The sequence below is a fragment of the Ciconia boyciana genome, chromosome 23 (assembly GCF_034638445.1).
Source record: "Ciconia boyciana chromosome 23, ASM3463844v1, whole genome shotgun sequence".
NCBI classification, from domain to species: Eukaryota; Metazoa; Chordata; class Aves; order Ciconiiformes; family Ciconiidae; genus Ciconia; species Ciconia boyciana.
Window position 1 is genome coordinate 3,406,426 of NC_132956.1, and position 121,896 is coordinate 3,528,321.

The 121,896-nt window shown below is 54.5% G+C and overlaps 4 protein-coding genes and 2 non-coding genes across 12 annotated transcripts; 4 read left to right on the forward strand and 2 right to left on the reverse strand.

Moving 5' to 3' along the window:
* Window positions 1-45,827: 45,827 nt before the first annotated feature.
* Window positions 45,828-47,954, forward strand: LRRN2 (leucine rich repeat neuronal 2). Its single transcript, XM_072844985.1, has one exon. It carries the CDS (start codon window positions 45,828-45,830, stop codon window positions 47,952-47,954), a length of 2,127 nt encoding a protein of 708 aa, XP_072701086.1.
* Window positions 47,955-54,021: 6,067 nt separating this feature from the next.
* On the reverse strand, window positions 54,022-84,731 carry MDM4 (MDM4 regulator of p53). Of its 4 annotated transcripts, none has more exons than XM_072844989.1 (13): window positions 80,115-80,664; window positions 78,143-78,249; window positions 75,305-75,379; window positions 73,737-73,870; window positions 73,221-73,270; window positions 70,229-70,290; window positions 69,366-69,462; window positions 67,828-67,988; window positions 67,126-67,260; window positions 66,301-66,381; window positions 63,611-63,711; window positions 56,552-56,713; window positions 54,022-54,620 (listed from the first exon to the last, which is right to left on the reverse strand). In XM_072844989.1, the coding sequence occupies exons 2-13, from the start codon at window positions 78,215-78,217 to the stop codon at window positions 54,611-54,613; spliced, it is 1,143 nt and encodes a 380-aa protein (XP_072701090.1). In that variant the 5' UTR covers window positions 78,218-78,249; window positions 80,115-80,664; the 3' UTR covers window positions 54,022-54,610. The 4 variants fall into 4 exon arrangements, with proteins under 4 accessions (XP_072701090.1, XP_072701089.1, XP_072701088.1 ...); XM_072844988.1 differs by lacking the exon at window positions 54,022-54,620 and adding an exon at window positions 55,345-56,195 and having other exon boundaries at window positions 80,115-80,668; XM_072844987.1 differs by lacking the exons at window positions 54,022-54,620; window positions 56,552-56,713; window positions 80,115-80,664 and adding an exon at window positions 84,581-84,731 and having other exon boundaries at window positions 59,092-64,533.
* A 440-nt stretch (window positions 84,732-85,171) lies between these two features.
* On the forward strand, window positions 85,172-85,244 carry TRNAK-UUU (transfer RNA lysine (anticodon UUU)). Its single transcript has one exon. It is a non-coding gene; the product is annotated as a tRNA-Lys (tRNA).
* A 183-nt stretch (window positions 85,245-85,427) lies between these two features.
* On the reverse strand, window positions 85,428-85,500 carry TRNAK-UUU (transfer RNA lysine (anticodon UUU)). The gene has a single exon. It is a non-coding gene; the product is annotated as a tRNA-Lys (tRNA).
* Window positions 85,501-87,028: 1,528 nt separating this feature from the next.
* Window positions 87,029-111,582, forward strand: PIK3C2B (phosphatidylinositol-4-phosphate 3-kinase catalytic subunit type 2 beta). The gene is made up of 33 exons (XM_072844753.1): window positions 87,029-87,116; window positions 95,785-96,768; window positions 98,542-98,642; window positions 98,764-98,918; window positions 99,075-99,195; window positions 101,466-101,577; window positions 101,685-101,764; window positions 101,846-101,909; window positions 102,151-102,297; window positions 102,599-102,632; window positions 102,970-103,165; window positions 104,107-104,229; window positions 105,068-105,235; window positions 105,418-105,529; window positions 105,607-105,749; window positions 106,388-106,576; window positions 106,696-106,789; window positions 106,894-106,988; window positions 107,065-107,245; window positions 107,339-107,446; window positions 107,533-107,625; window positions 107,748-107,877; window positions 108,170-108,306; window positions 108,449-108,618; window positions 108,793-108,949; window positions 109,047-109,156; window positions 109,282-109,483; window positions 109,616-109,740; window positions 109,818-109,935; window positions 110,139-110,220; window positions 110,318-110,424; window positions 110,509-110,637; window positions 110,713-111,582. Exons 2-33 carry the CDS (start codon window positions 95,857-95,859, stop codon window positions 110,899-110,901), a joined length of 4,884 nt encoding a protein of 1,627 aa, XP_072700854.1. The 5' UTR covers window positions 87,029-87,116; window positions 95,785-95,856; the 3' UTR covers window positions 110,902-111,582.
* Window positions 111,583-112,707: 1,125 nt separating this feature from the next.
* PPP1R15B (protein phosphatase 1 regulatory subunit 15B) lies at window positions 112,708-120,548 on the forward strand. 4 transcript variants are annotated; one of them, XR_012046159.1, is made up of 4 exons: window positions 112,708-114,509; window positions 117,541-117,955; window positions 118,925-118,998; window positions 119,820-120,548. XR_012046159.1 is itself a non-coding variant. In XM_072886316.1 (2 exons), the coding sequence occupies exons 1-2, from the start codon at window positions 112,917-112,919 to the stop codon at window positions 117,751-117,753; spliced, it is 1,806 nt and encodes a 601-aa protein (XP_072742417.1). In that variant the 5' UTR covers window positions 112,708-112,916; the 3' UTR covers window positions 117,754-120,548. The 4 variants fall into 4 exon arrangements, 1 of the variants encoding a protein (XP_072742417.1); XR_012046157.1 differs by having other exon boundaries at window positions 117,541-118,998; XR_012046158.1 differs by having other exon boundaries at window positions 118,925-120,548.
* The last annotated feature ends 1,348 nt before the right edge of the window (window positions 120,549-121,896 follow it).

Below are 121,896 nucleotides of genomic sequence, written 5' to 3' on the forward strand. Positions count from 1 at the left end.
AATCCTGCCCAGTGCTTCAACCATGAGGCAGTTAGTTTCCTCCACATAAGGAACCATTTGCATCTATTTCTTGGGCCTTAGACTAGCAGAAGTCCTTGCTCTCCTCATTGCACTCTCCCCATTTTCAGACCCCTTTTTTCCTCCCGTGTGTACCTTTGTTCCTGTCCTCTCTGCATTTTCTCTCTCCCTCCCTCCTTCCTCCCATTCAATCCACTCCACTAAACATTTCCTTCTCAATTAGGGTAGTGGCACCCATGGAGAGCAGCTGGCCATGGAGCAGAGAGGCTTTGAAACGTGTGGAGTGGCTCTGTCCTCAATTACCTGTCCAGAGATTTCTCCAGTCCAGCATTCATAAAAACGCTTTGCAGTTAACTCCTCCTTTGCAGGAGGCTTTGCAGCAGTGCTGAGGATGGAGCAAGATGCTTTTGCTCCAGCCCAGGCGCAAGGCGGGGGAGAGCAGAGACCTGTGCCACCCTCCAGCCGCCCAGATTAGAGGAGGCTGCTGGAGCTAAATCCCTTGGCAGCGCCGGCAGTGGGGACCGTGGCTCCGAGAGATAAAGCCCCAGTTAATGCTTTTTCCCATGGCTGGCAGGGAGGCGGGTGCCAGGCTCCCCATGTCTCATCCCCTTACAGACGGCAGCATTACCCTTCCCCTGCCATCCTGCTCGGCTCTGAGCCTTGGATGCTTCAGCGTTTGGCCACATTTGGGGACAGAGTTGGGACAGAGGAGCAAGCGCTGCCTGCATTTCAGTGTAAGGGAGTGAGACAGGGCAGGAGTTAGGGGACACGACTGTCCTTGGGTGGGACCCTCTGCGGGGTCCTTGGGGCCCAGGGTGGGTGTGTGAGTCCCTGAGCACCCAGGCATGTCCCCGGCGGTGTTTGAAACCATGTGCTCATCCAGGTTATAAAGCAGCGTGACCGACGCACGTCCGCATGGCACTGTGTGCACGTCACAGCGGGTGACACAAGCCACAGTCACACTGCGCCCATCGCTGGAGCCAGGGGCTGTGCACGCTTTGTCCCCGTGCAAACGTGCTGCTAAGTGAGAGTGTCTGGACGAGCATGAGTGTGCAATTGTGTGGGGGTGTCTGAGCATGTCCAAGCATGCACGTCCTTGAGCAGAGGCTCAGGAAAGGAGGATTAAATGCCAAGTGCTCTGCGGAGCTCTGCTGAGGGCTAATGCCTGATGTATTGAACCTGCTGGCCTGTTGACAGATACCTGGGCTTAGTGGCTTTTCGGCTCATCGCTAAAAATTCTGCTGCACTGAGCTTAATTGTGTCCCGGGGCTGAGACCGCAGGGACTCTGTGTGTGCATGTATGCACACCTGGGCAGAGTGCATCGGTGTGCACATGTGCTCCTGTGTGCCCGCTGCCCGTGCGTAGAGTCTGCACACACGTGTTCATGCGTGTGCAGTCAGGTGCATCTCCCTGGTGCGGGTGGGTGCACACCTGGGTGCTGGAGACTGCCGGTGCTGTGTTCCCGGGGCACACAGTTACGTTAAATACATGTGTGGTTCACCCTCTGCAGGGCCACGTCTTTGTGTACGTGTGTGGCCCAAATTAAGGAGAATTAGGGGCTTAATTAAGTACCTATTCCCTGGTCCACAGGACTGGTACAATGAGGAAACATGGCCAAATGTGACTCCCTGGCAGACATTCAGACCGAGCTTCGGCAGCAGAGGCTGGGGCTGATCTCCAACACATCCTGGGGCCACCTTTGTGCTCCCTGCCCCTCCGTCCAAGGGCTGTGCATCGCTTCAAGCCACCCGTGAGAGCAGCTGTTCCACCCACATGGAGTAATTTCCCTGGGTCACTCTGCAGCAGGGGCTGTGTCAGTGCGTGCTCTTGCAGCCCATCTCCAAAGGGCAGCTACCCATTCCAGGGTATTCCAGATATTTTCTGCTTTTTATGGTACGGATGAACGGATTCACTTGGTTTCGGTTCCTCTGCTCTGCATCCTTCTTGATCCCAGGTGCTGGGGAAAGGTGCTTTTCTCCAGCGTTGTCCTTCACCCTGCCATCTCCACCAACAAAGCAGGAGAGGAAGAGGCAGAGGGCTCCCGCGGGGCTGGGGGAAGCAGAGACGAGGAGCAAGCACGGCATTGCCAGCAGCAGCACCGCACCAAGATGTGGGGCTGCGGTCGCTCCGTCCCCTCTCAGATAGCATTTCTCCACTGTAATCCATGTGTTCCCTTTTTTTAGGGAACAGGCAGGAGCCGTGCCATCCCTCCGCTCCTCTCAGCTGGATCTGGCCCTTCACAGAGAGGAGGGGAACCATCCTCACGCCTCCCTGCAAAGCCTCGGTCCCTTCGTTTGGATGCAGATGCTTCAGGAAAACGGCTGGCAGCGGGGGGGGGGGAGATTGGGCAGAGGATCTCAAAGGGGATAGAAAGGGAAAGTCAAAACTTAATAAGACATTAGGACAACAGATTCATTAAAAAGTCATTAGTCTCTGTCAGGAGTGGCTTCAATTAACAAATGCCAGGAACTGCAGTACTGTCTTGTTGCTGCCGCTGTGCCTCAACAGTATTGTGACCACCTGAATGCCACTAATTAAATGCCATTTAAAGCTCCCCCAAACCTGGCAGCAAATTTTCAACACTCTGCCAATTTTTCTCCGCAGCCTCCAAATTCACCTCATTTGTCATTGTCCTCCCCACACGGGGGGTGGCGTTTCTTGGAAAACCTTCCCTCTCCTCCTCTCCTCCCAAGAAGTGCTTTCTAAAGGTTGTTTCCATCTTCCAGTTGTTTAGCCAAATCCCACACTTCTCCTGTATTTTTTAAGCTGTGGGAGCATTGACACTGCTGTGTGAAAGCTTGGAGAGCTGAGCTTTCTATGAAACATGGACTCACCGGCTCTTGGACAAGGTCTAGTCGAAGATGTCCCTGCTCATTGCAGGGGGTTGGACTAGATGACCTTTAAAGGTCCCTTCCAACCCAAACCATTCTACGGTTCTATGAAGGTGTTCCTCATCTAAGGCTCCTTCAGCATCATCAGCTCATACCCGTCCTTAGCAAGGGAAGGTCCTCATTCCTCCTCCCACCCGTGGGTGACAGCTCCAGCTGGGACCCTTGCTCCTGTGCATGCCCCAGCACCGGGCAGCCCAGAGCCTGCAGATGCTCCTTGGCCATCTCAAGGCATCTGTTGATAAGGGATGGGGTTGCTGCCTGGGGGGAAGCTCTGTCAGCTTAATTTATTCCTCTGCATTGCACTTTTACAGAGGCTTCACTGTCAGAGCTGCACCAGCGGAAAATAAACCGAGGTGCCCGTCTGCCAGCTGCCCCCCACCCCAGCGCCTTTTGTAGACGGGCTCTGAGTGCAGCTGCTTTCATTTCGAGCAGAGACCCCGGGGGCTGTCAGCCGTGGGCAGGGGAAGTCCAGTCAAGCTGATGGCCTGAAATAGCTGAGCGGGTCACTATCTGGAGCAGCATGGCTCGCCCGGGAATACCCAGGAAAACAAAAGCTGCTCGAAGCAATAAAAGAAGGGCAGCGAAGCCCTTTGGAGACGAGGTCAAAGCAGGAGGACTTGTGTCCAAGAGCTGAGGAAGGGAGCTTGTATCCAGATGTCCTCTCCTCCCTTTCCCTGCAACCAGCTGCATCCAAACCCCAGCTCTTTTCTCCCTCTTGTCCCTGGGAAGCTGTGGGGCTGGGGAGAAGGAAGGCATTGCCATGGCCCTTTCTTGACTTCTCATCGTCCGGTGAGACGGGTGATGGTCTGAGCATGAGCCGCCTTGCAGAAGACACGGGGCCCCTTTGAGCAAAGCACTGCTCAGGCTCCCAGCTCTACCAGCTTGGAGCTTGTACCCAGAACATTTCCATTTATAGGTACAACATCTCCTCCTAAACCACCTTGAGCTCCTTGGCTCTGGCCACCTTTCCCTCACTCGCTCCCTCCCATCATTTCCTCTCTGAAAATAGCCCGTCTGTTCCTTGAGTAATGGGATTTCTTTGTACAATTTCAGGAGCCTTAATACTTCATACTGACCTCTATTGGCAAAATCAAATCAAATCAATTTAACCACAGGCTCCTGATTTCCTTGAGTTTTTCTTTGCTCGTATTGTCCTTAACATTTCTCATGATTCTTTGATCCGACAATCAAAGGTATCCCTTTAGCTGCACACACACTCGGGGACGTCGGCAAACACACGATCCATAAAAGATACAGCATCCTCACACTGGGATTTACATAACAGTGACACTGAAGGCATCAAAAAGAATCAGTTATTAGACTTAGGAGCAATTACGGCAATGGCTCTTATAAAGGGAGAGGAGGCTGGAAGCTGACAGTGCGTGACAGGGGCTGGTAAACGTTCGGGTCTCTCCCAGCTCTAGAAGCGACACTCGTTCTGCTTTACACCTCGCCGAGAAGTTCCCAGCTACCGGCAACTCCAATCCTCCCCACGATCCCCTTGTTTTCCATAGCCTGAGTGACAGCAGATTTGCAGAGAGACATCTGGAACGAGCTCGGGCTCCGCATCAAGCATCTTTAATTTCTGCAAGCGCCGTCAGCCCGGCTGCGGTGGGCTGAGCCCCAGAGACAGAGGACACCGACTGAGTCTTTGCGAAGGAACTTGCAGCTGGATACGGCTCAAAGCGTGTGCAATGCTCTGGTGCTCCAGCAAGGGAGCGAGGGAGGTGGGGTGAAATACCATAAATCAGAGTATCATTCAATCACCTCTCCTGAATTTGGGAAATTGCTTTGGAAAGCGTTTCTAGCAGACAGCCATCCAGCAGCAATTCAGGCCCTGCAGGCAAATCTAGGGCCCAATCCAAATCTATCAGGACATCAAAATTAACTAATTAAAGAAGCCCAAACCTGTATTGCATGTGCCAGATTTAACAACAGGGCCTCCTGGTGCCAGATAATTGTAGATCTGTGGGAGATTTGGGGCTACAGGGTATCTGAGAAGACAAACAGCAAATAAACCAGCCAAAACTCAACATTTTTTGTTAGAGTTCATACTTGTGAACTCTTCTTTTTGGTAAAGGTCTCCGTTTTGGAGCTGAGCAGGTCACTTGCAGGCATGCCTTTAATTTTACATCTTATCTTCTATGATGAGCATTCCTGTGCTACCGAGCGACGGGCTGAGCTCCCGCACTCGTTTCCCTTGTGCCCGCAGCCTGCTGATAGCCCTTAGCCCAGAAGCAAGACTTATTTTCACTCAGCCAAAACAAAACTGAAGATAAATAACCCGAGAATTTGTAGATGCTTGATTGTCATGGCAACCCCGCAGCCCTCCTCCTCCCGAGCTGCCTGCCAGCGCCGGGGAGCTGGCTGGAGCTCCAGCGGGGAGCATTTCCCCCAGCTCCATCTGCTTTACAGGGCTGCGATCCCACCCATTTCCCTGGATCGGCCCCAGCTCCCTGTCCAGCTCCCACCACCACTGGGTTTTGTCCCTGTTGTCTAGCGCTGGGCCCTGCCATGCCCAAGCCTGATAGCACTAGAGCAGCCCTGGGGTGGCTCTAAGGCAGCTGCGACTGTCACCAGCACCCCATGCTCTGCCTTGTGCTCGGCCCAGCTGCCTCCGTTGCCAGGAGCTGGGAGCAGAGCGGGGGCAAAGGCCTCATTCTGCCCAACCTGGGTAGATATCAGCCCCCCCGAGATACATCAAAGCAACATGAATATGTTTTCATGCACCAAAAAAACCAGGTCCCAGGTTTTCTCTCCCCGCTTTACACATGCAGAATGTGCATTATTCTCCCTGCTCGGTCCTCTTAATTCTGATGGGTTTTGCCTTCCAGTAATGCAGTGCTTAAGCCAGCTCACAACAAGCGGGGAGAGCGATTGCTCCCACCCCAGTTCACTGGCATTAATGGGAATTGAGATCAAAGAAACCAGGGGGGTGAACCCTGGTCCTGGGGGAGCTGGGGTGCAGCTTGGAGATGATATACGGGTCCAATCCTGTCTCCAGCAAGGGTATCCAGGGCTGTGCCCGGGCTCTGGAGGCAGCTGAAGCAGGGTCAGGAGCTGCTGAGCGCTCCTGCTCCTCCGTGAGGGTCTGAGCTAGCTGTGGCTTGGCTGTGGCATTGCCGCCTCTGGGAAGAGATGCTTCGAAGCCCTCCTCAAAGGCAGTGCTGGCACTTGGGGATTTAATTGCACGCTTGGTATTCTGTTCAGTTCGAGACCAGGTATTATTTATAAAAATAGAAGGCAGGAGAAACAGGGAGAGAGGAAAAATATCAAAGGGCTCTTGAATTTTCATGCTGCGTGTGAGCAAGCAGCCTTTTGGATCAGATCACAGCCTGATGCCCCTGGGAGGATGCGAAGTGCTGGTGCAGGGAGCTGAGCCCCGTTGGCACCACGCTAACGGGGGTCCGCGGGCCAAATCCTGCGCACGGAGCAGCCCAGGCTCTTGGGCAGGACTCATTGCACTTTGCAAAGCAGCTGAGGCTTAAACTTCGCCCAAGTCCCTGCAGGCAGGGCAGCAGCCGGCAAGCTGGGGGGAGAGGGGCTGAGCGCTGGCTGCCGCAGCGGGGAGAGGGGGCAACGTGGTGGCTTTCGGCTGTGCCGCGGGCTGCCTGCTCGCGTGGCCGTGCTGGGTGGCCCCATCCTGCGAGGACTCGGCCCCGGGGTGCTGCAGGAGCCGGCAGGGCAGGCAGGGCCCCTGCCTGCCCACACTGCTCCCTCGCACGCTGGAGCCATGGCGAGGCAGAGGACGAGGATGAGGGCTGCTCATAGATGAGTCATTCGCAGTGATTAAAAAGGGCTCTTCTTTTTTTCATAAAGGAGCTGTGGAAGGATGCCAGTGAACATAACCTCTGTGACTGCTGGAGGAATCATTCTGGGGAGGAATTAACAGCACAATATTAGTTGCAGGCAAAGAACTTAATTAGCAGATTCAGCAGAGATTCCAATTAAAAAAAATAAGAGGGGAAAAAAGCCCTGCGCTCGCCTCCCGGCTCTTCTGGGGATGAGGCGGTGCGGAGGGGGATGGCACCCCTGCACCCGGCTCCTGGAAAGCCTCTGATAAGAAGCCCCAGAGGAGCTGGGAGGGAGAGGCTGATGGGATTAGGGAGGCCGGGGAGCCGTGGCCGGAGCCCGGGGCGATGGCTAATGAGGGATCTGTTTCGGTGAAGGATGCAGTGCTGCGTGGTCACAGCCCGGCGAGGCCTCTTCGCTGGCAAGGCAGCCAGCGCAGGGTCTGCTGGGGGTCCTGCCTGCGAGGGCAGAGGCGATGGGATTCCCAGCCCCACCGCCCAGCATGTCCCAGCTTTGCCATCCCCACCCATGCTGGGCCGTTCGGAGGCACCCCCAGCTCCCCCCGTGCTCCCACGCTCCTCGGCTCAGCATCGCTGCCCCACTTCTCTCTCCTGCCTCAGACACACAGCAGCAAACCCCGGGGGCCAAATATTCATCTCCCGCCACACGCCGCTCGCCCCAGCGGGACACCGGTCCCAGCCGCAACGTTAGCCAGAGCTACCCCGAATAATTAGTTCCATTGCTGGAACCTGCGCTGGGACAAAAAAAGATTTATTTTTTTTTCTGAAATGCCAGTAATGAGCCATTCTCTGGTGACCTGGGGCGGTGACAGCCCTGGCAAGCATCCGAACAGCAGCGACGGAGAGTGCGTGTGCGAAGGGTCCGACAACAGAGAAATAAATAAATGCTACATCTGGTAACCACAGCCTTTGCCTCTGTAGTTTTATTTTATCAGTGTTCAGGCGCCAGCGCCGGCACTAGCAGCAGCCTGCGGAACCTGCCCTCGAACGGAAAGGGGAGGCAAAGGGAGAGGGAGGAAAGCCCTGTGTGCGCGCGCTCGTGTGCGCGCACCTGAGCGTGCGTGTGCACGCGTGCGCGCGTGCGTGCACGTGTACGTGCATGTATGCGTGCAGGCATGTGAGTGCACGAGCATACGTGCGGGCAGGTGAGCACGCGTGTGCACGCGTGCGTGCACGTGCTGACCGGGTGCGCGTGCGCCCGCACACGAGCCTGCGCGTGTGCCTGCGGCGGCAGCGTGCCTGCGCGTGCGCGTGTGCGCGCACAAGGGGAGAGAAGGTGGCTCGCATTGCCATGGGAACGCTGACAAATACAAATACGCCGGTACCCCCCACTCGCTCTGCCTCACACCGCAATCCTCCCCGAGCAGCACCTCCGAGGCAAAGAGCACCAAAATGCACCCAGGGGCAGCGGGGACCCCTGCGACAGTGACACCCCGCGGTCCCCTGCCTGGCCTGGGTGCCCACGTGCCTTTCTCGCCCCTCGTGCTTGCTGCCAGGCCGAGCTGGGATGAAGGGTGCCGGAGGACCCCAGCCCAGGGGAGGCAGCGGGACACGGGTCCAGCAGCACCAGCACCGCACGAGCCCTGTCCCTTGTGTTCTTCCCTCTTGCCCATCTCCTCGCATCTCTGCGGGGTTTCTCTCCTCCGTGTATGATTTCTCGCCGGGTCGGGCTGATGTCCCCGAGCAGGGTCCCCGAGGAGGTTGCAGCATGAGCCTGTGTGGGGTGGGAGCCTGGGGATGGGGAAGGGGCAGGCGGCCACCCCTCGGGACCCCCGCTTTTACATCCCTGCAGAATGTTGGAAAAAAGCAAAATGAAAGCACACGGTTAATTTTTCAGTCCAGAAGATGGGAAGGAAGGCAGCACCCGAAGCCTACACGGCGCCATTCGCCCGGTACATCCCTGCTACCTCGCAAGACTGGTTATATATCTGCGAGGAGGCAGTGGAAGAGATAACTGGTCCTCAGAGATTAAAAGACCCAGACACAAAAGGTGTAAATGGTCCTGTCTGCTAACAAATGCAACAAGTTCAGTTGCAACTGGCTGACGCTGCAGCCTTTTAATTACATTTTTGTCTGGCAATAAAAGAAACAAATTTGACTCTTAAAGCAGCACGTAACACATGAGGCATCGTTACCATTTTCTTCACTGGTTTTTTTCTTTCTTTATCAGCGAACGCTGTGCTCTTTAGGAAGTTTATTTCCCCCTGGACCAATCTCCTGCCTGTAAATTTGAGAGCGGGTGGGGGCGAAGACAGCAAGAGAGAGAGGAAGAGAGAGCAATATAAAATTTCTGCAATGCAAAGCGCGTTCCGTAAAAACAGGCCGCATTATTCAGCACGCCTTGCCGGCGTGTTCGTATAATGGGGGACTCCATCAGGTTCGCTTCACCCCTCTAACTTGTTTCCCAGGGTGGCTGTGAGATGACTAGGAGGGGGAAAGATAAACCGAGCTGCTCCTCCTGCATTTCTGGGGCTGGCAGAGGGAGTCAGTCTCTTTTGGGCTCTAACTATGGTTGTTCCTGCATTTTATAGTATCGCCCCTGATTTATTATCAGCTTTTATAGCAGCTGTAAACCATCCCCAAAGCAGAGAAATAAAGTAACCAGAAGAACATTTCCCCTTCCCACCCAGCGTGGTCTGTGTGGCAGCGCCGGAGCGGCGGACGAGCCCGGTGTGCAGCCCCTGGTCCCTCCATCGCTGCCGCAGCAGCCGAGCGAGCAACCGAGAGATGGCAAGTTGGGGATGGTGCTTTGATCTAAAATGGTGTGAGCGGGGTTAATCAGGGCTCCACGCTCCTGCCTGTATGAAAAGTCAGGGTTTGGTATTGATCTCTTGAAGGTGGTGTGAGGCTGGGGGTGAGCGTTCTTTAATCAGCTTGAAATTAGCTCCCGTGGGTAGGGAGAAGGACAGCCCCATAATTCAGGACACTCGCCTCTGACTTGGGAAGGAGTCCTGAGCCCAGTTCCCTTTGCTGCTACAGACTTCTCGCGTGACCTTGGCTTGGCCGTATAGACCCAGCGCTGCAAATGTATTTAGAGACTGAAATCAATGGGGGCTCGGAGGTGGATGCTTAAATGCCTTTATTGATCCGGCCCTTAGCCTCGCTGTGCCTCATATCCCTAGCTCGAGCGCAAGCTCGGATTCGTGTCCACGGCCGAGCAGTGCAGGGCTTTGCCGTACCCCCAGAGCCAGCACCCCGACACTGGGCTTGGGCTTGTCACCTCTCCCTGCTGCATCTGTGCTCCCTGTTTTCGGGAGGGGATGGGCAGTGTCTCTGGGCAGCGTTTAACATGCATGGGCTCATCTTGAGGGATTTGGAAATTATCCCAAAACAAGTACTAAAAGACACTATAAAAATATGATTATGAACATAATAATAGCGTGTTAATAGTGCCTGATATCTACAGTGGAAGTGAGGATTTACTAATAACCCTGAAAAAGCTTGGTGTGAGTACATGACGGCTCCAGACGATACAAAGCCTCCCCAAGACTCCTGCCTCCTAAACTCGAATATACGTTACTCCTCCAAAACGGCAATTATTCAAATGTTCATCCTAGGTGCAAAGCCTGTGTCACAGCCAGCTCGGGGGCCCCACGCCGTGAAACCCCCCCCCCTCGGTTTGCAGCCGCAGCCCCCGGGCTCTGCGCTGCTCTGCGGAGGAGTCACGGATCCGGAGCAAGGCTGGAGGAAGCACAGGGTAAGCGAGGTCGGTGTTTACCTTCGCAGCAGAGAGAGGGACAGAGGGAGTAGGAGGAAAACACATAGTAGATCTTTGAAAAATCTCTTTTTCTAAGGCAGATCAGAGAAGCTTTGGGGCTCGGGCTGTGCTAGCCGGTTTGTGTTTTACCCAGCTGGTTTTTCTTGGCATTGCTGCCAAAGGAAGAAGGCTTATTGACCCCTGCTTCCAGCGATGCACAACAGGAGAGCCCTGGGTGCTGAGGGTAACGTATAGCTGCCCTGCCACGGGCAGCAGAGATGCCATAACTCAGGAGCAGCCGGAGCCCGCCTGAGTTATGGCTCTGCCCTGCACCAGCGATAGGCCTGCAATAACTTACTGTCTGCTGCTAGGATGTGATGTGGTTTATTCTGCACAGGGGAGATGCGGGAGGGGAAGGGGTGTCTCCTCTTTAGCTCCGGAGAAAGAGCTGCAGGCAGCTTTTCTGAATGCCTCTGGGGTTTATGACTCCATCATGCTGCCTGAGGGAGCTGCTGTTATGTCCTTAAATCATTAAAGAATAATAATAACCATGAGACCAAAAACAATTCCCATACATGAATAATGCCGACGTGAGTCTCGGGGAGGTGTGGGTACTTCTTGCCCAGCAGCATCCGTCCCCGTTGGGAGGAAGCGAAGTCAGGCTTGGCTCGGCCGATGCCTGGGAGGAAGAGGAGGAGGAAACTGCTGCTGGGAATGGATCCTGTCTAAAGCAACCCTGCCATCGTGCACCAGGGACTGGGGGCATCACCTCCTGCCCTCCAAGCGTTCCCAAGCGGGTGTAGGACCTGCCTGATCCTGGCACAGTGGGCCGTGGAGAGGCTGGGATGTTTTCTGTGGCCCTGGGAGATGTTGCGGATGGGAAACCTCACCCCTCCTTAGCCCGGCTCGTTGCTCCAGGCGCAGGGCATGAGAGCTGGAGGGGTGGGATGGGAGCAGCCCAACCAGGTGGGCTTCAGCTGGGGGGAAAAACAGGCAACGCTCCCTGGCTTTAAAGGTGCCAGATGGGCAGTAGGAGAGATGATTTGGTGCCTGGGAGCAGGCTGGGCTCCAAGGGAGGAGGAAACCCCCCAGGGAGCTGCAGTGGTGCCTGGGTGGGGGTCTCTGGGGACCTGATGCAAGGATGTGGCTGCACAAGCTGGTGTGGGCAGAGCCACAGCACCAGCCAGGGGACTTGGGGCAGAGGGGTGTTGTTACGCAAGGAGCTATGGTCAGTGTGATGTTTCTTGCTTTATTTTAGCTGTTCTTTATGCTGCTGAGTTCCTGATCGGGTCTCACGTGCTCTCTGTCCCCTGTGGATGGAAAATTGAGGTCTGGTAGTGTGATGTTAGACCCCGAAGGCATAGATGGCAAGGAAAGGCACCTAGTGTGTGTTGTTCTCATGGGGGTTTCTGGTGGCATCTACCCCTTGCTGGAATGGGAGGTATAGTGAAGCAGTGCTATATGCTCTGTGTCCCCAAATGCTTTGCAAGGAGCGTGCTCCATGAATGAACCTTGGCAAGCTTGCGCTGATCCAGAGGGGAAGCAGAGGCACCAGGGCCCTTGCTCATCCAGGTCTGTTGGAGCTAAGGCTTGGCTGAGTATGGCTTGCCCAAGCTTAGTTCTCCAAATCTACTGCTTCTCTGTAAGACTGCCTTAGTGCTGCTCCCCAAGGAGCTAATGTTGTGTCTTAAGGGATAAGAAGGGGGATGTGAAGCTCCTTACAACCCTACATGTGTAACTGGCTGTAGGTAAAAAATCATCCTGAGGCTGCAAGCTGCTTCTCCAGCAGGAAAAGTTTTTAACCCCTTGCATGAGGGGAATATGTTCCAGGTGACTTCAAGTGCAGAAGAGGCATGAGAACTGCTGAAGCAGCAGAGAAAATAAATTAGTGCCATCTCGGCTAAAATCCTATGCAATTAAAACCTGGATCAGGCTGTACTCATCTGCCTGGAGATAGCATCTTGAGAGTGACATGCATTAGTCATCTTCTGCAGCAAGCTGGCTTAGCGCACAGGAGGAGCCTGTTTAGGAGCAAGGTGTTAGACAGAGAGGGCTCCAGGCCACCTGGGGCCAGCTTCTCCCTCCCCGGCAGCGTGCCACCTGTGTCTGGAGCAGGGGGAGATGCCTGTCTCCATCTCCTTCCCTCGCTTGCAGCGGAGACAGCTCAGGCTGACTGTACGTGTATTTACAGAAATGCTTCTCCTCCTGCACCTAAAGCATGTGGGGGAACACTGCCAATGTGGGCCAGCATCTCTCGCCTCTGCAAGGCAGTAAATGTCCCATGTCACCAGGAGTGAGGTGACACTGGTGTCCCCATCCAGCAACTGGGAAGGGGGTCACTGAGTAAGGGACCTGCCTGAGGCTGCGCAGGGAGTCTGCAGCAGAGGAGGAGAAACTCAATTAGTCTTAAGACCAAACAAGCACCTTTGAACCCCCCGTACTTGCAATGAGAAGTGATTAAATGACCTGGGCTTAACAGTGCTGTACAAGCTTCTACCAAGCCTTGGATGAAAGCCCTGTGCAGTTCATCTGGGTTCAGCTGTTTCTATGGAGTTCGCTTGTCGGTCCAGCCCTGAGCAAGGTCTCTGCAGCGTCGGCTGCTCCGATCGATGGTGCTCTGGCAGCTGGGGAGGGAGCTGCTGCTGCCCCACCTCCCCCAGCCCGTGTTTTGGGGCAGTGGGTGCCCTGAAAACAGTCCCCAGCAGCTGCAGGGTGTTGCAGAGGGACCCAGCCGAGCACAGGAGCATCCACCCGTGCCCAGGGCAGGCAAAGCTTTCCCTGTTCCTCCCTCAGCTGAAGCCACCCTGCCAGCCTCTCCAGCAGCACTGCATGGCTGAGCCATGAGATTGAGCCCTGGGGCAGACAGGTCGAGAGCCACCATCAAGAAGTACTGAGGGATTACCGTGGGAGCCGCGGACGGCTCTGTGCAGCAGCCCGGGGTGGGCTTGAGACGTCTCCTGCACCGCAGAAAGCATGAGGCAGCTCTTCCCTCTCGCTCGCAGCTATCTGTGCATGCTATGTTGCAGGCACGCAAGGATGCAGCGCTGGGGACGGGCGCTGAATGGTTTGCAGTGGCTTGGTGTGGCCAGCTGCCTGCTCAGCCCCCATGCGTTGAGTTCAGTGGGAGGGGAGGGTGTGAGGCGCTTGCGCTGCCAGCCCCACAGCATGGGGAGGTTGCAAACCAGAAGCAATCCCAGCCCCTGTTCCCTCTAAGTACCTATGGTCCTGGCAGCAGCAGCAGGGTGTGGGCACCGGCACAAACACCATCTGGAAGGGCTTTTCCAGCTGACTGGGAGCTCCATAGTCTCATGAGAGAAGTGGCTTTCATAGGATGCTTATGGGGTTTTTGCAAAATGAAGGGGCATGGCCCTGCATGCCCCGGTATTTGGATAAAGCCTCCCATTTCACCCCTTGCTATTTGAAAAGCCATGAGGGCATTTTCCAGCTGAGACCCCTCTTTGACTCTCAGTTTGTGCTGCAAAGCATTTAAGTGAGGCTAACATTAAGCATGTGTTCCCATTAAGTATCTGCATAAATGCTTTGCTGAATGGAGGCCAACATGCCAGAACATCACCCATTTGGTTTGGGCACATGGGCAGGGATTTTATGTTATTGAAGTCCTGCCAATTAAATCAGGTCACTCCAATCTTTCCTCTTCTGCCTCTCTGGCTCTCTCGTGTGTGTGCGCGTCTGTTCTCCATCCCTGCGGTCCAGCCCACCGCCCCAGGCAAATGCTCTGGGAATGAGCCAGACCCCCAGCTCAGCTCATGCTCCAGAGCATGAAATGGAGATTCAATGGCCACTGTCACTCCTGGGGCGTGGGGCATCCACAGGGCTCTGACAGCTGCTGGATGGGGATGGGAAAAGCATTTCTGGGGAGCGACTGCTGGAAAGCAAACAAAAGCTGGGGTTGCTCTGCTGCACCCACCCCAAATCCCGCTTTTGTCAGAGACCCACGGCTGTGCCTGGCTGAGACACTTCTCCCTGCGTCGCATTGGCGTGAAGGTGGACGGGGTCTCCATCCCTCGCCTCTTAAGATGGGCGACGGGCAACCAGGACCCCAGATCTCTCCATCTGAGACCTAGCAAAGCAGAAGGTAGCTATTCCTCGGTGTTTTTCAAGGTTAAGAGTCTCTGAGCATCCCTTTCCAGGGGAGGTGAGCCACCGGCAGCGTGTCCTGCTTGGGGTCTCAGCTACCACCTAGCCAGAGGGGCAGGGGAAGGTGCTGCAGAACCCCATGGGGCATCTGCAGTGTCACCCTGGGCACGCTGGGATGGGGTAGGTGCGTGGGGCTCCCAGGACCACACACAGCCAGATCTTTCCTAAGGCACCCTTTGGGTGCTGGTGGGCAGGAGGGGATTTGGGCCACAAGTCCACCCTGTCGAGTCTCCTGCTTCCCTCCTAACGTGGGGCCACGCAGCGCTGTGGGAGAAACTGCCCGCGGGCTCGGTGACCCCCAGCGTCCCAATCCATGGGGAGGGGACCCCGGTGCCGCAGCGGGCTCAGCTGTGGCGGGAGCCGGATGCACTGCGGATGCCAAGGGGTGCGAGCAGCCGGCTCAGCCTTTGCAGGAGCTTTTTCTATCTGGTCCTCGGGAGCATCGCCCCAGGGGGCTGGGGGTGCCCCTCGGGTGCTCGCCAGAGCCGCAGGAGTTAAGCGCGCAGCCGGCAGGAGCTGATTCAGGTGGGTGGCACGTCGTGGCGACAAGATTCGAGTGAGGAGGAGGATGGGGAAAGGGAGGGGAGAAGAGAGGAGGAGGAGAAGGGGGGAGCGTTTGCAGGGAGCGGCGGGTGTGCGGCTGCAAAGGAGCCGTGCGAGGGAAGGATGAAGGTCTCTCCCCGCTGCCTCCAGACCGGGCGCTGAGGGCGAGCGTGGGGGCAGCCTGGCAGGGACAGCCTGCTGTCCTTGTCCCCCCAGCCCCAAAGGGACAAGGACGGACGCCCCAGCTTTGGCAGGTCCAACGCAACCCCGGCCCTTTGTCTGCCGACAGGGACTCTGCCCGAGCCAGATGTGCGGGCAGCTGTGGTGGGGAGCAGGCAGGCGGATGACAGCGACGCTGGGAGACGGGAGGAGAGTCCAAAGGTAAGTTGGGCTCCAGCCCCATTAACCGTCTTATCGGTCGGTTGTGACTTTTGGGGGGGTCTCCTGTGCCTCGGGGCTCTGCAACACAGAGCTGGCTGCTTGGCAGTTTGTTTGGGTTTTGTTTTTTTTTTCCCCTTCCTTCCAGAGCTTTGCTTTCACCGATCTCTGGCATGGAGGATAAATGGTGTATTTAAAAATAAAAGAAAGAAAAGCAGATGAAAATAGGAAATGCACACAGCATCGGTGCCTTGCAGGTGCGTGGTCCAGGAGGGGGCAAGGGGTGCGTGAGGCAGCCCAGGGAAAGGAGGTTTCCCTCGGCACTGATGGCTGGAGATGGATTCCCGGTCCTGGAAACTCCTCTGGGATGGAGTCGATCCTCACCCAGGCACCGATGGGAACGTGGGGTAACGGTGGCAAGCCCCGTGGGTTGGGAATGCGCTGGGGTTGGTGCTGCTGAGACAGAAATCCAGCCTTGCACAGGGATGCTGGCAGGATGTGATCCAGCCAGGAGCAGCGCTTTCAATGCATTAACCCCTCTGTGCCTGAGCTCTGTGGAAAATGTTAAAGGAGTGAAGTTAAGTGTAGGAAAGAGGCCGTGTTAAATAAACCAGCCCGGTCCTGTGGTCTCCCTCCCTCCTTCGCAACCCACCTTCGCCTGCCGGCGCCAGGCGCAGCCCACCCAAGGGAGAGGACAAGCGTGATTGCAAAGCAAACCCCGGCAGCAGCTGCCCTGGGCCCATGATGATGTTGTAACGATTTCTTTGCTGGTTCTGTGTTTACCTCAACCCTTCCTAACCCTGCTCCTCTATGCATGTGCCTCCCCGACGCAGCCACACGGGAGACACCCACCCACCCGCAATCTCCGTGCTTGTACCTCTGTGCAAAGCAGCCGTCCCCTCCCGCGGCTGTGGCGTGGGTGGCTGTGCCCTGACAGCCTGGGGAGCGATGGGGACCAGGGCTCCTGGGGGTCTGTGTGCAGGGAGGGACCCACGGCAGGGACCCTTGCACCCACCTGTGCTGACCCACTCTGGGAAGGGTGCTCGGGACTGGGAGGGACCCCATGGCTCCGCGCGTGTCTGAGGCATCGGCTGTCCTTGCCTCTCCCCGATGCACAGGCAAGCGCTGGGCCCTCCTCATCTCCTCCTCCTCCTCCTCTTGCTTCCTGCCAGAGCCTGAAAAAAGGGATTTGAGAGATCTCGGCAATGCCTCTCTCTTCCATGGGTGAGGAGGGGGTGAAGCCCTTTGCTTCCCAGGGCTTGTCCCAGCAGGGCAGTGAGAGCCCGGAGGGGAGGAGGGGGTGCTGAGGGCTGGGCACTGCGGGGTGGGAAAAGGACCCTTGGAACGGTGTTTCCAGGGAGGCTTTTGCTGGAAGTTGCAGGTAGGTGCTGCCATCACCTCTGGGCATGAGGATCTGGTTCCTCAAGCCATGATCTAACAAGGCTGGAAGGTCAGAAGCTACGCACGGGTGCTGCCTGTCTCACCCCCCTCGGGTTGCTGTGCTGGTGCTGAGCCAGGACCCAGCCCCTGCCGTTGCTCTGAGGATGAGCAGCCCTGATCCTGCAGCCTGGATGCAGGCAGAGCTCGTAGCAAGGCTGGGAAGCAAAGGTTTCATTTCTGTCTCTCAAAGCCTGAGCGCGGTGCAGCCGTGGGGCGATGGGTTGCGGCTCAGCGCAAGTTTCCCAAAGCGGTGACTGCTCCCTGCCGCGGGGCTTCTCTTGTGGGTGTCCATCGGTCCCTGGTGTTCACGCCTGGGACGTGGGGCACGGTCATCCAGCTCCCATCCTGGCTCCCCGTGGCAGAGGACCCTGGTCCTGCTGGCCCAGCCTCTCTGCTGGGGACACGGCTCTTCCTGGCGCTCCTGGCCCTCCTTTCCCCGGTGCAGAGCCAGCACTGAGCGCTGCTACCCCAGCACCCTGGGTCCTCTCTGTGGGCAGAGGGGGGCTGGTCTGGCACCCAGTTAGCATTGGTGTAAGTGGCTGTGCAGGGCAGGGCTGAGGGCCAAAGCTGGGGACGAGTCTCTGCTCCTCAGCCATTTTAAACCTCTTCCTTTGGGTGGTACCCTTTTTTTATCTTCTGCAATGTAAAACAAGGAGCTCAGCATCAGCTGCTGAGGCTGAGCTGTGCCAACACCCATCGCAGAACCTGCAAAATCCCTCTGGTGCAGGGGAAGGGGGTGGTGAGTTAGGCAGGACCCCGACCTAAACCCATCCCACCTTGCTAGGGGTGTCGGAGCATCAGGAAATCACTTTTCCCACAGCACCATACATTAAGCTGCATAATTGCCTCCCCAGGGAGCTGGGGCAGCCCCTCTGCTCAGCGATTCAAAGGAGGTGCCACGGAGGCTCTGATTCCCAACGCGGAGCAGAGCTTCAGCTGCTCTAACCAGACGCGGCTCCTTCTGCTTCCAAGAGCCGTGCTGGCTCACGGCAGCAGAGGGTTCGTCTCCGCGCCTGGCAGTAGCTGATCACTGATGTTTAGGGATGCGATCTAAATTCCCTGGCTAGGACAGGGATGGAGGACGCTAGGAAGGTCCAGAGCTCGGTCCAGGTGGGCACCTGAAAGTCTAGGAACTTCACCACGCTACCGGCACCTCTCCAAATGCAGGGAAGTCCCAACACAGGGCTCCCTCCCTTTCTTTATTCCCAGCAGACAATATATCTCCTAAATTACCTTCAGGGCAGACCCTGGTCACTAATACCTCTTCCCTTCTGTCCTAAAAGCTACCCATGGGATAGTGTTCCTGTTGGCACGTGGCCGATTTCCTAAAGAGCAGAGATGCCAGCCCAGGGCCTGTGTGATCCCCTCCTTGCACACAGAAACTCGCCACCGCCCTCCCTTCTTGCTCTCACACCCTTTTTGCCAGGAAACACGCCAAGGGGCTGTTCTGCTGCCCTCTGCCAAAGACGAGGTGCGAGGCCCTGACGGATGGTCGCTCTTCCTCCGCTCGGCATGCACGGGAGGTACCCGTGACTTTGGAAATGAAATTGTTGTTCTTGGGGGAAATGCCCTCTCCTGTGCTCTGCATCGAAAGCTGCAGCTCTGCCCAGCCCTGCCCGGGGAAAGCCACGAGAAGGAGAATTACAGCTGCTGCCAAGCGCAGAGTGCCGTCTGCTGCTTGCTGGGAGTGCATCAGGAAAAACATTAAAATTAGATGAGTTTAAAACTTCTCCTTAAGAAGGGAGACGGTCTCTACCGATAAGGCTCTGCACTGGGACTTTGGGGTTGAGTTTAGGGTTTGGTTGTTGATGGTCTTAAGTTGTGAGCTCCTCGCAGAGCCCAGGGCATCCCCCCTCGCCCTCCTGCTGTGCCAGCCCATGGCCATGCCCTGGAGTTTGCACCCCGGTCCCCGTGCGTGTCGCTTCCAGCATCCCTCCTGTGCTGGACCAGGGCAGCTGCTGAAATGCCCAACACCATTCCAGGACATCAGCCAGCTCATAGGAGGTGAAATATATGTGCAGGTTTAGCAGTTGTTGACGGCAGAGAGCATTTTGTGATAAATACATTTATAGCGGGTTTTGTAAAAGGCTGTTCCAATGGGTGGGTTTTAGGAAGGCAATAAACGGCTGAGAAAATGCACCTCGGAGCAGGGGGATGGCAGCCCCAGCACCCCTGGCCTTCCCCCCGTCCATACCCGCCGACGGTGGTGAGCGCTTGGGACTCCTTGGTGTGGGAAATGGGCTCCCACAAATTGCACCATCCCAGTCAGGGAGGGATGGGGGCCTGAGTAACCCCCGTGCCCCCTCGAAACGGCTGGAGTCCTTGCAGTGGGTGCTCCCCGGGAAGTGTTTGCAAACACGCTGCAGAGCAGGAATTATGTGTCGGTGCTGTTTGGCGTGTAATTCTGAATAACAAATAAATATGGGAAAATTGGGATCCGTTCCCAGACAATTCACAAAGGGCTTAATTGGGACTTAAGTGGTGCCTAAGTCTTGTGCTGGCTCTCTGCACTGGGGTGCTTTTCACCCAGACAGGGAAAAGAGACAAACTTAGTCAATAAATTACTTGTGATAAATTATTCACCAACTCTACTCAGAATTAATGTCAGCTTCCCCCTCCAGCAGCTTATAAATGCTCTGATATCTCCTGACCCTACCCAGGCTCCAGAGCTACCCATTGGCTTTAAAAGCCTATCCCAGGCGCTATTATAAAACCATATTTTGTGGCATTTATAACCAGTCATAAAAAAATCACTCCAAGATTAAATTTGGCGTGTGAGGTCGGAGCGTGACCGGCTTTGTCCTTCCTGTTGACCAAAGCTGAGTCGAGTCTGTTTTCAGGTTCAAGCTGAGAAAATTGTTTTGCATGAAGACAGGCCACTGTGCTTCTGTGAGACTTAATAACGCTTGCTTTGAATTTAAAAGCCTTCATCAGTGAGGAATTTGTAATCAGCATAAAAGGGGTTTTTGCATTTTAACCAGCCTTTCCCAAAGGCAGAGATGAACTAACTCCAGCTCTCTCATTTGGGGGAAGACAGCGTCTCTGCCCCAAAGCCCAGGGAAGCTCCTCTCTCTGCTCTGTCCTGTGTCCCAGCAGGACCATGTGGGTAGAGATCAACAGCCTGGAAAAACAGAGTAAGAAAAGTAATACCAGCATCTGGTCACCTGCAAAGGAAAAAATGTGGGTCTTTTCCTATTTGTGAAACATTAAAAAATGAACCAATTTTTTGGTGCTGGAATAAGCATTTCAGTTGGGTGTCTGTCACTCGTTCATAGTATGATTATTAAATTTAATTCAATGGCTTGGTTGTTCAAACTGCTGCTTGGCAATGCATAATGGAAGCCGCTCGCTTGACTTGAAAAGCCCCTTTGGACTTTAGACACGTTGGCCCAAAAGGGGTCTGCAGCGTTTGATCTGAATTTGCATATTGCTGCGGTTGATCAGAAGCCGTGTTTTTCAGCGAAGGCTTTTATTCCCATGGAAAATTCTGCCGAGTCCTCTTTCTGAGTCACTTTTCCTTACTCCTACGTGCTGCTGCCACTGCTTAAAGCCAGCGATGGAGCCGGGCGGGCTGTCCCAAAGCCCGGGCTGGCGGAGGGCTGGCTGGCTGCAGCGCTGTGCAGCTCCAACCCTCCAGCAGCAAGATGCAGCTCATGCAGCCGATGAGTCCCCTGGTTCCCGATACGCAGCGGGATTCGTCCCTGCATGGAGCCTTTGAAAGGACCGAGGAGCAGGGCCAGGGTCGGCTCCGTCGTGATGCTGCTGGGTTTGAGGGCTGCCCTGAAGCCCGTCCACCACCTGTGCTGCGTCCTGCTCCGTGCTGAAATCGCCCGTTGTTCTTTCCTTTTCATCAAGCTATTGTTAAATAAGAAAAAAGGGATTTCATTGACACTCTCCAGCTAGCTTTATGGCTTTTTAATATTTTGTTGACTCCCTCTTTGCTGGTTAAACCCTCCTGGGAAGCCACAGACATACCCCCTTGTCCCCTCTTCCTTGGCCACAGTTGTCCTCCCTGGCTTGGCACGCACATGCCTTTTCCCTGTTTTGCTCAGGTTTTAAGGGAAGTTAAACGAACAGGGCTGTGTACATCTGAAAGCCATCGCTTATCATGCCGAAATCTCTGCTCGCAGGCTGGCAGCGGCAGGACTGCTGCAGCTCTGCAGCGCAGGGGCCGCAGGGAGCCGGGGGCTTCACCGAGAAGCAGAGCAGCCTGATGTTGCATTTTGCTTTGGTTTATATTTTTAAGGGTGCGGAGCGGGGATGGGGAGGAGAGCAGCGTGCTGCCAAAGTCGTCGTCTCCTGGGAAATCGCGGGTGTGCTGGGAAGGGGAAGGGACGGCGCGCTCCGGCCTCGCAGAGCAGCCGCTCCGAGCGCATGGCATCCCCCTCCCGCTCAGCCGAGGCGGCCGGACCCCGGCCCCGCTCCGGTGAGGGCTGCTGCAGGGCAGAGGTGGGTGCAGCTCCGTCCGCCCTGCTCAGGGCTTGGTGCCATCTTATTTTTCCCGGTGTCCTTGGTGCAGATGGTCTCCTTGGGCAGCGCCTGTAAATAATAAGGTTGCAGAGATGAGTGGGTTTAAAAACCACAGCGAGGGTGGGGGGGAAGTTTGCAGCCGGAGGCAGTGGAGAGGGTTGAGGTGGCTCCTGCCTCTCCCAGGCTGAATCCTCCCTTTGCACTGGCTGCAGAGGGGGTGGAGGCAGGGGGTCACCCCGCTGTGCTGGGGGCCAGGCAGCCCCTCGCCCCCCCTCCTGCCCTCGGGGCTGCCTGCGACCAGGCATCGCCCTCCCCGTGCTGCTGCAGGATTGCCCCACGGTGCAGCTCCCCAATCTCCGCAGCAGCCCAGGATGACTAAGAGGTGATGAGCCACTCATGGAAACTCAGAAGAGATCTGATTCTGTGAATAAACCAAAAAAAAAAAAAAACCAGAAAAAGAAAAACGATCCCCGAGGGGAGACGATGTTTGTGAATTAAAGACAAAGTGGGTGACATTTCCGCCAGCCATGTGCAGCTGCAGCACGGGGAGGGGGGACGTGCGTGGGGACACCGAGGGCTGTAATTCCCGGAGATGATGGGGGAGCGGCAACTTCTCACACTCTGCCCGCGCTCGGTGGACTGGCAGCGGGTGATGCGGTGGCTCAGAGATTGCGGGGAGCCTTGTTCCGTCGGGTGACAGCCAGCCCTCAGTGTGATGAAGACAGGAACGAGGTTTTCCTGTTGTGGATGCTGGGGAAGGCAGGTCTCCGGGGAAGGGTGGCCGTGGTGGGGGCAGAAACCCAGGCACCTGGCAGGATGCTGTGGGTGGAGGGAGGGGGCAGGAAAGAAAGGGAGGGAGAAGGGGAATGGGGAGAGGTTGCATCTTTCTAAAGCATCTGTCAAAATGAGCTGTGGAAAATGAGCAGCGCGGGAGGCCAGGCACTGCCAGGCACCGGGCTCCTCCGGGCTGGGTGGAGAAATGGTCCATCAGCTCCGCAGGGGTGGGAGAGCATCACCACCCCAGCGTGGCCTTTCCCCGGGGTCTCCCCAGCTCCAGCCCCAGTGCTCTGGGGCTGGGGGGGGCCACGGCAGCCCTGGAAACTGGGGGGCTTTGCAATTAGCACGAGGGGGATGAGTGAAGGAGCAGCTGGGATGCACCTTGGATCCTTAATGCTCTTCCTTTCTGCAGCCCCTCCAGGACATGTGGGACTTCAGGGTCACTTCTCGGCTCAAAGCCTCCAGCTCCAGCCCAGCATCCTCCAAACTCAGTAACGCCAGCGGCCAGATCGCCCCGGCTCCTCACAGTCTTGCTCCTACAGGCTAATTCCCTCTCCGCTAGCAATTCCCTCCTCCCCTCCTCTGCCCTCAGGCTCCCAGCGGTCAGTTAGATTATTTTATTTAAAATAAACTGGATTTTGCCAAGAATAAGCACAATTCCTCACCCGTGAAGGGTTATTCCATCCCCTTCAATTTGGGGACAGACCTTTATCAGCCACCGAGTGCCCCGAGGTTTGGCCACGGGCAGGGCAGTGCCCACCGGTGCAGGTGGGCACAGACCCCAGTGCAGAAAACAGTGAGATTTGAGGGCTGGGTGTTGGTTCCTCGCCGGCGGGTGGGTGCAGGGGGGGACATGCAAACCCCCCGGCTCGTGATGGCAGAGTCAGTCCCACAGTTCACAAAGGACCAAGCAGTCCCCATCCCATTGCAAAGCGTCTCTGGGGTCTCTGCTGGTGGCAAAGCCCTGCTGCTCCCCGGGGAGGGGCTCAGCACCCCCAGACCCCATAAGGGCGATGCCAGTACAGCCACCCCCAACTCGCCGAGCCCTTCCCGGCTGCGGTGGCTTCTCGGGGCACGGCACAGGGCTTTGCCTCCATCCCCACCGAGCTGCTCCGCGCCTGAGGAGGGGGTGAAGCAGCCCGAAAGCCGTGCCTGGCAGTTGCTATGGCAACCGCACATTTTTCTTATGATTCCTAATGACTTATTGGCATTTGCACTAATCTACGGCTTTTTTGGCTGCCGGAGGTTGACTCGTCCATCCCCTCGGCCCCTAAGAGCAGGCGCATCCTGTGCGATGCCGGAGCCTGGGTCGGGCTGGGGGGGCTGCCCTGGCGCTGCCCCCTGCTCCGGGCACAGCATCCCCGGTGCTTCCCAGGGAGCGGCACAGACCGGAGCCACCGGCCAGCCCTTTGCAAGAGGCAGGTGCTAAATCCCAGCTTGTTTTTTCCCCGGCGAGGCTGAGAGGAGGCTAGCAGGGCCACAGGGTTTGGAGAGGAATGGCTCTTACCGGGCGGGAGCCAGCTGGAGTGGAGAACAACAGCCCTGCGAGAAGCAAGAGGGGTCCCGGGCTCTGCAAACCCCCAAATTGGTGCAGGGTTGAATGGCGTCTGAGATGCGACTTCAGTGTTGTATTTCCAGCCATGCTGGAAGGACATCCGAGCTTTTCCTCGGTGAAATTCAGCACAGAGAGAAAACCAATGCACTCTTTTTTAAAACCATGTTTAATACCCTAAGTAATACCTCGCCCAGATTTATTCAGGTGGATGAGCTACTTCTTAGCTGCTCATGAACATCACTGAGCAGTCTGTGAGGCTGGAGCAACACCCCAGGCAGGGCTGCCGGCTCCCTCTGGCTGAAAGCAGGGCTTGGACCCGGGCATGGCAAGGCCTGGCTTTGCAAACATTTGGAGGCTTTTTCAGAGATTTGGTGATGCTTTTTGCCCTCACCTGGGGGCCCGTTTCTGGCTGCTGAACCTGTACTTTGGCCCTGAGAGCAGTGCAGGGCTTTCAGCCCAGGTCTCAGCAGGTGAGTGTGTGGCTCTGAGTTCTTCTGCCTAATTCTTCCAGAGACACAAGGCACGCAAGCCACCCGCCTTGTTTTTTTTCTGCAGAGAGGCTGCCGTGTGTGTTGCACATGGGAAACAGCATGGAGGACAAGCAGAGACCGGGGGGACAAAGTTACCGGCATAGCTAGGAACAACTTCACATCCAACCCTTTAATGTCACCCACGTGCTCTTTCTGGCGGTCGTGTCCTAATAAGCTGCTGAAACATTGGGTTTGCAATTACTGGCGAAATGTTTAACCCTGAGCAGGAATCTGCGTGCGCTGAAGCTCAGATAAAATCATGGGAAGACTTGGGGGATTTTAGGGTCAGTGACGAGCTGTTACAGCACAGGGGCAGGGGGTTGTTCCCCTTGTTGGATGGGTCATCACCAACCTGGATCTATTCTTGTCCTTGCATTTTTATTGCTGGAGTTTCCCTCCTCCTCACCCTGTCCTGTGGCCACCGAGCCCGGCCGCTGAATGCAGCGAGGCTGCTGCTGGCTGGCAGCACGGGGAAGGGAGAACCCAGCTACCTCTCACTGTCCCTGGGCATCTGCCAGCCCAGAGGGGTTTGGTAGGACCTCATGTCCTTATGGCATCTCCAGGGGCACCGTGGCAATAGAGCAGCCGCTCATCAAGATGTGGTCTATGGTGGGAAGCAGCGGGGGAGTCCAGGCCTCCGCAGGGCAGGCTCAGCCCCCCGGGAGCATCTCACGCCCCTGCAGACACTGCTGAGATGCTCTTTTATGTCACTCCGTGGGGTCACCAAGCCCTCAGGAGGCGCTTTGTAACTCCAGCCCTTTTTCTCAGCCACACGGCCCAAGGAGGCCAGAATGTGCCAGCAAGATAACAGGGAGAGACTTCCCCCGTAATTAGAAATTAGCCTGATTTCACAGCACTTACAAGCAGCCGCATTGCCATCCTGACCTTTCTTCTGCTGAATATCAAAGGGAGCAGGGCTGGGCTCCAGCCGCCCGGCTTTGCACGCGTGACACGACCCCGTTCCGCTGCCCGTCCACCGATGCTGGAGTCACCTGCCCATCGGCTTGCTGGCACCGAACCCTGCCCGTGCCCTTGCCCAGCCCCTGCCCGAGCCAGCCACCACGGCATGGGTGGCCAGCTGTCCCTGCGAGCTCCAGGCTGCCTTTGCTCCTCATTCAATCCATGAATGAAGAGACAAATAAGATGGAAATGGCAAGGGACCAGCTGAACCCCCAGTACAACGATGGCCGAGCGAGGTCCCCAGTCCCATGGCCCTCGCCTCTTCTCTTGGCACCTTCTGTGCAACATTCCCCGCCTGCAGCAATACTGCTTAGCTGAAGAAATATTGTTTCCAACAACAGACACCTCTAGAGAAATAACAGCAGACATCATGGTTTAGATTTTAATTACACTCAGGAATTCTTTCCTTTTTTTAAGCTTTGTTTAATAACCTATTCCTTCCCACCCACCCCTACCCTCACGTAGAAAGTTTAAAGAGCCTCGATTTATCCCTCTGAAGGGACTGACATCAAAACACTGCAGTAACAGAACATTTCTTCCTAAAATATCCCAGGGGGACAGGCTGGAGCAGCCCCTGGCTGTTCCCGGGCTCTGGACCGGGACAGGACCAGCGCAGCTGGGGGCTGCATGGGTGCTGGGCAGCCCCCTCGGTCTGGACCTGATCCAGCACCCTGAGCTGCCGTGAGCCACCTTCACCAGTGTTTTCACTGTCTGACTGGGAGTTGATACCTTATGCCAGGGACCTGGGGTTTTTTGGCCCAATGGACAGACATGGACGTGCCCTCCCCAAGCGACACCCCTGGTCTCTGTCCCCTTCGGAGCCCGTAGCTCAGATTGGCTTCACGGCTGGTTTGCGGAGCTCCACGTGGGTAGCAGAGCTCAAAAGCCTTTGACATTGCCGGGAGCATCCCCTCTCCAAAGGACGCTGCCCTTGGCCTTTGTGTGGGTAGAGGAAAGGGGGGAGGTTTGAGGGGGCTGCTCTGCAAATGAGCCAGCCTTAATGGCCCCCCCCCAGCCCCAGCCCCCAGGCTGTGCTGAGGGGTATCGATCCTTCTTGTTTGCAAGCTGATCTGCTAGGGAAGGTCACTGGGGCCGATGCAGTACAGGCAGCATCTGCAGTCGTGCTGCCAGGACAGCGGTTACCCTGGCCATCGGTCTGCCAGCTTTAGGGCCCAAGATGCCCGCGGGCTGGGACGGGGACCAAGCCTTTGTGCCTATCCGAGCAGCCAGGAGCAACACAGAGAGATGGACACGTTCCTCTGGGCTTTAGCATCCCTGGAGAGGAAGGTTCAAACAGCCTCTGCCTGCCCGCTGCAGCTCTAGGCATGCTACTTGTTTGTTCGATTAGAGAGATGAAGAAATAAATGGAAGAGATATGAGCATCCCTCTTCACTCCCAGCTCCTATGCAGTACTGGCTTGATTTTTCAAAAGGACTCAGTGTCCAGAGCTTCAGAGCTGTCTGCACCATTTAGACGGGCGCACAGGAGATGAGCCCTTTGAAAATCTTGTCCCAAATGGTTAACAAGGAGCCGTTCTTCCCTGCAGGCTGGCAGTGTTTCCTCCCACCGTAACGATCTGTGGGGTCTTTCCCTGTATCTGCAACGTACAACAGAGGCAAATGGTATGTCACGGAAATATATATCATAATTTCCTGGCATGCACCTGTCTCTCCAGCACACACATTGCTGCAAGGCACAAACACACACTTGTGCGGATTATGAGCTACTATCGCTGTCATGTTGTCACAGCTCAACAGGCATGTACAGCCACGGGAGTTATCACATCCCAGTGCCCGGCTGCTGTCAGCCCCTGGCAGCCGCCGCGTTCCTCGCTCCGTGCCGACAGCCTCCCCCGGGCTGCGGGAGCTGCAGGAGCCGTTTGTGTCTCAAAGCTGCGTGGGGGAAAGGACCCTCCATGGCTCGCAGGGACCCAGCACAGAGCCTCTTTGCAGGGAGAGGAGCTGCAGTCTGTGGGAGATGCTTTAGACTTGAATTGCCAGTCGTGCCGGGGTGGGCGCACCGGGCTTGCAGAGATGCCAGGCTGCCTGCTGCTCTCCCTGCCTGGCCCTTCAGCCTGCCTGCTGCTGAGAGAGAGCGGGCAGCAGCAGGGCTGTGACGGTGGTAGCACGGGAGGGAAATCAGGTCGAGCTGTCCCCTGCTACCAGAAAGACACGGGTGAACCTCACAGCTAATTAGCAGCCTGGGGAGATGGAGAGGAAAAAGGTCCCTCCACCGGGGCACAGCCTGACAGAGAAGGGATTGCAAAGGGCCCAACGGCACATTGCAACCCATGCCTTCCTGTGGGAGAGCCCACGCCACACTCCAGCCTGCATCCCCCAGGACATGGGGCTGATGTGAGCCTGGGCTCTGCAGCCCCCGCGGAGAGCTGGCTCCCACGCAGCAAGTGTCGTGGCTGGGGAGCCTGCCAGAAACCCAGGAGGTGGGAGAGCCGGAGCAAAGGCAGAAGCTGGAGGTCTCCATTTCCGCTGAAATCTGGCACCTTCCCCCTCTCTGGCAGCCCCATTAGAAGCTATAATTATATCCGAGTGTTCACAACACCCTTTCCCAAGCACCCTGGGGATAAAAATCATGAAGGATGCTCTGAAGGGGTAGGCTTGATTGATGGGAGCTGGGCTTGACACACCACACTCGGCGCCGGATGGATGACGGAGCAGCAACGGCTGCAGCGCTCACAAGCCCCAGCGGGAAGGCAGCTCCCTCCCCGGCTGGGTGGGCAGGGAGGGAGGTTTGCAGGCAAATCCACGGTGCCACTGCACAGGGCGAGGACGATGGGTGCTCCCGTTGTGGAGGCAGTAGGGACCAGCGCTGCCATCCCGTATGGCCAGGCGCTCAGGTCCTTAACACAGGGGTGGCCCCATGGGTGCTCTGCTCCGCTCCAGGTGCTAAAGCCGGAGGCAGCGAGGGGCTTTGGGGGTCTGCCAGCCCCCTGGGGCTCCGCAGCCTGGCTGGAGACCCCCGGCGATGCAGCCTGCAGGACGTCAGCCCCGGGGCTGGCTGGAGAGCGGGCGGCATCGCCCACTGGAGCTCCACTTCTTCGGCAGGGTTCAAAGCCAACCCACCTGGGACTGCGAGCAATTAATTTTCCCAATCTGCACAACGATCAGCTTCTAAGGCGAACAATTAGCCGGTCACAAATTGTAATTGTCATCTCACTTCTGATTCTAATTTGGCCTAATGAAGGCTAAGTGATTCCGTCTCGCTCTTCCTCCCCCAGCCCCATGGCCCTCTGGCATCTCCGGCTGCAGCGGGGCCACCCGGGGAGGCAGCGCCCGACCCGCAGCCGTGGCCCTCCCCAGGATGGAGAGTGCTGGGGGAGGCTGGGGAAAACCATTAATCCCTATTGCGGGCTGCTTGTTTTCAGATATCATGGCCAATGAAAGTTTTATTTAAGGCAATTGGCTGCTTCTGTCCATGCATTCTGGTTTGTCACAGCCTGTTAGCCTCTCGTGCTTGCCCTTTGAAGCAGGGGCTGTCATTTAACCTTCATCTAAAATAATGCACTGATTTTTTCCCCTTTCTGATTTTAACTCACTGCTGCTTGTACCTATCTGTCTGCACCCTGCTCCCCCCGCCCCATCCCCACCTCCCCGCTGCCTTATCATCTGCAGCACCTTTTGGATCTAGCTATGTTTCCTAATGAATTCGTGGTCTCAGTGAATTGCCTTTCACTTTAACACTTAATTTAGATTGAAGAAGGTGGTTGCTGGGTCTCAAATACCAAGTGAGTCTCTGGTGGAGCTTTGGCTGGAAGTTGCGTGATGCCCAGAGGGGATGAGCAAAGCTGTCCGAGTTTGGTGAACTTTGTGTAACCACCCTGCTACTTTCTGAGCCTTGCAGCCTCCCTTCTCCGCCGTCCTCAGCACGAAGCAGACGAGTTGTCATCGGGATACGGCAGCCCTAGGCGCTGGATCTGTTCGCACATCACATCATCCATCCCCGAGAAGCCCGGCCCCGGCCCCCTCCCGCTCTGCAGCTTCTGTGCATCGTTTAATGCAGGGCAAAATGACAGCAAAACGCTCCCGAGCCAGGGAGCAGGCGCTTTGCCACACGCCGAGTCTGCACAGCTTTCCATCCTCCCCGGCCCCAAGTGTCTGATAATTTTAACACAAGCACTAAGGAAAGGGCTCCTTCATCCTGATAGAGAGACTGAGCCTCTTCTGGGGTGAAGCATTGCAGCTCTTTAATAGCGCCAATTAAAACTGCAGAGGGAATGAGGCTTTGGCAGGCAGTAATCACCCAGACTGGAATATGGGCTGAGCGTGAGTTTTAATAGCTTCGCTTTAAAGGAAAACCATACTTTCTGTGACCCTTGGATGGACAGAAACCTGGTTTCAGAGCTTATGCAAAACCTGCAAGGTTGAGTATCAGCACGCCCTCGAGCCCCATGCTGGGACACTGCTGCTCTGCTGCGTCCAACAGCCCTGCTGCCTTGTCCTATTAAAAGCAGCAGGCAGCGAGTTGTGAGAAGGAGTAGGGCAAAGGGAAGAGGAGAAATAAGTATATTAGTGAGATGCTACATAAGCCAATCTCTCAGGGAAAAATGTCATCTCCAGGTTGGGGTGTGGGGGGGGTCGCAACGAACTTGTGCTGAGGATGAAATGTCTTTCAGGGCAAGTTAAAGTAAGAGAAATCATCTCCTGCTCACCCCCCTTTCTGCAGGCCAGCGTGCCGCCCGCAGCAGCATCCTGCGACCTAACCCACACACATGCCCTGGCCAACTTGCGAGCTCGCACGGCAGCCTGGCCAGCCCTGCCGGGCACTGCCACCAGCTCCATTTGCTTCCCCATTTTCCCGTCCCACCTGGGGAGGATCCGGAGGCGATCCTGCCCCAGCCGTGCCCCCGACTCGCTCCACAGCCCTTGCCCAGAGTTACAACTAATGCGCCCTGCAGACATCGTGGGCTCAGTTAGGGCTGATTCGGTTAGCTGTTTGCACAGCTGAGGTCAAAGCCCATCTTGTCTGAAGCTAAAACCAATTAAAATCACTCCTGGAAGGCCCTAAGCACGGACCCGGCTGCCTGCAGCGCAGCATCCCTTCGGCCGCAGCCGGCAGCTCCCTCCTTGCCCCGCACCGCGCATCCCGCTGCACCTTGTCAGGGTTGCAGTTTGCAGGATGCCCATTCTCCCGCTCAGCCCCGAGCGTCTGACCCCCTTGCTCCGACGAGCTCCAAGCACAGCAGCGTGTGCAGGATCCGGCCCTCCTTGCACGCCCAGCCGGACCAGCCCGACTTCAGGGATCACAAGGTTTCCCCTAAGCTGACCAAACCAGCGTTGCGGCGATGCCCGCCCAGCCCTGGCACAGCCGACTCAGCGTCACCAGCGCCGGCTGCTGCTGTCACCGGGATGGCGAATGGCAGCTCGCGGAGTCGTCGCTCACCGCCGCTGCAGGCGCGGGAGCCTCCAGCTGGGGTTGGCAGCGATCACGTAGTGATGGGGCCTCGTCAGGGCCAGGAGGACCCTGCTAGAGCCATCCTGGAACTGCCTATTTAATTGGGCAGGTGCTGGGGGGTGGTGGTGCCGAGTGGTGCTGCTTTGCTGGGGAGGTTGGAGAGGCAGAAATTGGACTCTGTGCTCATTAACTCCCTGTCTTAAGGGGCTCATCACAGATATTTTTCAGCCAGCGGGAGGATCTCGATGGCTGTGGATGAGCGGTGTGTCTTTTCTGTGCGGTTTCTAGAGTTCTTCCCCGTGGTGGTTTGATTTCCGAGAGCCTCAGGGCTGTAAATCTGCACCCCGTGCACCTTTGGAGAAGCCTGGCCCAAAATTTGGCCCCTTGATGCTGTGTTTGAGGTCTTCCCTCCTCCCCTTGCTGTTTGGTGTAAATCCCCTGGAGGTGGCTGCAGAGGAGGCATTGGAAAGGTAAAGCCCTTTCTTTTGTTCTGCATTTTGAGGAAGAACAACTTAGCATGTTGCTTTTGTGCATGTTGCAAACACTGTAGGTTTTTGCTTCAAGATGGCTCTTGAATTTCTGTTTGCTCTTGCTGCACATACATACGCACACACATGCCTACATCCCGTGTCAGGTTTATCTTTTTTTACAGTCCTTTTAAACCCATAATGACACATCTGAAAGTTCCTCCAAATGCAGGCTCTCTCCCTCCTTCTGCAACACAAATGCATAAAGATCTGCTCAGAGCTCAGTCATGCGGAGAGTAGCTTCCATGGTTTTTTGAAAACAATATTTTGTCCGTTCCTCCTAAGATAAGTCGTAGGCAGGCTGTCTGTGCCCCCACGCCTCCCCACGCGGCTCCCAGGTGCTCTGGCTACAGCAGCACCTACCGGGGGATGCACCCACCTGGGGGATGCACCCACCAGCTGCAGACGTGCTCCCGGGGACCCTGCGGCCCTGGTCTTGCTGGCTGCAAGGGGAAGGGGCTGGCTGGGAGCGGGCTCGCAGCCCTGCCCCACGCTCAGCTGGCTGCGGCATGGGGGATGCTGCACAGCCAGGCTGCCTGTGCCAGGGCTGCGAGCTTGCCCCATCACCTGCGGGAAGGCGATGGGGCTGGGAGCTGCCCCATTGCCTGCGGGAAGGCTCTCCCTGCGGTGAGGCACCACATCCAGCCCTGGGCAGCTCTCGCCTTCACCCCCTGCGCAGCTCGGAGGAACCACGGCTGCAGGATTGCCTCCACGGGCTCCTGGGTGTGCAGAGCCTGTCCTGCGGGCAGGGCTCCATCAGCTCCCAGCCACGAGGGCCAGCGCAACATTGCTGCCTGCAATTCGACACAGCCCCAGGTTTTCAAGAAGGACTCTGTATCCCCTGCGAATATTCATCTCCAGAAGAGCAATAATACACTGCAATATTATTTTATTTAAGTAATTCAAGTGTATGCACAGTGCCTAGAGGAAAAGGCAAAGAGATACAGCAACACACTCCCCAAAGGCGACTCCACGAAGTGCAAAGGGCTCTGCCTGCTCAGTGCCCCTGTGCTGCAGGCTCTGCCCCGGGAGCTGCTCGAGCCTGGCAGCAGCAGCACAGACCCGGGCACAGCCCGCAGTGGTCTGATGTGCGATGTCTGCGTGGAGATCTCCGGTGTTCAGGTGGACAACGCCGTGCCGCGAGCATCGGAGCGGTTGTAGCTGGGTGTCCCACTGGCGTGCATTTGGATGCCGAGCAGCTCTGGCCCCCTGAAGGTGCCGGCTGCGGGCAGGCAGGGCTGCTCTCCTCGATGCCTCCAGTGACTGGTGAGGTTAAACACCCACCGAAGCCTTCCCCAGCTGCCTGTTTTCACAAAACTTGTAGCTGCCTCATTATCTTTGAAATCAGAGAGTTTAAAAGCCATTTGAGGGAAAGGACATGGGAGCACGTGCCCCCGCACGCCGGCTGCGTGACCCCCCTCCATTAGCGAGGCGGCCGGCAGCCGGGGCAGCCGCATGCTGCCCTGCTGCGTGGACGAGGGTGCCGGGGCTGTCTGTCCCTCTGCACCCTGGCTATGGGTTGGATCTGGAAGGGAAATCTGGGCTGTAGCTGTGGCTTAGCAAAGCTTTGCTTCTGGAGAGAGGACACGGCTGCTTTCCCTCTGACCGTACGGGCTCACCCATCTCTGTGCGCATCCCTCCCGACCCCCCGGTGCCGTACACCAAATTGTCCTTCTGCCAAGCTGGGAACCCTTAAATAGGTGGGACAGAGGCGGCAAATGTTTTCCATTTCTCTTCCTGTTCCTATCTGGGTTCTTTATTATTATTATTATTATTTTATTTTAGATCCCCTTTGAATGACAACTCTATCAAAACAGCTCATTTGGAAATGTCAGGTCCATTCTTGATAAGTCATCAGTCATCATGATTGGGGCTGACAGATGCCCTGCAACAGTGCTGTGGTATCTAATATACTGTGCTGCAGTCTTTTGTAATATCACGTTATTTTATTTATTCAGCATGGCATAAAATGTCTCCTTCAGGAAAGGAGAGGGGGGAATTAACCCTTCTAGCAGTGCTTCCCTTTCTGGATAGTCCACACGGGAAGTGGCAGAAATCGGGATTTAACGTGGCATTCGCCTAGTTGAAAGCTCCTAATGTCACTGGAGTTGAAGCAACTGCAGGATCCTGACTCGTTAGTCTACTTCTGGTAGTACTGGCTGGATGAGAGCCGACGCTGGATTTCACAGCACTGAGAGATGTGTCCTGAGTGAGTGCAGCCCCTCGAGGCGCACAGCACCCTTCTGCCCCCCTCGCCCATGGGGAGGGCCAGGATGCATCAGTTGGAGTGCTGCCGTTTGCTCCGTCAGGGCCATGACGGGAGCTGCTGCATCCCGCCTGGCTTGTGGCCGTACCTGCTGCCGGCAAGTGGGACAGCCACGTGCTTTCTCCCCTCGGCCGGCAGTGAGCATCCTGGGCAGCTCCGCTGCCTGCCGGCCCTCCCTCTGCACTTGAAATATATGGCATGAGTTGGGGGCGGTGATTTAGGCTCCCCATTCACCCCTTCGCCTTCCCTTATATTTATGCGGTGCTCAGGTGCATGAAAAATACGGCTCCTTGGCGTCCTGCCTCCTCTCGCTCTCGGGGGAGCAGCCGCAGCACCACACTGACCCCTTCCCCCGCCCCCGTGATGATTTTGGGAGCTCCAGCCTGCCCGACTCCCTCCCCAGCACCTCGTCAGAGCTGCTGGGGGGGATCGGGGAGGGCTGAGCCCCACGGTGCTACCCTCCAAGCAGCGATTCAGCCTCACGGAGCTGCTGGAGGGCAGAGTCCGGCCGCGGTCCCCGGGATGCTCCCGGGGCTCTCACCCAGAAGCAGGATGGCAAAGCCCAGCGGCCGGGCTGGCTGCGACCAGTGGTTCCTGTCCTGGGAGCTGCTTTCCTGCATCCCCTGATCTGCATCGCAGAGCCTTTGTTTGCTCTCATTAACGCGTCTGTGAAGTGCCTGATGCGCGAAATATCCTTCTTATTAGCTGGAATTGGCGGGGCCGTCTGGGACTCACGTCTGCTCCGCTTTCAAGGCCAGGACTCTCCAGACAAGCCCATGTTGGTCTTGCTCAGTTTCTGGGTTGCGGCAGGTGAAGGGCTCGGGCTCAGCTTGCAGGCGTGCTCCTCCACCCAGAAACCACAAGTGGGACAAGCCGCGGTGTCACCCATGGGTGCACCCACCCCTGAGGTCCTGCGGAAAACAGGACAAGAGCAAAGCAGGCAGAACGGTCTGCTAGAGCAGAGCTGGGGCTGGTGCCTCCAGAGTTGGGGATCCCCTGGATTTTCCTGCCTTCGGGGATTAATCTGGTTTTCCTACAGCCCCTTCGGACTATTGGGACTTTCCCCAGAGTGCAGAGGAGCTCAGCAGCTGTGGGAAATTCCCCCTGAGATGAAAGCTGGGTGGGAATTTGGGCAGTGAGAGCTGCCCAGCACAGTGCCATAGCCCACAGGGGATCTCACCATCTCCCTCTTTTTCCCACCATTTTCTTCCCACGTGCATTTTCACCCTCTGCCCCTCCCGTAGCCCCAAAGCAGCAGCACAAAACACCACTGACAGGCAGCAGGCTTTGTTATTGCAGGCTTGCGATAACAGGAGGTTGCCAAGCAAACATTAAACCTTGGATTTGTAGCCAGCCTCGGTGAGACCAAATCCTCCCTCCTGGACACGCTCGCTCCCAGGAAGATGCATGTGTTGGCCCATGTCCCCACCACCCACCCTGATCTCCCTTCCTCCTCCTCCTCCTCCTGTCCCCAGTGCTCCCAAGACCCCCGGGGAGTAGCGTCGCAGCAGCCGTGTCTGTCATCGGAGCCTGCCACCAAGAACCACAAAATAACAGGCAAGAGGAGGACAGGGGCCCTGCTAACGCCATGAGTGACGTTACTGCGCGACCCCTCAGCAGGCAGCGGGGCTGTGCCTGCAGTGCCCGCTCCTGCCTGCCCACGGGGCTGGGGACGTGGCCGGGCTCTGCCCAGGGCACCGCGGGGCTCGGCACAAGGGAAAGGGGAGGCTGGAGGGGGAAAACAAGGGGACGCAGGGAAATGCCAGTGGTGCAGGGCTTGATCTGGCGCTGCTCCAGGGCAGCTCTCCGGAGCCGTTGCTGCTTGCGGGGGCCGGTGCGGTTCCCCCCAGCCACCCGTGCCGCCGTGCTACGGAGCGAGGCGTTGGGGGTGGAAGGGATGCTAGAGGGAGTCTGTGCCCTGCTCCACCCGCAAGCTCCATGCAATGCCCCAGCGCCCAGCCCGGTACCTGGGCTTGGGCCATGCTGCAAGGATTTGGCTTTGAAAGCATCAGCAAGCAGAGTCCGTCTCCCCGTGGAGGACTTTGCTCCAGTTTTTGTTCTCTGTTGATTGACCATTTCTGCCTCGTTTGAATCTGCCTGGCTTTGGTACTGCCGCCCGTGCTTTGTGGCTCTGCTGCGTGCACCGATGCAGCTCCTGGTCTGCTTTGCACCAGCCGGGACACGGCCCGGCCGCCTCCCTCCTGCCACGAGATGCTCGTGGTGCTGCGTGCATGGTCCAGGAATCTGGGGACCCGCCAGCCAGCCACGCCACAGCATTCAGGGACACGGTGGTGGCCTGTGCTTGCTTGGTGTCAGCGTGTTGGTGGAGGGACTGGCTCTCCCTGCTCCTCTAGCCTTGGACAGCGGGTCCGTAGCGAGCTCATTAGGAAAGACCTGGAGGTGTTTTCCAGGCAGTTCAGGAGCTTGCCTGAATTATTTAACATGCCTCTCCACAGCACGGCGGGGAGGAGGAACTGGGGGAGCTCATTACTGGGCCAGAGCTGTTTGTCTCTCGGCAGTGGCACGGCAGTGCCAGGGACAGGCTGTGCCTGCGGCACGGCTCCCCGCTGCCGGGCAGTGCTCGCCGCTGCTGCGCACGCCAGTTTGGGACAGGGAGCCGTGCTTTCTGCCTCCGACCCAGGCAGGCTGGAGCCGCGCTTTGCCAGGAAGGTCTTGGAGCAAAGACATGGTGCCTGCGAGCTGGGGGTCACTGCGGAGCTGGAAGGTGGGAATCGAGCACCCTCCTTCTCGAGCATGGGCTCGGGGTGCTCGGGGCATCCTGGCATGCTAGGACCTCTCCGTGGGTGCCGGGGTTGGGGCACGCAGCTCCACGCAGCTCCCCACATTCCGGCAACTGGGAGCTTTGTTGATCACAGATAGCATTTTCTAAAGCCTCTGGGTGATTAAGGAGGCAAATGCCATTTGAAACCCTGCGCTAGGCTCTCAGAGGCTCAGCGATGGCTTTTACAGGCTGAAGGGCTCTAAATTAGCTATTGCCACTCAGGAAGAAGATCCTGGAGATAGCTCTGGAAACAGTGACACAGTGCAGCAACAGTTGGAAAGGGGAAATGGCAGGCTGGGGATTATTAGGGAATAAATAAAGCAGCAGACCAAAGCCAGTGATACGCCTGCGATCTGAGCAGCGCCTGCAGGCTCTCCTGCCCGGACGGGAAGGGTCTGGGCAGGCAAACGGCAATGGCTGGAGCTGTGAAACAGGCCCCATATGAAAAGCAAAACAGGCCAGGGCTCTTCAGATTGCAAAAGAGATGGTGGCAGGGGGATGAGGTAGGTGCCTACAAAACCAAGCATGCCAGCCCTCCTGCTTTCACTGAGCTCACCGGCGCCGGCCCTGCCTGACCCCTCTCCCCCGCTTCTCCATCCCCTTTCTGCCTGGGATGTTCTTGACTTTGACATTTGAAAGGGGACGGCAAGGGTGCTGGGGAGGGGGATCTGCAGGCGCAGAGTCCGGCCACGCGCAGCTGAAGCGCAGCTCCTGCTGCAGCCCAGAGACGGTGCCAGTCGTTAGAGATGCTTCCAAAAATGCAGTGAGCTGCAGTCCAGTGCAGCACAGGTTTTGTTAAGCGACACAAATTTTACAGAGTAAAGGACAATTCAGCTACAAGCTGAGACCGAGACTCCATCTTCCCAGCCTCTTATTTCTTCAGGCAATCTGGAGCAGAGATCAGCCAGCTTTTTCCAGTTGGCTTTTGCAAGACATTTACAAATGCACCAGTTAAACCCACAGTCTGGAGACCAGCTCTGCAATTCTCAGGGATAAAATGAGGTGGCCCCAGAGCTGCCCAGCCAAAAAGTAACGGACTTGAGGCTTCCCACAGATGTGAGCATGCTGCATGCAGGACACGGGAGAAAACCTGCTGCCTGTAGAGCTCGTGCCACCAGCTCGGCACCTCCAAAGCCACCTTCCCAAGCAAGCAGGGCAGCACAGATGGATTTAATGCCTGGCCCCGCGAAGGAGCCCAGCGATGGCTCTGGGTGTCACAGGGACAGCTGGGTGCCATCTTAACATCCGTTCCCACCGGTGCGTGTGGCCACCCGGCCCCGGCGCTGCTCCTCAACAAGGTCTCATGGTCTCAACTTTTGCAATCAAAGAGGACAAGAGAGATGAGGGGCAGGGAAGGGCCCTGGTGATTACCTCCAAGAGGAATAAACCTTCAGAAAGCCTGAACGCCGCTGAGCCGTGTTTGGAGAAGCTGCTCTGCAGGGACCCGCAGCCCAGGGATCCCAGCTCCTCCCTGAGCATCTCCCTGGCCACCAAGGCACCCGGTCTCTCGGCATCCCGGGGGCTTGGGACCGTGCTTCTCCCCAGGCAATGAGTGTGGGACCAAAAGCAGCTCTGGGAGGTGCTCAGCGCTGCGTGGGCAGTTTGGAGCTGAGCAGGGCCAAATCCTGCATGCTCCAGGCTGCAGGCTGTGCCTGAAGCTGGCAGCAGCATCTCCGGGAAGCCACAGGGACATGTGAGAGCGTTTCGGAGGTAAGCAGAGCCACCGCAACCCTTCCAGAGCCCGAAAGCAAAAGAAGAAGAACAACAGGCTTATTTCCCAGCCCTCCTCATTAAAAAACATCCGAAGTGGAGGGAGAGAAGCATCCAGATAAGAAGCGGACACTGCTCCTGCCCGCCGGCTCCTGGCAGATCAGCGCGATAGCAAGGTGCAGGCAGCTGAGCGGTTTGCTTTGCACGCTCCCGGCAGCTTTTTATCTCCTGGCTTTCTCCTAGACAAGCAGAAATAACGCTATCACCCTCCCTGCCAGGAGAGACGCAGGAGAAGGCCCACAAACAACATCTCTGCACAAAACAAGGCTTAACCGAGGAAAGAAACCACCAGAAAAGCCGGCAGAGCAGCAGCCCGGTGCTGCCGGTTTCGGAGGGGTCTGTTCCCTGTCTCCTGTAAATGCTTTTCAGCGGATAACGACCCAAAATTGCAGCCTGGGGCCGGAGCATGGCTTTGCTGCCGTGGCCCCATGCGTGGGTGCAGACGACACACAAGGTGGGAGGCAGGGACCCGTGCGGGGGTTCCCCGTGCTCCACGCCATGCCACCCCGCACGCCTTGGGTTGGTTTGTTTGCTTTAGCCGGGGGTGAAGCTGCAGAAGGGCTGGGGCGGGAGCATCCTCCCATCCCTCGAACCAGACAGCGAAGACGCAGAGCTGCATAATATGCCGGAATTTAATAAAACGCCTCAAACAGACAAAGTTTTTCCTTTTGCCAGCTGCTTAATTAAATTGCCTAATGCTGTTTGCGATCGCAGCACAAACTCCTGTGTTTAAAGACCACGGTGTTGCCATGGTGCTCACCCGGCGGATGGTGCGGGGCTGTGACGGAGCATACAGATGAGGGAGGATGCCGGTGGATGCGGGGGGAGCGGTTGCCACGCTACGGGGGCAGATTCGGTGTCTTGTCTTTATTTATTTCTTTGTTTGTTTTCTGACGTGGTGGTAAACTCCCTGCCAAGGTTTGTGTCGGGATCTTTGCTCTGAACAGAGCAGCTGCTTTTCTACCCCAGGGCTTTGGAGCCGTTTGCTCGGAGATATGAGCTCCCCGGCAGCGTTGCTGAAGCATCCCAGTCCCTTTTTACCAGCGGGAGGGAGGGGACGTATTCGGCTTCCAAAGATACCGAGCGCTTGCTTTGCCATCGCCTCGCACGCCAGGCAGAGCACGCCTGAACTGTTTTGCCACAATCCCAGCGTGGGTCTGAGATGGGGACTGAGCCCAGAAATCCTGACCCATGGCTCCGGGGGGTTACCCTGTACGTGTCTTTGCATGAAGGAATTTCCCATCAGTAACAGGAGCAAATTAAAGCCCAGGACACGGGAGACCTGACCTCAGCTGAGGCTCCACCGAGGTCTCCAGCTGCATTGAACCCCCTGGTGCTCCGTGTGTGTGGATTTTTCCTTCTCACGTTGTGCATCTCGCCAGTGCCAGCTGGTGCAACCGCTGTGACACATTGGAGGTCCGGGAAGGAAAGTCAAACCTGGCCAGGGGCTTTGGCTTTGTGGCCGTGGGTGAGGCGAGGAGACTTGCCAGCCAAGGACAGCTGACTTGGAGAAACTCTTGCTTCCCATGACAAAGCGAAGCTTTGGGTGGACGCTGGGCCATGGTGCTTGAACAGGTTTCCTCGCTCAAGCATCAGGTATCTCACACAGCAATTTCTGCCATTTTCTCTCCCCGTATCAGCTGCAGCGAACTCAAGATGCCTGCAGAAGCATCCCTCTGGCTGCCTGGCTAGTTCTCACCTACCGTTTCCTCCCCTTGATGGTGCAAATGGAGAAAATCCCTAGAAACCCCTGAGCAACAGGGGTGAGGCTCCGCGGGGACAGGGAGTGCCCCCAGGCACGAGGGGATGCTCATCCCACGTCCTGGAGCCGCCTCATCGCTGCTGCATCCCCCGCAGCGCCCAGGGGCACCGGCTGGTCCCTACACCAGAAAACCCTTTCGAGAGCCTATATAACACTTGAAGGATATATTTCCTTTTCCTGATATCCGGAGTTACGTCTCTGCATCATCCCTGCCACCATTAGCCCCAGATAATGACTTGACCTCCACAGCTTAACTGAGATTTAATACATCAGTTATTGTATGTTAAATAGTGGATCATTAAAAACATTTATTCAAGATTAACAGCTATCTAATAGATACCATTAGTACCACAGTTGTATAAGTGGCTAATCCAGGATGCATGCGATTTAATGATCCCTTGGGATGTATTTGCCATACTGTCACTGTACTTTTAGATGTAGACCAGGCTGGCCTGATCCTGCGCCCTGTGGTGGGGGCAGGCAGCGATGGGGACCCAGAGCAGCGTACGAGGTCCATGGGCAGAGCTGCCCCGGCACGAGCGGCTGGCCCAGGGTGGGCGCATCCGCAAAGTGCCTGGTGCTGGCATCGTTTGTGCTCACTTCCCAGAAGGCACGAGTTACCCAGGGGGAGGAAAGGGCTTGTTTTGCATTTGCACTAAGGCTTTTACCACTATAAAAATATCATAAATAAGTCACGCTCCCAGCTGGCATCGTGACGGCAGCAGGGACAGGGCTGGTCTGCCAGGACCTCAGAGTCCATGCTGTCCCTCTCCTCTCTCCCCCCCAGCCTGGATTTCGAAGGAGATGTGCCAGCTGCTCCGGGGCAGGGGGTGGTGACAGCCCTGGAGACAGCAAGACCCCAGAGCCAACCTCGTAAAAGTGGCCATTACAGCAAAGCCCTGCAGGGTTTAATACAGCATCTCCTTCCAGATAAAAGAAGTGATATAGGAGTGTTTCGGATAACAGCAGAGTACCCTATTTCTAAGTTTTACAAGTAATTGATACAGAATCCTATTTAATTCTTGTTGGTTTTATCACAAATAAAAGCAAAGCTTTTACACAGAGCTTTAAATGGGGTAGATGTGACCTCAGCCTGAGGGGACAAACTGCTGGGTGCCATCACGGCAAGTCCTGAGCCCAGAGCAGCTGGGGCTGAGAGCTGGGTGAGGTGATGTGCCAAAAACATCCCATTTCTGGGGATACAGTGGGGCTGTGCAGCTTGGTCTAGTGTTGTGCCAGTGCGCAGAGAGGCTGGAGCCGCAGCATGTGCGTGTCTCCGGCTGCAAACCCAGCAAAGCCGGAGGGTGCGGTGCCCGTGTCATTCCCATCCTCCCTGCCGCCACATCTTCTCCCGAGGGCCGGCTGCAGATTTGAATCACGCCGTCGAAAAGAGCAAAAGGCAGCGGGGATGGGAGGGGGGGGAGGATTTTCCCACAGCATCCGACTGCCACTTCTCATCTGCCTCTGCTGGGAGCTGGCAGGGCCGGTGACAGGGACGTGAAGGCTTAGCGGCCGCCGAAGTGCGGCAGCGCTGGAAAGCTTCGAGAGCGATGGCCGTGTCACAGGCTGCTGTGCGCATTGCTTGCTTAAAGCCGTCACCCAGAAAAGACAGGGGCTTGGCAGGAGCTCGGCAGGAGCTCGCAGCCCCTGGGGAGATGTGACGGAGGCTGGGGCGTCTGCTACCCCTTGGGGACATCACCGCAGGAGAGCTGCTGCCTGCAGAGAGGAGCCGCGGGCTGAGCACGGCCCCGCTCCCAGCCTTCCCCAGCCAAGGGACCCCGGGAGCAGTCGGGGTCCTCCCCATCCCCTGCGGGGTGTAGGGGCTGTCCATCACCCCCCGCCCGGCAGCACGCTGGGGAAGCGTCGGGCTCTTCTGGCTGCAGGAAGGGAGAGGGAAGGACGGAGAGCCCGGGGCTCAGCTGCAGCCATTTATCTCCCGAAGCCAGGCTATTAGACAGATGACAGAGGGAGAGAGGCAGCCAGTGCAAGCACTGAGACCAAGGCTCCTTCCACTGGGTGATTTATCTCCTGGCTTCATCCAGCAAACTTGCTGATGAAAAGACTCTTCCTTTCTCTGTGCCTCATCAATTCTCATTCTTGTTGCTTTTCTTTTTTTTTTTTTTTCCCCTCCCTGCGTTTCTGCTGCCTGTTCATGCAGCCGCGCTCCCCTCTCCCCGGCACCGTGCACCCCGTTTCTCCTGCGCTCCCCATCTCGTCTCCCTCTCCCAACCTCATTCTCTGATGGTCTCTTTGTCCCTTTCTTTCTCCTTTTCATCTCTGGTTCTCCTTCTTTATCTCCTTGTGGCGCTTTCATTCCCCATTATTCCTTCTCCTTCCGTATTTCTCTGCTGTATCTCCCTCTCTGTCCCTGAGCACTCCTGGCTGGGATGGAAAGAGATTCCTTGCGCCCCACATCAGCAAGTGACACCGCAGATGATGTCGTGGGCTTGTGGCAAACTCAGGCCAGTACCATTCGGGGCAGCGCCACGGACCCCCTGCCTGGCCCTGGCACTTTGTGGCTCATGTCCTTGGGGACCGCCTCCGGATAAAATCCTTACCAAAGGCATACTGGGGCTCCAGCTTCTTTGCATTCACGCTTTGCAGTGAGCTGTGTGGAAAGGGAGATGGATATCTGTACCTGGGAGAAATCCAGCCTTGAAGGCAGAAGTCACAGAAATGCCTTAGGGAGACCGAGGAATTGGGTAAATGCAGGGGAATTATGGAAGAAACAAGCAGCATCCCCGGTGTGGGGACCGGGCTTGGGTCCTCCTGGGGCAAAAAAGGAAACTGGGGGTATTTTCCATTTCCCCGTGTTCAGGGCACTGCAGCAAATCTTTCAGCCCCCTGGCTCTACATTTTTGGAAAAAAATAAACTCGGAGCAGGAACGTCACCCGGCTCCCTGCTGTCACTCTTGCCGCGCCGCAGCCCACGCCGAGGAAGAGCCCGAAATAGCAGCCGGGGGCTGCCGGTGCTGGAGGGGCGTGTGGGACCCATGGCCTCACCGGAGCCCAGCCTGGCCGCAGAGGGGGTCCCGGTGCCCAGCAGACCCTCCAGCGACCCACGTCCCCGCTGCTCCTTGCTGTCCCTCTTCCTCTCTCTGTTTTTACCAAGGCTCCCGTTATCTGGGGCAGCGTCTTCCCACCGCCTGCAAAGGCAGCAAATCAGTCTGTCTTGGAGAGGAGATGAAATCTGGGCTCCCTGGGAGACACCGCTTAGCCTCCCAACCTCAGCCGCGTCTCGAGCCTGATCTCTTTATTTGTTAGCCTCAAATCCCGGGTCCCTCCGCTTTTCTATCTTGTTCTGTGCCCTGAGTCTGTTTGGGGGGAAAACAAGGGCTTTTGGGGCGCAGTTGGTGCTTTGGTGCTGCTGGGGAGTTGCGAACGGACGGGGCGGGTGGGAGTTCAGGGTACACGTGTGCACATGAATCACAGCAAAGTTGCACACAGGGAATCGACCCCACTGTTGCCATGTGTGAGCCCCTTGAGGTCCGGGTCTCCCCTGGGCCAGCTCTCTCCCGGGACCCCCGTCCCTCACCCTCGCCAGCCCTGGCTCCCGCACCGGCTCCGCAGGCTGGCGGGGATGCAGCTCCACAGGGGGTGGCTTTCGAACCCAAAATGTAAACTGATAGAAGTAAAACCGTGGCCATGGGAGCTGCGGGACTGCCTGGTCCATCCCACCATCCATCTTCGGTGCAGCGCAATAAAAGGCTAAATGAGTTTGCATGCAACCTGCAGGCTTCTTCAGTGCCTAATTAAGAAATAATGAGCCTGACTTCACTGGGTAATGGATAAAAGACAACCAGCGGGCTCCTGCCCTCTCCTTCCCCATCTCCCCACCACCTCATGGCTGAACTGCAGGAATTCATGGTGCAGGTCCCTGGGGTGTCACTGCTGTCACCAGGGAGCAGGGCTGTCACGGCAGAGGGGGGTCAGCTCCGTCCCTTGCAAGGACCATCCTCCCAGGGCTTGTACCCCGCAGCGGGGACCACACGCTGTCGATGCCCTCCCTGTTCGGTTTGCTCCATGCCATTTGAAACCATGAGTTACGAAGCTTAGTACCCAGAGTTTCCAAAAAATGACATTTTTTCTGCAAGATCTGATCCTGTTACTTATACGAACACCTGGACTGTTACAGTATCATCTTGTATGCGAGACTTGCTGCAGCCATCAGCGCTGCAACCCCGTCCCATACTGGGCAAAAGTGATAAAACCCGGTTACAGACACAAACCCTGTAGAGATATCACCCAGCAGCAAAGTTGGGGAGTCTTCCCTGTGAAATAGAGTTTGAAACAAGGTGCTTTTTCTAGACTTTTCTTCACAGCCTTAAGGAAATAAAAAAAAACCCCACTCCTCCATATTATTTTTTAAAGGAGAAAAGATTCTATATTTTAATGGTCAGAGAGATTTATAGTCACAGAAATGCCGGTGCACTTAAAAAGAAAGATGAGGGTCCATCAGAAGGATGCAGAAATCAATACAGCCTTCCTCTTCTTTAATGCTGTTTCTCCAGGAGATGGTTTAAAAGCCAATGCTCTCGCAGCAGGCAAGAAGGGAAGTGCACGGGATCAATTCTGGAGCAAGGCTTGGATGAGTCGATGCTGAATAAACTTTGGTTGGAAGCCCTTTACCGGGAGAGCAAGGGGGTGATAAAATAGAGCTGCTCGGAGAGAAACTTTCTTTTCCCACTCCAGCTGCTTTTTAATGTTTTTCCTGCCGCGTGAGAGTCTTTTAAGATGGGGAGAAGCTTCGGGGCTTGGTTTGATTTGTGTCAGCGCAGGTCAGGAGAGCTGTTGCAAATCAAAAAATCAAAGGTGGGGTGGTGGCCGGCTCTGGCTCCTCTGAGCCCCGCAGCTGGATGGGGAGAGGGGCAGGGAGGTGCCGGGGGGCTCACGCCCACCCCAGCCCCTCACCGAACACCTCACCAAGGAACCCCCGACCCCTTTTCCCCAGAAAGGGGGGGCCGAGGCCAAGGTCGCATCCAGCATGGAGAGGGTTAAGGGGCTTCTGCATTCCCCCAGGAGCTTCGGATGAGCCCAATCAGGGTTTCCTGCTCCCAGGAAATTGCCCCCACCCTGGGCCAGTGCTTTAAAAGGAGCTGGGGGGGCTTTGCTGAGGAGGGGGGGTTTGTGTAGGGGTCTGTGTGGCTGCTCCAGCCCCATTGTGCAGGGGGCTGTCCTTGCTCGTGTCCTGCTCTTTCCCTAAAAGCTCAGCTTTCTGCTCAGCATCAGCCCTCTGGGCCACCAGTCCCCCCAGTACTGGCTACTTTAAGGCCTGAGTTTGTGTGAACTTACTGCTTTGCTAGTGTAGAAATAAAAAGGATGAGCTGGATCTGGGATGACCTGTTCCAGTGTAAATCAAACTGAGCTCTGAGCCTGTGCTCCCTGTGTTGCTGCAGGGCTTCAGCAAGAGATGCCAAGAAACAGGTCTGTGCTCAGGGGCACGTTTCTTCCACAAGCCCAACTGGGGACAAACACTTTAGGGGTCTGCAAACAGGGCTGGGAGGTCCTGGGTGGGGGCACTTGGTGCTGGGGAGGATAATGGGCAGAAAGCAGGGTCCTGAGAGCCTGAAGGAAAGTTACCTCCATGGAGACTTTCTCTTCCCAGCATCTGAAGCTCCAGCTCTGCTCATAGGAAAGCCTTGGAGCCAGGCTGGCCCAAGGTCCCTGGGCTGCTGGTGGCCCTGGGCAGTGCATCTGTGGGCTAATTACACTCAAAACCTCTTGGGCTGGGAGGGAACTGCTAATGCTATGGCTAGGAAACAGATTAAACTCCAACACACTTGTTTGCCATGTGCACGAGGTCTCCTCTAATGCAACTTGTTGTCTGGCCTCTTTCAGGAATGACTTTGAGGAGGAACCTGAAAGATGCAGCCGAGTGCAAAAATGAATCATTTGGGGAGGAAGAAAAGGCGAAGCTCTGACTGAAGGCACCAGCCTGGTCGTGGGTGTTATGTGCTCTCGGTGGAGGGGGCCAGGCAGGGCAGCCGGCAGCAGGGGCTGATCGGTGCCAGGGGCTCGCATGGAGCAGCTTCTCCTGTGGATGCCGTCCCCACCCGGCTGTTGCCCCGTGCCCTGCTCTGGATGTGTCCCGTGAGCCTTTCCTGTCTTGGAGGAAGCCGGTCCCACCAGCTGAAAATGAGACGCTTCCAAACCAGCTCGCTTCTGCTCTGCGTGGTGGCCGCCACCGCCATCCCCATCGTGCCCTGGAAGGTCAAATGCCCGCCGCAGTGCGTCTGCCAGATCAGGCCGTGGTACACCCCCCGCTCGGTGTACCGGGAGGCTGCCACGGTGGACTGCAATGACTTGTTCATCTCCGCTGTGCCAGAAGACCTGCCGGAGGGGACCCAGACCCTGCTCTTGCAAAGCAACAATATCGCCAGGCTTGAGCAGAGTGAGCTGGACTATCTCAGAAACCTCTCGGAGCTGGACCTGTCACAGAACAGCTTCTCCGATGTCTGGGACTTTGGCCTGAAGAGCATGCCCCAGCTGCTCAGCCTGCACCTGGAGGAGAATCAGCTGGCTGAGCTGCCCGATGGCAGCTTTCCTGGGCTGGGCAACCTGCAGGAGCTCTACCTGAACCACAACCAGCTCCGCAGGATCGCTCCCTGCGCCTTCTCCGGCCTCGGCAGCCTGCTGCGCCTCCACCTTAACTCCAACCTGCTGAGGACAGTCGACAGCCGCTGGTTCCAGATGCTCCCCAGCCTGGAGATCCTCATGATCGGAGGGAACAGGGTGGATGCAATCTTGGATATGAATTTCAGGCCCCTGTCGAACCTGCGGAGTTTGGTTTTGGCTGGGATGAACTTGAGGGAGATCTCGGACTATGCGCTGGAAGGGCTGCGGAGCCTGGAGAGCCTTTCTTTCTATGACAACAAGCTCGTGAACGTCCCCAAGCGGGCGCTGCAGCAGGTTCCTGGCCTCAAGTTCCTGGATCTGAACAAAAACCCATTGCAGAGGGTCAAGCAAAGCGACTTCACGAACATGCTGCACCTCAAAGAGCTGGGGCTCAACAACATGGAGGAGCTGGTGTCCATAGACCAGTTTGCCTTGATCAACCTCCCCGAGCTGACCAAGCTAGATGTGACCAACAACCCCAAGCTGTCCTTTATCCACCCCAATGCATTCCACCACCTTCCCCAACTGGAAACCCTCATGCTCAACAACAACGCCCTAAGTGCCTTGCATAAGCAGACAGTCGAGTCCCTGCCCAACCTGCAGGAGATCAGCATCCACAGCAACCCCATCCGCTGTGACTGCGTCATCCGCTGGGTCAACAGCACGGAAAACCACATTCGCTTCATTGAACCCCAGTCCACGCTGTGCGCCGAGCCCCCCGACCTCAAGAGGAGGCACATTCGGGATGTCCCCTTCCGGGAGATGACGGACCGGTGCCTGCCTCTCATCTCCACCAAGAGCTTCCCCTCCCACTTAGAGGTGGCAGATGGTGACAATGTCTCCTTGCATTGCCGAGCTCTGGCAGAGCCGGACCCGGAGATCTACTGGGTCACCCCTTCAGGGGTGAAGCTGATCCCCTACGCAGAAGATGGGCGGTACAAGGTGCACCCCGAAGGGACGCTGGAGATTCATGGGATCTCGGCTCAGGAGGCCGGCCTGTACACCTGCGTGGCTCACAACCTCCTCGGAGCAGACACCAAGAGCGTCAGCATGATGGTCAACCACTCCTTCCCGCTCAGCGAGGACAGCCTGGAGCTGGTGGTGGCGGATGTCCAGGCCTACCACATCCTGGTTGCCTGGAAGCCACATCTCAACACCATCTCCTCCAACCTCACCTGGTCCAGCTTCTTGCTTAGCTCCAACTTGGACATGACCAACGTGGCCCGGATCCCCATGGGGACCCACACATACAACATCACCCGGCTCCACCAGGACACAGAGTACTGGGCTTGCCTCCACGTGGCCTTTGTAGACTTGCAGGCCAAGGTGGCTTGTGTGAACGCCAGGACTAAAGAGGCTGCCCACCGCTACTGGCTCCTGGAGGGCAGGCAGAGCCTCCTGATGGTGCTGGTCTTCTGTCTCCTGCTCCTTGCCGCCAGCCTCATAGCTCACTACAGCGTTGGAGCAGAGCTGCTCCGGGGTGCCACGGCCGTGCGCGTGGTCTATCCCCCCCTCGCCCAGCCCTGGGCTTGGGGGCAGCGTGGGGGGCAGCTCCTGGCCGTGGAGGTGCAAGCAGCCCCCCTGGACTGCTGAAGGCTGATGCACTGGTGGGGCTGACTGTGGGGTGGGGTGGTTTGGGGTGGGGAGGGGAGGGAGAAACCATTTTTTACCAAAAAGATAACTAAACTACAAAACTGAACAAAAAAAAAAGGAATTTCATGGACTTGACCAAGAGCCAAAGTGGTGTGGCAGATGGAGAGGAGCAGAGCTGGCCACGGGGCTAGCAGAGGCTCTTCGTGGTCCTGGCAGGGTCTGGATCCATGTGTAGGGTCTGGATCTGTGCATGGCTCCCAAAAGCACCCGCTGGGCAGCCGGGAGGGCTCAGAGGGGCCCGAGGCCGAGGGGGACGATGCCTCGAGTGGTTGAAGAGCCATACAGATGATCAGTAGATCACCCCTTCCCCCTGTCCCACTGGCACCATGAGGCACCCCAGTGGTGTCAGCTCCTTTGCTGGACGGTCCCTGTTTTGGAAATACAAAAAAAGGCCTTTCCCTCTGGGATACATGTTCTTTTCTTGTTTCTTTTTTGGGTTTTTTTTGAGCACTCAGATAATCAGCCACAAACCCACCCCCAGCGCCTTCCTGCTGCCCTGTCGCTTGTTTGCTGCCGTCAGCCGGGGGGAAGCAGAGGGGAAAGGAGGGGACTTTGGGCAAAAGAAACAGAAACGACAATGGTGACACATCTCTTAATGGGCATCCCTGTGGGGCTGGCTGGCTTCTGCAAGAGTTGATTGGATCCTGTATCCCGCAAGCCTAATCTCAAGGCTATTTTGTAAACTTTTGTGGATAATGTTAAAAAAGAAAAAAAAGATGAAAAATGGGAAGAGAAAAAAGGGGGGGAAGTTCTTGCTTTTCTGTTTTTGTATAAAAAAAAAAAAAGAAAAAAAAAAGAAATCCTGTGTATACTGGTGTGCAGCTGGAGGGCTTCATGGTAGGGCCCCTTGCTTCAGATGCTGGGGGGCTCTGCAGGACGGTCCCTGGGCATCGCTGTGCACCTGGTGGGAGGCGAAGGAGGAGGGATGCAAAACCTGCTCTCCTGGGCTGTTGCTGCTTCTTTCTCTCAGAAGCAGTTAAAATTGCAAATGAAAGGGAGCAGTGGGCAGCACCAGTCCCCCCCGGATTGTGCCAATCGAAGGGACATGGTGAAATGTTCCCCTCCCTGGTTAACGTGAACAAGCCATCCCTTTGCCTGGGCCTAAACCTAATCCCTGCTTGCTAGAGATAAAGACTTTGCGGTCGGTTTAACTGCAACCCTAAACAAAATGTGCCTTTACCAACACACAACTGGCCCCAAGAGAGCCTTGGTGCAGCCCGTGGCGTGGGCATGGGTGCACCCAGAGCCTGGCTGGCACCTCGCCTGGGGGTCCTTCCATGGCAAAGACCAAGAAAAAACATCCCAGCCAGACCGGGGGGGTGATGGGGTGCAGGTACCCCAGGAGACAGCATCTCCATGCAGAGGCAGTGCCCCCTCGAGTGAAGCCGCTTGTGCCAGCGCAGTTGCTGCGTGCACGGGGCTTTGAAGGGACCAGAAAACCTTGACACAGTAAAAAGCTGTTTGAACTTCTCATTCATCTTCCAGCCAAGGTGAGATGGTTCCCCGCTGGATAAGCTCCACGCTCAGCCAGGCACGCAAAACGGCTTCTGCGCCTTCACCGGGTAATTATTTCGGAGGGTAATGGCTCTCCCCGGTCCCCGTTCAGCACACCATTGCCGCTCACCAAAGCGCTTCAGCATGTGTTCAGGACCCAGCGAGATCTCCAGGGGCCCGAAGCACAAGCTGAAAGTTAAGTGCAGGCTTAAATACTTTGCTGAATTAGAGTCATGATCCGCTTTGTATATTTGGCTGCAGAGCCCCAGCCCCACCGGCTCCACTCGGGTGTGCAACCATCAGTGTTTGCAGACTCAGGGCCTGAAACAGCTTTTCTCCTCTGCCTTTTATACAGCGGGGAAGCTTAAATGCAAAATATATTCCCTGTGGTCCAGCTAAACCGGTGCTGGAACATGTGGAGATAGTTGCTGAGAAATTTCCACAGTGTAAACACGTCCCTGATTTAATCCTGCTCGTCCCTGCGATGTATGGGCTGAGCCCCAGGCAGTGCCTGCATCTCCCATCCCCTCCACCATCCCGCTCCCCGCAAAAAACATCATCAGTTCCCAAACAAGGCAAGGACCGAGCCCCTTAAAGGTTGTCATTTTGTAGGTGTAGAGAAAAAGTCTCTTTGATCACGGTTATCGAGGCTGCTGCTGCCACGCTGGGACGGGAGGTGAAGGTTCAGCCGCTGCCTGAATTGTCTGCTCTCCTCTAAAAGCGATGTCTGCAAACCAGAGATTAAAATGCAAGATACATGCAAATAATTTGATTTCCTTTGAAACCGGAGCAACCCAAGGAGCTCTATGCAGTGCATTCAGAGAGAGGCACCCGCCACTGCAGGACTCCTTTCCCAGTGGGTCCCTCACACCGAGTGTCCCTGGGTGGGTGCTCCAGCCCAGGCTCCCCACGGGAGAGGGGTGGCCAAATCACCCCCCCCAATGCCCCAGAACAGGAGCTTTGCTGTGAACCCCTCCTATCCCCTCCCTTCATCCGAGGACATCAGCTGAGAGCACCATAGATGCCTCATACACTATTTATTGTTGTCGTTATTTATTATTAAAGCACCAACCAGCCTTTCCTGGGCACCGTGCTGGAGGAAATGCTCCATAAACCCTTCCCTGCTCCCCATGCCCAAGCCTGGATGGGGCACGTGGAGCTGGAGCGGCTGCGGGCAGAGCCTCACCAGCACCGTCCCCTGTCATCCAGGGGGCAAAGTCCTGTCTGCTCGGAGACCCTTCCTCCTACAGAAGCCACAACCGAGTGCATCCAAGGCAGGAGGCCAAATTAAAGCCAGCCCTCGCTGGAGGAGGCAGGGGAGAGCCAAGCGTCTCACACCAGCATGTTTCACCCTCCGCATCTTGCAGCTTCCAGCACGGTTTGCTGGGGGAGCAGCCCCGGCTGCCGCCCTCCCCGCAGCACTGAGCCCCAGCACAGAGGAGTGATGCTCATGCTCCTCATCAGGAGGTACCGGCCAAAAACGAACCTTGCCGGGTGAATTATAGCGGCTGCAAAGTTTTACAGGGCTTGTGATCGGGACTTACAGCTCGTCGTCTGCCTGGAGGCTGGATTCTGCACCTGGGGAGGCTTTGCTAGTGCACGAGGGTTATTTTGGGGTGCCAAGCAGGGGGAACAGGGTTTTTTAGGCACAGCAAATTCTAATTGCATCTTAAGTTCCCTTCAAGGAGGAGCAGCCCCCCGGGCGCCGAGACAGGCTCACTCTGCGGGGTCTTGACTCTCAGGCTAGAGAGCAAGGATGTGGCAGGAGCCAGAGATGCTTCAGAAAGGGGGAAAGTAGCATCTGATCCAGCATGCTCTCGACTAGAGGGCTCTTTAATCTGCCCCCCAAAGGCATGGCAAGAGCCAGGGCAACTCAAGTTAGAAACAAGATGTTGGGTTTTTTTAATCAGCAGAAGTAATTAACCACTGAAGCAGCTTTACCGGTAGCGGGGGACAGCAGTCTCCATTTCCGAGCGCCACGCAGGGATGCAGCTCTCAGAGAGATGCTCTAGTGAAGAGGCTCCCAAATTTCTCAAGCCCAAGAGACTGTCACCAAGACCTGACACCCCTCCTGGCTGCTGCCAGCTGAGCCCAGGGGTGCTGGGGGCCCTGACGGGGCAGGGCAGGCGAGCAGGGGTGGCCTCCACCACCTCCCAGTCCTCCCCCTCCATCCCTCTGGGATGTCAAAGGCTTGTTTGGGAAACGCTTCTCCTCCAGCCTGTCCCACCAGGTCTCACCCCTGCGTACTTGTTTCTCTCCCATAAACCACCCTTCCTTAGCTGTTCGTTGGGTTTGATTTCTCCTTTTTTTGTTTTTTATTACCTTCACTTTGAGGATAGCAGCAAAAGTCCTCATTTCTGCTTCTTCTGCCCTCTACCCCTCCTCCTCTTTCTCAGTGCAAACAGCATCGTCGATCTCATATGCAACTGAGCTTCTCTCGACAAAGCCAACTGGGAACATTGCGTGCCAGGCTCTATTTTAAGCACCTAATAAAACTGATTTTTGGAGTGGCTCCATCATTGTGTCCTTCTTTCGCAGAGCCCTTGGACCTGCCGAGGGCCCTGCGGTGCAGACACCCCGTTCTCAGCACCCATCACTGGGCGGCAGGGCTACCCGCCTGCCCGTCTCCCCGCCTGCACCAAAGGCTTTCAGGCTCTGGGAGGAGCGTGACAGGAACGTATTTATTACTTCGTTAGAGAATCAAAGCAGGCCTCTCCTCCTCTCTCCAGCACTTCCTCAAAAATGATTTAAATTAAAACACCCGACCTCCCTGGGAAATGTCAGCAGTGTTATCCATATGCATGATGCCATTATGATGAAGCAGGTGCGGCTTTCAAAACCTTTAGGAAAATCTACCTGTCAATCTCCACAGCAAGCAGCTCTCCTTCCAAATGCTTCATCACTTCTCCCCCTCCCTCCTTTACCACTGATCTACAGGTGGGGAAACTGAGGCAGGGAGCCACTTAGTGACTTACGGTCCTCAGTCTCTTTTCCCTTTCCAAGCACATGCTGGGGTCAGGAGACAAGCACTTCTTTGCCCTTTCCATCCAGAACTCACCGAGGAAAGGAAGAAGCAGCAAAGGCAGGGGTCACGGAGGAGAAATGATTGCAGCTCATTTATTTCCCGTTGCCTTTTCCAGCCTTTCAGAGCTGAAGTAGCTCCTGCCCCCTGCTAGAGCAGCCTGGCCGGCCAAGTAAATGGATTCAGCTGTGTTCAAGTAGGCAATTGAGGCTAAAATCAGGCTGATGGAAAGCAGCAGGGCAGGAGAGGTGGCATGAGGTCGGTTTGGAGCTGTCTGAGGCTAGAAAAGTGCTGACCTCTCCAGGGGCTGGTTTGTAACCAGCTGCCCTGCCTGCTTCCACAGCCCTGGCTGGCTGCTCGCAGCTCTCGCCTTCCGTCTCCACCAGGCAGTATTTTGGGAAGCCCAGCTCCCTTCCCAGCACTGGCTCCTCTCCTGATGGCCAAGCCAACCGCAGGGGATGCTGTCGTGGACAAGGCTGCAGCTTGAATTTGTCCCATGGTGCAGGGGGTCTCTGGAGGAGCGTGGACTTGGGGATGCGCAGCAGCAGCATCGCAGGAGACATCAGTGGTGCCCACGGACCATGGATGCTGCAGGTCCTGGTGAGAGATGGGTGATGGCTGCTGGCCACTGGATCTGCTCATGCTGCCTGTGCCAGGCAGGCTTAAATAATTAATTAAGAAACTGGTGTGCACCCAGGTGGCACTTTGGGGTGTTGGGGGTCCGACCCCACAGCGAGCGAGGGTGCGGGAGGCTGTGACCACTCCAAGGCAAGGGGCAGAGCACCCTGCTCCCATCCTGGGGTCTGCTCCTGGCAGGATGTGTGGGGCACCCTGGTACCCTCACTGCTACCGAGTCATCCTGGAACTGTATTAAATCTTAATTAGGTGGGAGAAGGAGGCAGAATTGATTTTGGATTTGCATGTGGCTAAACGGGAAGAGAGCCGGGAGGGGGGACAGGCAGGCAGGGCTCGTGCTGATGGGGAATGAATATTAATAGGGAATAACAAGCCAGAGCCCAGCTCGGTGGTGGCAGGAGCAGGCAGTGGGTGCAGGAACTGGTGGGGCCGTCACGGGGTGAGCAGGACCCTTCTCAAAGCGGCTGGTGGCAGGGGGCTCTGCCCCGGGCTGGATGAGGCCCCAAGGAATATAAAGCTTTGAGAGAGACTCAGCTGTGTCAGCAAGATATGGGGAGACATGGAGGGGGACAAAAGCTCCCCCCTCTGCAAAGTGTGACTTTGCAATGAGAGCCAGCAAAAATGGTTAAAAGCAACAGCAAAAATAACCAAATATAAAGGCGGGGGTCGGCACCATCACCCGTCTACCAGGGTCCTGCAGAAAACCTTCAGGGAGCTGGCGATTTCTAGTGTGAATACCAAACAGCTTTGATCTTTGCCAAGCCTTTCTAAATCTTGAGCAGTGTCTTGTAAATCTTTAATTACAAGAAAATTGCAACCTTAACAGTGAACACACAAACTGCGTTGATAAATATTTAAAATTGCCACAGCGACAGATCTGAGGGGATTAAGAAAAGATATATTGGAGTGACAGTTATTAAACACTAGATCCCAGTAAATGTTACTGAGCAGATAAATAATGCAGGTCCCTGACAGCCGCTCGGCTGCTGACAAGGGTGGGGGGAAACGGCTGCTTTGGGGGGGGAGAGGCTGGTGATGCCGAGCCCTGGGCTCTTCCCAAAAAGCCCAGGGTGGTGGGGGAAAAAGTGGGGGGGTAAAAGCGTTTTCTCACCTGCTTGGAAATAAAAAAGCAGTGTGCATTGCAGCAGCGCCCAGCAGTTGAGGAAGGGCCAGGAGCGGATGGTGTCTCTCGACCCCTCAGCTCAACAGCTTGCCTGGAAATCCTGCTGTTTTCTCGCTCTCTGCCAAACAGTTGCGTGACCGTGGCGGTGCTGAGCACGGTGCGTGCGTGGGGCTGCAGGTCCTCCGGCTCCTTCCCCTGCATGGCCGCATCCCTCCGGCATCCCTGCTGCCGAAGCCGCCTGGGTTGGGCTTCGTTCGCCTGCTGTGCCACCGAGCTCCTGCCTGCCACTTTGCTCCTACTGCTTGGCCCCGTCCGCTTCCCTCACCTCCTTCTGTAAGTTTTGAGGTCACAGACTAAATTTCCATTATTAAATTTCCAGCTAGCATTAAAAATTTATTAGTTCACTAAAGGTAACTAGCAAAAAGTTCATTATTCCTAATAGCCCAGGCTTCATTCACGTGGAGGGAAGATGTTCAAAGCATGAATTACCCCAGGAACCTCCCCAATAAAATATTGATCTGAAGAGTCGGTTAATTATAAATATTATAGTGGAGTGATGAGAAAAGTCCCGTTTCTGCCTATTTTGCAGGAAGCTGCCCTCCCTCAACGTGGCCTGAGGATGGGCAGGCCGGTGTCCTCCGTCTCTCCAACAGCCCAGAGCTGCGGTGGGAGCGGTGCCCGACCCAGCCCTGCCCAGTATCACCGTGTCCCTGCCGCAGGGCTGTCCCCAGCCCCCCCGGCCGCCGCCATCCAGCATGGTTTGGGAAGCCAGAGACCCCTCCAGAGACATGTGTTTGCCCACCCTGCTCTTCACACCCTGCTGCTTTTGGGCTCAGCCTTGCACGGATGAAGCCAGGCGCTGCGGGGTGAGTGCGTGCATGCTGGTGTGTTTTAGATCTAATTTATGGTGTGCTCTGCTGAACTCTGATAACGAAGCACTTAAAAAATCTAACGAGGGGGGCTGGTTTGTTGGCCTTGCAGAAGTGCTGATGCCCACCTAGTAAATCTTTAATTGAAAGTGGAAGGGAACTGGGAGGCTCACCAGTACAGAGAAAACAGTAAATATTTAATTTGGGCACAGTGATTACACAAACAAGGTTAAGGGAAAGGGGGGAGAAGACAGATAAAAGTGGCACCTATAGAACATCAAATCCAGATAAAGTCACCAAGGAGATAAATAAAACATCCCCTTCCAGCACAGGCAGGAATAAACTGCTTCCTCCAGGCAGCTGAGCACAGCTTGCGGGGAGAGCAGCCGGGGCAGGCACCAGCTTTCTGCCCTGGCATCCATGGACTGCGTAGGGCTGCACTTGGACTCCTGCGAGGGGGCAGGGAGTGAGCAAAAAAACCCCAGGAAACCCAAAAATGAGAGTTTGCAGCCAGGGGTTCAGCTCGGCACTGTGGGGGGGAAAGCCCCTCGCAGAGCCTGGTGAAGCTCAGTGGGGCGGGAGGCAGGAGAGGGTGAGCAAGGCTGCACCCACCCCTCCGACAAGGACAGCGGGCACCCAGTGGGACCCCCCACGCTCCCCAGCTTGCCAGATAAAGCCCTGCTCTGGGACAAAACCCAAAGCACCTACCCCAGGACTTGGGAAGCAAGTGGGACTTGAAAGCACGTGCAGAATTGGGGCCGGGGAGAATACCCGATCGCTTCCACCATTAAGCCTGCTTTGGGTCACCAGGCATCAGCAACGCCCGGCTCCTTCCACGAAGCGCAGCAGCACAGGGTGAACAGCGAGGGACACGCAGCAGCAGCCCTCGCCTCGCTGCCCGCTGCCGTAGCGCGGCTGATTGATGGCAAACTGTTTCTGGACTGGTGTTTTCAGCCAGAGCATTGTATTCTCTGTGCATTCAGTTGCTTTGGGGTTGTTTTTATAGCTTAAAGGCCGGACTGCAACATGGTGTATTTCTAGGTATGAGAAGAAAACAGTTTTGCAAGCAAGGGTCAGAGGTCAGGGTGCTCTCATGATGAAGCGATGCTTTATACCAAATGAGAATAACACCCAGAGCTCGAAGAGCCGTGTCAGCGTGGGTTACAATCCTCTCTGCTAACGGCAATAGTAAGAGTATTGCAGCAAGTTAACTAGCTTGCTCACACGTTCTTCTTTCTGATATTGATTTTAAGGAGAACATGGTTTCCAATGCAAAATAACAATAGCTAGCACTTGTAGAGCCGTTCCCACGCTCAAAGCAATATGCAAACATTTACATGCCATTTAAAGCATCTCGCTAAATCACTCCAGTAAATAATCCTTCCTGACTTACCTCTGGCTAGAGGTTCTGCGGTATGAGGATGTCTCTGGTGCTGTGCAGGGAAAGCGCAAGTCCTCGGTGGGCGTCAGGGCTCTGCCCTTCCCTGAGGTAGGGCACCGCCATCTCATTAAACAGAGCTTTAAAGGCAAAGCGCAGAGAGGCTGGTCTGGCTTTCTGGAAACAAAAGGTATGTGCGGATCTAAGACTTCCCCCATCCTTTGTGCAGGAGACGGCTTGGCCCCCACAGCGCTTCCCTCCGCTTCCCCAGACCCCATCGAGCTGGGGTCTCACGCTGGTTCCTTTTAATCCCCGCTCAGATCCACCGCGGGGACGGTGATGCCAGTTGCCAATTGTGTGGCCATTTCAGTCTTCAAATTAACAAGGCTTTAGCTGCTAAAAGAAAAAGCTGCATTTTTTTTTTCTTAAAACCACCCTGGTTTTTGTGCATGGGCAGCTCACTGAGCCCGCTTTGCTGGCGAGGTTTCGCACTGCCTGCTTCCTCACCCCAGTAAGCTCCAGCTGGAGACCCCAAACAGACCTTTGGGGGTCTCCCAGCCTGTGCTGCTGGCTGGGACAGCAGTGGTGCGGCTCACATCAGAAAGACTGGGTTTGAGAGCTTTTCTTTTTCCCCGATGTCGACATTTGGGTCACTGACAATTCTGGGGAAGGTGTTTGGATGAAGCAAGACTGTTTATTTTCAGTGGGCTGGATTCTGCTGTTACCCCAGGGCAGAAGAGGAAGAAGTGCTGCTGGCTCCCAGCAAGACCGAAGAGCACAGGTTTTAGAGGGTGCTCCTGCACAGACCTGCAACTGCTTAAGGGAGTCTGGGAGTGCCACAAGCGCTGCCCCAAAATAATCACTTTCCTACAAAGGATGAGAGAAAAAAGGCTCATGAGGTGGAAGGGCAGAAGCTGAGCAGGGCTGGAATACCAAGCTCTGGCTACTTGACAAGCTACAGCAAAAAAGGATCCTTTATTTTCGAAGATACAGAACAGTATTTCTTCCCCACAGAAACGCATCGTGGTTGCACTTGCAAGGAGGATGAAATGCTGTCGTTTCCCGTACGAGATGAACAGCCATCTCCCTTCAGCATGCGTCTGGCCAGCCTCCCCTGTTAAGAAGTCAAATTCAGAGGTGAGCAACTCCCCCTTGCTCCAATACCTTTTCTGTTAAAGCCGGGAGGATTTGTTTTGCCTGCTGCTGGCAGAGAGCTGCTGTTTGCCCAGGGCGGGCAGAGCGAGGGCGGGGGATCTCACCAGCACAACACAGCCCCTGGCAAACAGGACAGACGCAGATGCCCTACTCGATGCAGCTCCTGTGCTTTGGAGCATGTTGGGACAGGTTGGTTTTGTTGGCAGGGTGCAAGGAAAGCTTACCCAGGCAGAGGACTGCGGGGCAGAGCCAGAAACTTCCCTGCAGGCTTAAGATTGGCAGAGGTTACCAGCAAGTCTAATTGCTGCTCTTACAGCTGCTGCAGGACAGAATGGAAACGGCTGGTGGGTGCAACCCAGCTGCCTGCCAACAGGTAGGCCTGGACACCAGCCCTACCTAAAGCTGCTCCTAGAAAGGCAGGCAGGGAACAAGCAGGGACAGCTGGGCAGGACCATAAATTCAACCAACTCTGCCCCTGCCAGCAGGTATCTTCATGTCAGGGATGAGGGAACCAGCTCTGGTTCTCCTGTTCTGATGCCACAGGTGGAGTTTTATTGTTTTGCTACAAAGCAATCACGATGCTCTTCATAATGAAGCAGCATCTTCTCCTTGGCAAGCAACTAGTGATAAATCACTGCTGGGTGTATGTGGGGCTAGTTTACCACACAAAAGAGCAGAGTCTGCTCATCGGTCTTCCTCCTGATTACCTGCAGCCTGCTGGTCTCCAACCAGCACTGTAAACCAAGAGGCAAATAAGGAAAGCCAAACCCCAACCGTGTGGGACTCGTGTCCCTCAGTGCAACCTTATGCCAGCCTTAAAGGTTCAGTATGTAACAGGCTGGAGGCAAGATGAGCTGCAAGGAAACTGCCAGCACCCCGCTCCATGCCATGCACGGCCGGTGGGTGCCCTCTAGTGAGCCGCCTGCCCGGGGAGCTCCACACACCGGGGTACAGCGGGTGCACGCTGCCTTCACCAGGGCTGCTTCTATCCCACAAGCAAGGTAAACAGCATTAAAAACAGTTGGAGAAGGGCTAAGCAACCTCCTGGCACTACCACAAGCAAATGACGTGGTGGTTGCCCCTCCTGGGAACCTGGAGTGGCTACAGCTGTCGGTGGCAACGGGACTGGGGAACCAGCTTAAAAACAACACAGCAAGTACTTTATCAAGCTGGCTTAGGAGATGAAGCTTAAGCCATTCCTGCTGGCTTTCGCAAACACATCCATTTGTGCCACAGCCTCCCCTCCCAACTGCAAGGCAGACGCATCCTGGGAGGGATGGGAGGTCTCTCCCTCCCTGGAAACGGACACACAGGAAGATCACAGGCTGCTTAACTGGTAACAGGCCTTTACTTAAAGGTTTTCACCGAAACGCAGTACAAATGAAAAAAATAAACCTAAGTTATCACAGAATGCACTCAATTTAATTAAATTCATTACGCGCAGGACACAAAAACAAGTCATCAATTTTGCAATACATGTCTTTTTAAAATAGTGCAAATGCACAGATGCTGTTTAGTAAGCGCTCCTGCTTGTTACTGCAGTGACTGTGTGAGCATATAGTGAGACGTGGAGTTTTTCTAAACAAGAAAAATATACCTGTGAACAACAGGCTGCAGGGAAGGGTGCTGGGGAGATCCAGTAGGCAATCACTCTTTCCAGAACAGCAAGTCTTTATCTTTGCCAGAGGTACAACATGTTCCTGCCTTCTTCATGTATCTTCTCAGACTGATCCTCAGATGCGGTTATGTCTTCTAGTAGGAGTCGGAGACTCTGAAGATAATTGCCCAGTTCAGTGGGCTGCTGCTTCTTGAAGCACCTGCTTGGCATGGGCAGGCATGGGGTGTCCCCACAGATGTGTGGGTAGCAAGTGCACATTACCAGGGTAAAACAGCACAGAAAAACAGGACTGCAATCGCAACAGCTGCCTGTATTAATCCTCGTAAGGTGCAGAGAGCGAGTTGATAGGGTGCGTAACCCAGCTTGTGGCAGCTGACCGTTCTGCTGGCCAGACACTACCATGTAGTCACAAGCAGGGTCTCACTTGTTTTCAAAGGAGCAAGGAAAATTCCAGCCATTGTGGACAGATAACCAAAGAAGGACTTCCAGAGCAGAAAAGCTGCTGTCCGAAAGTCATCTGTGCTTCTGGAGCTGTTCCAAGCACATCCCCATCTAATTTGTGGGTCTCATTCTTGTTCTTGATAGAACAGCCTCACAGCACCTCCTTTTCAAGGATCCTGATGCTCCTTGCCGATGTCCAGGTGGCCAAAGAGCATGCAGAGGACTCGAGGAGTTCCTTGCTCAGCTTATGGACAAAGACAGAATGGAGACCGGTGCCCTGGCTCTTTCTTCAATCCCTTAATCATGGCATCTTCCAAAATGGTCAGCCTTCACTGAAGGCCTCTAGTGAGAGCATTTTGCTTTTTCTTCTGGGGCTGGAAGATAAAGCTCAGAACAGGCAGTGTGAGCAGGCAAAAGCAAGCTACCCCAGTGGGTTCTGAGACGCACAGTTTCCACTCCATTTCCACTTCCATTTGTCCAACAGCCACTTTTTCTCTGCAAGGACAGCTTCTCAGTAGCTGATACAATCTATGTTGGATGCAGAAGGATGGAGCAGACCCTGGCAAGCTGCATTATGGTTTCCATCACAGTTATGCACCGTAATAAATATGGAACACAGGCAGAAAGTTCATAGCTGTCTTTGTGGAAACACCCACCGTTCAGAAGAAATAAGCACTCTGGGGGGCTGTTCCAAAGGATCTTCGTAATTCATGTAGCGGCTTTGTTTAGGCTAAATTGGCTCGATAATACATCTCAGCAGAGGAGGGACGCTGAGATTTTTTAAGAGAGAGCTGAAGAAAAGGCTGATGCGCTGTGCGTGTCAGTAAACAGGAGTCACTGAGAGTAACTGAGAAGAGGCACTTAAACTAGAAGGACTTGCAGGAGTAAATGCAAAGTGTGTACCTCTGGTTGCCAGTACAGAGAGTTTACATATATGTACGGTTTCACACTGTAGAGCACTATAATGTGCTGAACGGCACTATACAGTTGTAAGCCTCATGGTTCCCATACTGTATTTAAATACCCATCAAAGTAAGAAATCTGCTGTTTCTTGGGATAACTGGTGCCAAAACTTGTGGCTGAAAAGCTGAGGGATCTAGTAAAGGAAACCTGACCTACAGGTACACTTGTGCTAGTGCGACTTCAGCAGGTTCCTGAGGAACAGCAGCCAATGTCACCAAAGAAAAACGCAGTGAAACAGTCTGGGCATCAAAGGACAGCTGCGCTCAACACTTCCCCTAACAGACGTGCAGCAATGACTGCTAAAGATTACCAGGGACCTCTTCTCTCATATTGCACTTCATAGTAAAACCACTGTAAGAGAGAAGAACTGTCATGCGCTACGAGACACCAATGATGTATTCAGAGAACCCAAGTTCACACCCATCTCGGGTAAATGCTCAGTTCCTCCAAAAAACAGGTTTCTGAATTAGGACTCCACATTAACTGCTACATCTGTGGAAAAGGAAAGTAATCCCACCGCCTGGCCAATATCTTATCTGCATTGCAACGTAAGTATTGCAGCTGAGTGCTCTGAGCTAGTTCTTCAACCCATACCTCAAGTCTGCACTTCCTAAAAAGTGTCAGAAGAGCAGTTCTTGGTAAATTGCTACTTATTTAGACTTAGACTTAAGTTAAAGCAATACAACATTCTTCTCCCCTTCTCCCGCACCAAAACTCCCCCCTCCCACCCCTCCAAGCCCCAGCCACAACCTGGGCAGTTACAGCTACACACAATGTGCTTGTGCTGCAATAGCTTATTCTTCTATAGGAAGGAAAATCAACTGTAACATTGTGAGATCTTATGTCCACTAACTATTTCAGTTAAAAAGAATTAAGAACCTGACAAATGCATGTTGTAAACACCATAGTTATACTGAACAAGAAGTCACAGATACAAAGATTGTTACACTGAAAGTTATCCTGCAGATTGGCTTTTTATCACGTACTGCCACACTGACAACAATTTTCCTCTAATAATGGAAGCTGCATACAGATCTCAGTAGGATTTTGGTAGGGATATTCAACCCCATTACTGGAAACTCTCCTGACGTTTTTTTTTTTTGGTCAACACAAACTATATGCTTTTCAGTGTGGCCAGATCTGAACGATTCAGTAAAACTGCTTTTAGCAAACCATTTAGTTCTTGGGAGCCATCGGGACAAGGGGGAATTCACAGTATTCAGAAGTGCCACAAAATGCCGCAACGCACCCTGCTGAGCCCGAGACCCTTAAAATGAAAGAAACTACCTGAAAAGGGAAGAAACTACTTGGCAGGAACTGCCTTCTGTATTCCAGGCAGTAACACTGCTGATCTTAGCATGATTAAAGTGCATCACCAGCAATTTGACAGCCCTTTAGTTAAGAGAGCAGTAAGTCAGCTTTTCCATGTGGATTGATTCCCATGGACTTACAGGACCAAAACACCAGTTATCCTCCGATTTTTAAAATACAACTGTAAATAAAAGCCAACAATAATAGTCTAAATTATAGCAAACATAGAAATAATCACAATACCATGCAAAATATAAAGTAGATCTAACTTTTGGCAGTGATAGGCAGCGATTGCATATAGCACCTACTCTGATATCTTTGCACAGAAACAACAACTTTGACATCGCAGTTTGCTGGGACTTTCTGCTGGGCAGGTTCTAGGGCCTTCCGCCACATGCCTGACCTGCTCTGGCTGGACCAGCACAAGGAGTGTGGAAAACAAGGGGGAAACAGCCTAGAGAAGCACTGAGGTATGAGCACTATCTTCTCTTTTTTTTTTTTTCTGTCTTCAGGTGTACTATACCTAGATCAGAGAGCAAATTACAGAGAAGATGACAAAATAGGGTTTATTCTACACACTGTACTGAATTCAAATGCCTGTATACCTGAAACATGAAGGCACTATTGCTACTGCTGCATGATGCAGGCCCTCCAAAGCCCTGGAGAACAGGAAGGCTGAGGAAGACCTGAGCATACTCTAGGATATGATCTCAGAAAAGGGTTAGACATAAACTGCAAATTCTAGCTGAGTTTTAACAGCCAGTAGAGCAACCATGCATAGCTCTGAAGGGCAACGTAAATGCTGCAAACAGATTTGAAGCGTTAAATCACAGGGAAAGGAAATCAGCGGAGAAACTTAAAAAAACTAACACCAAGCACAGCCCATAGACTAACCAGCTGCAATCGGTGCTTTACAGGAATTATATTTTTTCCCTCAAAGGCCCATATCCTGTCTTTAAAGCCACATCGCACTCTAAAGTAAGCATCTTCTACCTAGACTGGCCTGATGACATGAGGCAGGTTTAAGTTGCAACGGTGCTGTAAGCATAGAGCTATGAGAGCTGTTATAATTTAATAATATAATTTAATATAATTTAAGCACAGAGCTGTTATAATTTAATCCAGCCAGCAGACCAGATTCTGAGCTAACGTTGGACAGGCTTCATCAAAGTTACGCCAGGTGACACAGAACTGTACTTAAATGAAAAAAAGAATCAATAGGAATTAAAAGATCCAATAACAAAGCAAAGTATAACACTCTATATTCTTTTGCCATCTGATATGTGACCTGAGATAGCTAAGGATTAAAAATCTGGGAGGACTTATTTCAAGTGTGGGAGCAAGAGGACTTTCACCTTATCTAACAACCCTACATTAAACAAACAAAAAAAAAAATCAGAAACCAGGCTATTTACTTCTCACTGCCCTCAGGAGAACTGATCCTTGGAGAAATGGCTTACCTAAATTGCAAACACCTTGGTCTACCCTTCCCTCCCGCCCTCTTTTCCACCCCTACCCACCCCTGCATATATATATGTCAGATGCAGACTCCCCCCTTAGAAGGCATTGCACAGGGTTTGACTTACTGGAGAACAACAGTCCAACAGCCAAAGTTATAACTCTTTCCAAAACTTGTTTTCTGCAAGGACCAGTTGTCAGAACAGAGAATCCTAGTGACACCACTGAGCTGAAATTAGAAGATTTAGACAATTTCAAAGCTAGGGCATTGATACCAATGTGCCGGTCACTCCCTGCTCCCTACGGGCTTTAATTTAAACAGACATCAAAAGTGGATGCTGCTTCATTTAACGCAGAGAATTCCTCAGTGTTCTTGATCAGATTTGAATCTTAATTCTCTTTGGTATTCACCGGCTGAGCTCTGAAGTTAGGGTTTGTGTGAGTGCAAGAAAACCTGTGTGCTATCTTTTGGTGGAGAAGGCCTGAACTGGCACAATTACCCCATAAAGATCCTGATCACCATCTCAATCTCTTTCCTGCACACTGGGCAAGGTGATCTCTTTTTCTTCAGCATCTTTGCACACTTGAAACAGGCCACAAGGTGAGCAGTCCTTCCATGGACAATATTCCCATCCCGTGGTCTGTGATGGCATAAGAAGCAAGGATTCAGTAATTTTTTTATACTCTCTAAAGACTGTATTTCTTCCTCCTTTTTCTGCTCAGTGAAATGCAACAGAGACTCCTTGCTTTCACATTCTTGTGCCAAATCCAAAGACTCAATAGAGCTGCAGGGATCTACACGTGATTTGTTTTCTACCATGTACAGGTCTTTGGCTTGGCCAACTGGAGCAGAAATAGTCCTTCGGCAGTCCGGGACATCTATCCCTCCATCATCATTTTTGTTTTGCATAGCGTCAATGTTGGACAGAGAAAGAGAATGAGCCAGTTTGGGACAATCTGAGTACCAGTCTTTCCGTAAGGCCCAGCAGCGGTAACAGTACCGTTTGCCTGGAGAGTTAAATTTCTTGCATTTGGTACATTGCCAGCAGTCCTGAGGAATGATTGAGGCAGACAAAAACAGCAGCAAGTTAGTGTATTCTTGTGTACGACTCGTTTCCTCTACATAGGAAAAGCAGCAAAGCAGCTGTATCAAAAAAGGACATATATTGCCGAGTATAAGCTTGCAAATGCATGATTGCTAGTTTGATTATCAGCACCTCGGAAAGCCTAAGGAGAATTTGACTACCCCTGTGCATTCTACAGATGCACATCTTTTCTTAAGCAGTAAAATCTGTCCTTCCTTCCTCCCAGCCTCTGGAAGAATACAATGTTCTCAAGCTGTGCAGTTCACTGAATTTTCAGTATTTCACTCTAAATTCCAGGGTAGAGCTCCTGGCATCAGTCAGGAATATATTTCCCAGACTCACTCATCACTTAGCATCTGTTGAATCTGCACAACTAATAGCGGTTTACTTGATTACCCCACATAGCAAGGGCAAGAGCTGCCCAAGTTCAGAGCTATGATTCAGCTGTCCAATGCCAGGGACATCCTAATTTGTCAAGCATGCACAGTCTGAAAAATAATGTTAAAAAATTTTGGTGCCATCAGCTGCAAAGAGTATCATGATACACTTTTGCTGACTTACAACAAAACCTCAAAAGGCAGCCTGCAGGAGTGGGAGAAAAAAAGGACAGATGAAAGAAAACAAATTTGATGTCCCTCAATATCTATCAGGAAGGAATTCAGAAGAGGAACGGGACAGCGGGGAGGGGTGATAACCCAGTAATTACTGCTTATTCTCTCTTTCCACCTTTTTTTTTTCATTTAAACAGGGAAAAGAGCTGTGGTCTGTCCTTAGAGAGGCACTGCAAGGGCAAAGACATTACACCAGCAGGTACGCAGGCTCTCCTCCTGACAAAGGCCATACAAGTATCTCAGAAAAACGGGGTGAGATGAGAAGTGGATTCTCTTCTCATCCCAGAGACTACCACAAAATCAGTGACAGCTTCAGAGCTGGCCCGGACACGCAGGACTCAGTGGAACCCTGATCCTGACACAGAAATTTCCACTAAGAAGGTTTTTTTGAGTATGAGCACTTCGGTAATTACAAAGTGCCTACTTTAGATTTCCAAATCTCTGCCAAGGACTATACTCCAGATTTCCTTTCAGAGGACAATAGAGATTTAACTTTATTAAAACATGCATGGATATTGTTAATACTAACTTCATATAGCATTAGACTGACCATGCTGGAAACCGAGGGCCTAATCTTCATTCACTTCCTGGGTGTGTGAAGGGACAAGTTAAATCATGAGTACAAAGCCAGTGGCTGCCCATGCTGCACTACGTTACCCTTCACAAAAGGGACGAACAATGTAGAAACAAGGACCCTAATCTCCTAGTCAAAAAACCCTCCTAGCTAGAGCGCGTGTAAATTCTCTCACATTGCCCCAAAAAGTGGCCAAAATCACATAAATTCCAGGATTGCTCTGTGGCCAGGAGACACTTGGTGCCTTTGGACCGGGTGGGTCAGAGCATTCATGGGCTGCCACTGCTCAATGCCCATCCAGTTTAGAATTTAATAGAGCCCTATCTAAAATAAACCAGACCCGGTCAAGCCAACTTTTCTGCATTCCTTCACATAGGTTACTAAAAAGCTTTTTTGGCTTGATTTTTTGCTTTTTTTGGCCTTTGAAACCTATACAAGAATCAGCTTCTCCTACCACAACCAGTAGTAGCTGTAGGATGAGTTTTTCCAACCACAGCTAAGACTGCGGCACACTCCAAGCAAGGAACGCTGACCCAAAGGATGCCTACCTCAGAAGCAGCTTCTGTATCTGTGTCATCACTTAAGCACTGAGAATCCTCAAAGTCGTGCAAACATGCGTCCTCGGTCACCTGGAAAGAGTGGATGTGTTGTTAGAGGGGCACAATAACCTGTATTTATGATATGTCTGGCACTGTACACCAAAACTAAAATGACTACATCATTGCCATGAGAATTAAGCCATTTCTAGAAGTGAATGAAAAAACGTTTTATGTACTGTAACTATTTGAGAATGTGCGTAACGGTTGCTGGGCTGGTTTACAGTTGTATTTGCCTGTGGTCAACTCCTGTCTCTCTCTGATGCACACAAGAATCATACAAATACAAACACATACACACCTGAGTGGTCCTACTAATTTCCATGGAAGAAATAATGAACTTAATCCTTTTAACACACGTTTGATTAATTACTTTTGTGATCAATCTTGCTACCACCTCAGCTAGCAGACTCAGGCCAACCTATCTTACACTGAATGCTAACACAACATAAACTGAGATTTTCCTCTTCAAGTCTTTTCATTTATTAGTCTTGCAGATATTGGCTAGAAATATAGTGAAGTTGCTGCTAGAGTTTTAAATAATTTTACGTTAATTTTGTGCCTTAAAAATACACACATTTAAACCAAAACCCAAGCAGATTGACTACACAGGAAAGCCATCACCCCATGTACGGAATGGTGACAGCCTTTTCTAAACGCAGTTTAAACTCTGGATGGTTATAAATCTAGCTCCTCCAAAATCAGCACAGCACCATGAGATCAATTTAAAAAGGCCAACCTGTGGAACCCATGCACTGTGGCTGTTTGAAGAGGTACCTTTTTGTCACCTTCTTTCACTTCCTCACAGTCAACTGTTTCCACCTTGACTGCAGCACTGCTCTGATCCGACGGGCATTCGTTGAGGAACCACAAGTCATCAGTAGTATCCGAAACAACGGCAGTGTCTATGTCCTGTTGGAAAAGAAAACCGGAGAGACCACTTTAGAGCTCAGGTTAGCAGCAGCAGGAGTACCAGCACCGCAGCCATCGCCACAGCAAATGCCTCTCCCCTTTTCCTCACTAACAGCCTTCTCAGCCCTGGACAGCTTCTCCAGTCACCCCTGGAAGAGAAAGGGGCGACTCACTGCTCTCACAAATACACCCCTTTTTGCAAGCAGCACTATGCTTACTCCCCTTTTTGGCTGGCCGTACAGCAGCTGGCCACCACGCTACAGCCATCTGCACCACGTAACAACTTTCAACCCAGAAGAGGGGCAACTCCTGAAATACAACCAATGCTCTGGAGTGCAGAAGGACCTCCAACGGCTGAACACAGCCTTCAGAGAGTGCCTAGTTTATTTAAGAACACTAAAGGTAACCAACCACCTGATGTGAAAGGCTGGGACAGGAACACACAAGGGAGAGGCTGAAAATCCTGGAGTGGGAATGGGAAAGAAAGAACAAGAATATTTTATTTACTCGGAACCCAAAAGAGGAGAGGAAGAGAATACAGCGCACCTATTTAAAATGTCTACACACCTGGTTAGTCTGAATATCTGTGGATCCATTACTTCTGGACTTGTAATTGCTTCTGAGGTTGCCTAAAAACCACCATGGAAGACCAGCTACATCCCATTCCTCAAACACTAGGTCCAGTTTAGGCTTCTTGCTTTTAGAGAGGTTTTCTATTAAGTCTTTGTCTGTAAGAGCCAAGTAGAATCTAAGTCATGCCACACCTACATTATTTAAGAGACTAGCAGAGAAAAATTTGGCCCCATGTGATTTTAGAAATCTTTCTTGCTCCTTCTCACAGCCAGTTACTGCTAAGAGCTTTGGGATTTGTATGAGTGTACTGGGATGTTAGACCTGACACACATCCGTACTCATGTATCTACAAGTGAACCTGGCAAAACAGTCACTGCACAGCCATCAGAGGTCAGAGAAGCATCCCAGTGTTCCCAGTGCCTCTGTAATGGTACAGGTTCTCTTCAACTTTACCTAAAGACTCAATACAGAAACATGAACACTTCTTTCAGAGCTCTAACCAAGTCAACACTGAGTAGATTTCTTGAGTGACTTAAGATGCAGAAAGAACTGGTTTGAATGTAGTTCAAATTTCCAGTGATGGGAGCTCCTGAATTCCCAAACCAGGCTCAAAATAGGAAGCAGGAAAGCAAGAATCCATCCTCCATAACCCCATGCTTCAGCCTCCTTTTTAGCCCGTACAGTTTAGTCTATAATCCTAAACTCAGCAGTCTGAATTTCAAGATAACCTTGAATCTATCTCTCTTCAGTGCCACGAGTTTCAAAGGCACAGACAAGGACTGTTTCTACCTCTTTTGTACATGCAACCAGGAAAATATCTACCACTCTCATTTGATCTGGAAATACCCACACTTGCAAAGAAGATTTGGTTTTACAAATTAAGTTCCTTGATCTGAGAACAATGTCAGAATAGAAAGTAGAAAAACAGGAAAATTGCTTCCATAACATCAGAAATCCGTATGAGTGAACCAGCAAGAAATCCCCAGACATTAAAACAAAGGAAATGTCTAAATATGAAGGAGCTGTATTACACTTAAGCTGGATAGAAAAAAAATTCCATTGTTATTCAGTTCCCTGATTGGTTTGCAGGTAATGACTGCAGACGGCTCAGGCTGTGTTCTATGTAATCAGAGGAGAGAGTCCCTTGGGAAGATAAATAGATACAAGTATAATTTCAGCATTTAAAATACCCTTCAGCAAGGTCTGTAAGATTTTTCATGACATTGTTTAGTGATAGCTGTGCTTTTGGGGCTTAACCTGCCATTTTATTCAAAGTGTTTGTTTATTTATGAGACCAAATATCCAAGCTAGAAAACACGTCTGTCATAAAATACCTTTGGCGAACATTTGCAGTTCTCTCAATCTTTAGCATAAAACGATGATTTTTAAAGATTATATTCCACAACAGGTTTTTATTAGTCTCCCAACACCCTCCTCCAGCATTTTGCTGATGCAGAGCTCAATGTGTCACACTGGAGAAGGAGCAGAAGAGCTTATACACATTGTGTTACTGCAGAAAAGCTGGCACTCACCTTCGTAATTCTCACATTTTTGCTCTGAGGTAGACAAAGCAGAAGCATTGGTTTCACCCTCCACGATGCCAGTGTCAGAACCTTCTTGCCGGCTAAACTGCATGAAGGAAGGAAAAAACAGATGTTAGTCCATCAGAGCTTATAGGGACAAGGGGATGTAGCACTTCCATTCCGAGTCACCAGCTGCAGTACAAGACCAAGAAGTTATGAAGAGAAATAAAAGTTTCTGAACAAAAACTACACACTATTAACCCTTTAAGAAGGCTAATGCATCTGTAATCAGCACAAACAATATACTTGCAACCTAGGAAAAACCTTAAGATCGGCAAAAGTCCAAAAGTTGCCATCTTTAATGCAGTAATACTGTGATCTTTGTGACTCTCTGGTCCCCAATGTGAACAGACACCTCCCAGATCAGATCACCTTATTCCCAAAATATACCTGGAAACAAGTTTGAATGTGCAAAGATTTTTCCTAGGTTTCAGATTCTGCCTGAAAGCTTCTGAAAACAATCCTACTAAACACAAAACTTGTTCACACATTTTAGAAAGCTTAATTATTTGGCAATTCCTACTCAGAGAGGGGATGGGAGAGAGGGGGGAAAGACAGGAAAATACAGAGCACGCTGGAGGAACTGAGGACTAGAAGTGCTACACCCCAGAGAAACGCGCTCAGAGACTGGTACTCTGTTATGAAGAGAACAGAGAAGGGTCACTCTGTCCCTGCTCTGTGGACTCCAAGAACTTTTCAGGAAGGTGAGGACCTGGCAGCCAAGCAGCACAAAGTTCTGGCAGTCCACCATGCACAGGTACAGAGAAGGGGCACTCTGTACAACAAAAGAAACCACCAGGCAGTGGGTTTACCTTCAGCTGGTCTTGGCTTGGCTTATCGACGCTCTGTTCCTTTGCGAGATTCTGTGCAGCATCTAGATGGCAGGTAAAACAAAAGAAAAAACCTTCCCTGGTAATAACCATTCTCACAACACAGAGAGTCTTCAGCAAGCAACCAACGAGCCAGGCTTGGCAGACCTCTAAGTAACCCTTTAAGAGAAACAGAACCCTTTCTTCCTTAGAGAGCTGGCCATTTCTTAGAGAGGCACTACTCCAGTATTCCCTAGGCTTTGCCAGGTACATATGAAGGCATTAGCCTATGGAATAGAGAGTCTCTGCCTCCTCAGAGATGAAGCTTGATGAAACCTGTGTCAGAACCTTTGTATAAGAACCTTATACAGCGTGTAAGAACCTTCTTCGCAATGTGAAAAACTATTTTTCCTACAGGCTGTCCTCCCATCACAAGGTCTAGGTCCTTTACACAAGAGGTTTGCATGGAGGCAGAAACCCAAAGCAACAGCAGAGGGTGGGGACTCTCACTTGAAGGCTGGATCAGATCCATGCTGAAGAAGGTGAACATAGAAGAGTAAGATTTTTATAAATACCCAAGGATACCATCTCTTTCAGCTTATGCTGAGACAGGAAAAATGTCTTTCTTAAAGGGTGTGGGCATGAAGAACAATGACTAGACTAAAGATGGGAAAATTCCAAGCACAGCAAGCTCTTTCCTGGGTAACTGTGTACACCTCCATAACACAATTTAATCCAGACAATTATGTTGGCTCTAAGAGTTAATTAAAAGGCCAACCTAAATAGCAAGAACAATCAAATTAACAGAAATCTTTCTACATAATAGGAGAGCTGCACTTAAGAAGTCTACCCTTTAAACAGAATGACTTGCTAGAGAACAAAAGATGCAAGGATGGCTCCTCCTTGCTCCCCTTTCAATTTTGCAGAGAAATTCCCTGCTGAATGCCAGGCAGACATGAACAGTCCGATTCACACCATGAATCATGGCACTGATATGAAGACACTGAAAACTGCTGCTACAGGCAGAAAAGCGGACGACAAAGTGGTCCATAAAACGGGCCAAAACACAGGACCACAAAATGACATAGCTCTATCCCATATACTTTGCTCTCCATGCATTAATTCAGCTTTCCTTTCTTCCCTTGCATCACCCTACAGCTTCTGCAGTCACTGATTATTTAATACCTGAAGGAAAACAGAAGCCAGTTGGCTCATCCATAATTGCTTTGGCTCTACAGGGGCATTAGAAGAGGTGAAGACTTATCCTTCTAACACTTCATAAATAATGCAAACTAGCCTTAAACACTGAGTAAAAAGACACTCCACTTATTGGAAGGCTTCCTTTTTTGAAGCCAACATATACTATACAAAATGTCCGTAAAGTGAGGTATTCCTAAATACACCTCATGTGAGTCACACGCAGTGAAAGCTAGCCAAGTAAGGACACCATCTGATAAAGCATTATCTAAGAGCTTAGCCTTTATTATCAAGATGTACTGCAGTCACTTTTCTTCCTACAAGTGTACTTAAAAGAAGTGGCCGAGCTAATCTGCAAAATGATGTGCTGATAAGCACTGATTTGGCTAATGAATACAAGCAGCTATTACAAAACATGAAACATGAAGACCACTTTAAGCCCTATGGCACTTCTAGTTATTCCCGTGTTGCGATGAAGGAAAAACAATACCTAAAGTCATCCTTCCTACGTATTTGTCAAAGGTCTGGTCTGCCAAGCTTGTTTCGTTTTACAGTCACACACATACACAAGCAGACACGGTGGTATAACTCAGTGATCATCTCCCTAAAGGAACAGTGTTTCCTTTGGCAGGTTTAAAAATAGTTACACCATGACTGGACCATACACGCACACCCAGCCACACACACACAGACACATGCACACACACCAAGAAGGGGACAGGGCAGCAGAGGAGAGAGTGTTTCGCTGGGATCCTTTGCTCTCCACATACACTGCCTATAGGGAAGAGGCCAGGGCATCACCAGCAAGAGAAACAGCACTCACACAGTTATTCTGTAGGTAACGTGTTTAGACGAGAGTCCACTTAGGAAGATTCTTCTATATAAATAGAGAAAGGAGGGGGACCTCGGCAGCACCAATACATGGCTCAAAGCAGAGAACTAAGCAGTTTAGGGCCATGTTTTCTCAGCTTCTAAATTTGCACAAGCTTTTATCTACGTGTGCAAAAATAGACTAAGCCCTCATGAAGAACTAAGTCCGTATTAACTGCTTAGAGACCCCAGGAAGTACGGCACAAGACTCCACAACTCTCCTGGTGCAGCTCCCTCATGATTTGCACACTTGTAGTTTCATCAGAAGTTTTTTTTCAAATGAAGATTACCAGCCGTACAATGGAAACTGGCTGCAAGGAAGCCATCAGCTAAGATTAATTTAAGAATAAATTCAAATTTACAACTGAAGGACTTTTGATGTAGATAGATTTGATTTCTCTTATGAGCTGGGAAAGTAACAATGACCTTTAAAGGTTCAAGTGTTTGATTAAAGTCCAGACCTCTTTGGCTTGCAGAACTAGGCTGAGCTTCCAGCACTCTTATATTCAGTCTCAAGACCATGAAAGTATAAAACGAGGTGAGAGTGAGAAGTTGCAGCATGCTATGAAACTGAGAAAAGACTGAGAAATCAGTAATGATTTGGGTGCGATACTTCAGCCACGCTGATTTGTACATCCACACTATTTAGCTCTGTCAGCGTGCTTCCAGACAGAGTGTGTCTGCTGCTCCATGGTTTGGCCACTGGTTATAGGCAGCCATGTTATTCACACAGCTAACTGATTTCACATCACAGCTACTGATGGTGGACACACAGAAAAGACACATACTCAAAGAGATTGTCTTGTCAAAGCCTTCATTACCAGTTTGTTCCAACTTCAGAAACATTTCTCTTTTCTGAATATCATTACTTACCCAAGTTACATCAACACTATATTGAATATACTTGCCCATACTGTGACAAACCTACCTGCCATTGCAGCAGAAGTCAGGTTCCGTTTCAACATGTCATAGACTGGGCTGTGGGAAAGAAGGAGACAGTTGAGTATACTCACAAAACCAAACAGCATTACCCTTATAAACTAGGGACAGAAATTCTCTTTTATTATCCAGAGAGACACTGGAAAATGCAGTGGGGGTTTTTTGCCACTCCTAAATCCTTGCTACAGAGAAGTCTAGCTCAGAACTTAACTGAAGGATGCAGATTTTAGCTTAAGTCTGAGATCCAGGGCCTGAGAAGATGCAGAAATAAAAGGGGGAAAGGATGTCACCTCAAGCAGCTCACTGCCTGAACCATTCAGAACTGCCTCTTCAAAACAAAGGAGCTAAACTCAAACTTGTCAAATGCATTAGCAATAAGCCACTGATCTGGGCACTTGGTATTCATGGAGGTTTATGCAACAGTGAACAGAAACAGTGTCACCAAGAGTCTCCTGTCTCAGCAACTTCTATAACACAACATACATTAAAAGTCACTTTTTCCTACCTTGGATCTTTTACAGAGAAGCTCTCCAGTCCCAGCAGTTCTCCTAGCTGATCTCCTCCACAATAGACCATGTGCTGCTGTCTTTTGTCGTATAGCTGCCTCACCATTATATACTGTCCTAGGTAATGCATAACCTGTGGATACATAACATACCATTAGCCATATCTGCAGTTGAAACCAAACCACCAAAGACCCTGGAAATTTGCTTTAGTTTATGATACTTGCCTCCTGCTACCCTATACAGTGTGAGTCAAACAGTACCTGCTTATTATGCCCATCTGCAATTCGTCGGTGCCTCGCAACCAAGGGAAAGTTATGCTTTACCATATTGCTATAAGGTTTGTCACTATTAACCCCTGACAAGAAGGAAAACTGAGTTGAAGACGGATAAACAGAAGTCACTCTGCTACCTCACATTAAAACAAAACACGACATGGGTGATAACACTTTTATTTGGGCAGTCTCCCTCCGTGAGAGCTGCAGATGGAGACTGCTGCTGTTCAACCCAGAGTAAAGAAGAGAAGGAAATGGGTGGGGAGGAGGCAGAAGGTATCCCCAGTTAAAAGAACAAGCTACTACTAAAGGATGACCACAAGTTACAGTGCTGTCCCTCAGGAGACAGTTTGCAAGACGCAAAAATAAGTGCATTAGTATCGCAAAGAAGGATGGAGAGGAAACATCCTGAGAGCTAGCGGACACTGCCAGCTACAGTGAGGAACCCAGAGTACAAGAGGAGAAAGCAAAATGCTTTAAGCATAATATATGCAGGTTCCACCTCCCATTACTGACCAAAGTGACCCTCCTGAATGATACTGTCACCAAACAGTTGCTAATAGTACTCCATTCCCTGCAGAAAAAATTGACTTAACTGAGTTACAATGTTAATCTATACAAGTAACCTCCATTTAATACTCAACTCCCCCCATTTAAACCATTCAATTTGTTTTTGCAAAAATGTTTGGACGCTAAATAAGTTATTTAAATGCATAAGTGTTTAAAATAAGTCACAGGACTCTGCAGGAATATTTGACACATTCATAATGAAAACCACTGCATTTAATTCTTTGCAGACAGGATACTCTTGTTAATCACAGTCAGTGTCATTTTTTTAATCTTGTACACATATTGCATTTTAATCTTAAAATAAATGAATTCACAGGGTCTCTTAGGTTTAGCTGACAAGCCATTTCAAAGGAAAGTTAAAGAAAAATATCACCTAGAATTCAGTTTTTAAGGCTCCCATGCACTGAGCAAGACAATTGAACAGAATCTCCTACATGCTCTCAGGAATGTGACTATCCCATCTCTCCTTTCTCTAAAGAGGTTTCTGATTTTCCAGGATAAATACTTTTATTTAATATTTCACACTCCTATTTCAATTCCTCTGGGGGCTCTCATGACAACTGACGATCAACCAAATCACAACAGCCCTACAGGTATCCCTATTTTGCAGATAGGGCTTAAAAGTACAGAAAAATTCGTAGCCAGTTCCATCCCTTCCCCACAAAAAGCCATATCCCAAACAACCAGGGACAGACACAGTTTCAGTGCCTAGAAACTGAGCCCACCTCCTTCAGCGTGAAGATTTCACCTTGAGCGCCTGCAGCCTGCAGAATCTTCAGAAGCGGCAGTTTGGGTCGCAGCTAAAACACAAAGCACAGAGTTTTGTTCGAATGACACGAAGCAGTGCCCTGCTGAGAGAAAGCACGTCACCCTGCACACCTGCATATCACAGCTAACAAACCCAAGTTGCCCAAGTTAACCTGTGTAAGACCCACACCAAGCACAGAGCTGACAACCATGGTATGAGTTGGAGGTCGTGGTATGAGTTGGAGGTCATGGGGAAACACCGCTTGCCTCAGGCTAACCTGCTGAAGGCTGGTATTCTTTTTTACAAGTAATCTGTACGGACAAATGCTTAAAAAGTCTGGAAAAGACTGGAAAAGAAAGGACTGGAAATCAGCACAATCATTCTGACTCAAGTGCAAGACAAAAAAACCCGAGGAATTTGGGCAGCCAGCTCTAAAGGCTTTAATCACTCGCATTGTCCCATTAACTTTGATGTCATTCATCCTGTGAGGGAAGACTGGAAACTCAGACCCTTGGTATGGAGTCCTAGGCAGTGACTAACCAAATGTAGTGAGTCATATATTTAGGAGCAGTGATGGTGCATTTAGATTGCCACTTCAAGAGCAGCATGCCTGAATTTTTTCAATTAGTGCAGTGAACAAATCGGGTCTGCTCTGTACAGACCTTAGGGGGTATGTATTTCTTAGAATCCATGAATAGGCACATAATAATATTAAACACATTAAACACAAGGTGTGGTTAATTAACACCAAGGCTCAGAACCTGTATTTTCTGTGGAACTCACTCATCAACCAAAATATTTATTATCTAAAATATAAAGCACTCTGGGAACAGTGCAACTGCTCCACAACCTCTTTAGGTTTCACCCACACACCCAAGCAGCTTTGAGTAGCAGATGAGACAGATGATGCTATATAAAACAGCAGCAAGTTTTAAATAGCTACTTCCCCCCTACGTTGCTACTTCATCTACTCCACTAGAATTTTAACAATTCCTAGGAGAGTGCCACCACATGATGCCTTGTGTTCCCTAAAAATGTCAGAAAGCCCTCCCTGTTCTCTGAATGCTACACAATTGTGTACAATACTGTATCCTGACACACGTTTCCCACACTGAATCTCTCCCTCTGTTCTCCTTGTCTATCAGATGCTAATATAGCAAGATATTTCAATCTGTCACAGGACACAGTCCAGTCCTCCACACACGATGTTCATTGCTTTGACAAGGCTTATGCCTTCTCAAGGCTTGTAATCCATGGCAGGTAAAGGCCTTTACCTATCAATGTTAGGTGGGTTCACCTGTGTCTCATACCCACCCCTCCTTTCTGCCCATATAAATGCAATTGCCACCCCCCCCTCCCCTTTCCCAGGGATGAGAGCCTGCCTGCAGTCCTGCAACATCTCCTCAAGAGACAGCCTGAGCTGCAGCACCATTTTCCTGCACAAGGTAAGAGCAGGTTCTGGTTGCTTGTCACGAATGTAATTTGTCATTCAGCTATCTGACAGTATCTTGGCAAGGTATTTGTTCCACTGTTTTCTAATATTGTAAAAAAAAAAAAATCATCTCCTCTGTGAATGTGTCTGGTCTGCCTGTTTTCTCATTATTATGTTTGTTAAATGCATTTTCAAGCTCAAACAGAACAGCTTGTGTCCAGCCCCAAGTCTCTTTCTCAAGAACATCTTTTTCACTAGGAAAAAGCTCAGCACAACTGAAATAAGTGCTTGTATCAGCATATGGTTTTTAATAAGATGAAATTATGTGTTTACATTCATTCATTTCTCTAATGACCACTCTCAAATGCATTTTGAAGTAACTTCTTGTACATCTCTTTCTGATTAAAGAAGTAACCTAGTTAGCGTGATCATTTAAAAATGGGCCCTTAACTACTACTGTACAGCCAAAATGGAAGTGTTTATCCTGCACTGCCTAGGACACTGAGTGCTGACAATCAATATTTTGCTACTAATATCAGAGCCTATTTACTTATTTTTTCATGCAGAGTGAGCTGAATAAATAAGCATGTACATCAGTTCTGCATAGGACTTGGCTACATTTCAGAGCTTCTAAATTAAGCCTCAAATGGGTTCTAAATTAAGCCTTAAATGGGAGGATCTTTCAACTTCCCATCAGCTTATTTCCACTCCTACCACATCCCCTCATATTGTGGAGGCACTTTTTCCAATTAATAGGCTCGGGAGGGTTGAATGCCTGTCTTGGAGAAACTTGCTTGATTTATAGACCAGATTTCTACTGTTAGCGTTTGCAGATTTCTCTTCTCTGACTGGCTGTCAACATGGTGTTGAGCCATACTCAAACCACACACCTGCCATGTTGGCCTTGGCCTGCAGCTGCAACTACCTTTTGTTCCAGGGACACTCTAGGAATAGTCAATAACAGGAGTACTACATGTTCAATACGTACCTTGGTTGACTCCAAAAATAGCACGGGGATGCATTACTGGCTAGACAAAGTTCAGCATACAGGGTTACAAAGCTGCAATACAACTGTCACAAATAGTCCAGCACTAGGAGGAATGCTGTATGTGGAATACTTCAAGTACAGGTCCAGCACAAAAATATGCATTATACAATTCCTTGTATGGCCAGTTTTAACTGCTTTTTCCCCCCTCCCCCCCTTAAAATGTTCATAAAGCATTGATCTGATAGCGAAAGCTAACACAACTCCTAAGGATAAAAGTGCTACTCCATTAGGCTAAATTCTTCTTACTTAAATGTACTTGGAGAGCTTTGATTTGATGGAAGAAATCACTGCTTTAGTGAGGAGAAAGCAGTGAAGTGGGAGAGACAATTCATTACCTGGTTAACTTGTCCGAGTGTGATTCTGCGGGTATTCTCAGCTGCTGGATGCTGGGCAGAGCTTGAAGATGTCATTGTGGCAGTGATTAGCTGTTTATAGCACAAACCTATAAATGAGAAGGTTCATGTACCAGTTAAGCTGAGAAACCTGGTCTTGGGTTTAACCACTTCCACTTCTTAGAAGCTTCAGGAAATCAGTGTTTAAAATTAGCCCTGCGTGCATATCTTAAATGACTGCTGTATAATGCTAATGTTACTGTGCCCCTCACCTGCTCTGTCCAAACTGATCTGCTTTGTCCTGCCCAGTGCCTGACAAACAGCCATGTGAGAACAACTGGGACAGATTTACTGTGGCACTGAGGAGATGCTTTGACTCTGCCCATCTCTAGGAGTGGCACAACATGGTGAGGAACTTGGGGACCTGCCAGCTCAAGGGAACTGCAAGTCTCCATGCAAACTCTTAACGTGGTGAAATCCTTGAGTCAGAGGTGGGGAAAAATAGAAGCTGAGTCACAATGAACCACAATGGAAATCTTCACAAGACAGCAACCCCCTGATTGCCCTAAAGAAGGAGTAGTCAGTGCTGATGGCAATGATTAACACATTCCCCAAGAGCTGAAAACCTGCTAAAGCTCCTGCAGCCTTCATCCCAAATGCCTAGATGCAGGCTATAAATTACAGTTTTAACAGCATTACTGGGTGGGCAGGTGAAATGATCCTTTCCTGGAAAGGAACAAAAGGGGAAGTCCTGCAGCTATTTGAATTTGTCAAGCCCTATCAGTTTCAGTATCCACCCAAAGAGCACAGCTTCATATGCAGAATGATCTGTAATGACTCATGTTCACAGCACAATCCAGTTTAATCTACCCCACACAACAGGTTTGAAAACTACTTTAAAGAGAAAGGATGGTGTAAATTAACTAGCCGCTGAAAAAAAGTAACTTGAACCTGCTGGAGAAGGAACTTAAGTCTTGACCTCTTACTCTCAGCACTAAAGCTCAGACCAATATACCTGTAAAACTGCTGTGTGTCCCTGGACCTAGTTACAATAAAAATCTCCACTTCAATGTGAGTCTGGTTGCAATCTGCAGACAATACTGAAACAAGCCCTGCAACTGCCATTGTGGTAAACTTAAGGCTAGAGCATGAGATGAACAAAATATAGGCTCCTGAATTTGCCTACATAGATGCAACTCTGGGAAAGCTTTTACTGTGTGAAATGTGGAAGAAATGTCAACTTTTAACCCGTGCAGTAGTTTAAATTAGATTTGAAAATGCAAAGCCAAAAACTTTCAAAGCAGTATTTAAATTCTTTCACAGAATGTTCCAGATATAGTAAATGAAGTTGTTATTACTACATCAGTTATAAAGAATGTGAGCCAGTATGATTAGCTACATTAAAAAGTGAATACTAGCAAAATAACCAGACTTATGCCTGAGGAATGTAACCAAACATTTTAGATGTAGACAAAACAGGCTGAACATCTATCTAGCAGGCAGTGCAGAAACCTCGTAATGACAAAAATCTGAGCTTTAGCACCAATTCAAGTTACTGACCACTGGTAACCATTCAACTCCTATCCCTCCCCTGCCCCATCTAGTAAAAGGGACTTACAAGGACTTTGTTAGAGGCTTCTGATAGTTCTTATAGCATGACATTTCTCTGAAGTAAGGCACTATCAGGAATAAAATCATTCCCAAAGACCAAACATATCTCTAAATATTTAGGAAAGCTCGACTAAAGCATATCAAATGTTCAAGTTTAGTAAATAACATTGATAGTTACCAGATCTAGGTAGTAACTCAAAGTAAGTGACTTATAACAGCTAAAACCACTTCCATGTTATCAGCATCTTAAAGTTTAACTAAGGTTTCTACTTGATAATGCCAAGCACATTGCAATACAAACTGCCCACAGGATCCTTTACAAGCTGAGCTGTACTTTGTACTAGCTGCAGACTAACGTACCAACCTTGAACTTCTCTGCTATAAGGAGTGTCACTAGGATGGGCCAGCCGCTGCCTCAGCTTCCCAGGCAGTCCCTTTGCTCCTGCCAAGAAGAGTCCGCGGGTCCTTGTGCAGGAGAGCAACTCCAGCAGCCCTGGAGGGTGCTCGGTGAAGCCTCCCCAGGAGCTCTGCCACTCCTGGCTGGGCTCCCAGTCCTGCTGATGCTCTGGGCTCTGAGTCGCTCTTTCAAAAACCGCTCCTGCCTCCAACTCATCTAGTCAGGAAAGGGAGTCGCTAAATGCATCAGCTTCTGATAAGAGCTTGAGTTGGTGTGAAAAATGGACGAAACAGGAGAAAGTAGTGGATTTCCCCTCCAACCTGCATTCCTGGAAAAGGGCTCTGCTACCCCTGGGATAAGAGTCAACTAAAGATCCCTTTAACTGTTTCAATACTGGTTTTATTAGAGAAAGGCAGGCAAGTTAGTGCCTTGCCTCCAGTCTGTACAGATAAATTGTATTTTTACTAAGATTGATTCTTAGTAATACTAACTTCCTTTAATTAGAAATTAATCTTGGGATTACTGAACACTATCTTCCCAAGCATGCAAGCTCTAAAACATGCCTAGGCTGTGCATATACCCACAAGATTTATGGAGGCAGCCACCAGTCATTGTCCTGCCAAGACAGAAAAATCTCATATTACCATCCTCTGTACACAGTTTGGCCAGAAACACAAATGGTGGAAATGCCTAGAGAACTGAGAAGCTTCTTGCTCAGTAAGCCCTATTTAACCTTCCCCTGCAACTCTATTTTCCCACCCATTTTATGCGAAATATTTTACCTCACAACCCTGGGAGTGTCTAAACTAACTTGCAGCCAACCGAACCAAGCACCAGTGAACTTACTCCTGTTCCCTTCTATAGCTTTGGAGCTACATATATAAGACAACGACACTGGACCAGAGTAATGACTTGGAGGAAGCCATGAATCACAACGGAGTCATGAACTAACCATTTTTTCCACTTGAACACTTTATATGGTCATGCACACTACAGGAACAAGTCGTCTGCCTGTTCTGTGAGTAAAAGTTCCTTCTCTTAAGAGATCAAAACCCCACTAGACCACAGCTTTTGATGCTTGCAAAAGGAAAGGCTTGGGACAAAAGATTTTTAAGGGACCCAGAAGAGAGCACAAGCATAGGGTGCATGGACTTTTCTTGATAGCAGTGTCTGAAAAGTCAAAGCTAAACTTCTAATTCAAGTTCAGGTTTTTTTTAAGTCTCCTTTTAAGGAAATAATACAGTTTCTAACTTCTGTGCAAAGTGACAGCAGGAAGTGTAAGCTACACATCACTATTCGGTGTGTCTGTGGGCTCTGTAATAGCTCCCTTCAGAAGTGGGTTACGGTCTGACATTTAAGTCTTGTCCTCAGTTAGCATCATCCTTTTTCATGCTTTCAAAGAAAGCAAAATTCCTACTGACAACAAACTTGCAGTCTCATGTACGGTATCATGTAGAGAGCAGCCCTGGAGGGGAGGCTTTAAACAAGCACTAATCTGATAACTGAGTCGGAGCTAATTAGGTTTGTCCCTATCAGTGTGAGTCCCTGTGAGTTTTCATGCCTGCAAGTCCTTCTGCCCACCAATCTCACCTGGCTTGTGACAGAAACACTATTATTCCTTCCTGTAAACCATATCTTACTACCTCTTTTGCTCCATCAATGCTGTCACAGTGCTGCTACCTTTCTCTGGGCCATACATTTCACCTGATCACATCACTGGGTTCCCAAGATGTTCATATATGTCCTTTGAGAGCTGCACGATGCCAGCCAAAGAAACATCAAAGTTGCCTTTCCGCTGCCACCTCCCAACAAGTGCTGCCTTGTCACGATTTTACTCCATGAGACCTTGCAAGTTTTGGCTGGTTATTTGGGGGCTGCTGGTTGGGAAGTGGCAGCAGGAGGAAAGAAAACTGGGCTGTGAATTACATGATTTAACAGATTTCACGCTTTATAGATGGCTTGACTTCAATTTTTGCTGTCCTGTGCTCAGTTAAGTGCTCTAATTCATTGCTTTGATACTGACTTGGCATTCCATCAGGAAAAATATCCTCTGCTAGGAAAAGTATCCAGAGAAATGGCCAATTTCACTACAGAGAAGTCTTTCAATGCATTACTTATGGCAACAAAAGGCAGGGCTACTACTTTTAATACTTAGATGAAACACTGATTTTTACAGAGTTCCTTTCTGGTAACTGCTCTGGAGTAAAATCCAGATCTGCTAACACAAAAACCATTTTAATTCTGAATTTCACCTTACATGAGTTTCGCTGCTGACACGATGCATCTGCCACAAATTGTGTGCTGCTCCCCAAAGGTCTGCCAATAATGCACCAAAATTAGCCAACCTTTGATAAATGTCAGTAGTTAACAAATACAAATGTTATGCAACACTCCCTTCATTGCAAAACATGTTAAGTAGGAGGAAAAACAAAACTGATCCTTTCAATTAAAAAAGGCACACTGGCAAATTGCTCTGCAAATCTCCCTAAATCAGCTGCTGCTGACAGTATTTGTTGCTCGTGATGTCTGGAATGGGGTAGCACTTCCACCCCACAGTGCACACCCTTGTTTCCATTTACCTCTATTTTAACAGATGAAATTGGGCTTTTCTTGGGGTTGCTCTTCCCAATAGCAGATACTTTCTTAAGGGAATGTGGAATCAATATCACCATTTTAATGCACTCGGCCATGGAGCAAGAAGTAGTTAGATCATGAAAACAAGCTTCTTCACCAGGTAAGGGCTATCTAATACCCTGAAGTGACCGTGCTGACTGTTCCTGTCCTGTTCTTTCTCTCCAGTGTTGAGCCAAGTACTTTAGAACTTATGAGTCAAACTGAAGCTAATAATCACCTCTTTTGCAGCAGTGAAAAATGAGAAAAGCCCTTATTTTAATCACATCTTCAGCAGGACTAGCTGTGCGATGTTTCACTTATGGGTCTGCGTATTGCTGAACATCTAGGTGCTTCTGCTCTCCTCCTAACCCAGCTGCTAAATATATAAGCATTCACTCAAAGTCCTATTATATGTCTGTGTGCCACACAAAGTCCACAGTACAATTCTGAAGAAGCAGGCACTTGGGATATGAATTTTAACCCTTTTTGATCAGCATGTTTCCTGTGCAGTCTCCCAGCAATAGGTGTAATGCAGGGCAGTGCTCGGCTCCTGACCTACCTGGCAGAAACAGTCAATACCGCCCTGCTTGGAGCAGGGCCACCTACGCTGGCAATGCGGTAACTGGGAGCTGCTGGAGAGCACTAAATGAACAAATACCAGAGCAGAAAGAAGTCCAAGTTCTTGTAACAGCCCTCAATTCCACACTACCCCAGACAGGATGTGTCAGAACTGATCAGCCTAGAAACTAGGGATCACCTTTTAAAGTCCATCTGTTTAATAAGTGTGAAACATTACACATCTGATCTTTGAGTTATTAATCCCTCCCTGAAAATATTTCCTTGTTGGTAATGCTGCACTTAGCAGAGCAGCTACTTCCAACTGTTAAACTGCACAGCTCTGGCAGTGGATTGCCCTGGAAAAGCATGGCAGTGTTTAAGGTTAAAATTATGGTGTGAAAGATGACACATGGCCACAAACAGTCCCAGTCAGCTCTCTGCTGCAGTCTGGGCATATCACATTTCTCTGAAACATTTACTCTAAACGCTGCCAAAGTTCTCAATGCTGCAGGTAACCATGAAGTATGCAAAAGATTAGGAAGCAAAAAGTGTGCTCTGGAAAAGACGCAATAATGCAGAAACGCTTGTTGTCTCCTTTTATTACTGGAACAGATGGTAAAAGCATCAGCTAACTGCAAACCGTAAGCTGTCAGATGACAGTAAGAGGTCCTTCACAGTGTTCAGCAGGAAATATAATTAGAATAATACTTAAAGTTTGGAAGCCTGTTTCTGAATGGCAGCAGCACAGCTCTCGGAGCAGAATTTCATGAAGACAGAGCCCTTGCTGTGCTTCCAGCACAACTAAGCGCATGGTGCACAGCACTGCTGCACTCAGCGGGACGACGCTACTGAAACATGATTTCTCCAGGAACTTAGTTTTGACACTTGATATTTTTTTTTTTCTGCCCATAATTTTCAAGCAGAAATGCTTTCAAGGGAAGACACGCTAACTGTTCCTCCGGCTGTAAATGCACACGCACAACCCCTCGCTGTCAGAAGGCAGGGGCGAGGCTCTCGCTCCCCCAGCCCCTTCCCGCCGGCCCAGCCGCTCACCGCTTCCCGGGCAGGGGGGGCAGCTTTCTGCCGACCCCCCCCAACCCTGCGGCCCCGGGGCCTCCACATCCCCCACCGCACCTCGCTCTTGGCTCCTCAGCCGTCTTCACCCCGGCCTCCGCCGCCCTCCCCGCTCCCCCGGCCTGGCCTGGCCTGCTCGGCACCGGAGCCCTGCGCGCCCGAGCCCCGGCCTCCCGCGGCGGGCTCACCCTACAGCTGCTCCATGGGGCCCAGGTCGGCCCAGGGTCGGGGGGGTGGGGGGAACCCCTACGCCCCCCGAGTGCTCCTCTCCACCATCTTAGCGGGACTCCGGGCCGCCACTTCCCCTCGTAGGCAACATGGCTGCGCGGGCGCTTCCGCGGGGGCGCCGGGCCCGCCCCATAGAGCGCCCCGGAAGCTGCTCCTAGAGAGGACGGCATCCCTACGCGGGGGGCGCGCCCGCCCCCCGCGGTGGAGGACCGAGCTGTAAGACGGAGCACGCGTGCCCCCCTAGTCCCACGCGAGCACCCCCCGGCCCGGTGCAACCCCCCCCGGTACCCGGCCCGGTGCAAGCCCCCCCCCACGCCGAAACCGCTTCATAAGGTCCAGAGCTGCACCCCGCTCCTCCAGCCCGAGGCGAGCCCTCCCACGCCTCCCCCTACCCGGTCGGTACAGGGTTGCGGCCCCTCCGCGGCCTCGTACGAGCCCTCCGGTGCCTTCCGCCGGCCCGGTGCGAAGCTCCCCGTCCACGGCCCCCAGCACAGCGCTCCCCCCATGCCGGCGCGCGCTCATAGCAGCGTCCCGGTCCCCCTACATGCAGAGCCCGGATAGCTCAGTCGGTAGAGCATCAGACTTTTAATCTGAGGGTCCAGGGTTCAAGTCCCTGTTCGGGCGGAAGTGCTTTTTTTTTCCTCCCACTCCTCTGTTGTGGGTGGTGGGTTTTTTTTTATTTCCCTGCCAAAGTTCTCCGGGGGCGCAGCCGGGACCCTCCGGAGGGAAGAGCCGCTCCTGCCGCGGGTATGAAAAGGCTTTTGAGGGGAAAAAAAATAGTCAGAAGCGGAGGGGAAAAAATTTTCTCGCCCGAACAGGGACTTGAACCCTGGACCCTCAGATTAAAAGTCTGATGCTCTACCGACTGAGCTATCCGGGCTCTGCTGTGGCTGCCTGCTCTGCCTGTACATCCCGCTACCCACGCTCTGCACGGCTGCCTGCACCCTCCTGCCTGCCCCCCACTGCAGCGCACATCCCCACGGACACTCGGCACCAGCTGGGTCACGCCATGGCTATCGCACAGCTTGCGATACGAATAAAGCAGCGCGGGCTGATCCTGCACCTTATCCTTACCATAGGTGCAGCGTGGGTTCCCTGCGGAGGAGCAGGGGGGTCCCCCACCGCAGGGCCTGGGGGTTCCCACCCGCCTCTTCCCCCCACAGCAAAGCTCAATACGTGGGATGCGTCTGGGAGGGCAGCGCTGGAGAAACCTGGGGTGTTTCAAAGAGGGATAGGCAAAGTGCGAAGAGAAGAAACTCGGGGAGTAACCCATCCCGGCACAGGGGATATGGGGTGTGTTTAATTAGTGGGATTTCTCCAGCCGACCCGCAGCCCCGCTTGCAGCTTGTCCCCACACCATGGGTGACGATTCCCGTCAGAGGGTGGGTGCAGCCCGTGGGGTTTTGCAGGCGGATGCGGTGCTGGTTGGGGACATTTGTCCATCAGGGCCTGGTGGGAGATGGGGCCTGGGGGTGCCCAGCCACACTGGGGGACACTCAAGCCCTGGCTTCCCCCTGCATGGCGTGGTGAATCCCGCAGCAACCTCCATCCTCCCATCTCCTGGGGATCTTCAAGGAAGCAGGGAGGTTGGGGTAATACAGTGTCACCACTAAACCCAAACCACAGGCGCGGCGGTCAGCTGGGCTGTGACCCGCAGCCCTCCCAGCACGGCTCGCCGCTCTCCAGCGCGGTGCTGGGGTTTCGGAGGTGAATATTACCCCTGCCTGCGACAGTCTGGCAGGGCCAGCTGCCTGCAAAAACAAATTACAGCTACCGCTGCGATGGCTCCAGCACATCTGTTGCCCACAGTGTGCTTGTGCAGCCGCTTCTGCCCCTGCTCTCCCCCGAGCCCGGGGCCTGGCTGCTGCGGGTGGGAGCACGTCCCCACCAACCTGGGGGCTCTGGGGACCAGTAAGAGCACCCCGGCCCCGTGGGGTGCTGTAGGGTGTCTCAGCACCCTGCTGCAGCTCCCTGGAGGGGCACAGAGGAGCACCCGCACCCCTGGAGGTACTAGCCCAGGGGGAAGCAGCGGGAGGCGGCTCCTGAGGGGGTTGCAGCGTTTCGGGGAGGTGAAGGGGGGGCCGGGGCTGCGGCCAGGGCAGGGCAGGGGAGCGGCTCAGCGCCCACCGACCGTCCCGCCAGCAGCGGGGCGGGGGCGATGCGGGACGCGGCGGGGGGATGCGGGGGACATCCCTGGGGCTCCGCGGGGGCAACCCGCAGCGCCCCGGCGACACGTAGGGGCAAGCCGGGAGGGGGGGCACCGGGGGCCAGCCCCGCCTCGCCCCCGGCCCCCGGCGCCGTGCAATGCGGCGGGCCGCCGGGAGATGGCCCCGCGCCGCGCTGCGCCCCTCCATTGTCCGCCGCCGCCGCCGCCGCCGCCGCGCTCCCTCCCTCCCTCCCTCCCTCCCCCTCCCGCCGCCGCCGCCGCGGCGCGGCCCCGCCGCCGCCCGGCCCCAGCCCGGCCCGGCCGCCGCCGCCGCAGCCCGCTCGGAGCAGGTAGGGCTGCGCCCGGGGGGAGCGGGGAGCCGCGGCGGGCGCGGGGGGACGGGCGGTGGGAGCAGGCCGGCTCCTCCAATGAGCGGCTCGTTCCGGGTTTTTCCCCTTAAAAAAATAATACTTTATATAGATAGATAGATACGTAAAGAATTTCACCTCCTGGGAGGAGATGTGGGAGCTCCACCGGGTCGCGCACGGCGCTGCTGGGAGTCGCTTCCCCAGCGCTGCCCGAAAGCCCCAGCCCAGCCTTGTGTTTTTCCAGGACTGAAAACCCCAAAAGCCCCGGAGCGGGGCGGGGGGGGGGGGGGGCCGGGCGCTGCACCCCCCGGGCACGGTGCGGGGTCCGGTCTACTTGAAATGCACCGTTAGAGGGGGAGGGGGGGGGAGCTGGCGGAAAGTTGGGTTATTTTTATGAGCAGAACAATGAAACGGTCCCCGTCAAATTGCAAAGTTGCCCGTCAGCAAAGTAGAGAGGCAGGGCTGGGGGGGGGGGGGTCTCCTCTTTTCCGTCGTGTCAGAGTCCCTCCGCTGGGACAGGGATGGGGACAGGGATGGGGACAGGGCCAGGGCCAAGCCAACGCTCGTGTGTGGCCAGGAAGGGTCAGCTCATCCCACCAAAGCCACGGTGCAGGCGTGGGCTCCGGGTACGGTGCGTGGGGGCAGAAAGCCCTTCTGAGGATGCTGGGCGTGCTGCAGCAAGCAGCGATGCTCCCTCTGCTCCTGTGGTACAGTGCTCCGGATCCTGAACTTGCAGAAATGCTCAGGCGTGTATTTAACAGTAAACTCCAGAGATATGCGAGCTATTACCCCTAAGCAAAGGAGATACATTGACTTAACCACAGCTATTCATGTGTATAAGGCCAAGCACGAATGTAATTGTTCACAGGATCTGGGTCGGGGTGAACTAGCACCAGTGCGATCAGAAAAATCAATCTTTTCCTCCCAAAGCAGGAGGGACGGGGTAGTGGGGAGCTGTGGGGTGAGGGAAACCTGCCTGGCAAATGGGGCACCGGCTCTCCTGGGCTAACCGCCCGGGCGAGGCGCCTGCCCTACCTCGCCTCGGGAGCACCCTCCTAAATACCACGTGAAACGAGGCCGGGGAGAGGATCCACACCACTGCCGGGAGCCAAAAGGAGCTGCCTTTCCAGCCCAGCAGCCATGCAGCCGGGCGCCAGCCCTCCCTGCGTGCTGCAGTGTAAGTAGGTGCTCCATGTGCGAGCGTTGCCTGGATGCACGCTAAGGACGTGTGCGCAGCCGGTGCGTGCCGGCACCCCGAGCTGCAGGGCAGGGGAGATGTGTGCGAGGCCGGGGTCCCGGCGAGGCCAGGGCTCCCGTGGTCTCTGAGCCGTGGGGAGGGACCACCGGGGTTGTAGCAGCAGCAGCATCCACGGCCCTGTCCCGAGCGGGATGTTCCCCTGTGTGTCGGGTGCTCTGGAGGAGCTGCGCGCGTCCAGCCTGTGTCTGTGGTGTGTCCTTGGGCTGCGGCTCTCTCCCACGGCACGTAAATCCTGCAGGCAGAGCAGGGCTGAGCAGCCTAAGGAGTTGGTTCCCATTGCAGACTGGGCTGGGTCTGGCGTGCAGCGTGGGGCCAGCCAGGCCCCCTGCACCCCAAAAGGGTGCTGTGGGCAGGGGGGTGCACCCCAGCTGCTGCAGGTCCTCAGTGCACCCCGCTGGTTCAGCCGCAGGAGCATCTGGGTCGGGGAGAGCCCCGTGGCAGCAGGGAACAGCCCTGCAGAACGTGTGGCACAGATACAGCTGCAATCGCAGCAGCAGGATCCGTCCCCTGCGGCTCGCCCAGACTGCTGGGCTGCGGGGTAGAGGGCAGCATGGGCAGGGAGGGCAGCACGCTGCTGCTTGCCAGCCTAACCCAGCTCTGCCATGCAGGCAGGACTCTACCCGTGGGTGTTGGTGCAGCGGCGAGGCCGGGGAAGTGCCGTGCTTTACGTTGCTCAGCTGTCCTGAGTGTATATAGGGCTCCAGCCCCTCCTTGCCTAGCTGAGCCCCCCTGCAGGCTGTGCACAGCAGGATCGCTGCCAGCAGGCCGGTGTGCAGCTGGGTGCACGTACACCCGCGCCATCGCGCAGCCAGCCACGCCGTGCCGGGCGCTTGCCGCGGAGGAAGCCAAGATTTGCATAGGAACCGAGTGCCAGAGCTGCCGTGCCGGGGAGAGCCCGACCGCCAGCATCCCCCAGGGACGCCGAGCACGGAGAAAACCTGGCCCTGGGGGTGGGCGCTGGGCGCCGGAGCAGCGAGGGTTGAGTAATTTGGAAAGTCCGACCGCGGATGCACCCCGGGGCCGGGGAGCGGAGGAGGCACGGGGTGTCTTGGCCCCGTCGTCAGAGCTGCTGTGGGGCCCGGAGCTGCCGCGTGGGAAGGCCGGGGAGGATGCGGTGGTGGGTGGCTTTGCGGAAAGATCCCACCCTTGCTCCTCCCCACGCCCCCGTTGCTTCGCAGGTGCTGGGTGAGGTTCAGCATCTCCTGTGCAGCCGAGCATGTGGCTGTCGCACCTCACTGCAAAGGGGGGCTCTGACATCCCCACCCACACCGCGACCTGCCCCACACCTGGCTGGGACACCCTGTTGTCCCCTCCATTGTCCCCATTGCGGACTCGGCTCTGCAGAGCTCCCTCCTTCGGCTGCCCCAAGACGGGGGCTTTCCCGTCCCAAACCTGACCCATCTTCCCAGGGCAGGATTTCCTCCAGAGGGTGGAAATACGTAGAAAAATGATGGAAGAGCCTTTGGCATCAGCCAGCTTCACATCCTGCCTCCTCCGGAGAGCTTGGACCAGGCTGGACTTTGCTCTGCTATTAATAGGAGATGTATCGGCTTGAAGAGGAAGAAACTCCTCCTGCTGTAAGGCAACAGGTTGGAAGTGAGTGGTGCTGGCTGTTTTCAAGGCGTTTGCTCAGCTCGGCGTGTGCAGGACGGCAGCTGCCTGGTTTTATTTTGCTGCTCGTAACGAACTGGCTGGATCCTGCAGGTCTCCACGTTGCAGTGGCGAGTGCTGCAGATCTGTCCTGGCAGCGGGAGGCTTTGGGGTGCGTGGAAGGAGCTGCGTCCTTCATGCCCAGCCCATGGTGAGGGCAGCTCCTGGGGAGTGAAGTGGGGCTGGAGCCTGGTGCAGGGACCCTGGAGCCTGGGGGACAGGGATGAGCTCCGGGCCCTTCCTACCGCCCTGCTGAGAAATGCTGGCGACAGCTCCTGGTGTGGGGAACCAGCTCCTGGTGTGGGGAACCAGCTCCAAACCCCCTCTGGAAACTCCTCAGAGTGCAACCCCTCGGCTTTTGGAGTTTGGCTTTTTGTCTGCAAACTGGGGAAGACAGAGTTGCCTGAAAATGTCTGTTGGGATCAGTCTGGGGAGGGAATCATGCCGTTTTTCCTGCGAGCACCTCCAGAGTGTGGTTTTGCTGGGTTTTGGGTTGAGGGGTGGTGTTTCGGCAGCGCTGAGTGTGGCTCCAGGAATGAAATGCTCTGGGTTTTGGTTTCATTTTTCAATGACCGTTGAGACCAGGTTCCCTTTCTGGAGCTCCAGTTCCAAACTGGAATGAAAATCCTGCATTTTGCTGTGTTGAAACACCACCTGGAGACCCACCCAAAGGGCTTTCCTTGGTCATGATGTTACCCAGGAGGTCCCAAAAGGCCCCGTTTCCCTCCCATTTTGGAGAGGAATAGGAGAATTGAGACCAGAGAGTTTCTTCTGGAGCGGGGGGAACTGGGTCCCGCCTACTCTGAGGGGTGCTGGAGCTGGTAGGGGGCCCTGGGAAGCTGCCCCCCCCATGCCATGAGCTGCATGGGGTGAGGGGCTGGCTCTGCCTCGAAGACGTAGGAGCATCCCCACTGCTGGAGGGTGGCCCTGGGGTCCGGCGTGTCCGGGGAGCTTTGTCACCCCACGATGTGCTGTGACTCGCAGCGGGAGCGATGGCGTGTGGCTGGGGACGCAGGCAGGAGCAGGCTCCGTGTACCCAAGGCAGGGAAGCCCCCGCCATCCTCCTGGCCGGGCAGGGGCCGCTCCGGCGGCTGGGAACGCAGCGGCTCGCCCTGTTCAGCGGGAGCGGCAGGATGGATGGATGGACCCGCAGCCCCAGAGGTGAAGGCTGGTGCTTTATCCTTCTCACGGCCGCTCCTCCCTCCGCCAGATTATAAATGGGTATGAATTGTCTCTCCTGATAGGCATAACCTCCATCCCCGGCTCCCACACCCCGGGGAGGTGCCCCTCTGGGGCTTGCTTTGCTTCCTCGCCCTCAGATGTTTGATGTCTTCCCAGATGCTTCGGACGTTTCTATCTGCTCCCGATGCAGCTGCCTGCGAGGGGGAAGGGAGGGAGGGAGGGATGGGGAGAGCCGGGGGTGCGCAGCGAGCCCCCGCCGGCCGCCGCGGCTCTGCCCCGGGCTCCCATCCCCGGGCACGGGGAGGCAGGGCTGGCTGCCGCGTTTGCTCCGCCATGGGATCCCGTAGGACTATTTTCTGCTCGGCTTCCCTCGTCCCTCCCTGCGCCGAGCAGGTGCCAGGAGCAGGGGCAGGCGCGAGGTGGCTGCAGGTGGTGCCGAGCTCCCCCCGGGTCCCCCCCCAGTTTGCCCCAGTCCTCCTCGCCCTCTTCCCAACCTGATGCTCAGCTCTTTGCACAAGGGCTGGGACTGTCCCTCCCTGTCCCACCAATGCTGGGTGTGGGGACGGGGAGAGCCCTACGGGGAGCCCATGCATCCTCCGCCCCAAAGCCCTGCAGGAAGTCTGTCCCCAAGAGCCACTGCACAGCAGGACCGGCTGGTGTGGAGGGACTTTGAGGGGGCTAACGGAGCCCTGAGCCCTCGGTGGGGGGACCTGGCCACTGCTGCCAGGCTGGGCTGCTCCTGGGTAGATCCGACCGTTTTGGTATTTGAAAAATAAACTGCGGGATCTGCCGGCATGCAGGCGTGAAAGCCTCACCCCAAGCCTCCCTTTCCTTCCCATCCCAGGAGGGTGCCCCAGGGCGTGCGGAGCCCGGGGGGGTGTTGGCCAGGCTGGCGGGCAGGGTGCTGACACTGGGAGCTGGATGAGGGGCCATGCTGCAACCAGCAGACACTCTGAAATCACATTTAAAAATGCAAGAGGTTCCCGAAAGAGGATTTGGAGCTGGTTTTGCTGCCCTTTGGGCTCAGCACTGATGTTCTCGAGGGCTGTCCCCGAGAGGAGGTTGGCTTCGTGCACCTGGGCAGTGCATCGATGGGGAAACGTCCCTCCGCTCTGCTGATGTGGCCACGCAGAGCGGAGGAGCAGCGGTTGCTGGTGGGTTACACGAGGGATGTGGTGCCTGTGCGTGGCTGCCTGCAAAGCTGCAGTCTCTCTTATGGGGCCGTGCTGGTGCAAACTGTGAAGAAGGCTGTGTTAAACCATAATTCGGGGCTTGGGGCAAAGGGTTTCCAGTGGACAAGTGGTTTTCCCTCCTGTGTGCCTCCAGCCGAGCCGTGTGCTGCAGCCACAGTAACTCAGCACAGCGAAGCATTTCTCCAAAAGGTGGGATCCCATGCTGGATGGGTCTCCTGAGGCTGACGTGACCATGGCAAATGCCAGGAAATTTAAAGTCAGAAAATTATCCCTATGATATTAGTAGTAGTATTTTAAGGAGGAAAAAATCTGCTTGTCTCTGCTCCTCTGGAATTCAGCTCCCGCCTCAAGAGCTCCCATGCTGAGACCTAACCCACAGCTTGCGGTCCCGGGTAATTTTTGTAACAGGCTGCTGGGGGGAGAGAGGCATTCGGTGGAACCGCAGGCAGCCACGCACCAAACCCCCGGAGCAGGAGCCTGCAGCGGGAGGTGCTGGTTGAGCATCGGTCCTGCCCCTGGCCAAGGACTTGGAGGGCGACCGGGAAAGTTTGGGGCTCTTCCACGTGGGTTTGCATCGCCTCAGTCCGGCTGCTGCGCCGGCTCGGGAGGGAAGGGGCCGAGCCGCCTGCTCAGGGACGCTGGTGGTGTCCCCAGCTGAGGTGATGTCCCCCGGGTTGCATGCAGCATCCTCCTGCATGGCTTTTCTCCAGCTGATGTTGGCACCGCGGGGTTGCTGTGCCTCCCCATCCCCGTGTCCTGGCCGCTCCGACGGTGCCCGCCCGGCTCGCGGCAGAGGCAGGACCAGGTTTGCCGTTGCCGCCCCGGTGCGGATCCGGCTGCGTCCCACTGGCACACGCGGGAGCTTCGGCTCAACCAGGCGGGAGTGTTTCTTTGCTCAAAATGTCAGCGAGATGCAGATGCTTCTCTTGGACACGAGAATGGGTCTGTGGCTTTGTCAGCCACAAAAATCGGGTTGATTTTATTGCTTTTGGGTTAAAAGCAGATTTTCTTTGTTCAGCTCCCAGGACTGCCAGCTTTTGGGATTTCTATTTTTCCAGGAAAAGCCCACGGCTGCCAGCAGGGTCCAAAATGCTGGGGAAGGGAGCGTTTACAGCCTGTCCCCCCCTGCAAAGCCATTTTTCCAGTTAGAAAGCACAAAGAAGCTGGTTGAGCGAGGTGCCCGGTCAGCCTGGTGTTGGGGGAGCCGAGAGGGGACCCGTGCCGGCGAGGGGGTCAAACCCGCCTTGCTCGCAGGAAATTTGTTTGCAGCAGGCGAAGCCTGGGCCAGGCTAATTACCGGCCATCTGGTCCTACACGGCCCCAGGGTCAGGAGGGCCCTTTTGCAGTGGGGAGGGGGTGATGTGTCTCGGGGGGGCTGCCATGGGTGATAATCAGCAACCGGGCTGGGAGGGGACAGTGGGGACCAGCCCGGTGATGATGGTGATGCTCCACCGGGTGCTGTGTGCCGGAGGAGGGTGGTCACTGGCATAGCCCAGGCTGGAGGTGGTTGCCCCATGCCATGGGGTGGGATGTGGGGGGCACATGTCGTGCCAGATGGGCTTCTCCATCGCTGGGGGTCAGAGCAGGCAGCTGTGGGGTCTGCCAGTCCTCTCCCCACTCCTGCACTTCACGGTTAAGGGCTTTTCTGCCCCCCAAGTGCCGGCTCCCCCCGCCACGGGCACTGAAGGGAGGTCCTCGGGTTCAGTGATGCCCGCAGCCCCCAGCAGCGCTTTCCAGCAAAAACGCTTGCAATCACCAGGAAGGGGCAGTTGCACCTTTTTGCCCTAAATCAGGGCATCAACCAGAGCCCTGCACGGTGCAGAGCGAGTGGTGTGGGGCAGAGGAGAACCCTGGGCGGCAGTGGAGGTCCCGTGTCCTCCCCATGCTGAGGCTCGTGAGCAAGTCCTGGCCAGAGCCTGAAAACACTCAGCTGCCTCTCGGCTCTAGAGATTTCAAGTGCTGGCCATCTCCAGGGGCTTTGAGCTCGCTCTACTCTTCTGTTTAACATCCACTTCGTTATTTATTTTGCTAGGAAGGGAAGAGGAGGTGAAACATCCTTCCCCGGGGAGCGTGGTGCTGGCCGGGTAGAGCAGAGCCCCCCCTGCGGTCACCGCCCTCCACGGGTTTTGGTCAGGGGCCAGGGAGCGGTTTCCAGTCCGGCTGTTTCTTCCTCTCTGCTCATGCAGCCGCATGCTGCAAAAAGCTGGGTTTGGAGGCTGTGCAGCGCCGGGCACTGCAGAGAGGCTTGGAGGGACCCGTGGGTCGGTTCGAGGGGGCTGGGGCTGCCGGTGGTTATTAAAGCAGAGCGTGATGCCCACGTCCCCATCGCCGTGCCCCGTTTCTTGCTCGCTGAAGCAACCCAGGCTGGTCGGTGCTGGGGAACAGCAATGGGAGCTGGGGAGCAGCGGGTGCTCCTGGCTGTCCTGGGCCATGCATGGTTCCCTCTGCTGAAACGGGGCTTAGGGACAGGATGCCGTGGCCCTCAGATGGGGAGAAAGCAACGTGCTGCCGGGTAAAACCCTCGGGACCAGCCACGGTACCTCGCTGCCTGGGCTGCTGCAAACTGCGTATCCTCTTCCCCCACAGGCACAGTGGGGCGAGGGGAGCAGCACCCTGTCTTGTTCCTTCCTTGCCTTTCTCTCTCATCTTTTCCTTTCTGCTTCAAAAAGCCCTAGTTTTGCTGTCAGAGGCTGTCTTTTTCTCAGAGCCGCAGTGGTCCCGAGATGAGGGACCACTTGCCCAGGGAAGCGGTTGAGTCGCCATCCCTGGAGGTATTTAAAAGACGTTTGGATGAGGTGCTTAGGGACATGGTATAGTGGTGGTCTTGGTAGTGTTAGGTTTATGGTTGGACTCGATGATCTTAAAGGTCTTTTCCAACCTATACGATTCTGTGATTCTGTGATTCTATGAGGAAGGCAGCTCAGAGCCATGTCCTAGGCACGCCGCTGGAGCATCGGCACCGCTGCAAAGCCCCTGCCGGGGCAGGCTCCCTGCGGCAGCAGGGTTGCAGGTTGAGTCAGCCCCAGCTGCAGGCGCTGGCCTCGCTGCCCTCCCCACTCTGCGTCTTATTTTGTCCTCGGGGAAATACGTTGGGCTCCAGCAATAGCCCCAGCAGCTGCTGCGGGGCCAACCAGCCCTGCCTGTCCTGCCTGTGCTGCCTGACTGGTGGCCATGGGGTCCTGGGGGGGCAGGCAGCAGCAAATTCTTTATTTAACCCATCACATTGCTGAGCCCCTAAACGTTTCCTTTTTTCCATCGCAGAGAGGAAGGGCTGTACCACGGGCTGCTGCCAGCCAGACCCTCATTAGCCAACCTTCCTTATCGTAGCCTGCCCGGCCGTTAACGCTTGTCTTTCCTCTCCGCCCAGGTGGCCGGCGGTGCAGCATGCCTTTCTCCTGACCCCTGAGCCCGGGAGGAAGAGGTCCTGGTCCCCAGAGAGATGTCCGCCACGCGCGGCAATGGGGAGCACTGGAAGTCCCTGGAGTCGGTGGGCATCAGCCGGAAGGAGCTGGCGCTGGCGGAGGCACTGCAGATGGAGTACGACGCGCTCTCCCGCCTGCGGCAGGACAAGGAGGAGAGCCGGGCCAAGCAGCGGGGAGACCGGCCCCTCATCTCCTGGGACAACCCCGCCGAGAGGAACGGCTGCGACGGCATCAAAGCGGCACGTGGCCTCTCTGGCTCCGACCCCATGCTCAGCTACAACATCCCAGTGGCACCCGAGGGTCCCCCTGCACCCGGACCCCCCCCCGGCCCCAGCCCTCCCCGGCCGGACTCCCAGCCCTGGCTGAAGGGACCCTTGGCTGGGGACTACCTGTACATCTTCGATGGGTCGGGGGGGGACTTCCTCGGGGAGCCGCTCAACGGCACCTCGCCCCACGACGGCGGGGGCAGCTCCCCCAAAAAGCTCTCGCCACCCCCGCTGCCGCCCCGGCACCCCCTCTGGAGCTCCCCTGAGGGGAGCCAGCGCTCGGGGAAGGGATCCCCCCCGTCCTCCAAGGGACCCCAGCCTAGGGACATCAACATGTTCTCGGCGGCCCACGAGCGGGCTCACGGCAAGCTGCTCGGCCGGCGCATCTCCGAGGAGGACCCCTATGGCATCACTGACTACGGCGGCATCAACGACGCCATCACCTGCCTCAACCTGAAGTCCACCTACGAGTCCGAGGTGCTGCGGGAAGCTGCCCGCGGCTGGAAGGAGGGCAGGAGCATCTTCGAGAAGGAATCAAGCGGCAAGCCAGTGGCACGGAGCAAGACCATGCCCCCTCAGGTCCCCCCGCGGACATACGTCTCCCGCTTCGGCAACCGGAAGAATCTGGCACCGAACAAGAACCGCAGGATCTCCATCGACCCGGTAAGAGGCTTTTCTCTCTCTGCCTTGGAAGTGGGGCTGGGATGGAGCTGAGGTGCTGGGGAGAGCTGGAAACGCAGTGCTGGGGTGCAAACGGGGCCATGGGCGCCTGTGGCTTTGCTGCGTTTCCTTTGCTCCGGGTTGGTTTTGTTTGTCCGATCGCTCGGGCTCCTCAGAGCCTTGTTTGTGCATCACGGTTGGAGGCTTCCGCACCCTGAGACACCATCCCTGGGGGTTAATAAGACCTTTCCAGATTGCGCATCTCCCCGAGGGGTGCGGGATCACGTAGTCATGGCCAAAACCCTCCAGGGCAGGTGAACTGGGGCTGGGAAGCCAAGCAGAAGGGCAAGTCCCACCTGGTCATCATCCCGCTGCCGCCGAGCAGGCGGGATGCTCCATGAGCAGACGGGATGCTCCGTGCGCAGCCGTCCCGAGCGCTGCCTCCTCTCTGCACCCTCACGCCCAGACACCGCAGCCTCGGAGGGCACCCTGGGATCGCTGTCACCCCGCAGCCAAAGCCCGGTGCCTGCGGGAGGGCACAGACAGTGCCCAGCCCCGCGGCTGGCTCGGCACACAAGCACCCTGGAGCTGCCGCGCCGGGGATGCAAGCGCTGCCGTCTCCGGAGGCCACGCTGCAGGTGGTTTGCAGCAGGCTCATGTCCCGCCAGCTCACGAAATGTCACAAGATCCTCCGGAAAGAGTCGGGAGTGTCCTCCCGAGAGCCGGGTGATCGCTTTCCTGTTCAGCTTGCAACGTCCTTTCCGATCCCAGCTCCCTTCTCTTCCCTCCGTCGAGCAGCGAGCGGGATATCTCCCCTCTGCGCACGGAGGCGTTGGGGGCTGCTGGCACTGCCGCTGTCTCTCTTCGGGACTGCCAGGTCCCTTGTCCCTGCCAGGGTGCCTGCTGCAGGGGCAGAGCCCTGGCTCTGGTGCGGCTCATCCCACCTCCGGCAAGAGGAGGAGATAAATAACCAGAAAAGTCGCCTTCCTTGGGGGGTCCCCCCTCCCCAGGGAGCGAGGGATGCAGCTGGGGACCGCTGGCAGGGGCTACGTAAGTCACTCTCAGCTTTCTTGGTGCCAGAAACTAATTATAAAAGAGCATTAAAATTGTCTTTAGCGGCTGCTGTGTTCTCTGCCTTTCTCTGACTCCCGTTAGCTGTTGGCTGGGTTAATTGCTCTGACAGTGGGCCATTGTTTGCTGCGAAAGAGCGACGGAGGCCTGGGGACCCCCACGCGCGGGGGGAGCCTGGCACGGCGCTGCTGCCTGCCCTGGCACCGCGGCAGGAGAGCGGCGTGTGGGGCTGGGCACGGGCAGGGCTCTGCTGCAGCACCCCGGAGCCCTGGAGACTTTCCCTGCCCGTCCTGCGGCTTCCTTGGGTCCATCTCTGCCCATCCCTCATCTCCGCTGGGGAATCTTCCCGCTGGGGCTTTTGGAAACCTCCTGGAAATGGCCAGTTTTGTGGGCAGGGGGCTGAGGCCAGCAAGACCTTGAGTCTCCCTTCTCCTAACCATGCAGAAGGTGCTGGTGCAGACGTGGGTGATGCGTCCTGCAGCTGGTGCCTGCCTGGCCCAAACCCCTCCTCTGCTGGACCATGTCCCCCACCGCGATGCTGCAGAGCTGCCTTTCCCCTGGCCGCAGCAACGCCGGGGCGAGCAAAGGCTCTCGGTGCCCGGTGCTCTGACAGGGGGATCCGGCAAACCCCATCCCGGGTGGGTGGTGGGCTGGAGCCCCCAGGGACGCTGCAGCTGGCTGATGGGCTTGTGCTCTGCCCCGTAGGTTGCCCCCCGGCCGCACTCCTTCGCCAACGGCTACGAGCTCTTCGAAGTCTCTGAGGAGCGGGATGAGGAGGTGGCTGCTTTCTGCCACATGCTGGATGTGTAAGTACCCAGCCGGGGCTGGAGCTTCCCACTGCAAAATGCCCCAAAACAGGCATTTTTTTGGAGGGTGGGGCAAAACCCAAAGCAGGGCAGCATCTCTGACCTGTCCCTGCCTCCACAGGCTGCGGTCCGGCTACAGCACCAAGGACTATTCCCTCACCGGCTTGGTGTGGAGTGCCGTCAACCTCAGCCCCGAGCAGCTGGGCCATGGCGTCAGCCTGAAGGTGACGGTGGTGTGCGACAGCCTGCGCGAGCCCCTCACCTTCACCTGCGACTGTAAGCGTCCCGTGCCACACAACCGCTTGTCTGTCCCTCCTTGCAGCAATCGGGGTGATGTGAAGCAGGGACAGACCCCAGCAACACCTGGGTGGAGGATCTGGGGGGGGTCCCACCATCCCTGGGGCTCAGGATGCTGCTCCCTCTCCGCTGCAGGCTCCTCCACTGTGGACCTGCTCATCTACCAGGCGCTGTGCTACACGCACGACGAGCTGCACACCATCGACGTCGAGGACTTTGTGCTCAAGATCTGCGGCTTGGAGGAGTTCCTGCAGAAGTGAGTGTTGGGGGGGTTGGACACAACACAACGCAGGCATCCCGGGGCTCACGCGCTTGGCCGTGCTCGCCCCATGCGTGGCCTCGGCCGGGTGTGATGGATGGTCAGGGCTGATCCTGGCGTGCACAGCGGGAGCCTCTCCACTCCGTTTCCTGAATCCCAAGCCGCGGCGACGCTCTTGCCAAAAGCAGCATGTTGGGAGCATCTTTCCCAGTGGCAGGGTATCCGTCACACTGACCCTCGCATGCCTGGAGAAAGGCCTGAAAACCAGGGAGTTGCCAAAAAAGCTCTTTGGAGGAGCATTAATAACAGCCGTGTCACTGAGCGGAGCGGCACAGCCTGGCTTCTCCCAGCCTGCTGTTTAAACTGCAGGAGAAGGTGGAAAAGGGACATGTTGGGGGGGAGCGGGTGTGGGGGGCACGGGAGCAGCAGGGCTGCAGTGGGCTGCCTTGGCTGCAGAGCCAGGGATGGGTGACAGGCACTGAGACCTGCACAGATCCCTCCTGCCCTCCCTGCCTTGCTGCCTTTCCCGGAGGAAGGCTGCGTTTCCATAGGGGGTTTGGGGTCTGATGGCTCGCGAGAGCTCTCTGCAGAGGAAGATGCAGCAGCCACGCGTGCACAGGCACACGCCGTCCTTCCCGGCGGCTCGGTGCAGCGAGCCAGCTCCCGCTGCTGGAGAGCTGCCCTGGGCCTGGCCCTGCCGCAGGAAATCTGCAGGAGCTTTGCCATGGCCTCCAGGAGCTGCCGGTTTAGGCCCTAAAGGGGCGGCTGGGAATTGCTCAGCGTGGGAGAGCCTGCGCGGCACCCGTGCGGAGGGTGAGCGGAGCCCAGCCTCTGCTCCTGGCTCCCTGGCATGGCCACCTGAAGGGGTTATTCCCATCGGTGCTGAGCCCTCGTGCTCCCCAGCAGCCCGGTGCACATGTGTGCACGTGTGTGCATGTGTGTGCACATGTGTGCACGTGTGCTTGCACGCAGCAGGGGTGCAAGCTCTTAACTAGCCATGGGTACAGCAGCACTCCCGTACATCTGACCTACACAGCAAACCTCTGCTGTGGGTGGCTCAGGGCTGCCAGGGGGCACCCAGCCGTAGGTCAGATCCAGCCAGCTTGGAGGACATTTCCCAAAGGGACGAACCTCCTGCTTTTTTGGCAGGGAATGGCGTCCTGGGTACGGACCAGGACAGCCCGTCCCCAGCGTTTCCCTGGGAGCTGGTGCGGGCAGGCACTGCCGTATCTCCCGGGGCCCTCAAAGGACCTTTGAGAAAGCCCTGGGACATAAAGCCCTTTTGTCACCAATCTTTTCTTTCCACATCTTCGCCCGGCGGAGGAGATGCTGGAAGTGCCAAAACCCTCTGTATGGAGCTGGTTGAGCCCTTGAGCTCTGCAAACCAGCCTGAGCTGCTGCCACTTGCTGCCCATTTCCTTTTGTAAGGTGCAGGGGGAGGCAGGGCCAGGCAGGGGTGCACAGGATGCCAGCCCCGTGGGCGCGTCGCTGCCTGCGCAGCTGGCTGCAGGCAAGGCTTCCTGTAGCACCTTCCCCACACGCCTCCTCCCCGTCCTCCTGGCCACGGGGCAGGACACGGCACCGGTAGCCACACGCCGATCGGACTCCGTGTCCCCATCCCCTGCAGCCCCGTGAGCCCCTGGGGGTGCCTCTCCCAACCCCGCCGCCGCATCCTGCCATTGCAGCTCCATCCTGCCTGGAGCCTCCCGCACCCCTTCGGCACCGTGCCCATGGCTCTGCCGTGCCGGCCAGGGCTGAATCAGCTCATTCTCCCCTGCAGCCGGCAAAGAAAGCAGGTCTGGACGGCAAACTCTGCAGGTCCCACCCCAGGGGGGCTGCCTGTGGTGGTGGGCACAGTGGGACCAGACTGTCACCCCCCATTCCAGGGCTCGCCCCGGTCCTCCTGGCAGCCAGAGCATCCTCCACCTCCTCGGTCCGTGCTCTGCTTCCCACGCATCAGCGGGCAAGTCCAGGCACGATGGGCTCCTCCGCGCCCGCTCCCGGCTCCATCACGGCGGCTGGGCTGGGCACGGCTTTTTGGAAGGCGTAGGGGAAGGAGGGAAAACAATAGCTTATTCTTCAGGTTTCCTTGCGCTTGCGACCTGGTGCCATGAACGTCCGTTTGTAGGCGAGGCGGCTACGGCCGAGCCCCAGCCAACGCTGCCTGGCCTCGGGCCATTGGGATGGGGCATCCCAGGTTGGATTTCGGGGTATATCATGGGATGCAGAGGGGCTGCGGGCTCAGCATGCCGCTTCTGTCCCTGCAGCAAGCACGCGCTAGGCAGCCACGAGTACATCCAGCACTGCAGGAAGTTCGACATCGACATCCGCCTGCAGCTGATGAAGAGGAAGGGGGTGCGCAGCGACCTGGCCCGGACGGTGGGTGCCCGGGTGCGGGGGGCAGCGCGGGGATGCCCGTGCCACCTCCCTGCTGCGGGAGCACCCGTGTGCGGCCGAGCTATGGCACAGCATCTCTCCATCTCCAGGCGAATGATGACCAGAGCCCCTCCACCCTCAACCACTACATCCACCTGCAGGAGAGACCCATCAAGCAGACCATCAGCAGGTAAGGGGGGACAGGGCGGGACTGGCCCCCCACACCGGGTGCCCGCCTGGGCAGGGCTGAGCTCCGCTCTCTGTCCCCTAGGCAGGCCCTAAGTCTCCTCTTCGACACCTTCCACAACGAGGTGGATGCTTTCCTGGCAGCCGAGGTGAGCACCAGGGATGAAGGGGGCATTTTTGGGACCACCGTGTTTTACTTGCTGCAGACTTTTTCCCCTCTTCATTCTGGGGCTCTAAGGATGCATCAGAGAAGGGGAAAGGCTGTGAAAGTAGGGGAAACTGAGGCATGGGCTGGTGCACTTCCCCATGCATGGTGTGCGGGCTGCAGGGAGCAGCCCCTGCCCCCTTGCCTGCCCGGGGGTCCCACGTCAGCCCCCCTCTGCCCTCCAGGGAGACTTCCCGCTGAAGGCGGAGCGGGTGATCCAGTCGGTCATGGCCATCTGCAACGCCCTGGCTGCCGTGGAGTCCCAGGAGATCACGGCAGCCCTCAACCAGATGCCCCCCTGCCCCTCCCGCATGCAGCCCAAAATCCAGAAGGTAAGTGATGGGTGCAGGGGGGGCTGGTTCCTGGGGCGTGCGGGGACAGGGGGGCACGGCTGGGAGGTGCAGAGGGGAAGCACATTTTCACATCTGACTTCTTTCCCTCCTTCCCGCTGTACCACGTGGAAAATTCCTCAATAGCTGGGAGCAGGCAGCTGCCTAGCCGCGCTGCCTGCTCCTGCAGCCGAGGAGCCCGGGCTGGTTACGTAAAGCGGCTGGCTTGGCGAGCTGCTCCCTGCCGCCAGCGCGGGGCTGATTCTGATGTTGCTCTTGTGGTTTCTTTTTTTTTCCTCAACAGGATCCAAATGTTCTGGCCAAGAGGGAAAATCGAGGTATTTCTGTTCTCCTCCTCCCCTTCTGGGCTCAAGTTCTTGGTGCTTTTAATCCTCAAACCCCTCCCCCTCAATTATTAAGGCCAAAAATGTGTTTGAAACCGTTCTGGCTAAGAAAAGAGGGTTTCTGGAGGTGATGGCTGTTGTTCCTCCCCATGAACTCAGCAAAATGGGAAGCCTGAAATTCTCCCTCTCACCCGCTTTGTCCCGGGGGAGACTTGCCTGTGGTCCGGCCCCGGGGTCCCTCCGGCATCCCGACCCCAGCCCGGAGGGACGCCGTGGGGGGCAGCGGGGCCAGCAGCCGCCCTGCCTCACCCCTCTCCCACCTCCCCTTCAGAGAGGATCGTGGAGAGCCTGACGGCCGCCATCCTCAACCTGGTTGAGCTCTACTGCAGCACCTTCAACGCTGACTTCCAGACGGCCGTGCACGGGAGCCGGGAGCACGGCGTGGCGCAGGAGGCTCGCCTGCTCTCCTGCCCGCTCTCCTTCACCGTCTACGCCACCCACCGCATCCCCATCACCTGGGCTGCCAGGTAAGGGCAGCTGCCTGGACCTTGCTCAGCCTCTGCCTGCCTGTCCTGGGGCTCACACCCATGCTAAATACACCGTAGCAGGGGTGTCCCTCTCCCGGGTGGCTGAGGAGCATGTCCCTGTCCCAGATACTCGGCAGGCACGGAGGGAATAAGAGCTAACCCACCCCAAGCCTCCTAACGGGCAGGAATATGGGGACGCTGGTGCTCGACGGGCCGTGAGGGATGCTCAGAGCCAGCTGATAGCAGAGCCTCTGGGTGCGAGCGGGTGGGACGGGCTCTGCCGTGCTCTCCCATCCCAACCCCATGAATCCCCGGGGCTGCAGCGTTGCTCCCGGGCTTGCCGTCACCCTGGGGATGTGACAGATGGCTCCGGTGCAGCAGGGCCAGGCTGCCCTTGCCCCACATTGGCGGCGTGCTCCTTTGTTAGGTGCCTCGATGCCCGTACCCGCTTTCGGCCCCGCACAGGGGGACGGTGGGGGTCTGGGCGGGCGGCAGGAGCCCGCTGCAGGGAGGGCATGCGAGGCAGCGGCGCCAGCAGCAGCCGCCCCGCCGGGGACCCCTCGCCTTTGTCCTGTCCTTAATGTATTCCCCCTGGTGACTGGCTCCGAACAAAGCGGGTAGCCTGGGAAATGCCGGCATCCCCTGACCTCCGGCGCCCCGCAGCCCTCCCCGGATTGTCGCTCGGCACCTGCCACATGGCAGGGCCCCCCCGGCAGCCCCCGGTGTGATGGTATGCATGGTGGCATATGGTGATGGGGACGGGGGCTCCCGGCTTCCCCCTTCCCCAGCCCAGCCTGGGGAAGGCACATCCCATCCACCCATCCATCCATCCACCCTGCTGGTGTGGGCTTTGCCCCATGGTGGGGTGAACCCCTGGGTGCTGGCTCCCCTGCCCCAAGCAAAGCCCCCCCAGCTCACAGCTCCCTCTGTTCCCCTTGCAGCTACGAAGATTTCTACCTCTCCTGCTCCCTCAGCCATGGCGGCAAGGAGCTGTGCAGCCCCCTGCTCACCAGGAAGGCCCACGTCTACAAATACCTCTTCCACCTCATCATCTGGGACCAGCAGTAAGACAGCACCCCGACCATGGGGCGGGCAGGGGGTGCTCGGTGCCATCCCTCCTCCTCCTCCTCCCCTGCTCCAGTGGCTCCTCTCTGCACCTCTCCCTGGTTTTCGGGTGTCGGAAGCTCTTGTGTCATCCCTGGGAATAGCACTGGCCCCGGCGCCAGCCCTGCCCTCCCCGGCCCTGCGTGTTTGCACCCGGGAAAGGGATCTGCTCCAAAAATAGCCCCGGCAGCAGGCAGGGAGGCTGTGCCGAGCCCTCGCCACGCCTGGCATTCACAGCGGCCCGGGGAGGTGGGGATGGGAAGAAGATAATTTTAGAAGGCGCCGGTGCCCCCCAAGGACAGGCGCCGAGCGGCTGGCGGGACGGCAGGGAGCGGAGTCGTGCCGGTCCCCTCCGCAGGGCAGTCCCCTGCCCGTGCCCACCCGTGGGTGGGATGTAGCTGCCACCCTGGGCTCCCCGGGAGCATCGGAGAGGAGCCTCAGCCCCGGGGTCCCGCGCAGCCCCCCCCGGCTGCGGGACGAGGTCAGTGTGCTGTGGGGGCCCCCCTGCCCCGCGGTCACCTTCCTGGGACAGAGAGCAGCAGGGCTCCCCGGTGCCGGGAGAGGATGGGGACGCACGAGCAGCCAGCTCTCCCCGAACCCAGCTGCCTCCTGCCCGTGCCCATGGGACCTCCGTCCCGTGCCCGGGGGCACGTGGCAACCCTGGTGCCAGCAGCAAAGGCGTTTGTTGGGCTGTCCCAGGGCATGCTTGGCATCCCAAGGCGGGGGGCTGGCTGGTGCCACGGGGCGCTGGCAGCACCCGTCACCGGCACGGCTGAGCCGCTGGCTGCTCTCTTGCAGGATCTGCTTCCCCATCCAGGTGAACCATCTGCCACGGGAGACACTGCTCAGCGTCACGCTCTTCGCCGTGCCCATCCCACCCCCGGGGAGCTCCTCCGATGCCAACAAGCAGCGGCGGGTCCCTGAGGCCCTGGGCTGGGTGACCACCCCTCTCTTCAACTTCAGGCAGTACGTGGGGTGTCCTGCCATGACGGGCACGGCGAGGGACCATGCCAGCATCCCCAGAGTGGGGCAGGAGGGTCCCCAGCACCTTGGCTCAGCATGGGGACAGCATCACTGCAGCAGTGCCACCCTCCTGCCCCGTCAGAGCAGCCCCCAGTGCTGGGCTCTCACCCCTTCTTCTCTTCCAGGGTCCTGACCTGTGGGCGAAAGCTCCTGGGCTTGTGGCCAGCGACCCAGGACAACTCCAGAGCCAGGTCGAGTGCCCCCAACTTCAACCAACCTGACAGCGTCATCCTGCAGGTGCGTCCCGGCGGCGGGGGGTCCCAGGGGACACACACACGTACGTGGCCCCTGCTTACCCTCTGCCTCTGCCCCAGATCGACTTCCCCACCTCTGCCTTCGAGGTGAAGTTCACCAGCCCGCCGGCAGCCGAATTCAGCCCCAAGTACGACTTCGGCAGCCTGGGGGAGGAGGACCAGCGCAAGCTGCGGGAGGCGATGCAAAAGAAATCGCTCTACTGGTAAGCAGCCTGGGTGGAGAGACAGCATCACCCTGCCGGGGGGACTCTGCCGAGCTCCCCCCCAGCACTGCCCCAGCATGCACCCCAGGGGGGGGATCTGGGGCCCTGACCCTGCCTCTGGCTGCCGGCGGCTGGGGATGAGGCTGGAGCCTGGCGTCTGGCAGAGCTGCCTGCCTGCAGCTGCCTGGCGTCAGTCCTCCTGCGCTCTGCCCTCCCCGGCTGCCCCGCTTTTGGGAGGGTCTCTCCAGCCACGTCCCCCCACAGTGGGGACAGTTGCCCGGCCCCTTATCCAGCCCAGCGTGGCTGAGCCGGCCAGAGTGCTCCGGCGCTGGCTATAAACGGGAGGATCAGGTGTCGGCAGCTGCGCCAGGATCCGCTGCGCAGGACGGTGCTGACGCTCCCTGCAAAATGCCTGGGGTGCACGGCCAGCCCGGCCGGCTCGGGGGTCCCTGGGCAGGGGGACAGCCAGGGCCGTCCCTGCAGCAGCTCAGTCACCTCTGCGGGTGCTCAGGTCCTGCCTGTCCCTTGGGGGACGGGACGGGATGCCCTGTCCCCAACCTGCCAGCCCCGTCCCATCCATGCCATCCCCTCCCTTGCCCCGAGCCTGAGCCGTGCCCCCCGTCCCCCCGCTGCTGTAGGTTGATGGACGCTGACCGCAAGCGGCTGTGGGAGAAGCGCTACTACTGCCACGCAGCACCCGGCGCGCTGCCCATGCTGCTGGCCAGCGCGCCCAGCTGGGAGTGGGCCTGCTTGCCCGACATCTACGCCCTGCTCAGCCAGTGGACCTACATGAGCCACCAGGATGCCCTGGGGCTCCTGCATGCCACGTAAGCCACCGGTGGGCTGCAGGTGCCACCGGGATGCTGTGGGATGCATGCTCGGGCACCGCTGCCCTCCCCGGGGGATGCCAAGGATGCTGTCCCCGTGACGCCTGTCCCGGCTGCAGGTTCCCAGACCAGGAGGTGAGGAGGACGGCTGTGCAGTGGATTGACTCCATCTCCGACACTGAGCTGCTGGACTACCTGCCGCAGCTGGTCCAGGTGCGTGGTGGGACCGAGACGTGGCATGGGGTGCATGCCAGGACGGGGACGTGGCATGGGGTGCATGCTGGTCCCCCTTTGCCCCAAAACTGTCCCCTCTCCAGGCCCTGAAGTACGAGTGCTACCTGGACAGCCCGCTGGTGCGCTTCCTCATGAAGCGAGCGATCTGTGACCTGAAGGTCACCCACTACTTCTTCTGGTGGGTTTGGGGGGGCCGGGAGCGGCAGGGGGGAACCTGGGGCTTACCTGACCCTGCGTGCCCCTGCTCTGAGCAGGCTGCTGAAGGACGGCCTCAAGGACTCCCAGTTCAGCATCCGCTACCAGTACCTGCTGGCAGCTCTGCTCTGCTGCTGCGGGAAGGGGCTGCGGGAGGAGTTTGACCGGCAGTGCCTGCTCGTCAACACGTTGGCCAAGCTGGCCCAGCAAGTGCGGGATGCCACCCCGTCCGCACGCCAGGTGGGTGCCGGGGCGGTGGGAGGGGGTGCAGGGGGGTGCCGGGCTGTCCAGCCCCCTGTCCCATGCCCACCCTGTCCCATGCCCACCCCACAGGGCATCCTCCGCGAGGGGCTGGAGGATGTGAAGCAGTTCTTCAAGGCGAACGGGTCGTGCCGGCTGCCGCTCAGCCCCAGCCTGCTGGTGAAGGGGATCGTGCCCCGGGTGAGTGCCAGAGCCGGGGGCATCGAGGGGCTCCTCTGCCCGCGCCCGGCTTGCCCTGATGGGCTGCGCCTTCCTCCCCGCGGCAGGACTGCTCCTATTTCAACTCCAACGCCGTCCCCCTGAAGCTCTCCTTCCAGAACGTTGATCCCCTTGGGGAAAACATCCGAGTCATCTTCAAGGTGAGCCCGTCCTGCCGGCGATGCCCAAACCCCCAGCACGGCTGCCCCAGCCCACCTAGGGCTGGCTCAGCTTTGCCCCCGCTGCCCCCCGGCTCTGATGGCTCTTCCCCGCCGGCTCGCAGTGTGGCGACGATCTGCGGCAGGACATGCTGACGCTGCAGATGATCCGGATCATGAACAAGATCTGGGTGCAGGAGGGGCTGGACATGCGCATGGTCATCTTCCGCTGCTTCTCCACTGGCCGTGGACGAGGTAACCCAGCATCAGGGTGTCCCCTGGCAGCATCGGGCCCCAGGTCGCGATGCTCGCAGGCTGGCGACGGCACAGGAGGTCCTGGGGCTCTGCTAGAGAGGAGCTGCTGGGGGTAGCTGTGATCCACCTTTGGGTCTGATCCCACCAGCCTGTCTGTAGGAACGTGGCTCTGCAGGCTGTCACTCAACGGTGACGGCTGGGGAGCGGCTGGGTTGGTAGCAAAGGGGGGCTGGCATCTCGGTGCCCCCCCGGGCAGGATGGATGGGTCTCACCCTGCTGTCTCGGCTGCCAGGCATGGTGGAGATGATCCCCAACGCTGAGACCCTACGCAAAATCCAGGTGGAGCACGGCGTGACAGGCTCCTTCAAAGACCGGCCGCTGGCAGACTGGCTGCAGAAACACAACCCCGAGGAGGATGAGTACGAGAAGGTGAGGTGGAGCCTGGCAGGGTCCCCACTCCTCGTGCCCCCTCTCCAGGACGAGACCTGTGTTACATCCAGCCTGGACACCAACGTGTCCAGCCTTTCTCCATGCCTGGTGGCTCCATCCTTCCCTCCTTCCCTCCTCCCAGGCCGTGGAAAACTTCATCTACTCTTGCGCCGGCTGCTGCGTGGCCACCTACGTGCTGGGGATCTGCGACCGGCACAATGACAACATCATGCTCAAGACCACTGGTCACATGTTTCACATTGACTTCGGCAGGTTCCTGGGCCATGCGCAGATGTTCGGCAACATCAAGAGGTGAGAAACTCCTCCGGTATCCCCTTCCCCCTCGCCTGGGCTCATCCCTGTGGGGCTGCGGCTCTTTAGCATGGGGGTTCACCCTGATTTTGCGGGGTGAAATCTCATGCTGTGGAGCCGGTGGTGGGTGACCCCCAGCCGTGCTCATTTTCTGTCCCTCCCTTCCCGGCGCAGGGACCGGGCGCCGTTCGTCTTCACTTCGGACATGGCGTATGTCATCAACGGAGGGGACAAGCCCTCCAGCCGCTTCCATGACTTCGTCGACCTGTGCTGCCAGGCCTACAACCTGATCCGCAAGCACACCCACCTCTTCCTCAACCTGCTGGGGCTGGTGAGAGCTGGGGGGTCACATGCCCGACACCCCCCCCAGGCATGGCAGAGGGGTCCTGCTGCCGCTGCCTGCCCTCACCCCCTGCCTTGCCTCCCAGATGCTGTCCTGTGGCATCCCTGAGCTCTCCGACCTGGAGGACCTCAAGTACGTCTACGATGCCCTGAGGCCGCAGGACTCTGATGCCGATGCCACCACCTACTTCACCAGGTAGAGGACATGGGTGGGTGATAGGACAGGAGAGGATGGAGGGAGCCCGTGGAGGGAGACACGGGCACCAGCTTGACGTGCTGATGGGCTCCTCCGTGCTGAACACGTTGGTGGCCTCGTTGCAGGTTGATCGAGTCCAGCCTGGGCAGCGTGGCCACCAAGCTCAACTTCTTCATCCACAACCTGGCGCAGATGAAGTTCACGGGCTCTGATGCCCGCCCGACCCTCTCCTTCGCCCCCCGCACGCACACCATCAAGACGTCCGGCCGGATCCGCGATGTCTTCCTCTGCCGCCACGAGAGGGTCTTCAACCCCAGCAAGGGCTACGTGAGTGGGGACAGTTGGGGACAGGCGAAAGGACAACTCGGGCAGTTCTGTCCCAGTGCTCCTTCCTGGCCCCGTATGGGCTCGGGGCACCCTGCGGTCCCCATCCCACATCGCAGCCCCATCTCCCCGCAGACCTACGTGGTGAAGGTGCAGCGGGAGAACCCGGGCGAGGTGGCCTTCGTGCAGCGCACCTTCGAGGAGTTCCAGGAGCTGCACAACAAGCTGCGCCTCCTCTTCCCCTCCTCGCTGCTGCCCAGGTAGCCCCACAGACCCCCGGCAGACCCCGGGGGCTCCCCACTGCCCCCCGGCCTTTGCTGAGTGTCTGTCCCCACAGCTTCCCCAGCAGGTTCGTCATCGGGCGGTCGCGGGGTGAAGCGGTGGCCGAGCGGCGGAAGGAGGAGTTGAACGGCTACATCTGGCACCTCATCCATGCGGCCCCCGAGGTGGCGGAGGTGCGGAGCTGGGGGGTGGTCCCAGCGGGGCGGAGGGGGGCTGCTGCTCCCTGAGAGGTGCGGATGGTGCCGGGGACGCCGGTGAGGTGGGAAAGCGCTTGGGGGCCAACGCACCACATAAAGCATCGGCACGTGCACCAGTTCCGAATGGCGGGGAACGTGGTCACCACTGTCACCGCTAACGTCACCTCCTCACCCCGCAGTGCGACCTCATCTACACCTTCTTCCACCCCCTGCCACGGGATGAGAAGGCAGCTGGCACCAACCCGACCCCGAAGCCAGCAGGTAGGGGGGCTGGCGGCAGTGCCGGCGGCTGGCTGGCATCGCGCGGGGCGATGGCGGGGGGCTCCGGTCACACCCACGCCCCTCTCCTCCTCTCCAGATGCCACATGGGCTCGGCCCCTGGGGAAGGTCGGCGGGGAGGTGAAGCTCTCCATCTCCTACAAGAACAACAAGCTCTTCATCATGGTGATGCACATCCGGGGGCTGGTAGGTGCGCGGCGCCCGGCGGTGGCGGGGTGGGGGTCCGCCCCACTGCCGGGCTCACGGGGTGCCCCCCACTCTGCCCCACAGCCGCCGCTGCAGGATGGCAATGACCCTGACCCCTATGTCAAGACCTACCTGCTGCCCGACCCCCAGAAAACCACCAAGAGGAAAACCAAAGTGGCCCGAAAAACCTGCAACCCCACCTACAACGAGATGGTACGTGGGATGGGGATGGGGCTGGGGGGATCCAGGGGGACCATGGCTGAGGGTCTGCCCCATTCTGCCCCACAGCTGGTCTACGACGGGATCCCCAGGGGGGACCTGCAGCAGCGGGAGCTGCGCCTGAGCGTGCTGAGCGAGGAAGGCTTCTGGGAGAACATCCTCCTCGGGGAGGTCAGCATCCGCCTGCGGGACCTCGACCTGGCCCAGGAGAAGATGGGCTGGTTCGCCCTGGGATCCCGCAGCCATGCTACCCTCTGAGGTCCCACCGCCGGGGCTGGGGACCCACGGCACTGCCGCGGCGGCTCTGCCCACCCTGGGATGTGCCCGTAGGGATCGGGTGCTGACGGGCGCTGCCGCAGGCGTCTTCTTTTTTAAGTTTACCTTGTGTCAAGGGAGCAACGCGGGGAGGGAGGGGTGGGGAGGAGCGGTGGTGCGCTTCGGGGGGGGGTATTTCTTCCTTTGGGATATCTGTATTTTAATTTTTTTTAATAACGAGTAGCGTGCAGCCGGGCACCGGGGCGGAGAGGGGAGGCGTCACGGCGGTTCGCTTTGGGCTGGGGGTGCGTGTACCCGCAGAGCCCGGGGTACATCTCCAGCCAGGAGCTGCCTGCCTGGATCCGGGCAATTCCCATCCCAGGGAATTCGCTCCCAAAGGAGAGCGGTGTGGCGGGGCTGTGCACGGAGCCGGTCCCATGTGGCTGATCCCCCCCCCCAACGCCATGGGAAGGGGACCGCTGGCCACCCTTCCCGTCCCTGTGCCGGCGGGGACATCCGTCTCCTCGTCTGCCATCCGGCCCCGGAGCCGGGGACGCCTGCGCCGGGGTGCGGGCTTGGTGCCTGTGGTGCTTTGTTTACAGCGAGATCTCCGTAAACGGACGAAATGTTTCTCAGGATCGAGAATAATGAACTTAACCTTTATATTAAAAGTTTTAAATATTGTATCTAGCGGGAGGTGAAGTGGGGGGAGCAGCCTGGCCCCGCCGGCGGCTGGGGCTGCTGGAGCTGGCACCCTCAGGTCGGGACCCTCCTGCCTGTAACACGGTGGCGTGAAAATAAAGGAGATGAAACGCACGGGGTGGTGCGTGGGCCCTGCCTGCACCTCTGCCCTTATCTCTGCCCTCACCTTTGCCCACACCTCTACCTGCACTTCTGCCCTTATCTCTGCCCTCACCTCTGCCTGCACCTCTGCCCACACCCCTGCCCGTACCTCTACCTGCACTTCTGCCCGCACCTCTGCCCATATCTCTGCCCTCACCTCTGCCTGCACCTCTGCCCGCACCTCTGCCCTCACCTTTGCCCGCACCTCTACCTGCACTTCTGCCTGTATCTCTGCCTGCACCTCTGCCCACACCCCTGCCCGCACCTCTGCCCACACCTCTACCTGCACTTCTGCCCTTATCTCTGCCCTCACCTCTGCCTGCACCTCTGCCCACACCCCTGCCCGCACCTCTGCCCACACCTCTACCTGCACTTCTGCCCTTATCTCTGCCCTCACCTCTGCCCGCAGCAGATCCCAGGGGGCCGAGTCCTGGGGGGACGGCGATGTGGCTCCCTCGGTCCCCAGGCACCGTCCCGTTGGCACACGCAGGGACCGCGGCCCCTCCAGCTCCTCTCCCCGGTAGTTATCCCTCAGCCGTCGTTACCCCGCGGACTGACGAAACGCACCCACGCGTGGCTGATTAACACTAACGGGAGGTGGGCAGCCGGGGGGAGCAGCCCCGCGGCCCCAAGAAGCCGCTGGCTGCCGGGCTCTGGGACTCGGGCACCCGCCCCCGCCCGCCTTGCCCGGGCCCCCCGGGGCCGCTCCGTCGAGGCCGCCCCGCTGCGTCCTCCGCGCCGCCAGAGGGGGCGCTGCCGCGCGGCGCCCCTTCCCCGCCGGCTGATGCAATCCCCACGCGGAGGGAGGGGCGGGGCCTCCGCCCTGGCGACGGCCCCCCGGGGGGCGGGGACCTCGCGACACCGCGCCAGTGCCCAATGGGCGGCGGAGGCGCGCTGTGACGGTGGGGAGGCGGGCAGGCGCCTGCGCGTTGGGCGCGCCCCGCCCCTCGACGCTCGCTCCGGCCGCGGGCGGGTTGAGGCGCTGCGCTCGCCCCCGCGCCGCCATTTTGTGCCGCCGCCCGCAGCAGGATGGAGCCGAGTACCCGAGAGAAGCCGCCCGCCGCCGCCCGCCGCGCCCGCCGCCCCGCAGCCCCTCGACGGAGCGCCGCTCCGCAGGCCCGACCGCACCGCTGGGAACGCTGAGGAGCCTCCTCTGCCCGCCGCCGCCGCCGCTCATGGAGCCGAGCGGCCGGGAACGCGCCGGCCCCGGCCTGGGGCGGGCCCGGCTGGGCTTCGCCGCGGCCTGGCCTAAGCTGGCCGGGCCCAGCGCGGCCCCCGCCGGCGCCTCGCCCCAGGCGAGCCCGCCCTTCTCTTGGCTGCGGCTGATGTCGCAGCTCCTCTCCCCGCTACCCGCTTTGCTGCAGCGGCTGCTGCCCGGCCCCGCGCTGAGCAGTGCCCTCTGCCCCGCCGCCGGGCAGCCGCCCGCCAAGGGCTCCCAGTCGGCGCTGCTGCTGCTGTCGGAGCCGGCCGCCTCGCTGGACTGGACCGAGGAGACGCTGCCGTGGCCGGAGGAGCCCCTGGAGAAGGGGCGAGAGGCCGGCACGGAGCCCCCGCCGGGCCTCTGGGGAGCCGGGCTGGTGCGGAGCAGCCTGCTGTCCTTCCCCGTACCGCGTGTGGACCTGTACGTGCTGGGCCCGGCGCAGGGCCAGGCCTGCTGCTCCGGCAAGAGCCATCTGCCCCAGCCCCTGCGAGCCGAGGTCCCCGCGGAACCTTGGCGAGGCTGCCCCGCCCGGGGCGGCTTGCCGGAGGCCGAGTTCCTCCGCAGCAAGAGCTTCTCCAGCGCTTCTCCAGCGTTTCTCCGGCAGTGGCATTTGGCGAGCGGTGGCCTGGCCGTGCCAGACCCGGACCACGGCTACCACAGCCTGGAGGAGGAACAGCAGCAGCAGCACAAGAGCGTTTGTGAAGAAGAGGTAGGGCGACGGCGGGAGCAGCGGTGCGATGCCGGGGAGTTGAAGCGGCCCGAGGAGCCGAGCGAGGCGGGGAGACAACGTGGAGGTGGCCCCTTGGAGCAGGAGGGGATAGGGGACTCGGCTGAGAAGGGAGCACTTGAGGGGGAAGCCTTGACTGAAGAGGATGATGAGGACTCCGAAATAGAGCAAGACTTTCCAGTTTCAGCCAGACCTGCCTGTGCCAATAAATTAATAGACTATATCATAGGGGGAGTTTCCAGTGGGGAGGAGAGTGCGGATGATGAGGAGGACTGGGATGATGATGATGACGGGTTTGATAGTGAAGGGCTCTCCTCGGATTCAGACGCTGGTAGCCAGGTCGGGGAAAGGCTTCATCTCTGGAATTCCTTCTACAGTTTGGATCCGTACAACCCTCAGAACTTCACGGCCACCATTCAGACATCTTCCAGCGATCCGGGAAAGGATATGTTGGATATGGAAGAAGAGGAGGAGGAGGAGGAGGAAGATTCTTTGTGGGCAGAGGAGTCTTCTTCAGGCTCTCCTAATTCGAGTTCTGAAGAGGAGGACGAGTGGGACTGTAGCAGCGTGGATGAGGCAGAAAACTTGAAACTTTGGAACTCGTTCTGTACCTCAGATGATCCATATAATCCTTTAAATTTCAAGGCAGCCTTTCAAACAGCAGAGAAAAAAGGGGTGCCTGGTTTAAAAGGAGCAGAGAGGCCGAGTTTGGTCGCTTCTGAGCATAGTCACTTAACTGTCCGTCGGGTGCAGTTGGAAAAACATAACTGTGGGGTCGCTGACTTTGTGCAGCGTGACATTCTTTCTGGTGAGAAACGTAGAAGTACCAAGCGGAAAAAGGTATATACTTCGGTTATCTTTCAGTGTTTTGGGGATGCTTAAAAAATACATTTTTTAAAAAACCAAAACAATAAACCCATGTTGCGCAAAGTGCTCGTGAGTGGGTGAGGTCACTTGTGCCAGGATTCCAGCCACGGCGGTAGGCGGATGATGCCCCCATGAGCTTATGATTTAATTATTTGACTGAAATGAGTGTGTCTCATCCTTTACACGTGATGGTAATTCAGTGGCACAGGGCAGATAATTTCTTTACGTTTCTTTTCTAGACTTGAAGTTAAATTTTCCTTTTAAGGCGTGGTTTTTGTTCTGTAGTTGTGTGGTAACGTAATTTTCATCATCAGAGAAGCAGAGGAGAACGGTGATTAAGTTTTTCCTCTGGAAAGTACCCATTTCTGTTACGAAAAATGTTGATAAAGCGTTTTAGGACTTTTGCATGTGCGTAGTGTAATCGAGACTTAAAGTATTATAAACATTTTAGGACTTGTGACAAGCCTGCTTGAGTTACAAATGTCTTTTGGAGTAGGAAGAACTTTTCTGTTGTGGGTTAACACATGCTACAGTAAGCCGCTGAAGGTTCAATAGAGAGTATAGTAATATTCCTGTTTCCATTTAAGAGACTATTATAATTCAGCAGTCGTTTATTAAAAGGATGTAATCTGGAACTGGGCTTTTGAGCACAAACTGGAAGTGTAATGTGTTTATGAGGACTTAGTGCATTAAAAAACTTCTTAATACATGTGCTAGGATTCAGGTAGATAGTAATAAACAAATTCATCTTCTCATTAGTTTTATGATGCTACACATGTACAAGATGGCTTTTCAGGTGTAACGTCTGAGTCTTGCCTGATACTTCAAAGATTTGTGTAAGTTGTGATACCAAGTCCCAGGGTAATGCAGTAGTGTAACAAGTTATCAAAATAGAGAAGTTGTATTAAGCTTGCTTTAGCATTCTTACAGCAGAGAGATTTGTTTGCTCCTTTAATTGAGAGCCTGACTTGGAGGTAACTTCATACCTGTTTTTGCTAGGGCAAGTGGCATTTAATAGTTCACACAGGATAAACTATTATATTTTAATTTAAATGGAAAATACTCAGTTTCTGAAAGAGGTCCTTTGTAACTGACAGCCTCTGTCTGAAATGCCGCAAGGTAGCACTGATGAGCCCTGCTACAAGTTCATGCTGCGGTGACCTAAAATCTTGTTGCGTGTCAGAGATGGAGGCTTAACAGTAGTAGTTTTTTTGACTAATTTGTTGTTGGACTCTGTGTAATCTATTGACATGGTGAAAGAACGATGATCTAGATGCAATATTTAGCATGATGTTACAAAATCCAGTAATTGTGCCCAAGGGTGTCTTAAGACTGATGTAAAAAGGCTGTAAGGTAGGAACTCGCAAAGGGATAGGCTGATGTAACAACTCCATGTGCTTGAAAGCAGATACTTAATTAGGCCGGTCTGGAAAACAGAGCAGAGATTGCCAGGCAGGGACCAAGGTCTTCCCAGGAAATTTTCAAGTCATTCATCCTGCTCAAGGCTATTTCCTATCTGGCATCTTGCAATCAAAGAGCAGCAATATTCATGTTTGTAAAATCATAAAACCTGGGAGTATCTTGTTTCCCTCATGAGTCAGCAGTGTGTTGACGCTATGGGAGGACATGTGGGGTCTGATGCCCCTGCTTTCACAGACAACTCGTCAGTAATTTGGGATCACTGCACTAGAATTAGATGACTTCTGGAGGCTGCCTTCACACAGTCTCTTGTGGCTCTCTATCCTCAACTGCTGATTATTCCTGTAGGTCATCTCTTCCATAACTGTTATCTTCATGTTTTCTGTGAAGGTTGGAAGATGGGTCTACCACAAAAAGCAATCTCACTCTACGCGCCTCATTGTGTTCGCATGAACTGGGTGTGAAACTAGGGTTCTGTGTTAATAAAACGTAGGAATGGAGCGGGAAGTTTTTTGTACTTCCCCATGTTTTTTCCTGACCTTCCAGAAATAGCTGTCCTGCAGCAAATTCAGTGGAGTCGTCTGTAACGACAGTGTTTGGCTTGTCTTCAGGAATCGGTCCTAGTCTGAGAGCTGATTGATGCTGAGAGCTAGTTAGTTTGTCCTTCAGTTTTGTGCCTTTTGTATCAGTAGATTAAAAGCAATACATAATTCAGTAGGAGCCTGAAATAGTTTGGCTTTTGCTTATCGCTCGATAACAGAAAGACTTAAATCCTTAGTATAGTAATAGTCGAAATACTGTAAAGTTTAGATCCTGAGCCTCTAAGTTTCTTTGTTTTCTTAAAATAGCTTAATAGTTCTTAAAAATAGTGAAGGGTGAAAGTTTTCACGTGTATTTTAAAGTGCCGTGACTTTGACTTTGTTTTGTTGCATGAACTTAAATACTCTGGAGTCTGATACCAGCTCTAAATAGATGGGTTGGTTCCAGTCACGCAGTGATGAGTGTTGCTTCCTTACATGTATCACAGTGTGATTTCTTTTCCTGGTGGTGAAGTACAAGCTGATTCACGTGATTGCTTACTCTACAGAACAATTATTCTTCTTTATTATGTAAGCTTCTGTAATCGGAGGTGTTGGCCGGCAGCATATTTCTAGCCTTAAGTGAGTGTCCTGGCATGTCCTACGGAGTAATCTGCTTGAACTCTATCTGTGTAAGGTTATAACCCAGCACTGATGTCAGGGGGGTGTTACTTCACAGGGAACATTGTGTGATCTGCCGTCAGCCTACAGAGGCCTCTTAGGCTGCAGTTTAGGAGCACTCCAGTAGTTTGAGCGCTACTTTTGGTAGAGGGAGAAGTCAGCAACTGGTTGCTTTTAAAGCTGAGAGGTGAAATATGCTCTGGCCTAGGTGGTGCAGAGACCTGGCATGAACAGGTAGCATATCTGAGGCTTTTTGCTATCTTAGGCATTTCATAACTTCTGTAAAAAAAAAAAAAAACAACCAACATCGTATGTGCAAATAAATATTAAGCTCCTTTTGCATGAGTGTTTGGCTAATGCTTTACTAAATGACTTGTCTTTTCCAGGTAACCTTCCTTGAAAAAGTTACTGAGTATTACATAAGCAGTGAGGAGGATCGTAAAGGACCCTGGGAAGAGCTTGCACGAGATGGATGCAGGTTCCAGAAACGTATCCAAGAAACAGAAGAAGCCATAGGATACTGCTTCACAACAGAGCATAGACAAAGAGTATTTAATAGACTCCAAGAAACCTACTACAAGAGGGTTGATCTCTTCTAGCACCTTAGAAGATCTGGTAGTTGTGTGACCCTAAGCACTCAACGAACATCTTCAAAGCAAGAAGTGGCAGCTGCGTGTCGTATTTTGAAATGGGGAGAGAAGTGGGATTTTAACACTCTTTTCCCAGTTCGATATTCAGCCAACAATATACCTGCGTGTCTCATTTTGATATCCAGGCAAAACCTTTTGATTATCATTGAGGGTAAGGGTGGTATAATTGCATTCCGTTTAGGTAACACTTGAGAAACAGACGGCTTTAGCTTAAATCCATTCCAAAAATGCCTTGTCTGCCATGTGTTGAGAAGTGGTGGCTATTAAGTTGGATTTTTGCACTTTGAAAAAGCAAAACCTATTTTGAAGGAAATATTTATGGGGCTCAGAACCTAGTTATTGCAGTTTTGATTTAAAGTTTCTAGAGGTATGTGCTACTTTCTTGTGGTTCTCCATTTTCTCAAACTTGTACAAAAGTCAAATTTTGTTAGCTAATAACGTTAACTTTACTCTGCAAAGCAGATAGTTTATTCCTTCCTTTTAAGATCCCAGTTTTGCATGTAATCTAGTGTTTGGGTGTTTATGTAACACTTTGTCTTAATATTTCAGTCTAGCACACTGGGGGATTCAGGGGCACTCTGGTGCACTACAAGCCCTTTGGTTTGTCTTTATTTAAATACCTTTACCCAGTACTGTTCCGAAGGGTGTTGGCTGCTTGGGCACCAAACCTCTTCGCTTTCAGGGCAATGAAAGGCCTCATCCTCATCAATAATTAAAGATTCAAGGTACATATCAAGGCTATGCCTGATAGTTTGAGTTTAGGTAGCCGTGCAAAGGGAGCTAGGCCCTAGTTCTTTAGTTAATCTTAGAGTAACTTTGCCATAATTGATTCTGCTTTCTGAAGATGGATTGAAGTGGAGGATTCTTCATATTTCTTGTATTCAATATGCTTGTTCTGGTACTTGTAAGGAGAATTATCTTTGACTTACGGAAATCTAAGGCTACAAATCGCTGTGTTCTTTACCAAAAGCCAGTATTAATACCTCTATGCGTCTGCACTTTTGTTCATCTGGTACCAAAATAACATTTCACGTTTGGGGTCTGAAAGTTGACGTCCTCGGTGGAAGGAAGACACTCCTTATTTATGTTCCTAACTTAAAATGTTTAATTGTTGTTTCAGTCAAAATAAAAAAGCAGCACCATTCGGATGCGTATTTGGACCGGAAGGATGTTGTGTGGCTGTTATCCAAGCAGGTACGGGGTCATGCAATGGAATAAATAGCAAACATCCAAGAATTCCTATCTGTTTGCACAAAGTTGTGTGAATAAATTATTTGCTACTTGGTTCGTTCAGCTGACTAGAATTGTTTCCCTTTTTTAAGGGAGAAACCTAAAAACACTTCAGATTTGTTATCTCATTAATGACTTCAGTTTTTAATTTGAAATAAAATTACAGGTGAAGAAGACCTTCACAGAGCTTCACTGAATTTTCTGCTTTATCATGCCATCTTTTTGGCCATTACTTTTAATTCTGTCTCAAAAATTTCAGCCTTTTTGGGTTTATACTTTATTCTTATTGCACGAAGTATGTTCTTTGAATTAAAAATTACCTTTCTCTGCTACAAGTTAGAAGTGTTGCAGTTATGAAATTCAGAGGGTTAACTGTGAACTACAGTAGAGTTGTCATGTAAACTTAAAATGTAGCCGAAATTCAAGCAGCCTTACAGACTGGCTACTTGGAAGCAATGCAGCATTGTTATTTTTCATCTTCATAGCATTAAAAAAAAAATTGGATTCTCCTTTCCTACAGAAGATCATTTTAGTTGTGAAATCATAATTCTAATCATGCCTACAAATCCTGTGAAGTAACTTAATTTGTAGGAGTTCATTTCCCTCTATCATATTTGATAACAGACGTTCTGCTTTTTAGTTTAGGAAAAAGCATGCAGGATGATAAATGTAGAATTGCAATAGAAAACTTGGTGATTTACAGTCCAAGTGTGACTGATAAATAAAAATGCTGTTTGTTGCTCTTGGTAGAATATACTATAGTCATTTTTCCATGACTCTCCTAGTTTCTTCGATCTTGGAGAACTTGTTGGTGCTTCAGTTACTCTGGACAACTCACTTGGTTTACTGGTGCTTGTAAGAAGCTTTAGAGTGGTGTGAATTAACACCTGCCAATACTGATCCACTGTTTGCAGAGGCTTGGAAAAAGCTACAGCTGGAAACGAACAGAATTGACAAATTGGATGTAAACTAGATTAAAAACTGCTACTTCCAAAGTGTTTCTAACATTTGAGAAATCACTTTTTTCCAACGGGCAGTGTATCAAGCACTGTGTTCTAACACTGCTGATTCTCACTGAAACATACCTGCTTGGGTAAGCTTTTCCCCCTCTCACACTTCATGTTTTCGAAGTATCTAATGTAAGTTGATAGGAAATTAACACAAAATTAATTACCGTAAGCATCATCTTAAAAGCAAGCTAAGCTTGGTTGTCACCATTTTCCCTACAACATGTCCTAAAATGGTCATACAGGTTGTGTACATGTGTAAGTGCTTTGAGTGAGACAGTAAAAATAACACGTTGAACTTTAAATCAAAGCTGTAATTATCAGATTTTATTTTTGTATAATTTAGAGAAAGTTAGAAAACCTTCAACATTGGCTTTATACAGATTTTAATTGATTTGTGTCGAGTTTGTTGGGGTTTTATATCTAAAGTTATATTTCTGTACATAATAAAACTATTCAGAACTAATCTGTACATTGTAATAAAGATATTTGCAAGATAATGCCAAACTGTTTTTCTTTGAAAGAACTTATGGGAGACATCCGGTAACTCTGCAAAAGCACGATTCGTGCACGTATGTTTGGCTTTATGAGAATATTAATTATTTTATCACGTTTGGTGTTTCAGAGGAGCTTATGGTAATGTAGAAGCAGGCACTCTCCCCAGTGAATTTCCTTCCGAACCAGTAACTCTGTGTGATTGTAAGGGCTCCTTGTAGTGATGAAGCTTTTAAACTAAAATACAAAGTGTGCAAGTGCAATTACTTGCGGCCACATTAGGTGTTGGCTTGTTGTAAGCAGGGACGTTAATGTTTTGTTGCCTTAATTGAGGCTGAGTATTGAGATTTGGTTTTAGTTTGCTCACTGGTTAGCATAACTAAATACGAATACTGCATGGTTTTAAAGGTACTTCAGGGGTTTTCTTGAAGTATTTTCAGGCTTTGCACTGAAACAAATTTGAGGTGTCACCTTGTGAGTAGAAGTGACTCGATCTTTCTCCAATTTGAGAGGAGCCAGAACGCTTCCTTCTATTTTGCCATGTGGTGTTGCCCTATAACCCTGTCGTGGTTTAACCCCCCCCCAGCTGCTCGCTCACTCCCCCCCTGGTGGGATGGGGGAGAGAATCAGAAGAGTAAAAGTGGGAAAACTCGTGGGTTGAGGTAAAGACAGTTTAATAGGGAAAGCAAAAGCCGCATGTGCAAGCAAAGCAAGGAATTCCCTCACTGCTTCCCATGGGCAGGCAGGTGTTCAGCCATCTCCAGGAAAGCAGGGCTCCATCCCGCGTAATGGTGACTTGGGAAGACAAACGCCATCACTCCGAACATCCCCCCCTTCCTCCTTCTTCCCCAGCTTTATGTACTGAGCATGACGCCATACGGTCTGGAATGTCCCTTTGGTCACTGGGGTCAGCTGTCCCGGCTGTGTCCCCTCCCAGCTCCTTGTGCCCCCCAGCCCACTCGCCGGTGGGGTGGGGTGAGGAGCAGCAAAGGCCTTGACTGTGTGTAAGCACTGCTCAGCAATAATGAAAATATCCCTGTATTATCAACACTGTTTCCAGCACAAATCCAAAACACAGCCCATACTAGCAACTGTGAAGAAAATTAACTCTACCCCAGCCCAAACCAGCACAAATGCAGTCAATTATTTGTTCCATTGTTTATGTTTTAATGAATTGGAGTAAAATGTTTGGTAAGCAGTAGAATACATGAGAGGTGGCAATGCCCAGTGACACTTAATCCTGCACAGCGTTATCCAGATAATTATTTTTAATGAAGGATTTTTTTTTTGTTGTGTAAAGCTGCGTCTATCACTCCATCTTTTTTAGACAAGGGACTACCATGACTTTGGCACAGTCTTC

Bases quoted from the DNA above. Each gene is read 5' to 3' on its own strand.
- LRRN2 (XM_072844985.1), top strand. From the start codon at position 45,828: ATGTGTCCCGTGAGCCTTTCCTGTCTTGGAGGAAGCCGGTCCCACCAG.
- MDM4 (XM_072844987.1), bottom strand. From the start codon at position 78,217: ATGACATCTTCAAGCTCTGCCCAGCATCCAGCAGCTGAGAATACCCGC. The intron at 67,989-69,365 runs GTGAGTGCCAGC...TGGCTCTTACAG, and splicing joins AAAATGTGAGAATTACGAAG to ACAAAGACTTAATAGAAAAC. The intron at 66,382-67,125 runs GTACCTCTTCAA...CACTCTTTCCAG, and splicing joins TGAAAGAAGGTGACAAAAAG to GTGACCGAGGACGCATGTTT.
- PIK3C2B (XM_072844753.1), top strand. From the start codon at position 95,857: ATGTCCGCCACGCGCGGCAATGGGGAGCACTGGAAGTCCCTGGAGTCG. The intron at 103,166-104,106 runs GTAAGGGCAGCT...TTCCCCTTGCAG, and splicing joins CCCATCACCTGGGCTGCCAG to CTACGAAGATTTCTACCTCT. The intron at 106,989-107,064 runs GTGGGTTTGGGG...TGCTCTGAGCAG, and splicing joins GTCACCCACTACTTCTTCTG to GCTGCTGAAGGACGGCCTCA.
- PPP1R15B (XM_072886316.1), top strand. From the start codon at position 112,917: ATGGAGCCGAGCGGCCGGGAACGCGCCGGCCCCGGCCTGGGGCGGGCC. The intron at 114,510-117,540 runs GTATATACTTCG...TGTCTTTTCCAG, and splicing joins GAAGTACCAAGCGGAAAAAG to GTAACCTTCCTTGAAAAAGT.